We start from the raw sequence: 144,179 nt of genomic DNA on the forward strand, positions 1-144,179 counted from the left end.
CTCTCCCTCCTTCCTCACACTGCAGTCTCCGTGTGAGGAAAGAGCGCTGGCGATGAGAGATGATCTCATATGTTTACATATGAGATCATCTCTCATTGGACGGTCCGATCACGTGGTGAATGGCCGCTGTGATTGGCCATTCACCACGATCTGTGATCGGCTGTGTCCAAGGAACACGGCCGACACAGATTTTCCCCGATGCGCGCTCGCGGGAGCGCGCGGGGAGACTGTTTCTGGGAGGCCATTTAAAAACGGCCTCCCGAAAATGTGAGTCCGCGCTGCAGCCGTACATAGGCTGTAGCGCGGATGGGAAGAAGTTAATTAGTGGATGCCTCTAAAGTCCTATCACTTCTGAGGGTATATCTTCCCCCTTTTTTTCGCTTCTTAACATGTAGGGTGTTAAGAAGCAAAAAAAAAAAATGCCAGACGCCTCTAGAAACAATGTTAAAAACATCCAAAGTGAATGAGGTCTAATAGTTGTCTTTGGCCCCTTTCACACGGCGACAGAGTCCTTTCTGCTCAGCGGGGGATCGATCAGCCGATCCCCGCTGAGCAGGCGGATGACAGCTCTGTCTCCGCTCTTTGTGCAGAGATGGAGCTGTCAGATCCCTACTGTCCTCTATGGGGAGATCCGATGAGAATGGATCGCCTGTCCGTTCTCATCCGATCCCATCCAATCCGATCCTCCAGACGGATGGAAAATAGGGTTTCACAGGATCAGAATCGGATAGCAGAGGGTGTCATCGGACATGTCTCCGCTGACATCCGCTGCCACATAGGGATGCATGGAGCATCCGATCCGGTCCACCTGAATAACTGACAGGCGGATCGGATCGCCTGTGTGAAAGGGGCCTTAAGATGTTGTAGAACTCAGGTGCAGAGTGTGATAAAAAGGCCTAAAGGATAATGGAGCAAATGCAATCTAAATTGTTTATTCAGTTAAAAACTCAAAAAAATGCAGTCCAGTGGAGTGGACACGTGAAGAATTCCTTGGGAAATGAATATTCAGAAAAAGTGAATTATATTTTATAATTTTATGCACAAATCGTAATCAAAAACCCTGAAGAAAAAAAATCCTGACTGACTTTTTTAATTCATGCATGAAAGGGTTTAGACTTTTTAACATGTCCTAGCTCTGGTAGTGTTTGGGGTTGGTTTGCTAAAGACGTAGAGGCTATTCACTTACATAAAAATAAAAAAAACTACAAAAACATAAAAAAAAACTATGTACATGTCAGTATTCTCCAGCATATTGCTTCTGATGTTCTGTTCTACTGTCAGCAGAAGCAAAAATGTATGGATCTCACAATCCCATGTGGCTCCCATATAGCTTAATCTCCTTAGCGGTATTCCCGAGTGTGGCTCGGGGTTAAATTTCAGTGCCATTGGCGGTAACCCCCGGTCGCTGGGGAAGAGAGTACTTACCTTGTCCCTGGGATCCCGCAGCATACGGCGGCCGGATCTTCCACCGATGCTGTGAGCCCCGGCTTCCGTCTCCTGCGACGTGACGCTCGCAGGAGGGTGGAACCGGTGGCAAATTTGAAAAGTAAAACACACAACACACTGATATATTGTAATCCTATTGGATTACATTACAAAATAAAATAAATTGACATTAGTTTGTCCCCCAGTGCCCTTTCCTGCAGTTTTACTGTACTGTATATACAGTATATACACACACACACACACACACACACACACACATATATATATATATATATATATATATATATATATATATATATATATATATATATATATATATATATATATATATAGTGCTTTGGCAAAAGTATTTGGCCCCCTTGAACTTTTCGACCTTTTGCCAGTAATTCTTAAGGACGAGCAGCCCAGACCAACTATTTACATATGATTTTTTTTTTTACTGTGCGTTCTTCTTTATAACATCTCGGGTATGATAACGTTTAAAACACAAAATCATAAATTATAATATAATAAATAACTATAAATAAGTTAAAGTATATATATATATATATATATATATATATATATATATATATATATATATACAGTGCCTTGCGAAAGTATTCGGCCCCCTTGAACTTTGCGACCTTTTGCCACATTTCAGGCTTCAAACATAAAGATAAAAAACTGTAATTTTTTGTGAAGAAACAATCATGAAGTGGAACGAAATATATTGTATATTTCAAACTTGTTTAACAAATAGAAAACAGAAAAATTGGGCGTGCAAAATTATTCAGCCCCCTTAAGTTAATACTTTGTAGCGCCTCCTTTTGCTGTCAATACAGCTGTAAGTCGCTTGGGGTATGTCTCTATCAGTTTTGCACATTGAGAGACTGAAATTTTTGCCCATTCCTCCTTGCAAAACAGCTCGAGCTCAGTGAGGTTGGATGGAAAGCATTTGTGAACAGCAGTTTTCAGTTCTTTCCACAGATTCTCGATTTGATTCAGGTCTGGGCTTTGACTTTGCCATTCTAACACCTGGATATGTTTATTTGTGAACCATTCCATTGTAGATTTTGCTTTATGTTTTGGATCATTGTCTTGTTGGAAGACAAATCTCCATCCCAGTCTCAGGTCTTTTGCAGACTCCATCAGGTTTTCTTCCAGAATGGTCCTGTATTTGGCTCCATCCATCTTCTCATGAATTTTAATCATCTTCCCTGTCCCTGCTGAAGAAAAGCAGGCCCAAACCATGATGCTGCCACCACCATGTTTGACAGTGGGGATGGTGTGTTCAGGGTGTTGCTTTTACGTCAAACATAACGCTTTGCATTGTTGCCAAAAAGTTCGATTTTGGTTTCATCTGACCAGAGCACCTTCTTCCACATGTTTGGTGTGTCTCCCAGGTGGCTTGTGGCAAACTTTAAAGGACACTTTTTATGGATATCTTTTAAGAAATGGCTTTCTTCTTGCCACTCTTCCATAAAGGCCAGATTTGTGCAGTATACGACTGATTGTTGTCCTATGGACAGAGTCTCCCACCTCAGCTGTAGATCTCTGCAGTTCATCCAGAGTGATCATGGGCCTCTTGACTGCATCTCTGATCAGTCTTCTCCTTGTATGAGCTGAAAGTTTAGAGGGATGGCCAGGTCTTCGTAGATTTGCAGTGGTCTGATACTCCTTCTGTTTCAATATTATCACTTGCACAGTGCTCCTTGGGATGTTTAAAGCTTAGGAAATCTTATTGTATCCAAATCCGGCTTTAAACTTCTCCACAAAAGTATCTCGGACCTGCCTGGTGTGTTCCTTGTTCTTCATGATGCTCTCTGCGCTTTAAACGGACCTCTGAGAATATCACAGTGCAGGTGCATTTATACAGAGACTTGATTACACACAGGTGGATTCTATTTATCATCATTAGTCATTTAGGTCAACATTGGATCATTCAGAGATCCTCACTGAACTTCTGGAGAGAGTTTGCTGCACTGAAAGTAAAGGGGCTGAATAATTTTGCACACCCAATTTTTCAGTTTTTTATTTGTTAACAAAGTTTGAAATATCCAATAAATTTCGTTCCACTTCATGATTGTGTCCCACTTGTTGTTGATTCTTCACAAAAAATTACAGTTTTATATCATTATGTTTGAAGCCTGAAATGTGGCAAAAGGTCGCAAAGTTCAAGGGGGCCGAATACTTTCGCAAGGCACTGTATATATATAATATATATATATATATATATATATATATATATATATATATATATATATATATACTTTAACTTATTTATAGTTATTTATTATATTATAATTTATGATTTTGTGTTTTAAACTTTATCATACCCGAGATGTTATAAAGAAGAACGCACAGTAAAAAAAAAATCATATGTAAATAGTTGGTCTGGGCTGCTCGTCCTTAAGAATTACTAGCAAAATAATGGTACCGCTTTAAGCACCTAAAATCGGAAACAATCAAACAGCCAGGGAGGTTAATAAGCACCATAGTCTTTGTATGTGTACAACACTAACAGCCAAAGAACAGGAATGCAGTATGAATATTAAGAAGTATGTAAGTGGCGTGATACAAAATTATGCAATGTGATGTCTATATCTCACTAATATTGTATTCCATTAGTAGGTAACTATATTTCTAGGGCAGTATACCAATTTGCACCTCTAAAAGATGTGATCTTAATTGTACAGAACTTGAATCACAATTTCAGATCTTAGACTTCTTCTGTGTTATACATAAACCTGAACAACAGTATTACTATGATATGTACCAGTAGTAGAGTGTTGTACAATTTTAACCAATCAAGCAATAATCGCAAAACGTTTGGAGAGACACCATCTATTGGCTAACCTAAGTTAATAAAGGTGAGAGCTTTCTGGGTTCCTTAGATCCTTTCTTCAGGCTATGATATATATCACTAAATGTATTGATTAGTCTTTTTCTGATTTAAGATTGTTTTCTTAAGCTTTCTTCTCATTTATTCTTATCAAGGTTATTAGGCATACACAAACTATGAAAACTATTAACAATAACTAATATGAAACTCCACATTGTTAATCCTTAATGAGATTTTTCATTATTTATCGTATTTATAAACACTATCATTGCTATTTTCAGTTCAGTTTTCACAATCCTGTATTACTCACAAGAGTCCAGGAGATGGCAGTGTTTCCTTTTTTTTCTACTTTTGATGCTAATAAAACACCGAGCACCCAATTCTGTATCTTATGAGCTGAAAATTATTGACTATATTCTCACAATGGAAGATGTTAATTCAGCTCTGCTCCTCAGGCTGCCACAATTACAAATAATTTGCATAATATTTCCACCAAAGAGATTACAGAATGTACTACTTCACACGTAATGTCACATTAATGTAACCTGATATGTTAAAATAATTCCAGTTAGCTTCTTCGAGAACACTCGAATGTCTAAAGTACATGCAATTGGAATGAAAAAATAGATAACTCAAGGACATGTACAGTTTTTTCAATAAAAAAAATTTAATATAATATTCTGTATGTGTTATTACCGTATATCTGTTTTGCATTTGTACTATATGTCACAACTCTCTATCTATCTATCTATCTATCTATCTATCTATCTATCTATCTATCTATCTATCTATCTATCTATCTATCTATCTATCTATCTATCTATCTATCTATCTATCTATCTATCTATCTATCTATCTATCTATCTATCTATCTATCTATCTATCTATCTATCTATCTATCTATCTATCTATCTATCTATCTTTTTTTTTTTACTACCATTTAGATTATTTGTAGATGATTATTTATATGATTTGTAATATTAGTATCCTTCTTATTCTTTCCTTCAATATTTTTTTTTTTTTTATTGGGTATTAACATGTAAATTATACAGAAAAGTTGTACATAAAATCTGTTATCCAGTGGTATAAAATGAGTTTCTGGGTATAAAGAAACTTTACATATTTAACATCATAGATATATAAAAATGTATAAGTAACAATTGCAGTTATAAATTGTAGGGTAGTCGGTCCGAGTGCTTCCTCCAGACACCCCAGGTGGGAGCTTACTGTGATCGGAAAGGAAAATAGCCCACCTCTTTATCAATTGTACATGCAGTCTTAGCACTGGTTCTGAGTACCACAGATCTGGAATGTGTATTGTTAGAAATGGAATAGAAAATGGGGGGGGGGGGGAATAAACAGTCTATATAGTCTATATAAGTGTATTACATTATGTATTGCTCATTTTCCTATATATGTATTACATTATGTGTTGCTTTTTCTCCTATAGGTGTATTATATTATTTATTGTGCATTTTCCTATAGGTGTATTACATTATGTTATTACTTTTTTTCCTATAGGTATATTACATTACTCATTGCTTACTTTCCTATAGGTGCATTACATTACTTACTGCTTATTTTCCTGTAGGTGTATTACATTATGTGTTGCTTATTTTCCTATAGGTGTATTACATTACTTATTGCTTATTTTCCTATAGGTATATTACATTAGTAATTGCTTACTTTCCTATAGGTGCATTACATTACTTATTGCTTATTTTCCTATAGGTGTATTACATTACTAATTGCTTACTTTCCTATAGGTGCATTACATTACGTACTGCTTATTTTCCTATAGGTGTATTACATTACTTATTGCTTATTTTCATATAGGTATATTACATTACTAATTGCTTACTTTCCTATAGGTGCATTACATTACTTATTGCTTATTTTCCTATGGGTATATTACATTACTAATTGCTTACTTTCCTATAGGTGCATTACATTACTTATTGCTTATTTTCCTATAGATATATTACATTACTAATTGCTTATTTTCCTATAGGTGCGTTACATTACTTATTGCTTATTTTCCTATAGGTATATTACATTACTAATTGCTTACTTTCCTATAGGTGTATTACATTACTTATTGCTTATTTTCCTATATGTGTATTACATTATTTAATGCTTATTTTCCTATAGGTATATTACATTACGTGTTGTTTTTTCCCTATAGGTGTATTATATTATTATATTATTTATTGCTTATTTTCCTATAGGTGTATTACATTATGTATTGCGTATTTTCCTATAGGTATATAACGTTACTCATTGCTTACTTTCCTATAGGTGTATTACATTATGTATTGCTTATTTTCCTATAGGTGTATTACATTACTTATTGCTTATTTTCCTATAGGTGCATTACATTAAGTATAGCTTATTTTCCTATAGGTATATTACATTACTTATTGCTTATTTTCCTATAGGTGCATTACATTACTTATTGCTTATTTTCCTATAGGTGTATTACATTACTTATTGCTTATTTTCCTATAGGTATATTACATTACTAATTGCTTACTTTCCTATAGGTGCATTACATTACTTATTGCTTATTTTCCTATAGGTATATTACATTACTAATTGCTTACTTTCCTATAGGTGTATTACATTACTTATTGCTTATTTTCCTATAGGTGTATTACATTACGTATTGCTTATTTTCCTATAGGTGTATTACATTACTTATTGCTTATTTTCCTATAGGTGCATTGCATTAGGTATAGCTTATTTTCCTATAGGTATATTACATTACTTATTGCTTATTTTCCTATAGGTGCATTACATTACTTATTGCTTATTTTCCTATAGGTGTATTACATTACTTATTGCTTATTTTCCTATAGGTATATTACATTACTAATTGCTTACTTTCCTATAGGTGCATTACATTACTTATTGCTTATTTTCCTATAGGTATATTACATTACTAATTGCTTACTTTCCTATAGGTGTATTGCATTACTTATTGCTTATTTTCCTATATGTGTATTACATTATTTAATGCTTATTTTCCTATAGGTATATTATATTACGTGTTGTTTTTTCCCTATAGGTGTATTATATTATTATATTATTTATTGCGTATTTTCCTATAGGTATATTACGTTACTCATTGCTTACTTTCCTATAGGTGTATTACATTATGTATTGCTTATTTTCCTATAGGTGTATTACATTACTTATTGCTTATTTTCCTATAGGTGCATTACATTAAGTATAGCTTATTTTCCTATAGGTATATTACATTACTTATTGCTTATTTTCCTATAGGTGCATTACATTACTTATTGCTTATTTTCCTATAGGTGCATTACGTTACGTATTGCTTATTTTCCTATAGGTGTATTACATTACTTATTGCTTATTTTCCAGTATTCATCTTATTCTTAAACAAATGAAAAAAAAAATATATCTTTTACTAATAACAAAAAGTCTGTACTTTGTTTGACAACCTATTGTTTTAAAATGTAGTTATCTATGTACAATATTTAATGAAGTGCATATATATATATATATATATATATATATATATATATATATATATAATATGAGTGGCCTATGATTATAGCATTGACGCTAACCTCTCCCTTACCTCCTAACTCTTGGGAAAAAAAATAAAAATCTACCTGCGTTGTGTATTGAAATACACATCACCTAAACAAGTAGCTGAACAAAATACAATGGAAATGTCTGGTGTTATGAGCAATAATGAAATTCAGAAGAAAATAAAATATTCATTATGATCTGTTGATACGGATTTCTGCCCCTTGTTCTACTAATTGAGCCCACAACTGAAGTGTTCTATGGGATTTAACGCATTCTTTAAGTCTCAGCTGTGTTGTTTTAGTTGTTTGAAAAATGATTTTTTTTTTAAGGTGTGCACTGTGGCAACATTTGCTAAGGCACAATCCCCAGTCCAGTGAGTTAGAGTGACATTCAATTTGAAGGTGCACTTCAGCAACCATCTTGCAATGCTCGTATGTTTCAGTACACACAGGTTTGAACCACATGTGCATTTCTGTGAGCTCTGTTATATAAAAGATTGCTGTTTAATTTTTTTGTCACGTTTGACAGCCTATTCAAAATGCACTGACTGACTTAATGCAAATCACTGTGACGCACAACGTAATACATGTTAATGTAACACAGCACAATGCACAAGACGAGTGCAAAGAGGGACCATATATTCACACTTTAAAACAAAGCTCCAGTTTTGTACGTTTTTTTGTCCAGGTGAGAAACATAAATAGAAAGCATGTGAGCAAAACTCATTACACAATCTCACATGCTACTTCTACAGAGGCCGGCCATGCTTGTGAGCTATCTGCAAAGTGACTGTTAAGTGGACGCTCTACCTCCTATAATCACATGAACACTATATGTATTGGAAAAAGAAACACTGAACTCTCTGCAACATAACTTTTAACTCACAGCACACTTAACAAATATCAAAGAGAAATAACATTTATGACAGTAAAACTAAGCAAATTGCTACAATTCTACAGCTTTTTAAGTCTTTGTAGACGTCTGGTAAATGCAGAGAGCCAATTACATAAGCATTTATAGGAAGTCCTGAAAACTGTCACCATCGTTGCAATTGAAATGATTGTCAAGTTTCGAAATTCAAGGGTTGCTGCAGATTGTAATGAAATAGTAATTACAAAATGACTTCATATTTGAAGTTTCTGTTTAATTTGGATTAGGATGGATATATATATATATATATATATATATATATATATATATATATATATGTATATATATATATATATATATATATATATATGTATATATATATATATATATATATATATATATATATATATATATATATATATATATATATATATATATATATATATACTGGGAGCCACTGGCTTACAGGATTGTGGACAGTGTGTAGGTGTCAAGATGTCATCTAGGGTTCTCACATTCCCACTGTGCAGGTTTCCAGGATTTAAGCTCCATTCACATATTGGAGTCTCGGATCTCAGGCAGAATCACTGCAATTCTGCCCATGATCCCAAATCATTGCAAATCATAGGACACCCATGTGATTCCCATGACTTGCAATGGCACCCCAAACGCGGCCCGATTTTGCCGCGATTGTTGTCCAACGAATCATGGTAAAATCGAGCAAACAGAATGACTGGACGCCTGTCGCCCAAAAGAAGTTCCTGTAGTTTTTTTAGGTGACAGGTGTCCTGCGACTCTGCGAGATTTTACAGCAATTTGTCGAGCGACAATTGTGACAAAATCGTGCCACGTTTGGGGTGCTTTTGCAAGTCACAGGAATCACACGGGCGCCCCACGATTTGCAATGATCAGGATCACGGGCAGAATCGCAGCGATTCTGACCACGATCTGAGACATCAGTATGTGAACGGAGCCTCATGGCTAATGTGCAAAAAACAAATATGCTGTTTTCTCATAACCTTAATAAGATCTTATCTCGCTCCTGGAGCCTGGAGGCTTTGTAGAGATTTGACAGAATATAGCCTCAATTCCTAAGACCAGATCTGGTTGCCTGATTTCATTTTTTACCTAGTACACACGGGCCTAATGTCGAGCAGCATCATCTGGTTCAAAAGAAACTGGCTTACATTCTGCCCATGTGTTCTGCAACCGATCCAACAGAAGTCAAGGTAAATATATACAACAAGCGCTCAGGGTTACACACATAAAAGTCGCTGTTGCCCGATAAAATCCCATCCATGGAGTTCTTAAAATAAGAAAGGCTTTGTAAAAGTTCCATGTAAAGTCTATAAATGGGATATGAGGGCTCAATGATGAATTTTGAAAAGCTGGAACTCTGAGGGCAAAAGCTCTTCTCAGAAGCGGAAGTCGAATCCGTAAAGCTGATACATAGGAAACAGAAAAGCACCTCTAAGTGTAGCAATTTATTATCAAAAGGGGTAGCAGCAAAGAAAAGTACAAACTCACAAGATGGAGATGAAAATAAGGCTCATCTGTCGATGGGTGAGGTGTACACCAAGCCATTCCAGGTCTAAAAAAAAGCCCGCGGTATGACAGGACAGCAATTCCAGCATATCGTTCCGGGTGTTGGTGACAGAAAGCAGCGTGGAGCGCAACGAGAAAGAGAAAGGCGTGTGACTTCACTGGGAAGCTGAAAACACAATGCATTTAAGAGCAAGGCCGGGACAAGGGGTGGGCAGGAGGGCAAGCTGCCCTGGACACTGTGGTATCATAAAGGGTGGGGGGGGGGTTTGTGAGGAGATGAGGGTGGAGGGAGAAATTAGGGGGTGACAGGGGGTATTAATTGTTCTAGGAGGGGGTTTTGTGCTAGTAGGGATGATTGGGGAGTATATGTGTTAAGAGGGTGGATGGGGGGAGGATGTGTACTCGGAGGGGAAATTTGAGGGGTAGAGGATTTGTGACAGGAGGAGTAATTTTCAGGGTACCAATTTGTGCAGAAGAATTTGCAGAGAGAGAGGATTTGAGATGGGGGGGGGGGTGGGGAGGCAAAGATTAGTGTTGGGAGGGGGGATTTTAGCAGGAGGGGGTGAATTTGTCCTGGGAGGAGTGGGGATTCATGCTCAGGGTTAAACATGCACATTAGTGCTCAAACGTTTTTTTTTTTTTTGGGGGGGGGGGGGGGCTTTGCTGACATTTGCTCATACATCTGGGGGGGGGCGCAGTTCAGCATGTTTGCCCTGGGCTCTAGATGACCTTGTCCCGGCACTGTTTCAGAGTAGTCAAGAAGCTCGTTCTGAGCATGCATTCTCCTTTCTCAAGTGTAGTGGGGGTAGAGAGGAGCAACATTTAAATAGACTGGGTGACAATTAGACACAATATGCATGAAAATTAAAAACAATATGCATCAAAATATTAATTTTTTTCTTCTATAAAAGAATACAGTGATAAGAGTCCTTAGTAATGGGAGAAAATGTATGTAGCAGGCTTCTGATGATGGGGCATGACCAAAAAAGGCCTGCAGATCGGCTCCCGATCAGCTCTCTGGGCTGAGAGCACTAAACTGAAGTGTTCTGGCCGGGGGGGGGGGGGGGGGGGGCGTGTCTCTGTCAGAACAAAATAGCACAGCAAGGGAGATTGCTGTACTATCATCGGGTAGTTGGTACAGTGGCATCACCTGAGCTGTCAATTTTTTTTTTCGTTCAGCCCTGATGGGTTGAAAAAAAAAAAAATGATTTGTTTGTACCAGGCTTTAGTCTAAACCATCCACAGACTTTTCTATATGTAAGCTGACTGATGTTCAAGGCTCTCTCTCACTCTTTCTTCAGGTCAGTGAAAATCCTTTTTTTTTTTTAAGATATTTTTATTATTATTTGCAAAACACAGAACAGAGAAAAAAAAAATTAACAGACAATCAAAGAACAGGAAAACACCCCCAATCACCCAGGATTGAGCGAATACAACTATTGGTGCTGGTGCTCCCAGGTCCCCCCCTTTTACAAAGCAGCGATGTGGTCAGTGGCAGTGGATACAATAAAATCTCGTATTCATACAAATGCCAAGGTAAAATATGGCAATGCATAGGTCAGTGAAAAGACTGAGTGTTGACATAACATTAACCACTTGCCAACCGCTCACTGAGCCGTTACTGCGGCAAAGTGGCTCGTTATCGTCTGGCGACGTAGACCTATGTCACCAGACTCTCCCCTCTCTCGGCGGCACGCGCACGCTGCCGGAGGCTCCACCCGCTGTATTCAGACACAGCGGGAGTCGGACCAGGGGATCGAGTGAGGAAATCCGCCCACTTGTGTAAACAAAGCGGGCGGATCTCCTATGTGACAGACAGGGACAGATTACAGGATTCAGCATAGCTGAACCTGTGATCTGTGTCACACAACCCCCTCCCCCCACACACGTCAGTAAGCATGAGGCATACATTTAACCACTTGATCACCAATAAATTTAACCCCTTCCCTGCCAGTGTCATTATTACAGTAACAGTGCATATTTATAGCACTGATTACTGTAGTAATGTCACTGGTACCCCCAAAAGTGTCAAAAATGTCAGTTAGGGGTCCGATCTGTCCGCCGCAATGTCGCAGTCCCGCAAAAAAAATCACAGATCGCCACCATTACTAGTAAAAGAAATAAACAATAAAAATGACAAATCTTTCCCGTAGTTAGTAAACATGATAACTTTTGCGAAAACCAAACAAAATACGTTTATTGTGATTTTTTTTTCCAAAAATATGTAGCAGAAAACAAATTGGCCTAAAATGTTAAAAAATTTTGATTTTTAAATCTTTTTTTGGGAATGTTATATATCAGAATGTAAAAAATATATATATATTTTTCAAAAAAGTTCCTCTTTTTTTTTTAATCTTCCGGTCTTAAAGCGGTTAAAAATACACTCATTGAGAATTTTTTTGTCAAAGACATGTAGCTAAATACATTTTGGCCTAAATATATGACAAAAATTGAATATATTGGATATTTTTTAACTGTCAAAGTAGAAAATGTAAATTTTTTCGCAAAATTTTCGCTCTTTTTTTATTAATATCGCAAAAAATGAAAAGCGCAGAGGTGATCAAATACCACCAAAAGGAAGCTCTGTTTGTGGGAAAAAAAGGAGGTAAATTTTGTTTGGGTACAGGGTTGCATGACCGCGCAATTGTCAGTTAAATTGGCGCAGTGCCAAGTTGCAAAAAGTGGCCTGGACGTAAAGCAGGAAAATCCTCCGGTGGTAAAGTGGTTAAAAAAAATTGGAGAACCTGACACTTATGAATCAGGAACTGACATGAGTTTAGGTACTGTAGTTGGTCAGACAAGCTAATGTGTTTTTTTTTTTTTTAACCACATTACCACCGGAGGATTTTGCTGTCTTACGTCCAGGCCACTTTTTGCGATTCGGCACTGTGTGACTTTAACTGACAATTGCGCGGTCGTGTGACGCCGTAACCCAAACAAAATTTACATCCTTTCCCCACAAATAGAGCTTTCTTTTGGTGGTATTTGATCACCTGTGCGATTTTTACTTTTTGCGCTATAAACAAAAAAAGAGTGTAAATTTTGAAAAAATAACAATATTTTTCACATTTTTTTATATGAAATTCCCCCCCAAAAAAATGTAAAAATCAAATTTTTTTAACATTTTTGGCCAATTTGTTTTCTGCTACCTATGTTTTGTAAAAAAAAAAAATCACAATAAGCGTATTTTGATTGGTTTGCGCAAAAGTTATTGCGTTTACTAACTAACGGAAAGATTTCTGTCATTTTTGGTGGGTTTTTTTTTAACGAGTAATGGCGGCGATCTGCGATTTTTTTTGTGGGACTGCGACATTGCAGCGGACAGATCGGACCCTTGACTGACATTTTTGACACTTTTGGGGGTACCAGTGACATTACTACAGTAATCAGTGCTATACATATGCAATGTTACTGTAAAAATGACACTGGCAGGGAAGGGGTTAATTTTATTGGAGAGGGAGGGGTTAATGTATGCCTGGTGCTTACTAACGTGTGTGGGGGGAGGTGACTGAGTGACACAGGGACAGATCGCAGGTTCAGCTATGCTGAACCCTGCAATCTGTCACTTAGGAGATCCGCCCGCTTTGTTTACACAAGCGGGCGGATCTCCAAACTCGATTCCCCGACGATCGGGGAAGAGCGGCGGTGATCACCACCGCTCCTCCCCTTGCCCGACTCCCGCTGTGACTGAATACAGCGGGAGTGAGCCTCCAGCAGCGCGCGTGCGCCGCCCACAAGGGGAGGAGTCCAGCAACGTAGGTCTACGTCGCTGGACGGGAACTAACCACTTTGCCGCAGTAGAGCTCAAGTGAGCGGTCAGCAAGTGGTTAATGAAGTTGCTGTACAAAGCCCTCCTGCATTGAAAGGATGTTTACTTGCTGAATTAAAGTGCCAAACAAACCTGCTTGGACTGTTCCTAGTTGTCCCTGCGTCGTGCTACCAACACCAATTGAGCCTGTTCCCTTACTATAGACCTGAAGTGAATGAAAAGGTGAAAGACTGTTTGATATACTAACTTTGGGTCTGATTTATAAAGAAAGGTGAATAGAAAAATATTTGTATATCTTATTTCTACCCATAGGGCTCTAATTTAAAGAGTAACTCCACTTTTGTTGAGAAAAAAAAAATTCCCCTCTGGGTGGTCTATGTACATTACAAGGATTATATCATCCTTTGTTGCAGATTCCTACATTTAGGTATTCTGAAGAAATCATTGTTTGTTCAATTGTGCCTCTGTGCTGAGTGGGTCAAATGGGAGTGGTTTCATAATTATCTATCAGCTGTGTACCTGCAGGGCACTAATTAGGAAATCTTCTGGGCCTGCATCCCTTTAGACGTGTTGCTATTGGGAATATCTCACCAAAAATGACATTTTTGTTGTAGGGGATGCCAGAAATCTGACTTGTATCTTAGTGCAGACTTCTGGGAAAATTGGTGAGCCAGTCACACAAGCAGGGAATTATGTTTCTGGGGTGTGGTCAGTACACATTCTTTGTACAGAACACCTCCAGGAAGTGGTTTCATAATTATCTATCAGCTGTGTACCTGCAGAGCACTAATGAGGAAATCTTCTGGGCCTGCATCCCTTTAGACGTGTTGCTATTGGGAATATCTCACCAAAAATGAGATATTGGGAATATCTCATCAAAAATGACATTTTTGTTGCAGGGGATGCCAGAAATCTGACTTGTATCTTGCTATATTGTTTTTTCTTTATTTTTTTTTTTTTTTCCCCCACAAAAGTGGAGTTACCCTTTGAACTTCTAATTTGCACTAGAAAATTAACTGTTTGATCACTATGGAAACACACCATTTGGACTAGTTTTGATAAACCATTCCTGCATGATACGTAAAGGAATATGTACCCTATTAGGTACAGAAAATGAAATGCTGATTTTACTAACTTTGTTGTTAAATGTGGCAATACGTCTTTATATTTGATTTGCTGTTTGTAATGCATTACATGTGCACAATTTATTTCAAGTAATAGTAAATTCCATCTTCTTCATTATCTACAAGCTGCAAGCTGCTAAATCTTACAACTTAATGTGTCATGTATTATTAAAAAGCAAGAGAACTAAGCAGACATTGAAATGTTCTGAAATGACCTATATTAAACCATTGCTTTTACAACTTGTGTTGGGTTCCAACTTACAGTAAAGATACTATTTTCTAGCTCCTCAGAAAATAGACAGATTTGCATATATATGAGATATCTTGCATTTTGTAGGTTTCTAGGTTTTTTTTTTTTTTTTTAGCCGTATTTCCTTGAGGTTGTTAAGGCACTAATATGTAAAAATGGAAATGCTCTGTAATAAGACACAATTTTGTACATGCATACATATTTTAAAATTAGAGGTTTGGGATCATTCATAAACTGATGTTCAAAATGTGACCGACTATCCATTTCCTGACATTCGTATTGTGGTTAAAAAAAGAATGTCCTAACCTATTTGCAGAAAGGCATATATTTCCCTGTTGCCGAACACATATCTTTAAGCATATAGTAAACTCTTGCTGTCTTAAAGTACAGCCTAATAAATCTTAAGTGACATCTTCAGTGCTAATGTAAGTTGACACACTTTATGTATCTTAAATCAATGCAGTGTAATTCATTCTTCGAACAGCATGAACATTTTGCAGCTTATTTTCTGGATTTAACACACTGTGCATAGTAATGAGTTAAAGTAATAGAAAAGCCTAAAATAAATAAAGTTTAAAATGTATCAATGTTAGGTGTGCTGCCCCTCTAAATGGTGAACATTAAATCTAAAAAAAATGTAATCAAAACATTCAAATGGGAATTGGGAGCATATAATAATATAAAGATTTGAAAATTATGTGTAAGTTTGCAATATCAAACACAAATCCCATTATAGTGCAACTAAATAGACAACAAATTAAAAATAAATATGAGTTCTCTTGAAAGTGCTAGTGCAATAAACAAAAAAATAGTTCATAAAAATTACAGCAAATATGTAACATGCTTAGGATGTGCAGATCCACTGCAAGCTATTAACACTGACTTTAGTGTGCCACAACAAAAGGAAATCCAGCACACCATCTACTTTCCGAAACACTAGACCTCCTAGGTTAAGAGGTCATATGCCAGCCCGATATACGCAGCCACTTCACCAAAGGCAATATCATATGGCAACCTTCACACAATAGCAGCAAACCACTGCTCTGCCTGATCTGAAAACAGAAATTGGCAACCGGGTATTTAAAGGAGTAAAGAACACTATAGTGCATTACTCAAATACATAAAGTTGCTTTATTAAAATTAATATAGTCAAAATTAGAATGGCCAGCATGCCACTCTAACTGATGGCTAGGCATGATGACCTCACTGCCAAAGGCTCCGCCTCAACGAGGTTAGTCTACTGACATTTCCATTTTTCCACACTGGATTAACACAGGGTTACCACTAGGGCACAAAGAAAGCAATTTCTGCACACAGCAATGCTGGTCAGTGCAGAAAAAATTCAGCATATTTGCATTTTTCCACACTGTTCTCAATGGCACCTTCCTGGAGGAGGACTAATAATAATAATAACACAGTGATGTCACCGCTATCCCTGCCTCTTCCCTATAGTTGATGACAGTTCAGGGAGGCGTCATTCAGAAATAGATGATATTGTGGTTCAATTTCAAGCATTTAAAAATAAATCACTGCTCCTGGCTAAATGAAATTAAAAAAAAAAAGATTGCATTGGCATATGTTCCCCAGGGCAGTGCCCACCCTCACATGTTATATTTTGACACCTTCTTGTCTAGTAGCCCAGAAAATGGGCATTTTGAATTTGACAGATTTGATTCCTATTGATTTCAATAGGGTTTGGGTTTGGCACCTGAACATCTTTGGAGTTTATTGAACCCTGTTTGAACTGAACCCAGGGCAGTTTGGCTCATCATAGACTTGAAGTTTTTAGGGCTTGGGTCTCAAATAATTCACAGGATTTTGTAAATTTATCAAGGCCTGTTGGCCCCCGATTAAGGTGCACTATTAATGCACTTTTTCTAATTAATTTTCTGCTGTCAACTTAAGTTTCTGCCCCCGTTTTGATATCATTCCACAGAAAGATGGAGCAAACCCCAACAATTATGGACATTTTTGTGGGCTCCAATAAATACAGACTGTCTGCCTATGCAGACAACATCTTATTCTATGTATCAGACGGGATCATTCCCTTACCTAATTTGATTTTGGAATTACCTGAGTCTGTCCAGTTGTCTAGCTTTAAAATTAACTATAGTGGATCCCCTCTCTGTTGCTTATTTATTATGGCTGACACCGTCGGACCGTCGGTCTGTTTCGAATCCTATCCTATGTCATTCCCTGCGTCTTTGGGATACCCTTAAATTTAAGTATCAGCTCCAATCCCCCCATAACCCCCTGCTTTCATTTCTACACAACCCATCCTTCCCCCCAGCCTGGGAAGCCCCATCGGCATTCCGTAATTGGGTGACCGCTGGCCTTCTCAGAGCACATTCCATGATCACGTTCAACTCCTTTAAGCCTTTTCCAATGCTTTGTGAATCTCACAATATACCGAACTCGGAAATCTTTCGCTACCTACAAATTAAGCACTTCCTGGCCAAATGTATCCACACTGACTCTTCCTTACCCAACAAGACTTCTTTTGAACACACTTGCCTCCATGACCCACATGCCCGGGGCCTCATATCCTCGTTATACACCAGACTCACTGACTCCCCCGACCGTACTCCTCCCGCGTATACTACTAAGTGGGAACAGGATCTTGGGTCCGCCATAGATGTTGAAGATTGGTCCAAAATCTGGCAATCAACGAAGACGGCCTCACAAAATATTGTAGCCTCGGAAACAAACTACAAAGTGCTGATGCGGTGGTATTTAGTACCCGCACGCATTGCAAAATTTTCACCCTCCTACTCCGCAACATGCTTTCGAGGTTGCCTGGAGCCAGGCACACACTTGCACATTTGGTGGACTTGCCCATTGGTGCAAAAGTTTTGGCAGGCCATCTTCCATATTCTCTCCACCCTGATGGACGTTCCGATCTCGTCTGACCCTCTACTGGCTCTCTTGAATGTAAAACCGGATAATGTGTCCAAATTTCGCCACAAGCTGTTCCTACAGGTCACAACAGCGGCTAAACAAACCATTGCCAAAGCGTGGAAATCCCCACACCTGCCGTTGACTGAAGTGAAACACCGAATCACCAACGCTATGATCCACGCCAAAATCGATGCTGTTTTGACGGATACAGTCGAGAAATATGATAGAATCTGGCAACCTTGGGTTGACAATTTTCTTCCCCCCAATTTTGATAGCTCCCTACTGCTGCCCTGAACCAAACCTGGGGACCCAAAACCCCCACTCCTTATATACTGGCCCCCCCCGGCGATCCTTTTTTCTTCCCCCTCATTCTACCCCTTCCCCTTTTCTCCTTGTCCCCTCTTGTTACCCCCTTCTCCCTGTCCCCCCCACGCCCTGCTTCCTTCCTTCTGCATACATATGTTGTAGCTCCTACAACGTCTGAGTTTGTTCTACCTTGTCATTTTAACTACAGTTTACAGGTTACCCGTTCGACTTGTTCCCTCATTCTGGCTTACTGTAGCCTATGTTTTCCCTGTTTGGTAGATACCCGTGAGGATCCTCTCATCCCCCTGCCTTTTCCCACACGATACGGTAGACTTGGGTACTGTTCCCTTTTAGTTTAACAATTGGTTGGTTTTGCCTCCCCACCTAGGCACAGTGTGATCCCTATATGGGGTGCCGGTGGGTTGGTAATGCCAATCACTACTCTCTCGTGACAACCCATTTACCACCCCTTGTCTACTAACCCTCACGATTTGCTGTAGTTACGGTTATTGGTCATGCTCTGTTACCGAGCTTTGATTACATTACCTTGCATTATTCTGTATGTCAAACGTTGTTACTCACTTGCATTATTTAATAAAATACTTGAAACAGAAAATTAACTATAGTGAGTCTGAAATACTTCATATCTCTGTCCCTTCTGTTCAGGCTTGCAGGTTGCTGCATTCATTTATTTTTTGCCTGGAAAACTAGCTTTTGGAAATGTTTACGTATTTACCTCACTGATTAGTGATTACTATAGGTGCCTATACTTACAAATGTATGCACCCTTGCTGCAATTTATTCAGCAGGATTTTATGAGTAGATCTCCTTTATTTTTTTAAACTTTACATTTTTATTGAATAAGAAAAGTATAATTATCAGGTACAAAGCATATAGCCAAATATATACAATAGGTCAACCTCGCGCTAAGATAAGTATTTATAAAACAACCGCTGCACTTAAAATTCCCTGCATACTGGAAAATGGGCAAAAAAAAAGAAATATAAAGTTCGCTATTGTGTGGGAAAGATTATTAAATAATCATACTTCAGTAGCAATTCATCCAAAAATTTGTTACTTAACTCCAAACAAAATAAAATGTATACTGTATGTGCAATTCTCTCAAAAACCGTGTATCTGCCAATCGTATATAAAACAATAATAAACCCTTGTGATAAGTATTGAACACAACTAAGTATCAAAATATATACAGAAACCGTGCATAATTTTTTTTTTAAATTGTCCAAAATATTAAACAAAATAGAGTGAAGCCAAATGCTCTGCTTTCCGTGTGTCTTGATATTTAATCAAATCCAGTGCTTCTATATTCCACCCATGCTTGAAAAACAATAAAGTTCACCTCTTACCAGAACTCCATGATCTATAAATTTTAAAAGATCATGAAAGGGATGTATAGTGCTTTCAATCACCTGGGATCAGCTGTGTGCCTGCACTCTGTGGGAATGAGATCTTGTATTTTACCATATATGTTTCAATCCACACTACAGATCTCTGCTATGGAACCTCGGATCAGCTTCCTTTAAATCTCTGACCTGTCTGCCTCACAGCCTGCCACTTGTTGACAATTTCTCAAGCATAAAAGGTGTCAAGTACCACCTGTGTAGAATCTTTTGAGACTTATCCCAATGATCAACACAGGAAGAGTGCTTACTATTATAATGCAGTGCTTTAAGCGATTGGCCCAATGTGAAACATTGTAAAAGTTCTGCTGAGAGATCTGCTTCCCATTTATTCATAACAGGGATTTTCCGTTCAGGGGTAGGAGAGTTACAGCATTTGTAGAAGGGGATCCTTTTTTTTTTTTTTGTTGGCACTCTTGCTCATAAGGAATTTCCAAATAGATTGTGGGACATCTATTTTAGATTTAGGGTGAGATAAATGAAAATGTTATATTTGATTACATTTATATAGTTCTAATAAGTAATCACTTAGGGATTTGTGGACAAAGTTATTACCCCAGTCTATCCATCTCTTAAAGTACGGTATTAGGAATAGGTAAGATTTTAAAGGAATCCAGAGTTTGTGATAGATTTCACCCTTATACTCCATGCCAGCTAACGAGGACCAGGTACAGATCAATGCTTTTATAGTCTAGTAATTGGGAATAGTATGTTTAAATAAGATCTTAGATGCAATGGCAAAAGCTGATAAGTCGTTCCCAGGGTGGCTTCCTTCTCAGTGTTGAACCATCATTTTTTTTTTTAAATATATTTTTATTATTATTGAACATAGGAAACAATCACAAGGTCTGTTTTGCATACAAATAACAAGCAAAATTCTTGAAACAGTAACAATTATGTATGCAGACAGAGAGTTCCTGCATTTTATAATAACAGTATCACACATGTTATATTCAGGGGTAACAGTAAACGTAACCTGAAAGACACTGTGAGAGGGGGGATTTGGAGGGAGTAGGAATAGGTAAAGAGATTGACACTCTCGCATGGGACGTGAGGAGAACGTCAATTATGTAAAGAAAACAACAGCTAAGTACAGAAAGGTGACTCTTACTGGCTGAGCTACACACATAGTCTATTCTCATTATAACAGTATGTTTTATAGTTGGGGGGGGGGGGAGGAAATAGGGGTATCCATGAGATCCAGCTTGAAGGAGTAAACCCGTAGGTGATGAGCTAGGTCCTGTGAAGGAGGGAACATGAAGGGTGTTGCCTTTAAATTTTCAGCCCGCCTAATGTATTTGATATGGAGGCCTTTAAATACCATTCCGTGAATTGGAAGGGGACCATCAAATCTTTCAATTCATCTGCTCGAAAGGTGTATAGCAGGAAGGAGCGCCATCTGGAGAAAAACGTTTCCATTGACGAGAATTTGTCAGTGTCCAGATTTCCTTTTTCCATGTGAAGAAGTGCTTTAAGATCATTGCAAACCATGGAAATCGACGGGGGAGTGTTGGAAGTCCAAGTCTTTAGAATTGCTTTTTTGGCTGCTAAGGTGCATAAATGGGTCCAAGGGGGTAGCCATTTACCTTTCCGATTTGGAGGATTAGAGGACTGTGATATCTCTTCGTAGCCAAACAAGAACAAGTGAGGGGATTTTTCCAGCTGGATTCCCAGAACCTCCTGTATGAAAGTCCTCACCTGGTCCCAGAATCAAGAAATAGTGGGGCAATGCCAGAATCTGTGGGCCAACGTCGGTCTCTCTCCACCGCACTGAGGGCAGATTGCAGGAGTTCTCGGGTCGTTGGTATATAGAGCAGGAACAAAGGCTCTGTGAATCAGTTTGAATTGGGTCTCTCTCCATGACTCCATCAGCACAGTCTTTCTAAGCCGTAGGTAACCTTGCAGTATTTTAGGCGCAATATCCTCCAGGGGGAAGACAGCACCCTATTTATCGAACATAGTTTCCGTGGAGATTTTATTTGAGTTTACAAGTAGTTGATCATATAGGACGGAAATGTTGTAACTTTTGTTCTTGATGAAATCATCTAAGACTGATTTTTGGAAACTTTTAGCTGAGCTGGGTGAACAAGATTTAACATAGGCTATCGCCTGATGGTAGTATAGCAGATGTGATGGGGGCAGTTTATATTCCCCTGCAAGTTCCGTGTATGGTTTTATGGAGAGATCCGAGGGTCTAACCAAGGAATGAGCCAGCGTTAGTCCATTCTGTTCCCAGAGTCGGAACGAAGCATATTCCATAAATTGTGGAAATGATGGATTGCCATGAAGAGGCAGGTGTTTAGAGATGGTTGAGGGAACTCCCAAACGTTTCCGTATTTCCCTCCATGCTATCATAGTGTCTCGAAAGAGTACGTGTCGTTGAAGGTGTACGGGCAATGCTGTAAAGGTGCTATGGAGCACTCCAGGAAGGTCCCATGGGTAGGCTAGGTGAGTTTCAATGTGGTAGTTGGAATAATTTGAGGATTTGGTGATCCAATCCAGACCATAGCGTAAGAGGCAAGACAAGTTATACAGCCTAATATTGGGTAAGCCAGCTCCCCCCTCGTTCTTCGGAAGGTGCAGTTTGGCAATGGATATCCTTGATCTCCTCTTATTCCAGAGGAAGGCCATAATGGCTTTGTTTAGAGTAATAATATCTTTATGTTTAAGGAGGAGAGGGAGGGTTTGGAGGGGGTAAAGCAGACGTGGGAAACTAATCATTTTGACCAGGTGGCACCTTCCAAAGAACGAAAGGGGCAGAGTCATCCACAATTCCAATTCTTTAATAATTTTTGCCAAAAGTGGGACATAGTTCAGTTGGTAAAGTGAAGAGGTATGTCGGCCAATCTTGATGCCCAGGTAGGTGATGTGATGGTGGTTCAAAGGGAAAGGGAGGGAGTGATCCCAGGGGTCTATGACTGGTTGCGTTAGTGGGAGGACTTCACTTTTATCAAAATTAATTTTTAACCCCGATAATAGTCTGAATTCCTTTAACAGCGAACATAACGCTGGGAGGTCAGTACTAGGTTGAGATGTGAATATAAGCAGATCATCTGCAAAAAGTGCAGTTTTGAGCTCCGTTTGACCTAGCGGGACACCGTGGATTGTGTTCGAGGTCAACAAGTACCTGGAAAGGGGCTCTATGGCCATGTTAAACAATAAGGGGGAAAGGGGACAGCCCTGACGTGTGCCCTTGTATAATGTAATCGGGTTTGATATGCCTAAAGACGTGAAGATACGCGCTGAGGGGGAAGCATAGATAGCTTTTAAGAAGTCAGTTATCTTGCCGGAAAACCCAAATTTCGCCTGGGTCAGGAAGAGCCAGTCCAAATTAACATTATCGAATGCCTTCTCGGCGTCTAAAGTCACTATGGCAGAGTGACTAGTAGGGTTAGCTTTAGCATGTTCAAGGACCGCCAAGACCTTGCGGATATTTGCAGTGGCCGACCTGCCCCTGACGAAGCCAGCTTGGGAGGGGTGAATGAGTGTGGGAAGAACCTGTGCTATTCTGGAAGCTATTATTTTTGATAGAATTTTAGCATCAATGTTCAAAAGGGATATTGGCCGATAGGAGCCTGGTTGAGTGGGGTCCTTGCCCTTTTTGGATAGTAGTTTGATGTAAGCCTGAGAGCCTGTGGGTAGATAAGTACCATTTTGCCACATATTGTTATACAGTGTAGTGAGCGTGGGTAGGAGGGTATCCTTAAAAGTTTTGAAAAATTCCGTCGAGTAACCGTCTGGGCCCGGCGCTTTTTGAGATGCCATATGAGATATGGTGTGAGCTATGTCCTCCGAGCTTATTGGTGCATTGATTTCTAGCAATTGGGCTTCCGTAAGTGAGGGGAGAGGGACAGTGTCCAGGAAATTTTTGGCGGCCTCAAGATTTACCTGGTCTTTGCTATACAAAGTGCTATAGTATTTTTCCAGAATACCGCTAATGTCAGTAGGAGAATGTGTAAGCTGTCCCGACTCGTTCCTGAGTGTCAGTATGTGCGTGGGTTTGTAGGGACCTTTGACCAATCTGGAAAGTAGTTTTCCGGGTTTATTCCCGAAGCGGTAAAAGGATGCCATAAATCGGGAACGTTTAGATTCCTCGATTTTGTTTGCCCAATGGTCGAAGTTCTTTTTAGCCTCGTACCACTCATCCCTGAGCTCAGGGGAGTGCGATGTGGCGAGACGGGATTGGGCTCGGTGTAACTTTTCGCTCGCCTCTAGGTAATGTTTAGCAAGAGCTTTCCTATATGTAGAAACATATGACATAATATGTCCTCGCAGGACCGCCTTACCCGCTTCCCAGAAAAGGATAGGGTCGGTGGAATGCTCCTGATTGAGGGTAGCATAGTCCCGCCAGGAGGATTGCACGTGATTTTGGAAGTCTTTATTGTGTGTGAGAAACACTGGGAATCTCCAAGTTCCCGTGGGAGGTGTGGCAGCTGCTAATGAGATGGAAAGGGATATCGGGGAGTGGTCCGATATTGCAATATCATGTATGTCCGCGCTATCAACGAATCTGATAAGTTCCGGGGTGATGAATAGATAGTAGAAGAGGGTGTCGGGGCATATATATTGGAGATCCGTACTGTGCGGGTAGGAAGTTTGAGCAATAAAGACAGTCGTCTACCAGCATCATCCCTGCTAGTGTCTAGGATGTTATAGGGGATCTTCTTATTCAACAGGATGGCTACTCCAGCCTTGCGACCCGAGGCAGGGGAGCATATCGCTTTCCCAACCCAGAGTTTCTGCAAGAAACGCATGTCTCCCTCCCCCAGGTGAGTCTCCTGGAGGAGAGCGGCATCCGCCCTCAAACGCCTGAGATGGCGCAATATCATCATGCGTTTATTTGGCGAGCGAAGGCCCTTCACGTTCCATGATACAACCTTCAGGGTGGCCATGGAGGAGAGTTGATAGGGTTTTGTAACTCAAAGACATTACCGTCAGCAAGGACACTCATGGAAGGGGGGACATGATAGGACAATTGTTGTAGGAATAAGACAGGAGAAGAAAAGATAAGGAATAGGAGCCTATGCCGGGGCATGGCGTAACCCCGGCAGAGGAGGTCAGTGGTGAGGTGTGATGCAGGTCTTACAGAAAAGGGGAAACCAATCATGAGGCTTCGCTTTTTTCTCAGGGAGAGGAAGTGTGCAGGCGTTGCCCCACACCCATATGCCTGTGGTGACGGGCAGTAGGGGATGAGTACGCTCTGAGGAGCGAAGATTCCATGCACTGTACGCTCAGTACATGGACCCAGGGGAGAACTACTAACATCCCTCTAAGGACTAAGAATGAGCAACAAACTGTAGGCAAGCAAATAACAAGTATGTGAGCCAACTCTATAACAAGACAAAAAACACCAGGCCTAAGGATAGATGCGATACCTGGAAAGAGAAAATAAAATAAAAGTAAAACAGCGAAATAGGCAAAGGATTCCACCCAGACGCCTGTAAACTTGTTTGTCGTACAGAAATGGTAGGGCTACCAGAACGTCAGTATCTGAGAAAATTCACCACTGGGAACTCGGCCGTCAAAGTTCACAGGAGGGATCTGCGGACGGCGGAGTGGCCATATTTGCCCTTTTTGGGAGGTTCCTTATCGGGTGTCAATTGGGCCTTGCGAACCAGAGACTCTCTTCTGGATTGAGATGAGGATTCGTCCATCGGAGTGGATAATGAAGAAAGAAAGTGCTCCGCGTCAGACGGCGTATGGAAAGACAGGCGTTCACCCCCAGGTGTGGTAACGTGAAGAATAGCGGGGTACGCTAAGGTAAAACGCATTTGCTGTTGAAAAAGGGAGGAGCAAACTTGAGCAAACGCCTTGCGTCGTCTGGACACTTCGGTGGAGTAATCTGCGAAGAGTAGAATAGAGCAGCCTTTGATGTGTAAGGGTCTTTGTTTCCTGAATGCCAGTAAGATGGTGTTCTTGTCCGCATAGTTCAGGTAACGGGCGATGATGGGCCGCGGGTTTTTCCTGGATTCATTCGGGGCCCCTACCCGGTGTGCCCTCTCCACAATGCAGGGGGATGGCAGACCCAGGGCTCGGGGAATAGTGTCTGTGCAGAGAGTGAGAAGCTCTGCCCCCTGAACCGCTTCAGGCACCCCAATGATTCTAAGATTATTTCGCCTGGAGCGGTTCTCCAAGTCCTCGATTTTATCCTGCAATGCCTGAAGTGCTCTATCCTGGTTGTTAATATCCCTGCTATTGAGCAGGGTCTCTTCCTCCAGGGATGCAATCCTCAGCTCAGCCTCCTGGATTTGATGCCTGTGGGAGGTCAGCTCCTTTTGCAGCTGTGACAGGCTCTGTGAGATGGCCGTCTCAATAGCTGCCTTAATCGTGGGGGACAAGATATGTGCCACTGCCTCTGCCATCTTCAGGTACTGCGGGTCAGCCTGGGTGTTTTCCGCAGTCTGGGCAGGCATATGGAGACCCGGGAGTTGAGGAGCAGATTGTGTGAGAGAGAGGGAGTCACTCGCCTCCCCCTCCCGCTGTGTGGCAGCCGCCGCGGCCATGTTGGAGACAGCGTGAGGTAAACTGGCTGCGTCGGGCCGCTCCGTGCCGATCGAAGATGGTGGGCGCTGGCGCTCCACAAATTTGTCCATCCAGAGCCCCTGGTGTGTGGGAGGAGGGATGCGGAGGTAAGTGCGCTCCGGGCGGCCTCGGTCCCCGTATTTTTAATCTATTCGGCGGCGGGTAAAGCGGGGCTGCGGAGGCTCACTCCTCTCTCATGAGCACCGGAACCGGAAGTGAACCATCATTTTTCCTCCGACGAAGTGAACAAGCAGAAAGGTCCAATAGGGAAGCTCTATAATAGACCAGGACATATGCCTAAGCCTCCTTGACATTCTGGCCTGCACAGGGTTGTTAAGGACACTTTTGAATTTTGGCTTTTTGCCAAGCAAAGCCATTACACTGGTAAAAAATGTAGGGGGTATAGGGATAGGTATTGTTCTAAAGTGTTATAGTAGTTCAGGTGAAACTTGCATTTTGAACACTGCAATTCTACTTATCCATGACAGTTGGAGTATTCCCAAATTATTCAACTCTCTTTCCATTCGGATGAGTAGGTTAGGAGAGTTGACCGTATACAGATTTGCTGGAGGAGATGTTAAGTGTACACCCAAATAGGTAATAGACTGGGAATCCCAGGTACAAGGAAACAGCTTAAGTTTTGCATTTATTATTCCTATCAGTAATGCATAGTGATGCATAATGCATAATAGTGTATTTACTTTGTAGTATGAGATATCTCCAAATGTTTTTAAATGTTCCTGCACCCTGGGTAGGGATTCTTTGGGCCTAGTGAGAGTCAGAATGATGTCCTTGGCAAATAGCCCAAGCTTGTGCTCATACTTTCTTGCTTTAATACAATGTATTAGGGAGTCAGATCTAATAAGTTTGGCTCAGGGTTCAAATGCCTTTGAAAAGATCAGTGGGGCTAGGGGACAGTCTTGGCATGTGCCATTAGATAGAGAAAAGCTATTTGACAGTATTGTGCCAAATGCCTGATGTGAAGACCTGGGCTGAAGGAGAGGTGTACAGGGACACATTTGTCAAATTTGGATAGGATCTGGGATAGGTAGCCCAAGTGCATACTGTCAAAGGCCTTTTCTGCATCCAAGGCCACCAACAAGGCAGGGGTACCTGTGATCTCTGCATTTCTAACCATCTGGAGCTTGGCACCCCTTCACAAAGCTTACATGGCCTGGACCGGTTAACATGGGTGTGATTGCTAAGAGATGATTGGCATGAATTTTAGCGTAGATTTTAAGATCCAAATTTAGTGGTAAACCCGGCCTAAAATTCTGGGGAACAGAGGGGTCTTTACCAAGCATCAGGAGGGTTACAATAATATCCTGAAGCATTTCTTTGGGAAAGTGACACCTGATGCCTCTTCATTAAATAACTTAGTGAGGTAGGAAGATAAGATGTATGAGAAGGACTTATAATATTCAACAGATAAGCCGTCTGCTCCAGAGGTCCTATGAAGGGGTAGGTATTTTAATACTGCTAGTATTTCAGAGGAGGTAATGGGACTGTTTTAATGGTCCAGTGTGGGTGCGTCTATGGTTGGGAGAATAATGCTACTAAGAAGATTTGCAATGCTATGTACTGTGGGTTGAGGTGTGGTGGTATCAGATTGCAAGTTGTATAGGAATGCATAATACTCGCTCAATGCATTAACTATAGCTCTGGGATTGGAAAAGAGTTGTCCAGTGGCATGATGACATAGGTTGGCAACTTTAGATTTGACTTGATGTTGCCGTAGATAAGACGCTAAGAGTATACAAGTGTTTATCATAATTGGTAATTAAGAAGTTGACAGTTTTACCACAAATCTTTTTCATCTAACAGATGATGCCCATTAAGGTGCTCTGGACCTTTTTACAGCAGCTCCAAAGTTTATTTATACCATTTGTTTGTTATAAAAGCAAACCCTGTCTGGCCTTCTCCGCATTTACAAAATATTGAGAAGCCATATCCCCACTGACTGCTCATGTCCTTGTCCTTGTGGTTTGGAATGCATCCAACCAGGATGGCACTTTTCCCTCAGCCATATTCCCCCTTTTTCCAGTTGGTGGGTCCCTCCCAGGCAACTTCTCGTGGTTTTGACATCCTGACTGGGTATCTCTGCCAGAGAGCTGCTTCCTCGCCGCTGGAACACAGGTACAAGGGATTATAGCTAGAAATTTCACCCAAGAACTAGAATACACTAGATTAGCTACAAAAAGGAACAGCTTTTATTGAAATTGCACACAGAATTTATACCACACATAATCAGATAAGATCTTGATCACATAGGAGCTTGAACACATTATGCTACTGTAAAAAATACCCATACCAGACAGCCTGATACTTACATAGGAGTACATGGAACATAGACACCCATACAGTATAATATCAGTCATTTAGGCAGCAATCCCAGGGTACATTCTATAGCTCTAAGCCCCAAGATGATACAGTCCAAAAAGTGTCATCCTCCAAAGTCAGGAGCGGGAAGGACAGCTGGTAAAAGGTATCCGGGAGCAGACCCAACCGTAGCAGGGCAAGAGTTCTACAGCCACAGCTACTAAACCTCAGTAACATGATGTGATGCAAACACAATGGAACAGTCCTTCAAAAAATGGGAAATATAACAAATGACAAGTGGTTATGGACAGAAAAGGTCCCTGAAGCCAGTGTCCATGACAACCCTCTTTGATAAGAGGTTTTAACCCCAAGAGGGGGGTCTCGCTAGCCCTGGGTCCATAGTTGGTGGAAAGGAGGCTGGCCTCCAGGCCCCTCCAGGAGCCCAAGTCACAGTGGTTCCCAAGACAGGTTCTTTAAGACATGTGCAGTTGATGGAGATACCTGTTGCTATAGGTTTAATAAGAGGGTCCAACAATCCCATTGGGAAAATTAAGAGAGCATTTTGGGAGCTTCCCTATAGACCACTGGAGGTTACGGACAGTTACAACACATTTTCTGCTTTCAGACATCCCCAAAACAGCCCATGCCATTTTTGAATCAGTTTGAATGGCTGTGAAGTTCTGGTGACCTTCAATTAGACTAGTATCCCTGTTATACAAACAGCATCACAATTGTTCCAGATTGTTCAGATGAGCTCCACCTCTTTGATAGATTCTAATGTAGAATACAAATCTGCTGTAAGCTCCTCACTCATTGGTATAGGATTCTGGCCTGAGGGGCTGCATTTTTCTCATCTACATCACCACATTGATAGAGGGGCTGTGGCTAGTTTGGAACCCTGCTGCATATTAGGATGGCGTGCCCCTGGATCAGGGCTGGGACAAGGGGTGGGCAGGAGGGACAGCTGCCCTGTGCACATTGTTTTTTTGCAGGGATGTGGGCACCCTGACTGTAACCCTAAGGGAAGGAGGGTTGTGCAGTTTGGCATCTTTGCCCTGGGCTCTGGATGACCTTGTCCCAGCACTGCCCTGGATCCATCATTTTTTGTAAGACTTTGGCCCAAAAATTTAAAATATTCTAGACATAGACTTTCTGAATGTCTTTGGTCATTTTCTCATTCATGTGCCCCCAATGTCCACTAAACAGTATAGAAAATGTGCATTACCTCAACCTATTGAACAATGCCAAATGTTTGATTCCTCTTCTCAGGAGACAAGGTACCCAAGGTACCTTTGTGTTACCAAGAGCTAAGGTACTATTGAAATCCTATCAGTTCAGAAAGGTGACTTAGGTGATAAAAGCAGAACGATGCAGGGAGACTTGTGGAGATTAACATGATAAATCCTACAGTATTTTGGGCTACTATGATTTATTATAATCCTTCTGGATTAGATACAGGATCCTGACCTTTTTCTTTTTCTTATCCTCACCCTTTACTTGGGACTGGTAGACAATGTTTGTCCAAAATGGCCATTGTTGCATTCTGGATACTCTCCCCATAATAGTTATTTTACCTCATCTGTAGTAGTGCTGACCCACATCAGCTGTAGTTATTTCCTGGTAATATTTATTTTGTTTTTTGTTCTCTGTGGCTGCTCTTGTCATTCCAGTGTTGCCCAGCTCTAGAAGACACTGCAGCTGTTTGTCTATAGCCTTATTTTTATTGTGTGATCTTTTGTAAATGCAAAGAAGGATGCATATATCGGAATTGTGATTGTTCACTGTTATATTGTACTTGCTCCATTTCATTAAAAAAAAGGTAATATAAAAAAATACAAATTAGTGATACTGCTACCAAAATTTAAGACAACATAATATACCAACAACATTCGAAACAATAAATGCCATGTATCATAAATCATTATAAAACAAGAAACGAAAACAAGGCTACAAAAACATACTTGGCCATCAAACTACTGTATTTGTGATCCTACATTATCTTTTGTAAGTCCCATAGCAGCTAGAAACTATCCTGTTGATACTCTGTAACAGCAAAATGTTCTTGGATCTGCCCTATTTATGCTAGGGTTTAACAGGAGAAACAACATAACAAAATAATGCAGCCATATAGAAAGGTTAGCAAAAATGAGACAATAATAGGGGAAAGTACCATTGTCTGCTTATTACTTACTTGGCTTCAATGTATTATTGTGATGTTTTCCCTCTCAACCCTCACAATGAAAAATAAGCTCATGAATTGGCAAATTAGCAAGTTACAGATTTTTAACCAAAACCAGAGGTGATACTGTGCAGTGTCCACATATTTCCATGGAGAAAGATGAAAACAGATACTGAACTAGTATACAGAAGTAAGGAAGGATTATTGTGCAGTAACTGCAGATGCATCATTAAAAAAGATATAGATAAAAAAAGCCAATATGCAAAACACGAGAAACACTATTATGTAATCTACATACTTGCTAAATAAAGCCAAATTCATAGAATTACACCAAGCATGTATAATAAGAGACTTGGATTGTGCTGCATTCGTACATGCAGAACAAGATATACTGATGACTACACTGAGCATACACAATAAACACATATAATATACCCTGTATAGAGCCTTTAAATTAGTGATCGACCGATATCGGTTTTTTATTGCTGATACTGATACCGATATTTTGGTCATCGAATATCGGTATCGGCCAATATCTTTTTTTTTTTTTTTTTACAGGAACTGTTGTGGAGGGATCTGGGGATCAAGTAACAAGGAAAAAAGGTATCCTCAAAATCCCATATGTTCAGGGGATATAGTGGAAGGAAAAAAAACCTTACATCGGTGAAATAATGTGGGGTGGTTTTGAACCTCCCCTATTTGATACAAATAGAAAGGTGGTGGGGAGCTGAAAGAATGCCCTCATCCCAATCAGTATAGAACAGAAAAAAACCCTCCAAAAAGTGGGACTATTGTGGGCAATATCAGACAACAGGCAAAAAAAGGGGGCATGAGTATATGCGTATATAAAAATAGGTTTTATTTATGACAACAGTAAAATTGTCTGAAGGGACACAAAGACATAACAAATTAGAGCTAACATGTATGTGGATACAATGTCACATTGACATAAGAGGAACTTCTATGATGAACAACAAACAAGGGATGAGACATCTGATGCGTTTCGAGACTTCAGGGTTGTGCTCTTCTTCAGAGATGCTCACATATATATTTTAAAAAATGCAAAACAGTGTAATAAATACATGATATAAGGATATAGAAGCAGATAAGTATGTGCATTTAATGTATAAGGACATGATATGCACCATGAAACGAAACCAACCTGCTCCACATACATTATTAACCCCCAGAAGTATTTAAAACCAATGAGCAAGAAGGTGGTCTGTGATGACCTAGAGGTAAGCTGAAAAAAATGGCAGCCTGTCCAGAATCCCCACCAAGAAGGGTGATGCCACTGGGGGTGCAAGATAGGGCCCAGATTAGCCAGACAACCTAAGGGTTGCATACAAAATATGTATATAAAGTACAAGCAAATCATTAATTATCATTTAATATTTTATAAAATAGAGATACTGGCTGCCAACATGAAATTCAGGCATAGGATGTTTATAAACACTTACATCTAAAGTAGTAAGCAAAAGGACATAAATGTATTCCTGTAGGTGTATGGCCAAAATGGATTGTCATTCGGTCACATATTGACCAAGACGGACAAAGTGAGGATAAGCTAAAATGGGATTAAAGTCAAAAGCAGAACATAACAAAGTATAAGTAATTGTAATTTTAAGTATCATCCTTTTGCAAAGGACTAGTAGAAACAATGTGTACACGAGAAGTTAATATAAACACCTACCACAGTTGCAGTCAAAAAGGTATATGTGTACCAGTTGCTGTTCAAACCAAGCTGAAGCTGCACAAGGCTATCTAGCAATCTGAAAAGTCAAACCCTTCATCTTCGAACATTTCCTGAGAGATACTGTTGACAAATATTACTGTCCCATCTGAAGTAATTCAAACCATTAAGTATCTGTTTCTCACTTCCAGTGATGGTGAATACCATCACATTTTGATAATAGCACTTAATATTATTTGTGTCACTATATCATTTTGTGATCTAAAGAAACAGAGCAGCACAGTATTTTGCTTTCATAGTTCCCGTTAACAGGGCTTTCTCCTTCCTTATGGCAGTTATTGTCAGGTTCATAGATCCTGTAAAACAGTGCGCATGCTCCCCATTTACTAAGTAAGTCGTGTATTACTATACACGACTTACTTACTAGGTCCCATGATTCCTGCATGATTCACAGAATGGCCTGGGCAAGGGAGGAGCTAAAGGTACACAAATGAGAGTTACATATCATGTGGTATCACTTTAGCTAGTCCACACCCTCCCTTCTGGGACATTCACAATAAAGTGCGCTGTCAGTGAGGCATGTGCTCCCCCCCCCAGATCAGATGCTTTACTGACAGTGGACTCTGCATTAAGGCTGGATTCCCACTGCCGCACAGAGCGGGCTACAGCAGAGGTCCAGTGCATCCCTGTTCACCATTTCTGATTTCTGTCAGAATTTTTGGCTGAATTTGGACCTGGAAGGGACCAGAAGGTGCACAGGACTCTTGTGCAATTAGAATAGGAGCCGCTCTGAAGATATATGAACCGGCATCATAGAGAGCCGGTCACAATCTCCTGACAAGCATATGGATGCAAGAAAATCCACATCCAATTTACAGTAGTGTGAACCCAACCCTGGTATGGAAGAGGAAGAAGTGAAATAGCTAAAGTATTATTCTGCCCAGTCCTTTCTTTTTGATTTTTTGATCTTGCTGTATTTCTATCTATTACAATCCCTTACCTTCCATACCATTCAAAGCAGAGTCCCCTGTTAGTCAAGCATCTGATACATCTGGGGATGGAGCACATGCCTCACTGACAGTGCACTCTATTCTGAATGGCCTGGAAGGGGGGGGGGGAATTAGCTAAAGGTATCACTGGACTATCATTACATGTGACTTTGGCAAAAAATGAAAAAAAAAAAAAAATTTTTAAAGCCCTGTTTATATACACATCTGGCTGTGTGTGTGCCCTACCTACCTACTGAGGAGAGGATAGCTGGGTTAAGTATCACTTTAAGGTTTTCATCTATATAGGTCAGTGATGGCAAACGTTGGCACCGCAGATGTTTTGAAACTAAATTTCCCATGATGCTCATGCACTCTGTGGTGTGGATTATCAAAATGGGAACTGTAGTTCCAAAACATCTAAGGTGCCATGGTTTGCCATCACTGATCTAAGTCATGGTAGAGCTAGTAGTAGTTAGTGACATTCAGCATGCATTTTCACTGTATAAGTGTGTGAATGACAATTAAAAAAATGTTAAACATCACAACTCTGAAAGAAATCTTCCAACAGCCCCTTACTCCAGGTTTCAGACACACACCTAATCTCAGATATTATCTAATCAGACTATGGGGACACTGACATAGGAACTCCAATGAAACCATAAACATTGTATGTAAAGTGCGCAGTCAATAAGGCTTATGCAGGCCAAAGAGACAAATTATGTCATCATTTTTCAACAAGCTGATGTTAATTCATGTGTAATTCACACTAAAACAAATTCAGACAAGGCGCCTCTGAATGTAGGCTGTAAGGAGGTTTAATCCCCTTTTGCACTTGTGCGACTTATCTTGTGACTTGGAACTGCAAAGTCACATGACAAGTTGTACCTCATGATTCCCAATGAATACTATTCATATATGTGCAACTTCAAGTCTCCAGGACTTCAAAGTAGTCCCTGAACTACTTTGGTCCAACTTTGATGCGACTTGAGGTCCATAGACCTCAAGATTACACAGACATTGCTTCAAGTCTTGTCAAAATCGCTTGTCAAAGTCGCGGCAAAGTCATGGCAAAGTCGCACGAGTTTCATGTCGTACAAGTGTGAAAAGGGCCTAAATAACAAACACTGAAATTCCACTCACACGTGTGAAGTTTAAAATAGGCACATAAGTAAAGCTCAGGTTTGGTGGGATAATCCTGAACTCACGCTGGAGCAATCTCTGCCGCTGTCTCACTGTATACTCAGCCGGCTTGTGGAGAAATGGAGGAGACCCAGGAGCGAGGGCTGAAACGCAGAGCGTACTGCAGAGCGAAGTGCGATGACATTACTGGACATGTTTGCAATGCGTTTCAGAGCATGTGCACTTAGAAGCTCAGGAATCGTGGGCGCTCCTTTGTCAAGCTACTAGGGGGAGAGCAACAGGTGCCTTTATATGTTGCCGCCATCTAGTGGACATTTAGTGAAGTTCTACGGCAACATGCATAGATGTAGTACTGCATAGCACTATCAATCAGCTAAAAAGTATATTTCTGGTTAACAAAAACTAACAATTAAAACCTATACATAATTCTGAATACATATGGGAATAAGTACACATATAAGCCAAAACAATATTACAATAAATTACACCATATTGATATAGTAATAATAATAATCCCTATTCTATGTATTGGATTCATATGCATCAATGCATGTGTATATTGGTATATATTAAAATTAGGACTACTGGGGTGATTACTTTTTCCTGAATTAAAATATCCCTAAAACATTTAATAGAAAACATTCATAGTGATTTTACATTATGACCATCGTGAAAACCCTTGTAATGATAGTGATTTACCGTAGGCTGTACCTGGTGAAAAATAGATTTGCCAGAGTATAGAAGACCTATTTTATTTATTTTAATAGTATCCATCGAATTACCTATAGTGTGTACTAATTTTTTTATGAGAATAATAGAGTGATAAGTGTTATAAATCATAATACTTATGCTGGGCCCATTGTGGGAACTGTAGACTTAAGCACAGTCACCCCAAGATGTATAAATACTGAATGTTATCTGACATAGCAATTCATTATCAATATGAGCAAATGTATAGAGTTGCGTGTACGTGCCAGTTTAACCCACCCCGCCAGCCACAACACTGGTTCGGCAGGGTGTCAGTGGCACCTAACCACATCAACATATAAACCAAAGAAAGCATGACTACATTAAAATTCATAGGATATACATTTTTCCCATAGTGGGTATAGCAATACCAGACCTAGGATACCCTTAGTTATCACAGAGAAAAAATACCATTCTTATGAAATGTAATAATCATATGAATAAAACAAATAACATGAAATACACATATTACTACAAGCATCTCCTGTCAGCACCAAGCTTGGCTCAGCAAATTGCGCCAGCATCATAAGTGCAAATAAAATTATATCGTTTCGGGGGGGGGCATGTCCGGCTGGATCCATGGGTGGCTGCTTTCTGCTGAAAATCCTCCATCTCTACAGCTACATGAGCAGCTCCAATCTGGCTAACAGGGTGACATTCAGCAGATCCACCCTGGCACAACTCTTCCAATACTCAGGGGACATGACACGGCTGCGTAAGGCACCTGGTCAGCCCCAAAAGCTGACAGACCTTTTCCCGGCCCACGGCCCAGTCCAGATCCAAGATGGGTTGGGTCTCCCGACTTCTATACAGAGCAAGCCGCGCACACTTCTGATCACAGGCTGGCATTTCCTCTATACAAAGGGGACCCTGGTGAGTTATCTCCCCCTCTGTCTCCAGACTCTCACAGCCCACTGAAGTCCAGGCCCAGAATAGAGAGCTCTGCTGGCAGTATGACACCCTCCGCATCTCTCACCCCTCCTCTCCCTGCATTGCATCTGCATATGCATTCTGCTATTGAGTCCTTCTCTGCTACAGAGTCTTTGAACTAGCAATTAAAAATATGCTCCTATCCCTGTGTCAAACCCTACATACAGACCTCTCGGCAGTCATTGTCCAACTCTCTCAAACAGTACAAGACCATGAGAAAAGGCTGTTCCATGTCAAAGCCAAAATGATCTGCTTCAGGGAGACCCTCGGATATCTGCTCAATTACCCTGACCTTTAGACCTGAGGTGAATTTATTATGACATTCCAAAAAGTGGTGGAGGACACTGTGTTTTTCCTTCCCCTCTTTGACAAATCTCCTATGCTCTCCAAACCTTTGTCTCAGGGGGAGGATAATAAACCCTATATAAAGCAATGTTCAGGGACATTTTAAACAGTATACTATGTAATCTGAGGAACAATTGTAAAATTACTTAAGTTTACATGTTTTGCCTTTTGCATTGAATTGTTTTTTTCCATTATTGACAAATGCACAGTTTTTAAAAAGGGATTTTTTTGCTCTGGTACATCCCCTGGATAGGTATAGGGAGAAGAGGTAGTGTGATTAGGTTTTAATTTGCGGTCAGCATTCTTAGGTTAGGTGCTCTTCTATAGGTTACTCGAGGTCTTGCAGGGAGGAGAGGCTTAAGATTATTGGTGGGGATGGAGGTGTAAAGTGAGCTAATATCAAATGACATCCATAGATTGTTAGATTCCCATATATATGGTTGTAATGGTTCCAGTAGGTGTATGCTATCTCTGATATAAAATTGCAATTCCTGGGCTAAGGGCTGTAGGAATAGGTTATTATACATAGAGAAACCAGTTGTTATGCTATCCATAGCCACAATATTTCGTCAACCAGGAGGATTATTTGGGTTTTTATGGATTTTGGGAATATGATAAAAGTAGGAGGTACAATACAACTCCCTACTTAAAAATGATGCCTTGGCTTTATTACCAATATTGTATTCTATAGCATTATTAATTAGAAGTTAGCCTCATTTTAATATTCAGGTAATGGGTCTTTTCGAAATTTTACCTAAGTGGAAGAATCTGAAAGTAATTTACAGTATGTGCCTAGTTTACATAATCAATCCTAATTTGAACAACTATGCCGCCAAATTTATCTGCAGTTTTTATGATAATATCAATATTTTCCATTAGGCATTTTAAAACTTTATTTATTTCAATTGAGGTGAGATGACCTTAATTGTATTGTTTTAGTGAGGGGTTGTTGGCATAGTTTTAAAAAATCAGAATAGACTAGTGTAAAAAGTTTCTAGAGAGGGGGCTTTTACATAATACAAGTAGAATATAGACTTAGGGTTGAGGGTAGAATGTACAATAGGCAGGGACATATTGAGATGTTGAGTGAATAAATCAAGATCTGCACTGGGATTCTCCTGGTATAATGATTCAAGTGTATTTATGACATCCGACTCAAAATAAAGTTCTATAGATGGAGGAGAAGTGGATGTACAGTATTATGTGTATCTACTGGAGGGTGATAACTGTCTGTAGTGACCCTAACTTGAAAAAATATTTTGAGTGTCAAATTTCTAACATCTGTTAAGACTCTTGAATAATAGATACAAATTGGGTCTATTTGAGGGGGAAAAGTTAAGTCCGTGGCTCAAAAAGGATAGTTCTACTACTGAAAGGTCATAAGAAAACAAATAAAAAATCTAAAAATCAAGTAATGTACAGTAATCGTAAAAACAAAAAGTATTGTATACAGCACTATTTTAACTTATCCCACACTGCCTTATACTACCATGTTCTCATTTCTTTGATAAACTAAGTGCATTTTCAGCATTGTGGCAGCATAATATTGACAGAGAAACCTACAAAGTGCTCCTACACTGGAACAAACAGAGACTAATCCTGAGTTAAAGGACAGCTACAAAAGTTTAAAAGTTTTATTATTTTTGTTAATACTTTATTTTCCATTTTAAGTACAAAATGCAGGTTACAGACATTGTACATGTAGGGGAGTCACAGGTATAGAATATAGAAGGTGGCAATAACAACAGCATAGCAACTTAAGATATCAGGCCTTAGGAAGGTACATTTATTTTATTTCCTACTGAAAAAGAAACATAAACTTCCCAGATCAGTCTCATTAACACCATATTCTCTGAATTAAAGGGATTGGTGAATAAAAACATATCTACAATAGAGTATCGCTAACTTCAACCAATAAGAAGGAAATAAAGAAAAAGGACAAGAAAAGAGTTCAAGTTAACGGGGTAAAAGGAGAAGAAAAGAAGGGGTACGAAGGGGACCGGCACTGGGGTAAGACCATGGTGAGCATAGAATTAATTGCAACTAGGGATGATCGAAAGGTTCGGGTCCACCATCGGTTCGGCCCGAACATTGGGTGTTCGAGGTTCGGCCGAATTTAGAACTTTTTGCCCAAAAAGTTCGGAATTCGGCAACCAGAACTGACCAAAATGCAATGCTTCAGGAAATGGGCTTTAAAAGCCCGTGATTGGACCAGAACCATTAGCAAAAGCCAATTGAGGGGGCAGGAGAATGCTAGGAATATGATTGGAGTGACTAGGGGGTCCCTAGACCAATCATTAGTGAATACGCCCCCCAGTATATAAGATCGCCCCCGCCATATTCCTAGCATTGTTATACTGGACATGGAAGAGAGTGGAAGCAGTTCTGTTAATTTTACTTGAAAAGTGTCATTTAGCTATTTATTAGTGTGAGGAAAGGGATATCTAGTGTAGTTAGAGTGCTCCTTTACACTTAAGTTAGCTTCAAAAATTTAGTTTCTGTAGGGAAAGTGTTAAGTGTAAGGGGACCGTAGTGTAGTGTAGGGTTAACTGGCAGTGACTGCTATGGCAGGGTGACAAAACCCTTCCATAGCAGGGTGACCGCTATAGAGAAATGATCATTTCTCTGAATTGCTTCGGCACACCCATATGGCTTCTCACCAGCCAAGCATTTTTTATGCTGCAGGGGCTGCCACTGCCAGTGCTTTTTTGAGGACATGTTTGATGTCAGACATGACATCTGAACATGTGTATAGGGGGTATATATACACATATATGTCTGAATATATACCCCTAGACATATATAGGTGTGATAGTAGCAGAAATAAATGCTTGCGCTAATGAAATCATTTACAGTAATATATTTCTGCTACTATCACACCTATATATGTCTAGGGGTATATATTCAGACATATTTGTGTATATATACCCCCTATACACATGTTCAGATGTTTTGCCTGCCTCAAAAGAACCCAAAAAAATGCCAAAAAAACGCTAGCGTCAAACAAAAAATACCCAGGTGTGTTTTTGCTGGCATTTTTGGGGGGGTTTTGGAGGCAGGCAAAACATCTGAACTTGTGCACAGTACCACTATACACAAGTTCAGATGTTTTTTCTGACTGCAAAGAACCCAAAAAAATGCCTGCTTTGAAACCGGCAAGGTGTGAAAACCGAGGAGAGAAGCTAACCCCCTGAGCTGAATGTTTTCTAATACATACAATCCTCTTTTTTTCTGGTTCTGGACATGCTACAGAGCTGAAACTTCACAGGTACACCTTTTTAGACCCCCCAGACACAAAATCACACCAAAAAAGTTCTTAAAAATTGTCATTTTTTATAAAAAAGCCAATTATTGAAAAAAAAAAGAGATTTTTTGATTTTTACTTTGGATTTCAGATCTGGGGGGTCTAAAAGGTGTACATGTGAAGTTTCAGCTCTGTAGCATGTCCAGAACCATAAAAAAAAAAGATTGTTTGTATTAGAAAACTTTCAGCTCAAGGGGTTGGCTTCGCTGCTGTAACACCTTGCCGGTTTAATAGAAGGCATTTTTTTGGGTTCTTTGCAGTCAGGAAAAACATCTGAACTTGTGTATAGTGGTACTGTGCACAAGTTCTGATGTTTTGCCTGCCTCCAAAAACCCCCAAAAAATGCCAGCAAAAACACACCTGGGCATTTTTCTTTTGACGCTAGCGTTTTTTTTGGCATTTTTTGGGGTTCTTTTGAGGCAGGCAAAACATCTGAACTTGTGTATAGTGGTGTATATACACACATCCATATATTTATATACACACCTAGACATATATAGGTGTGATAGTAGCAGAAATATATGCTTGCGCTAATGAAATCATTTACAGTAATATATTTCTGCTACTATCACACCTATATATGTCTAGGTGTGTATATAAATACACTACTATACACAAGTTCAGATGTTTTTCCTGCCTCAAAAGAACCCCAAAAAATGCCAAAAAAAACGCTAGCGTCAAAAGAAAAATGCCCAGGTGTGTTTTTGCTGGCATTTTTGGGGGGTTTTTGGAGGCAGGCAAAACATCAGAACTTGTGCACAGTACCACTATACACAAGTTCAGATGTTTTTCCTGACTGCAAAGAACCCAAAAAAATGCCTTCTATTAAACCGGCAAGGTGTTACAGCAGCGAAGCCAATCTCCTGTGCTGAAAGTTTTCTAATATAAACAATCTTTTTTCTGGTTCTGGACATGCTACAGAGCTGAAACTTCACATGTACACTTTTTAGACCCCCCAAATACTAAATCCAAAGTAAAAATCAAAAAATCTCTTTTTTTTTTTTTATTTTAATTTTTCAATAATTGGCTTTTTTTAATCAAAAATGAAAATTTTTAAGAACTTTTTTTGTGTGATTTTGTGTCTGGGGGTCTAAAAGGTGTACCTGTGAAGCTTCAGCTCTGTAGCATGTCCAGAACCAGAAAAAAAAGATCATATAGGTGTAAAAGGAGGGTCCCACATCCCTGTTCTACTGAAAAATTATCTTTTTTTTTTCATGGTTCTGGACATGCTACAGAGCTTAAACTTCACATGCACACCCTTTAGACCCCCAGATACTAAATCCAAAGTCAAAATCAAAAAATCTCTCTTTTTTTTTCTTTAATTTTTTCAATAATTGGGCTTTTTATCAAAAATGAAAATTTTTAAGAACTTTTTTTTGTGTGATTAATAGTTAATGGGGCATGACCCAGAACCCTAGGCACTTTTTAGGGGCATTTATTGGGTTTTAGGGCTTAAAAATGGTGTTTTTTGATTACCGAAGTTCGGGTCCCATTGATTTCAATGGGGTTCTGAAATCCGGGCCGAACTTTCGGGAAGTTCGGATGTTCTGGCTGAACCGAACTTTTCAAAAGTTCGATCATTCTTAATTGCAACTAGTCTGTCTGGTCCAAAAGGGCTTCATAGCTTCAGGAACAGGTAAATTCCATCCATTAGAATCAGGTTATGTTCAAGGAGGCTGTGAGACTTTCCATATGACTTTCCATATGTTGCAGTCTGTCGATTTTTACAAATCACATAGGTAAGACATCAGGGGATTCATGTCTCCAATAGAGCTGGAATGCAAATTCTGGCAGCATTTCAGAGATGGAAATTCCCAGTTTCGAAATTAAAGATAATTTCACCTTTGCAAACATTTTACATGTTCCACCCCTTTTTAGAGTGGAGCATGTAACATGTTCCCAATGCTGCAGCTGCTGGTCGATCCCCTCCCTATGGCAGCATTATGGGGAGAGGTTCCCTGTACTAACTGTCACTTTTTGAAATCAGCACAGCCGTGTGGGGCTCCACACACATGGCCATGTCATTCCTTCACACAGCTCTGTGTGTGAATTTACTACAAGCCATAACATCCTTTGCGGCTGTCGGCTTATAGTTCTCAATGAACTACCATGGTGCTGTGGAGTGCCGTGGTAGTTCATTGATACTTTCTGTCAGGGGCGGACTGGGCCGGGGGGAAGGGGGGCAATTTCCCCAGGGCTGGTCTGATCCCCCCAAAAAAGGCCACCGCAGCATCAGCTCAGTTTCTTTAGTAAGTTTCACTTACATGGTGACTGGCCGGCGCTGGTCCCCGAGACCCATTTGTTCCTCCGCCCGGCCCTATAGTCGGAGCTAGACTGGTTGCTAGAATCGCCAGCCGCTTGGCTTCTAGCAACCAGTGACGTCATGGTCCCGAGGAGGAAAACGAGGCTGAGAAGGGACCCAGCATGCAGAGCGGAGAAGGATCTTCTTAGTATTCCTCCACGCCTATTACTGGCTCCACCCACTTCCTCCCTCAATCTTCCACTTCGCAGGCCACTGCAGAAGAGAAGGGGAACTGGCAAAATTTTTGCCTGCAGGAATCCAGGACTGAAACAGCAGATCCAACAACAAAAGCACTTCTCCAGCATGGCAGGTACAAGGTATAGGCAGAAGGGTCACCCGTTCTGGGTGGGGGGGCTCTTGGAGCTGGAGCAGCGCTTCTACACTAGCCACAAACAAATGCAGGGAAGTAAAGCAATAAATTGCCTCACACGATAATGGAGCTCACTGCACATTAGGCTCAGCCTTCCTTACTGCCAGGCTGACACAGATATCTCAATCTCCGATGTTACAGGAAGACGGAGGAGCTCTGCTATCTTGAGCTATCCCTGCACTGCTTCTTCAACTTGTCTCCAGTTGCTGAGTTATACTGTCCCCTGGCAATAAATAAGGCTGAGCCTGAGTGTGCAGTAAAGGTTCTGTTATCAGATGAGGAGGTTAACCCTTTACTTCCCTGCATTTGTTTGGTTGGCTTCTGTTAATGCAAGCTGGAGGAGAAGGATCACCTCCTAAAACCAGGGCTGGTGCTCCATGCTTTTGTTCATAATAATCTACCATTTAATAATTTGGCTTTTATTTAGAACTTTATTCTTACAATACTTTTTAAGTGCTAAGGACTTTGTCTGTTTGGTGATCTTTTGATTGGCCTTCTTATGTGAACTTGACTGATGGACTAAAGTAGTGCATACACTATGAAGACTTTCAATGAAAAGAGAGAAGGTTCTCTCCTAAACATTCCAGTCCTCACCTAGACATCATGGCATTTTTAAATAATAAAGACCAAATGGGATATTTTTCTTTAAAGGGCTCATTCACATGTGTGGAAGTGACTGTTACTCCTCTGAAAAGTGAACCATGCTTCAATTGCTTTTCAGAGTTGTTTAACCCGATAGTTACGCACTACCATGTAACAGTCACATGCAGGGCGGTTGCAGGTTGGCCACATTAAACTACATTATTTGCATTCAGTGGCAGCACTGCCCACCAAAAGGAACCTGTTTATACATGAATTCAGGTTTTTGTTTCTGTGGGAACATACACTTAGTTCCCACACTAATACCTCACAGATCCCTTATATTAGTGAGGTGATCTATATACAGAATATCTGTATACATAACATTTTATAAGAGTGACTGCAGTGTCACTCCTGTCAACAGGGTTTTGTTTTTTTTGTCTGCAGCGGGGTGGTACACAATACCAGCACTGCCACTGTTCTCACTGCAGTCATTTATTCTAAAAAAGTGACAGTGTGCCTCCTATACAGAGGACTGGGTAAGTATCTGGGGGTGGAGAGGGTGGAAGGGCTATGTATGTGGGGGTTTTATTAAAGAGCTTTATAGTATGGGGAGGGGGGTTTGAGGGGTTGAGTGAACAGCTTTATACTGGGGGATAGGGGGGTAGAGTTTTGTGGTGGTGTTCACCACTGACATTTTTTCATTCCAGTCACACCACCGACTGGGGTACATTTTTTAATTTCAGTGACACCGCTAATGCAGACATTTTTTTTTTCCTTTTAGTGACCCACCAACCCAGGGACAATTTGTCAATATTAGTCCTATACTGGTGCACCAATTTTAAATGTTTTGGTTTGCAGTAGTGTGCCTCAAATATTGGTACTATTTAGTTGCATGTCACAAACAATACAAACATTTTGGCGCATGGCACCATATCGGCCCCACACCCTTCTCCATCCAACACGAAGCAGGGGCTGGTGGGGGGTGATAGACGGGGGGTGCAGGCAGTTTACCATTTTTGCTCTGGGCATTGGATGACCTTGTCCTGGCACTGCTCTCCAGAGTCAACCTGCTGCCTGAGGTGAGGTGGTCGGGAGCAGAACAGTGAGTGACAACAAATGTGTCACGTGGATCATTGCAATATTTCCCTGCTACCCCTTGGCACTATATACCTGTCCCATACCTGTATATTGATGTCTAGCTGCTCCTGGCACTATATACCTGTCCTATACCTGTTACAGGTATGAGACAGTTATATAGTGCCAGGAGCAACTAGATGGAGATCTTGTGTTTCAGCTACGCTGAAACATAGATCTCTTTTCTTCTAGTACATCCACTCCCCATACAGTTAGAAAGCATTTCCTAGGAGCACACTTAACCCCTTGATCACCCCTGGCCAGTGCCATTTATGCAGTAACAGTGCATTTGTTTTAGCACTGATCACTGTATTGGTGTCACTGGTCCCGAAAAAGTGCCACTTAGTGTCAGATTTGTCTGCCGCAATGTCGCAGTACCGCTAAAAATCACTGATCACCGCCATTACTAGTAAAAACAATAAAAAAATATATATAAATAAATGTATCCCAAAGTTTGTAGACGTATTACATTTCATTTTATACAATTGTTAGGATTTTTTTTACCAAAAATATGTAGTAGAATACATATTGGCCAAAATTGATCAATTTTTTTTTATTTTTTAAATTTTTTCATTGGGAATATTTTATAGCAGAAAGTAAAAAATATTAATTTTTGTTTTCTAAATTGTCAGTCTTTTTTTGTTTATAACGCAAAAAATAAAAACCGCAGAGGTAATCAAATGCCACCAAAAGGCTTTTGTATTTTCTGAAAAAGTTAAGTGTGAAGGTTTATCGATTATTCCTAAATGTATCACATATTCTTTAAGTGTATTATGTACATACATTACTTTCATTTGTTAAAACTGTAGATTTTATTTTTGTTAACCACTTAAGCCCCGGAAGATTTTACCCCCATTCCGACCAGGGGGTATTTTGCGATTCGGCACTGCGTGATTTTAACGGACAATTGCGCGGTCGTGCGACGCTGTACCTAAACGAATTTGGCGTCCTTTTTTTCCCACAAACAGAGCTTTCTTTTGGTGGTATTTGATCACCTGTGCGATTTTTTGATCACGCGCTATAAACAAAAAAAGAGCGTCAATTTTGCAAAAATAGCAATATTTTTCACATTTTTTTTATATGAAATTCCCCAAAAAAAATGTAAAAATCAAAATTTTTTAACTTTTTCGGCCAATTTGTTTTATGCTACCTATGTTTGGTAAAAAAAATCACAAAAAGCGTATTTTGATTGGTTTGCGCAAAAGTTATCGCGTTTACTAACAAAGGGAAAGATTTTTGTCATTTTTGTTGTTTTTTTTTTTAACGTGTAATGGCGGCGATCTGCGATTTTTTTTTTTGCGGTACTGCGACATTGGGGCGGACAGATCGGACCCTTGACTGACATTTTTGACACTTTTGGGGTTACCAGTGACATTTCTACAGTAATCAGTGCTATATATATGCACTGTTACTGTAAAAATACACTGGTAGTGAAGGGGTTAACTTTATTTGGGAGGGAGGGGCTGTGTGTATCCCTAGGGGCGTGCTTTCTACTGTGATTGGCTGTGGCTTCAGCTGTAAGGACACTGATCAACGGATCTACATACTAGATCCGAGTGATCAGTGTCTTAACAGCAAGGAGAATGACAGGTGGCTTGTTTACACAAGCTGCCTGACATTCTCCCTCTCCCCCGCCGATCGCCGAGTGACCGGCGGACATCGGGTCCCCCGGTCACACGCACGGGGGGGTCCGTGACCACGCGGGAGCGCGCCTCCGGTGGCGCGCGCTCGCTCCCTAGGCCCTCACAAGCTAGTGACGTAGCCCTACGTCACTTTGCCTGTGAGGGGCTGACTGCCGACGTAGATCGGCGTTAGGCAGTCGGCAAGTGGTTAAACCACCTTTGTTGCTATTAAAATTAAATTATGTTACCACATTGTATCATATTTGCCCTGCTATATAACATCAATATACATTTTAAAACCAGGTGGGCATAGATGGTGAGCTAATTCGGTGGTTCAATGGGCCACTTGACTGGACTTGCCCCCCAGGCCTAAGGCTGCCAGCCCACCCCTGCTTTCTGTCAGTGTATCTGCTTGCCCGTATAGGATGTATGTGCAGACAGATACACAGAAAGATCTGCAGGAGACCTGCATGGCACCAGCGATCTGCTAATCGCTAGTGCAATGTTTTACAGGCTCCAAAAAAATAATAAATGCGCATCTTTTTACCTGCAAAAAAGTGCATTTATTTATTTTTCTTAAAAGTAAACTTATCCTTGAGGGATTGATAAGTTGTAGGATTCAAATTAATCAATTTATTATCCGGCCATAGCCAAAAGATGGCAGGCTGGCTCTCTTGTTCTGGGAGGGCATCCATGGACATCCTCCCAGAACATGCCTCCTGCACATCTCCTGGGGCACGCATAGGATGTGCTCTGTGATCTCTGGGTCCTTGGAGCACAGTTGATCACAGATCGAGCTTTGGCACTTTGTCATGTGATCAGCTGTGTCCAATCACAGCTGATCACATGTGAACAAACTTGTCGGTTATCGGTATTCCTTTCCTCATGCGCTGTCACTGTGTGAGGAAAGGTAAACTGATCAGCAGCAAGGCTGATAGGGCACATTTACACTGATAATCAGGGCAATGATCAGCAGTGCCCTGATTATCCATGAAGCCCCATCAGTGCCAATCAGTGCAGCCTCATTAGTGCAGTCTTAACAGTGCCCATCAGTGCAGTCTCACCAGCGCCTGTCAGTGTAGCCTCATCAGTGCCTTCTCATCAGTGCCCATCAGAGGTGCCTCATCAGTGCTTATCAGTGCCCCTTTATCAGCGCCACCTCCACAGTGCCCATCAGTGCAGCCTCATCAGTGCACATCAGTGCCTATCAGTGCAGCCTCATCAGCGCACATCAGTGAAGAATAGTAATACTTGCAAAATTTTATAACTGAATCTAAGAAATTTTTGGTCTTTTTTCATTTGTTTAGCAAAAAATAAAAAACCCAGTTGTGATTAAATACCATCAAAAGAATTCTATATCTGTCTCAAAAAATGAAAAAATTTAATTTGGGTACAGTGTTGCATGACGGGGCAATTATTATTCAAAGCGCGATGGCTCTGAAAATTGACAGGGGCTGAAAATGTTTGAACGTTCCCAGTATTAAAGTGGTTAACATTACCCCATTCCCATTATCAAAAGTCCCTTATATTTTAATTTCTAGGAACAGCTGTACATTATTTATACATGCCAGGATGCAGACTCACAGTTTTAATGGACATTTTCAAAGACATCGGTATCAGTTGTGGCTATTTTTAACTGATTTATGACAAATGTTCTCATACATGTGTAATAATATCTCTCAGGTGGTTTAGTGAGCTTTGATGTTGTGTGTAAAGATGGCTGCCACATATAAAATTGACCACATGGTTTTGGGGGAAAGTGCAACCATGTCTTGCTGACATCACTCACAAGACGACCTGTGGGGTCAAAAGAAATGACCACATCCTGTGGGTGGTGTCTGGTATAGAGGACTTGAAAAGAGAGTCACTAGCATGGGGGAGGGAGGTTCACTCTTTGGAGCTGTAGAAAGATGCAGCTAGGAACTCATTGTCCTGTTCCAGATATCGAGTGCAAGCTGTTGCCAGAGTTAAGTATTATTTGACCTTTCTTTGGGATATTAGGAATAGGAGTGTATGTTTGAGTCTTGTTAATGTTTGTGGTAACATTTTTGTGTAAGGAACCAGGGCCGATCCTGGGCGGGTGCGTGGGGTGCACTGCGCCCAGGTGCCACGTGAGGGGGGGCGCACATAAACCTAAATCTCCCACAAGTCGCGGGAGTCTCTCACACAGCGAGGCTGCAGTGAGAGAACGGAGCCACTACATCCTTTGTAGTCCCGGCTCACAGGCGGAGTGATATCAAATGCACTCTGCCTGTGAGAGGAGGAGCCATACAGAGCAAGCTGCGGCTTTGCTTTCTACTGCAGCTGCCTGCTTTCTCTGTATGGCTCTTCCTCTCACAGGCGGAGTGCATTTGATATCACTCCGCCTTTGAGCCGGGACTATGGAGGAAATAGAGGCACCGTTCTCACAGTGACAGCTACAGCCCCGAGGTATATCGCACAAGAGCCCAGCACCACAGAAACCAGCACCACAGAGCCCGGCACCACAGAACCCGGCACCACAGAGCCCAGCACCACAGAGCCTGGCACCACAGAAACCGGCACCACAGAGCCCGGCACCACAGAGCACGGCACCACAGAGCACGGCACCACAGAGCCCAGCACCACAGAGCCCGGCACCACAGAGCCCGGCACCACAGAGCACGGCACCAGAGAGCCCGGCACCACAGAGCCCAGCACCATGAAGACCGGCATACCACGGAGACCAGAACACCACAAAGAACTAGCACACCACAGAGACCAGCATACCATGGAAGCCAGAATACCACAGAGACCGGCACCACAGAGACCAGCATATAATTATATACCCACACTGAGACCGGTATTACTGACAGCATTTCCCACCAACAGTACCCATCAGCAGTACCCACCATCAGTACCCATCAGCAGTAACCGCTAGCAGAACCAGGCAGCAGTACCCGCCAGTAGTACCAGCCAGCAAAATCCAATGTCAGTACCAGCCAGCAATATCCACCATTAGTACCAGCCAGCAGTACCCGCCAACAGTACCTGCTAGCAGTACCCGCCAGCAGTAACCACCTGCAGTACCCTGCCAGCAATACCCACTGTCAGTACCAGCCAGCAATATCCACCATCAGTACCAGCCAGCAGTAACCACCAGCAGTACCTGCCAGCAGTAACCACCTGCAGTACTCGCGAGCAATACTCATCGTCAGTACCTGCCAGCTGTACCAGCCAGCAGTACCCACCAGCAGTACCAGCCAGCAGTACCCGCCGGAAGTAACCACCAGCAGTACCAGACAGTACAATGAAAGTGCAAAATAAGTAAAAAGGTATGTGCATTAGTATGTGTAAATTGTTGCAATGTGCTTTTTAATACCTAGCTGTGTTCTGGCATATTAAAATGTCATGTCCTTGATCATAAATGTATGAAGAAGGACATGACATTTTCTGTCTGCCTAAGTCACATGTGCTAGGGGTGCACCTAGCCCCCAGCACATAATTGTAAATATCCCAGCATGTGTAGTGTTTCTGACTCCTACCACCATGACCACTTCAAATCACTGAAGTGGTCATGGTGGTTAGAGTGTTCCTTAAATATCTCTCATAAGAAGTAAACCTCTGTATACTGATTATATTTCATTTCATCATCCTCTAGGGGCAGCGTGGGGGGCTACATCATGGAGTGCCACCTCCCTGAAATTAGTTTTTGCAGGTTGGGATGTCTGCATTTAGCAGGGCGCTGTCTCCCTGAGACCTGGGGTCTGAGATTTGGCGGCACGTGCGCTCTTCGCTCTTGGGCTCAGGAAGGCTTCAAGGTGTATGACTGCAGCGATCTGCGCCTATGCACAATGGTCATGTCAGCAAGAGCGGCTGGGGTTTTTCAGCGTGTAGTGAGAGGATAAGGCAAGGCTCACAATACTTGTGCTGCAGCCAGCAGAGTGAGCAATGTGTGAACCCACTGAAGGAAGCAGCGTTTGCTCCATTTTGTGTTGTGCTCGCTTGTTTCTTGTTAATTACAAATAAATGCAGAGTGCTGATTTTGAGGAGGGTAGCTGTGCTGCAGATGAGCCTGGGGGGATGTTTGGACTGCTTTTGTTTGTTACATAAAGTTGAAACAGCTACCCTCTTCAAAATGGATGAGGGAGTAGTTGTCACTGGGACAGAAAGGCACAGTAGCACTAAAAACAATGTCAGAAGTTCCTTTCTGCGTTTGTTTTTGACAATGTGTGTCCCAGGGAGAGATTTCCCACCACTTCCTACCCAAAACTGTGTTTTCCTGGGGATGAGCTTTAACCACTTCTGGACCGGATGATTTTCTCCCTTAATGACCAGGCCATATTTTGTGATTCGGCACTCCGTTACTTTAGCGGACAATTGCGTGGTTGTGCGACGCTGTACCCAAATAAAATTGATGTCCTTTTTTCCCCACAAATAGAGCTTTCTTTCAGTGGTATTTGATCACCTGTTTCGATTTTTATTTTTTGCGCTATAACCAAAAAAAGAGCTACAATTCTGAAAAAAAAAACTAAATTTTTCACATTCTGCTATATAACATTCCCAAAAACAAAATTTAAAAAATATTTTTTTAACATTTTAGGCCAATTTGTTTTCTGGTACATATGTTTGGTGAAAAAATTTGCAATAAGCGTATTTTGATTGGTTTGCGCAAAAGTTATCACGTCTACTAACTACGGGTAAGATTTATGTCATTTTTATTGTTTTTATTTTTTTATACTAGTAATGCTGGCGATCTGCAATTTTTAGTGGGACTGCGACATTGCGGCAGACAGATCGGACCCCTAACTGACATTTCCCTAAAACGTCTTTCAGGACAGCACCTTAGAGAGATGGCTCCTCCCTCTCCTCATCAGGAAACACCCCATCCACCAGATTTTAAAAGGAGGCTTCTCCCACCATTCATCAGTTTTTGTGTTTCCTCCGGCCGAGGAACACCTCTGTGGGGAGCTGGGCTCTTAAGGTGCTATCCTGAGAGACCGGGCTTCCTACGTCCACCTACCCTTTTTTGGAGACGATTGCTTCTCCCATTCACGCGACCGACTGCAGTGCATGGGCTCCTTCTTCCTCTTCAGTGCTCTAGGCATCCCGCAGAGCACAGCCCTGGGAAGGCATCTTGGAGGAGCGCAACGATTTTTCTTAGGCTTCCGCCGCCTTTTTTTCAAATTTGCCGCCATTTCTCCGGATCGAGTGACGCTCGTCCGGACCGGAAGTGAGGTTCCGGAAAGGGCAGCGTTCTGCAGGGGGCGTATGGCGTCATTTCCGCCGGACGCAGAGGAAGAAGGGAGGAGCAAGCTGGTGCCTTATTCCGGATCCGGTCCAGTGCAGGTGCGCTTTGGTCTCCGAAACCGGTACCGAAGCCACGGGTGATACCGCTGCCAAGCGATGGAAGCTTCTTCAGCGAGTGGGACAGGCACAGGCACCAGTAAGGCCCAGGTAAGGGGTATCTTTATATGGCCTATCTTACTGTGGGGTCTCTCTCCATCCCTTTTATCTTTCCCCCCGGTGGCTGGGGGCCTGTCAGGGCACATGGGACTTCCCTTAAAAATGTCTTTCTGTGGGGGGCGTGGCTTGCGCGCGAGCTGAATGGCTGCATGAGCTGAGAGCTCCCTGTAACCGGCCGGAGAATCCACCAGCATCGGGGCAGCAAGAAGCCATCAAGTCTCCAAAACTGATCCTCGGACACCCCTGACTCATTGGGAACATGTCTTCTCGCAAAAGAAAGGACGAGAGGGGACCTACAAAACTTACGGCCTTCTTCTCTAAACCGCCAACGAGGCCCGGGAAGACCCAAGATGGCGCCGCCGCGCCTGAGGAAAGGGGAGATGCCGCGGCCTACACAGATCTGCCGGACGCGCTGCCGCTGTTCCCGGATGACCGAGCACTTGACCAGTCCTCATCACCCTCTCCGGCAACCCCGGTCACGGGCAGCCCCGCCAAGACCCGCATGAGGATGGAGCCGGAGGACGTGTCCGATCCCGCTGTGAGTACACCAGTCCCGGCTATGTGTGCCATGTCAGCGCTGCAGTCCTCTATTGCTGCATTCCCCACCACAGGGCAACCTGTGCTAGATACCACTATGAAAAATATGCTGATGACCTTCCAATCATCACTGATGGCGAACTTGTCTACTATTATGCAGAAGTTTTCATGCGAGATGTTGCAGATGGGCAGGAGAGTGACACATATAGAAGACAAGATGGAGGAATGCACAGACACAGTGAATGATCTCATTGATGCTTATAATGAACAGCGAGAGGACACTGACTGGATTAAGCATAAATTGGCGGATCTTGAAGACCGATCTCGCCGTAACAATATCAAAATTAGAGGTATCCCTGAGTCTGTGCAACCTGCTGACCTGCAACAATATGCAACTACTATGTTTTCTTCTATGGTTCCAGAACTTACACCTATAGAGCTGACAATAGACCGGATCCATAGACTCCCCAGACCCCGTCATCTTGAGGACTCTGTCCCCAGGGATGTACTTTTACGCATACATTTTTACCCTGCTAAGGAAAGAATCCTACAAATGTCCAGAAAACTGGGCACGCTGCCAGCTCCGTATGAGGCTATTCAGCTATATGCAGATCTGTCTCAGCACACTCTCCAGCAGCGACGGCAATTGAAGACCCTGACCAAGGCTCTCTTCAACCATAAAATCATCTATAAATGGCGCCACCCTGCCACGCTAATGGTCACGCACAATGGCATTCCCCACACCATCTCCACCATCGAGGGTGGAATGAAGCTACTGCATTCTTGGGGTATCATTCCGGAACTCCCCAAGGGCTCACATGAAGGCACAAGACCCCCCCTTCCAACTAGATCCAGATCTACACAGGGGTCCCCGAGTTTCAGGTTTTGAACGTGTATTCAGAGCTACCCCTTACTAGCTTCACATAGTCCGGCCGGGCTACAAATGTGTGATCACCTACTTTTCCTCACGTTCTGTCCTTCCACTTTTGTGGAAAACCCCCGATTTGTTTCAGCAAGCCTGTCATAGGGTTATACTTGCTGGATATTGGCACTTGTTGCTCGCCTGACCGTAAAGCATAGTTTCTACTTTTAGTGCCGGTGCACAATTGTACGAGTTTTTGTGTTATAACTTTTTTATTTCTTCTCACCAGAAGTGACCTTTACTAATTTGCAAGTTTTGACCCATCGTAGTACTTCAGCAACTGATTCCGAGTGACTAGTGTGTTGTTCTAGGAGTGACCACCGTTGCCCTCCCTGCAGAGCACTCACCGTCTCCTGTGTCCTGTATATCTACCTACAGCATCACGAACATTTTCCGTCCAGCCCTATCTATCCTGGTAAAGTAACTGTACATTTATACTGATCAGTGTATCTGCTTCTACCATCGGTAAGCGATGTCCTTTACCATTGTGTCCATCAATGCTAGGGGCTTGAACCACCCTGCCAAACGGGCCTCTTTATGGTCCACAGCATGCTCACTTAAGGGAGATATCATTTGTGTACAAGAAACGCACTTTGCTAGTTCTGCCACCCCAAAATGTAGCCATAAGCACTTCCCTAACATCTATATAGCATCGGGGAAAAAGAAGCGCAAGGGAGTTCTTCTGGCCATCAAGTATTCTCTGGTGTTCCAGCACCATGAATCTATCCTGGACCCCAAAGGGCGTTATATCATACTCAGATGCTCTATTGACAATAGACGATATACTATTGTGAACCTGTACGCACCCAACAACCATCAAATGCCTTTCATTCGTTCTGTGATAAGTAAAGCTAAGGCACTTCAATTTGGCAACCTCCTTGTTTGTGGAGACTTCAACCTAGTTCCGGACAATGTTTTGGATTCCTCCGCAGTGTCTAAATGGCATAATTCTTCTTTGTCAAAGTTTCTGTGGACCAATGATCTCTATGACGTGTGGAGGTGCTGTCATGCGTCGGAGAGGGACTACTCTTTCCTCTCCCCGCGTCATGGCACCTACTCGCGCATAGACCTATGTGTCTCTGATAAGCATTTATTAGAACGTGTTTCGGCTGCTGAGCTCCACACGGCCACCTGGTCGGACCACTCCCCGCTGAGCATTACAATTTCGCATGGACCACCAGCATACTCCACTTTTGTATGGAGGTTGCACAATCATTTAATTTCTAAACCGTCCTATGTTGAGGAAATCCAACTGCATCTTGACAACTATATCTCTGACAATTTACACCATGATTCTGATCCGTTGGTCGTGTGGAATGCTCACAAAGCAGTCTTGAGAGGGGTATTCATGCAGTTAGGAGCCAGGGACAGGAAGAGGAGGTCACAGCAAATAGACAAGATTACCCGTAAACTTTCCTCCCTGGACTCGCGACACAAACAATCACCTTCTCCTGCCTTGCAATCGCAAATTTTTGCCCTGCGACAGGAACTTAGAGCCTTCCTGTTGGAAAAATTTAGCACTTCTCTTAAAAAATGGAAAGCTACCGCTTACTCCACTAACAACAAAGCCACCAAAGCAATGGCCCTATGTATTAAAGGGCAAAGAATTAAATCCAAGATCCCCTATATGCTTTATCCTGATTCAAAAACAAAATTGCTTAAGCCAAATCTCATAGCTAATGCTTTCAGTTCCTATTACGCATCCCTATATAATCTCAAGGATGATCCGATGACACACCAACCCTCCCCACAGGACATTGCTTCCTTCCTTGACCACATTAAATTACCATATATTTCCTCTACTGATCTGGAGTCCCTTAATCGCCCTTTTTCAGATCGGGAAATTGCCGTAGCCATATCGGAGCTGCCCAACCTGAAATCTCCTGGCCCCGACGGTTATTCGGCCGAGTATTATAAAACATTTCAGTCTTCATTGATTCCGTTGTTACGAGGGGTATTTAATGATGCTGCTTCCTCCTCTTCTTTCCCTGGTGAAATGTTAAAGGCTATGGTTGTAACTTTACCCAAACCTGGCAAGGAGCCCAATCAACCCCAGAATTTCAGGCCTATTTCCCTTTTAAATATGGATGTAAAAATATATGCAAAACTGATAGCTACTAGGTTGGTGGACCTACTTCCCTCCATAATCCATAAGGACCAATCGGGCTTCACCAAAGGCCGCCAGGCGTCAGACGCCACGAGACGCGTTATCAATGTTATCCACCAGGCGGGCCTCTCTGGAACGCCTTCTCTGCTCCTATCCTTGGACGCGGAGAAGGCGTTCGACAGGGTCCACTGGGGATTCCTTTCGGGTGTCCTCCATAAATTCGGCATACACGGGTTCATACATAATGCCATCATGGCATTATACTCTACCCCTTCAGCGATAGTTCGCACCACAGAAGCCATATCCATCCCCTTTAGCATTACTAACGGTACCAGACAGGGATGTCCTCTCTCCCCACTGATCTTTAATATGATTATGGAAACCCTTGCTGAACACATTAGATCCAACCCCAAAATTTCAGGGATCCGTATATCGGACCAACACCACAAAATCAGTCTGTTCGCAGACGACGTTATACTTATGGTAACTGATCCCTCCACCTCCCTGCCGGAAATTCAGAGAACTCTTCAATGGTTTGGAGAGGTCTCGTTCTATAAAGTTAACGAATCGAAATCTCATATCATGGGCATAGGGATAGATGCTGTAACGAGCAATCTCCTCCAAAAGCAATTTCCTTATGTGTGGGAAGACAAATGCATTTCTTATCTTGGCGTTCAGTTGACAGCTTCCACTAAATCACTATTTAAGCACAATTTCGTCCCCGCCCGCTCCTCTCTACAAGATAACCTCAAGCAGTTGGCGTCCTCTGAGTTCTCCTGGCTGGGGAGGTTGGCAGCCTTCAAAATGATGTACCTTCCCCAACTACTCTACTTATTTCGTACGCTTCCGATCCCCATACCAAAATACTATTTTAAGTCCCTCCAATCGACGATTTCTAAATTCATCTGGCAAGGTAAAAAGCCTAGATGTGCGCATGCCAAGCTCATTAAACATAGATCAGTGGGGGGAGCAGGTTATGTGGATGTGCAAGATTACTACACCGCGTCAGTTCTCACCCAATTACAGGACTGGTTTAGACCGGTTCCCACGACTTTGTGGGGTTCGATCGAAGCCTCCTATTGTATTAAAAAGGACTTAATGGCCTGGCTTATGGCAACTACCTTAGGAGCTAGGATACCCTCTCATTTCCCACCATTTATGAAAGCGGCGGCCACGGCCTGGAGGATTTTGTTAGCACAACAGTCCTTAGCCTCAGCACAAACCCCTCTTCGGATCCCCATTACGGCACTGCACTCCCTTATGGATTGTGCATACTTCATGGAGTGGCGGAGGAAAGGTGTTGAATATATAGATGACTTGTATCAGGGTACCAAGTTGCTGTCATTCCTTGCCCTCCAAGCTAAATTCCACCTTCCCCCCACATTTTTCTTCACGTACATGAGATTAGTTCATTTTCTGCACTCGACTGCACCATGGCCGCAGTTCGTTTCCACCCCAGCCTGGAAATATCTCTCTGCTTCTGGGCCCGCTAGACAAAAGGGAATCACCCTCTTCTATAACCTCCTCCAACATAAAATGCTATTCACCAAGACCACCCCTCACATACAATGGGAAAGGGATTTGGGGAAAACTTACTCGGATCGTCAATGGACCAGGGCACTCCAATCAGTCCATAAAGTTACTAGCTGCTCCAGTTTATGGGAGTTATCGTTAAAAATTTCTCTTAAATGGTACCTGACCCCCTCGAGACTACACAGATTTGATAGTAAGTATGATAATACCTGCTGGAGGATGTGTGGGGAGGAGGGTACTCTTTTCCACACTCTGTGGCAATGTCCGAAACTACTACCTTATTGGAATGGTGTGTTTGCAATCATATCTGAGGTAGCACAGAGGCCTATATCACGAAATCCGAGTTTGGCGCTTCTATCACTCGGGATAGAAGAAGTCCCCAAGAACCTGAGACACTCAATATTACATATTTTGTTAGCGGCGAGACTAGTTATTACCCGGGCTTGGAAACGAGAGCTTCCCCCAACTGCTGAGGATGTTGTTGGCCTTGTCAACACGCACTACGTGTTTGAGCGTACTCTCTCCCTTAAACACAACACTGCACGGGATATAACCTTGCAGTGGCAACCTTGGATACATTGGTCTAGGCACAAAGCAGTCATTTTACCTCCTAGCTAGCTCACTTTTCTCTCTTGAAATGTTTATTGTGTAGTTACATATGAAGGAATGAGGTGGCTCCGCCATGTAGTCTCCGTTCTCGGGCACAGTTTTGATCCCCGTGGGGGTGTCCGGGAGCGGAGGGTATGGGGTGGGCCCGACCGTTTCATTTCCCTATACGGGACCACGGGAGATGGGAGACACTAGCCTATGTGTGTCAACCGGTGGAAACAAACATACTATGGTTGGTGTTGTATGTTACGTCACTTTGTTTAGATGTCTTTTGAGTTAAATCCAGTATGGAAATTTGTTGCTTGCATCGTTTAGTAATTCTATTTGCTTCTGGGCGACAGATGAAGCGTATGTTAACTCCGAGCTGTTTATACTGTAAATGAGGCCATATTGTGGTCTTTTAAAATGTTGTATTACTGCTGAAATACCTTTGCTTTTCTTTGTATGTTCTTGACAAATTCTCAATAAAAACTTTTAAATTAAAAAATGTCTTTCTGTGCACCTTGGTGACCCTGAGAATCAGGCTGACTCTTAAGAAGCATGTGTATGTTTTCCCATTCATGTCTTCCAGGCTAAAAGCTCGGAAATTGTTTCCAAGAGAAAGTGTCCTTCATGCAAAGCAAAGTTGTCGGAAAGCTGGAAAAAGACACTTTGCCAGGGATGTATTGATGCACTAGTAAAGGAAGAAGCATCTACAGTTTGTGGCGATCTAGTCGCATCTGTGAGGAAGGAATTGGATGCTACCATCCAATCTTTTCGGTCATCCCTACAGGATCCTGCCTTGAGTCAGCCATCAGCCTCACTGTCCTCTCAGGGTTCACAGTTGGTTCCTTCGGTGGGGACAGAAGGGGTTCCTTCCACCCAAGGAGATAATTCCCCCTCACATTCCAAAGAGGATTCAGAGGAAGAAGAGGAGGGAGGGGCACAAAGTAGGCCCACTAAATACAAACTATCCTTAGAGCAAGTGGATGGTCTCCTGAGGGCAGTTTACATCACCCTGGGTCTAGAGGAGGAAAAGAAGGAACTGTCCCTACATGACAAAATGTATGCAGGCTTGGAAGAGCCTAAGGGCCGTATCTTCCCAGTGCATCAGACCATCTCAGATGCAATAAAACATGAGTGGGCTGATCCGGAAAAGAAAACCTTCTTCCCTAAAGCCTTTAAAAGGTGATTTCCTTTTGATGAGGACCCAGGAGCTCCCTGGAATAAGATGCCAAAGATTGATGCAGCCTTCTCCCAGGTTTCTAGGTCAACAGACCTAGCATTTGAAGACATGGGAGTCCTGAGGGATCCCAAGGATAAGAAGATGGACCAGCAACTTAAGAGATCCTGGCAATCCATCATGGGGAGTCTGAAGCCTGCCATGGCAGTAACCTGTGTGTCCAGGAATCTGGAATACTGGCTTAGCCAGCTAAAAGCACACATCACAGCAGACTCACCTAAACAGGAAATTTTGGATTCCTTTTCCACGCTCTCCACGGCCATAGCCTTCATTGCTGACGCTTCAGCAGAGTCAGTGAAGATGACAGCAAGATCTGCAGCTTTATCCAACTCAGCCAGAAGGGCTCTTTGGTTAAAGACATGGCCTGGAGATACAGCTTCTAAAAATAAGCTGTGTGGACTTCCTTTTCAAGGGGATCTACTATTCGGACCTGGGCTAGACTCTGTTCTAGATAGAACAGCAGACAAAAAGAAGTCTTTTCCTGTGAAGAAGAAACAGGCAGCAAAGAAGCTTTTTCGACCTCAAAAAGCTCAGCAAAATAGCAGACCCCAGGAGAAGAGAAGAAATTGGTCGACACAAAAACCCAAAGGGAAAGGAGGTGTTCTCTTCCATCCTCCTGTGTCAACCAACAAAACACAATGACAAGACATTGCCGGTGGGAGGAAGATTGAGGGAATTCCTCCCCTATTGGGCAGCCATAACAGAAAATCAATACATTCTGGATATGTTGTCCCAAGGCTACAACATAGAGTTTTCAGAGACGCCACCCGAAAGGTTCTTTGTCACAAACCTCCCAAGAGATGCAGAAAAATCCCTGGCTATGATGGACCTGTTAAAGGACCTGAGGCGACAGGGAGTTGTCTGTCCAGTTCCAGTGGAGGAACAACATCAGGGATTCTATTCCCACATATTTTTGATAAAGAAACCATCGGGGGATTTTCGTCTTATACTGAATCTGAAACCTTTAAACAGGTCAGTTCTGTACAAAAAGTTTCGAATGGACTCAATTCTTACAGTCAGAACCCTGTTAACAAAGGGATGCTTCATGGCATCAATCGACTTAAGGGATGCTTACCTGCATATCCCTATTGCCCCTCACTCACAGAGATTCCTAAGGTTGGCAGTAAATCTGGGAAAGGAAATGCTCCATATCCAATTCAAAGCACTCCCTTTCGGGCTATCATCCTCCCCTCGTATTTTTACGAAGGTAATGGTAGAGTGTCTAGCTCCCCTCCGCCTTCAGGGAATCTCTGTGGTGCCTTACCTGGACGACCTGCTTTTCTTTGCCCCGTCAAAGGAAAAACTTCAAGAGGACCTACACAAGGCAAGAGGTCATCTAGAAGCTCTGGGATGGATAGTGAACATCAAGAAATCGAATCTCACACCGGCTCAGCGGGTTCAGTTCCTAGGGTTTCAGTTATGCTCTGTGGAACAAAGAATCTTCCTACCAGAAGACAAACAGGTCAAAATACAGAATTTGGTAGCAAGGCTACAAACAAATCAGTGGTGGTCGATCAGAGAGATCATGTCAGTCCTTGGAAACCTGACTGCATCAATTCCAGCTGTCCAATGGGCAAGGCTGCATTTTCGGCCACTCCAATATTTCCTCCTCAGAATCTGGGATCACAATCCAGAGACTTTGGACTTAAAGGTAAAAATTCCCACCAAGGTCAAGAGGTCCCTTTGGTGGTGGAGAAATCAGATAACCTTGTCCCAGGGTTTGGCCTGGTCCTTCCCAGCAGACCAGAGGTTAACAACGGATGCCAGCAGTTGGGGGTGGGGAGCCCACTGGAACCAAAACCTGGCACAGGGGGTTTGGTCTCAGACCGAGACAAGGAAATCCTCAAATTGGAAGGAGTTAAAGGCAGTCGGCCTAGCCCTAGCTGCCTTCTCTCAAAATCTTCAGGGGACTCATGTTCAAGTCCTTTCAGACAATGCCACTACGGTGGCATATCTAAACAAGCAAGGGGGCACAAGAAGCAAAACCCTACAGCTGTTGGCAACGGAAATTCTGCAATGGGCGGAAAGGCAGTTACTTTCCTTGTCAGCAATCCACCTAAAAGGTACATTAAACAGTGTGGCGGATTATTTAAGCAGGCAGAAGATCCGAGAAGCAGAATGGAGCTTGAATCCAGAAGTCTTTATGTTGATAACCAAGACTTGGGGAAAGCCAGAGGTGGATCTGTTTGCAACGAAAGAAAACGCAAAACTTCCACTTTACTTCTCACTCCACAGAAACGACAACTCTCTGGGAGTAGATTCCCTGGCACATCCCTGGAGGTTCAGGTTGGGGTATGCCTTCCCCCCCTTCCAGCTCATTCCGTTGGTATTGAGAAAAATCCAAATGGAAAGAGCCTCAGTGATCCTGATCACACCTTATTGGCCCAAAAGGGTTTGGTTTTCGACTGTCCTTCAACTATCAGTCAAACCTGCTTTTCAGCTCCCTCTTCGTCAAGACCTACTGCTTCAAGGTCCAGTCTATCATCCAGAAGTGGAAAAGCTAAAGCTCACCGCCTGGTATCTGAGGAGCAACTGCTGAAAAGGAAAGGATTTTCAGACGCATTAATTGCTACTCTACTTTCCAGTAGGAAAAAAGTCACAAGGAATATATATGCAAAAGTTTGGAAGACATATAATACCTGGTGTGAATCGAAAGATCAAAAATTGAACAGTATTACTTCAATTTTGGAGTTCCTACAGGAGGGCGCAGGAAAAGGTTTGGCAGTAAGTACCCTCAAGGTACAAGTTACAGCCCTGGGGGTATTCTTGGAAAGGCCCATTTCTTCAGAATCTTTAATCATCAGATTCTTCAGGGCCCTTACCCGCTCCAGACCAGTGCCTGTCAGAAGCTTCCCCAAATGGGACTTGTCGGTGGTCCTTCAGGCCTTCACAAAGGAACCTTTTGAACCACTAGAAACGGTTACACTAAAAAACCTTACCCTCAAGACGGTCTTCTTGGTGGCAATAACATCAGCAAGAAGAATCAGTGAATTACATGCTTTATCAGCTATCGAACCTTTCTTGTCCATATATCCAGACAGGATAATTCTCAAGACGGATCCAGGGTTTCTCCCAAAAGTAGCTTCAACGAGAAACCGCTCACAAGAAATTGTGTTACCTACCTTCTGCCCTAATCCATCAGGAGATAAGGAAAAAAGCTTTCACTGCCTAGATGTAAGAAGGGTCCTTATACATTACTTGGAGGTTACTAAAGAGTTTAGATCATCAAACTCTCTTTTTGTTCTTTTCTCTGGCAACAAAAAAGGTCGCCAGGCATCAAAAGGATCAATAGCCAGATGGCTCAGATCCGCTATTTCAGAGGCTTACTCCCAAATGAAATTGTCTCCCCCACAGGGGATCAGAGCTCACTCTACTAGAGCGTTAGCCACTACATGGGCAGAGAAAGCTGGTGCCACTCCAGATCAGATCTGCAAAGCGGCTACGTGGTCAAGCTACTTTACATTTGCAAGACACTATAGGTTGGACCTTTTGGCAGCTGAAGATCAGGCTTTTGGCAGAAAGGTCCTGCAAGCTGTGGTCCCTCCCTAAATTGAGTAAGTCTCGATAATCCTCTCTAAGGTGCTGTCCTGAAAGACGTTTTAGGGAAAATTCAAGTTAGACTTACCGGTAACTTGTTTTCCAATAGTCTTTCAGGACAGCAGGAGGATCCCGCCCTATTGTATAAAATGTATTGCTGTGATTAACCATATCTGTTTATGTGTTCCAGCATGGGCCGGAGGTACTCTTCTACAAACTGATGAATGGTGGGAGAAGCCTCCTTTTAAAATCTGGTGGATGGGGTGTTTCCTGATGAGGAGAGGGAGGAGCCATCTCTCTAAGGTGCTGTCCTGAAAGACTATTGGAAAACAAGTTACCGGTAAGTCTAACTTGAATTTTTTGACACTTTTGAGGGGACCAGTGACATTACTACAGTAACCAGTGCTAAAAATATGCACTGTTACTGTAATAATGACACTGGCAGGGAAGGGGTTAACATTGTGGGTGATCAAGGGGTTAAATGTGAGCCTAGGGGAGTGATTCTAACTGTGGGGGGGGGGGGCATGGCTTTTGAAATGATCATAGAGACCTGTGATCCTATATAGAAGGATCACAGGAGCTCTGTGATCATTCCAGAGAGAAGAACCGTCAGCTGTGTTTACAACACCTGACTGTTCTTCTCTCTCAGCGGGGAACGATCACAGGTGTCAGGCGGCAATTGGAGCCACCTGCTTGTGCATCGGGATCTCCGCTGTCGGCGGCGCGCGCTCGCCCCCTAGCTGCAGGCGCATGAACGACGTAGGTCTACGTTGGTTTCGTGCAGGAGGGCCGCACTGCCGCAGTAAAAAGGCGGCGGACGGTCCGGAAGAGGTATAAGAAGTTGAGTATTATTATGATAAGTGTCCCTAAAACTCATATGAGCTGTTGGCCAGTTAGCTAGCCAGATTCAAGCCTTAACCCTTAATTTTTTTATGTAAAAGGAAGAATTTCAATCTCTGTCTAGTTTTCATTGATGTCTGTGTCCCTATTGGGGAATAACCAATGAGTTCTTAACTCCCCTGTCAATATTCACATGCTCACCCCACACCAGTGCTATTCATTCTTTGTTTTTCCGGTTGACCCCTCACACAAGTTGGTGGCAGTGATTCTGCCAAAAGACACCCTTTAATGCTGTCAAATGAGGTTCAAAACGCTACAAATCCACAAACAGGCCAGGTATGAAAAAATGATGTATTATACTTTACAATGGGAGGAGAAGGGAGCTTTTCTGAATTCAGATGATGTTACCCAAAGATTAGCTTATTCTTTCATATACACTTACAGAAGATAAAACCTTGAAACTAATAAATATGTCAGCATGGATCTTTGAAAAATGTTTTCTTCGCGACTTCATTCAAATAAATTCCATATTCATATTTGAATAGTACAAATAAACCTATTATTACTACTCTGAACTGAAAATGTTATGCATAATAGATGTAGCTTTTGTTATGCCTTACTGTCATACTGGGTTTCACAGGCAACATATTCAACATATGTTCCTACTTTTGACTGCAATGTATAAAAATCATAAAAAATAAGCAATGTGTATTAAATATCAGGGACCACTTGATACTAAATCTAGTTAAGCTCTTCCAGTATTAAACAATTACTAAAGTTTCTTATAAATGCAGGATTGGCCTTCATCTTTGTAAGGTCAATGTTAAGATTATACAGCAAAACCCTTTCCATTATAGACATTTCTGTATGGTACAAACACATGTTGTGGTAATAACCTTGAATTCACATTGCTATGAATTTCAACTATTCACACATTCATTGCTCTATGAAAACAGCACAGCACTGTACTTTCACTAACATACATTTCTTTTAATTGCATTTCAAAGTACGTCATAATGATTATGAATACAACTCTTATGAAATGCATTACTTTTATTGATACAGTCAAGTTTTTTTTTTTTTTTTTTTTACTAATTGTTGATAGTTTTCCATGCAGCACTCATATATTTATTCTAACCATCAATTCTTGTGTTAATACATAAATAGATGTTGTGCTTATAAAATAATAAAGAAAACCATTTGACTTGCAAACTGCATTTTATCTAAAATGCAACTGCAATGTTTATGATTGAGGCTAGATGATATCTAAATGGATCTAGTTCTTTATTAAATGTCAATCTATACCAGTTAGAAATGCACAAAAGCTCTTTACAGAGTGCATTTGACCTTTCATTAAAGTTGAATTCCAGACAGATATAAATGATATACACTTACGCATCTACACATTCATTAACACATAATTAAATGTAGTTTATAAATGCAACTAGTCTAGTATTTGCCTTTTGCGTTTCTCTGTACAGCAGAACTTACACTAGAAGATGGAAACGTAGCACTGGGAGGTCATCAGATGTGCTGCTAGCACATGTGTTGACAGGGAACAAACTGACAGGATAAGTCTACTCACAGGGCATGTGTCACTGTATTTATTAACCACTTTACCACCGGAGGATTTTCCAGCTTAACGTCCAGGCCACTTTTTGCAACTTGGCACTGCGCGAATTTAACTGACAATTGCGAAGTCATGCAACCCTGTACCCAAATGAAATGTACGTCCTTTTTTTACCACAAACAGAGCTTTCTTTTGGTGGTATTTGATCACCTCTGCGCTTTTCATTTTTTGCGATATTAATAAAAAAAGAACGAAAATTTTGCGAAAAAATTGACATTTTCTACTTTTACAGTTAAAAAATATCCAATATATTACATTTTTGTCATATATTTAGGCCAAAATGTATTTAGCTACATGTCTTTGACAAAAAAATTCTCAATGAGCGTATTTTTAACCGCTTTAAGACCGGAAGATTTTACCCCATTCCTGACCAGGCTATATTTTGCGATTCGGCACTGCGTTATTTTAATGGACAATTGCGCAGTCGTGCAACTCTGTACCCAAATTAAATTTATGTCCTTTTTTTCCCCACAAATAGAGCTTTCTTTTAGTGGTATTTGATCACCTGTGCAATTTTTAATTTTTGAAAAAAAAAAGCGACAATTTTGAAAAAAAAAAAACAATATTTTTTACATTCTGATATATAACATTCCCCAAAAAAATGTATAAATCAAAATTGTTTAACATTTTAGGCCAATTGTGTTCTGCTACATATTTTTGGTAAAAAAATTCACAATAAGCATATTTTGATTGGTTTGCGCAAAAGTTATTGCGTTTATTAACTACTGGAAAGATTTGTTATTTTTATTGTTTATTTTTTTTACTAGTAATGGCAGCGATCTGCAATTTTTTTTGCGGGACTGCGACATTGTGGCAGACAGATTGGACCCCTGAATGACATTTTGACACTTTTGGGGGTACCAGTGAAATTACTACAGTAATCAGTGCTATAAATATGCCGTGTGTGGGGGGTGGGGATTGTGTGACACAGATCGCAGGTTCAGCTATGCTGAATCCTGTAATCTGTCACTGTCTGTCACATAGGAGATCCGCCGGCTTTGTTTACACAAGTGGGCAGATTTCCTCACTCTATCCCTGACGATCGGGGAAGAGCGGCGGTGATCACTGCCTCTCCTCCCCTGGCCCGACTCCCGCTATGTCTGAATACAGCAGGACCGAGAGGGGAGAGTCTGGTGACGTAGGTCTACGTCGCCAGAAGGTAACGAGCCACTTTGCCGCAGTAGCAGCCCAGTGAGCAGTGGGCAAGTGGTTAACTGTAAAATAGGGTTACCAGATGTCCCCAGTTCTTGGTGTCAGAATTAAGGAGGCTATCTCAACCTAAAAACTGTCCCTGATTATTTAGTTTATGCATAGGCAGTCTGGAGGAGGAGGGGGGAAAGGATGGGAGCAAATATTCTCAATTTTCTTTATATAATTACTAGCTACTAATTGTCCCACAGAGATCTGCCTTCCTATCCTTCTGACACGTGACGCCATAGTGGGAAGTTAGGAGGTAAAGAAGATGCTTCCGTACTGGTTGGATAAAGTGGGCTGGAAAGCAGGGCCAGGACAAAGAGGGCCAGGATGGACAGAGGGCTGCCTGTGTTTAGCCTCTGGGCCACTGTAAATCCTCTCTAAGTCTCTGAGCTATTTTAACTGGCTATTGCACGGTCATGCAACATTTTCCAAAATTAAATTTATATTATTATTTTTTACACACAAATAGAGCTTTCTTTTGGTGGTATTTAATCACCACCAGTTTTTTTTTTTTGCTATATAACAACAGAAGGCCAAACATAAAAAAAAAAAAAAAAACAATGACGTCAAATTTCTTCATAATTTTTTTTTTTTTTTTTATAAATTTATAACATCTACAAACTATGGTATATGTATTTGAAAAGTGATATACAGATGGCCTATGTCAGGTCTTGAGGCCCTAAAACACCAGGACAGTACAATTACCATCCAAACAACCCATTTTTGAAAATTAGTCTGAGGCATTTAGTAAAAGGTATAGTAAGTTTTTTGAAGTTTTTATTTTTTGCAGCATCTGTGGTACTGACTGATGGTACTGACAGTACAGCACCAGGGGTTACTGACTGATGACAGTATGTAAAACAACCAAACAAAAAAATAAGGTTTTAATTTTTTTAAACATATTTTCAATTTTTTCACTTTTTAATTTTTTTTTCACTTTTTTATATCCTACCACCAAAGTGATACCATACTATTGTTGGGGGAGGAGGGTGATTTGGGGATTTTTTTTTTTTTACACTATTAATTGTGCAGTGATGATCATGAGCAGCTTGCTTTTGATTGTGTTCTGCGATTGGCTAAGCTAATCACATGGTACAGGTAGCTAGGTACCATGTGATTGCTTTGAGCTTATCACAGATCATAACAGTAAGCAAGCTGTTCATGAATGAAAAAACATTCATAGCAATCACATAATACCAGGTTACCGGTTATTGGTAACAGTGATCCACTGTGTCCAATGGACACAGCGGTCATAGGAGGGGCCCTAAACTGCAGAAGGTTCAATAACGCATTAATACGGTATCTCACAAAAATGATTACACCCCTCACATTTTTGTAAATATTTTATTATATCTTTTCATGAGACAACACTGAAGAAATGACACTTTGCAAACATCATGGAGCTGGTGGATGTTAGAGACCTTGCGCTCCTCCACCTTCTGTTTGTGGATGCCCCACAGACGCTTAATAGGGTTTAGATCTGGAGACATGCTTGGCCAGTCAATCACCTTTACCCTCAGCTTCCTTAGCAAGGCAGTGATCGTCTTGGAGGTGTGTTTGGGGTTGTTATCATGTTGGAATACTGCCCTGCAGCCCAGTCCCTGAAGAGAGGGGATCATGCTCTGCTTCAGTATGTCACAGTACATGCTGGCATTCATGGTTCCCTCAATGAACTGTAGCTCCCCAGTGCCGGCAGCACTCATGCAGCCCCAGACCATGACACTCCCACTACCATGCTTGACTGTAGGCAAGACACACTTGTCTTTGTAATCCTCACCTGGTTGCTGCCACACACACTTGACACCATCTGAACCAAATAAGTTTATCTTGGTGTCATCAGACCACAGGACATGGTTTTCAGTAATCCATATCCTTAGTCTGCTTGTCTTCAGCTAACGATTTGCAGGCTTTCTTGTGCATCATCTTTAGAAAAGGCTTCCTTTTGGGATGACAGCCATAAAGACCAATTTAAAGCAGTGTGTGGCATATGGTCTGAGCAGTGACAGGCTGCCCCCCCCCCCCAACCCTTCAACCTCTGCAGCAATGCTAGCAGCACTCATACGGCTATTTCCCAAAGACAACCTCCGGATATGACGCTGAGCACGTGCACTCAACTTCTTTGGTCGACCATGGCGAGGCCTGTTCTGATTGTATCCTGTCCTGTTAAACCATTGTATGGTCTTGACTACCTTGCTGCAGCTCAGTTTCAGGGTCTTGGCAATCTTATTTTAGCATAGACCATCTTTATGTAGAGCCACAATTCTTTTTTTCTGATCCTCAGAGAGTTATTTGTCATGAGGTGCCATATTGAACTTCCAGTGACCAGTATGAGAAAGTGAGAGCGATGACGCCAAATTTAACACACCTGCCTCCATTCACACCTGAGACCTTGTAACACTAATGAGTCACATGACACCGAGGAGGGCATATGGCTCATTGGGCCCAATTTTGACTTTTTTACTTAGGGGTGTACTCATTTTTGCTGCCAGTGGTTTAGACAATAATGGCTGTGTGTTGAGTTATTTTTAGAGTACACCAAATTCACACCATTATACAAGCTGTACACCCACTACGTTACATTGTAGCAACATGTAATTTCTTCAGTGTTGTCACATGAAAATAAATAATAGTAAAATATTTACAAAAATGTGAGGGGTGTACTGACTTTTGTAAGATACTATACATGACTGAGCCTGCATGTGCTGCCCCACGGAAGTATATCTGCAGGAGTAAAATTATTAAAAATAGGGGCATTTCCTTAATGACATTTTGCCATTTTAATTTGCCCACATTTTAATATGCTCACTGTGAACATCTCTCCTTGGTTGATAGCACTAATTCAAAGAACTACTGTTGATTTCAAATATTATTAGGTTGATAAATATTATGACTGAAAAGAAATTCACTTTTTAACCAGACCCGAGGAAATTATACTTTTTTAGCATGCACACTATTTAGTGCATTTTCTTTGAATTCCACATTTTATCGCCTTCCCTGGGCCCCTTGTGCTGTTGACATGATGTATCATTCAGTACATTGGCTTATGCCCTCATTGGATCCACATCCCTGCTAGTATTGATAACATCTATATATACACATGTGGGACTTTAAAGGGATTGTTAGTTTCCCTTTTTTTAATAACAAACATGTTATACTTACCTCCTCTGTGCAGTGGTTTTTCACAGGGCAGCCCTGATCCTCCTCTTCTTGGGACCCCCTTTGCTGCTCCTCGACCACTACCTCATGTCGAGTACCCCCAACAGCAAGCAGCTTGCTATGGGGGCACCTGAACTGAGCTTCAGCTGCATGTGTCCAGTTCAGCCCCACCCCCTCGCTCTCCTAATTGGCTGAGTGGCCAATTGAGCCAATGGCACCACTGCTGTTTCTCAGACAATCAGGAGGGAGAGTCCCGGATGGCCTAGGGACTCGTGGACATCACTGGATAGAGATGGGGCTCAGGTAAGTATTAGGGGGGCTGTTACACACTGTTGTGCATTATACATTTGAGAATAATTCCTGAACGATAATTATAATGAATTATTTTTATTCAATTCATTTATTTTTAACAGCATACACCAATCATAGTAAATACAGACTAAATAGAGAATATATATTTATTCACAAGACATGTATTCACAATAAATAGTTAGATATGGGTGACACGAAAATATAATCTTGCATAAAATACAAACTTTAATTGTAACACTAGTTAAAAACGGCTTGGCTCAGCAATGTAAATGAAAATAAAAGGATTACTTTTTCCCAGGAGTAGTGAAAACCATATATCAAGTATTAAGTGTCAGACAAAAAACGTCTGCGATTTGCGTAGCCAAGTTACTCCACTGCAGCTGGAGTGAGAGTTAGGCTACGTAAAACGTGAGAGTAATTCGCCAATGTAGCACTAAAACAAGAATGGAAAAATTTAGAAAACCAAAAATAAAGTTAGAGGAAAATCTACAATGGTTGTTACAACTGGGGAAGGTAATCTAAATATCCTGAGCATACAATATTTATAGCATACAAAGAATCAAAAATCAATGCAATCAATAAGACATAATTACCATTCAAAAATGGCTGCTGGCTCACAATGGCTGTTAACCAGAGTTCCTAAGATGGCTGCCTTTCCCAAAATGGTGGCTGGTTAAGGAGGAGCTTTTGTCTGGAGTCCTTAAAGTTTTTAGAGGATGAGGCGTGAAGATGAGGGTGTGAAGTAAAATGGAGTATGATGAGTGTGGATCAGAGTGTGTGTGTGAGTATGAGTGAATGTCGGTGAGTGTCTGTGGGCAGGGCTGCTGTTAGAAATCATGGGGCCCCATACAGCCTACCTGGCAGAGCCCCCCTAAATATGTCAAGACAATATTTTTACTAAAAATACACTAAAAGTATTATTAACGGACATAAACATAACAGAAAACCTGTGTTAATTAGCCATTTGTTATTGTTTTTTTAATTTTTTAAAAGTTAAAATGTTTACAATTATTTTATTTTACACTTTTTTTATTACAATGTTTCATTGTTATTTTTTTTACAATTTGTTATTTTTCTACAGGGAAGCCTGCAGCACTGCAGGAGGGAGGGGGGGGGGGTAACAGTACAGTGAAAGGGGGGCACATGGGGGGGGATCAGGAGCAGGCAGAACAGGGAAGGGGATCGGTGTCGGAGAAGCAATTACAGGAATGATGCCCTGTGTCTGTGTCTGTCCATGCAGCAGCTGAAAGCTGGCAGCTGGCAGGAGGGGGACTGGCTTTCAGCTGCTTCCTTCTGTTATTGCCCCCTCACCTGACCGCTCTGATTTCCCATGCTGTTGGGACCCCCTGTGTGCCCAGGCCCCCTACAGGAGAGCAAGGGTTAGTCAACAACAGCTTACCACTCTTCAAAAAAAAAAACAATGGGAAAAGAAACATGAAGTCTATCTTGAGGAATTTCTGAAGGCCTCGAGTTGAACCCAGTCTTGGGGCTCATACAGTTCTTAATTCTCCATATGCGATATGAAAATTATGCCTATTTCTTACAATAGTCCTAACAAACCAGAAGGCTTTTTATCCTAATGCATAGAATGCATTAAGATTAAAAAAAAAAAAAAAAAAAAAAAAACTTCTGCCTTTACAATCCCTTTAACCATCCACAACTTTCAATTTTTATAAAATGCAATATTTATTTTTTATCATCAATATAAATGCATATCTCATAAAAAAATGTAACAAAATTACAAGATTTGAAATAATTATCATAGCTAGGTGTCTTTCATATAATTCACCACATACTTGAGTAAATAACATATTACAGTAATACAAATGATATTATTATTTCCTACATGTATAGCAAATCTCTACACATTACATGAAAAAAAGTTCACTTCTTCAGCAGAGTATCAGTTCTTGGTAAATATATGGACACAACTAGCCTATATGTTAAAAAAATCAAGATGCTTTAGATGCTAATAGGGGTATTGGATCCCCTGTAGCTGTTTGGGCTGGCACTCACAGAACAGCCCACATGTAATATATTAATGAATACATCCTAGATTTGTCCTTATATTAAAAGTTGTGTAATTTGTAATGCTTGAATCCCAAGTTTTTATAAATATATGGTGCCCTTGTGCTGTTGATCCAACTTTGTTTTCAAGTACTGGCTCATCTCTACTTGTGTATCCCAAACTGCAGAACCTTATAAATTGGCTTTACACTGCCTGGCCAAAAAAAAAAAAATTGTCGCCAACACAAAAAAAAAGGTCACACACGTTGGACGGCCTTTAGCTTTGATTACGGCACGCATTTGCTGTGGCATTGTTTTGATAAGCTTCTGCAATGTCACAAGATTTATTTCCATCCAGTGTTGCATTCAATTTTCACCAAGATCTTGTATTGAGGATGGGAGAGTTGGACAACTGCGCAAAGCCTTCTCTAGCATATTCCCAAAGATTCTTAATGGAGTTAAGTTCTGGACCCTGTGGTGGCCAATCCATGTATGAACATTATGTCTCATGCTCCCAGAACCAATTTGAGCCCGATGAATCCTGGCATTGTCATCTTGGAATATCCCCGTGCCATCAGGGAAGAAAAAAAACACTGCTGGAATAACCTGGTCATTCAGTATATTCAGGTAGTCAGCTGACCTCATTCTTTGGGCACATGCAGTATCTATCCAATAGGGTAATTACTGCATGCTTAGTTTAGTTAGTTACCTAGTTCATTCCAGGTGGCAACTTTTTTTGGCCAGGTAGTTTGTTTAAACATAAGCAGGAATCAGTAAAAACAGTAAAAATCCAAAATGTAGAAAGCAAAATACCTAAATAAGTTCTGATATCCTGTTAAATATTTTTGTAGCTAGACGCAGAAATAAGATACTATCAACAATAATAGTAGGTAGGGGAATAACTACTTAAATGTACACTTAACTGCATAAATAGTTCATATTTGGACCATCTTAGAGGTAAAATATTCTGGATATTATATTCTATGCATTTTGAGATGTGGAATTCTTAGCTAATAGAGATAATGGCGAATCTGACCTAAACAGTAAGGCAATATAACAGTGGATTGGATGCCTTCCTTACGAGAAATGGTATATCTATCTTTGATGGCCAGGGTTCATTAGTGGTCTGATTGATTCAGGAAATTTAATGGTCTCACTAAAGGTTTGCTTATCTTTTTACTTAATCTACAGCTTTGCAAAATATGATCCTTGTTAACTAAGAACTTGCATCTATGTAAACTTTTATTTAATTATGATTATTATTATTATTACCGTCATCATTATATTTTATTAATACTAATTCTTTGGAGATGCTAACTCATTCAATTGAATTGTCTATTTATATAAAATGATTGATTGCCACTTAGTAATTTAAAATGTTGCAGAGGGATTTAAAAGTAATTTAGCTAAATACAAATCTGTATTCCTTGCACAGGTTCTCTTGAAATCAATGTGTGTAATTATCTGTTTATTTTAAGCGGTGACATTTGCTCTTCAGATGTTTTATCTTAGAGTAGATGCATTTTTTCCTTCTTCTGCCACAGCTTGATGCAAAGGTATGCAATGTGAAATGACATGAATCAATATAAAATGTCATGCTTCACTGTATCCTAATGTAATGGATATAACATATTTCTGGTTTGGAACTTGACATATTTGAATTATTTTCAAGCTGTCATATATCCTGCTGATGAGTGTTGGGTTCTATTTAGTCATCGTGATTGTCACCTGTCTAAAGAGAAAAGAGATCCTTATTTAACACTAACAAAATACCTGTCATTTTATGTCATTGCTTTGATAGCTGCCCAAATAGATATCATTACATTCTGGTCACATTTAAACCCCAAGATGCTGTTTTTACTGTCAAGAGGCACTTCGAGAATGATGTCAATACAGAGAAAATAATTATAGAAAGAGAGACGATAACATTTATAAGCTTCTAAAGTTGTTCATTATTTCCCACAGTTGTACAAATCTACCCTATTACATCTGAGGAGTTACATTTCCCTTTTCTTGAAATTACACTGGACAGAGTGTGAAAAGACATTTAAACATCCACGAATGGCTTCATGGTGGCAGTTGCCTTGATACCTTTTAATGTGTGATATGTCTATGCAGCTGCTTGATTTAAAGTGTAACTGTCACCTTCTCACAGGAGTAGCAGACATGTTGTGGCTGAAACATTGTTCATAAATATATAACCTACCAATTGACTAGAATTAGTACCGTGGGAATATTTGCTCTAAGGTACATTATTACATTATTATTACATTTTACAAAATATACTGTATATCATTAATAGATTTTGCTAAAAGCTGAATTTTCAATTATTATTTTTTTTATTGAATAAAATATTATTTATAATTAAATAATTGCAAAACAGCAACATATTGTGCAGCATTTGCATTTTATTAGTATAGTCTTTAGATAAATGGACAACATTAATACATGGATACCAAAGCAGATGTATGGTAAAAGTTAGTCTTGTATATGTCTAGATATAAAAATTCTAATCTGGCTAAAAACTCTATAAAATGACAATCCTAATGGAAGCATGAGCAGACTGACCAATACATCTTGACAAAAACCTAAATTTAACAAACAAGCATAGCTGCTTTCATTTTATTGCAGCAACAAAACCACATTTTAGATATTACTGTATACAGGTGATGATGAATGCTGATGTCAGTTTTATGTATCTGATCCTTTGTCCTTGCATGTTAATTATAGCCACAAAAAATGAAAAACTGAATGATAAATGTAACCCAGCAGAGCAGCCGTGACACCTGTAAGCCTTGAGCTTTTCATTAAAGTCCTAACATGGTTTGGAAGTGAGCTACATTTTAAATAAAAAAAAACAAAAAAGTCTTATTTTATCAACCAGTAGTGTAAAAATAAACATTTGATTTACTAACAGACTTATAAAAAAGCATATCTTTGCAAACTGCAAGTGTGCCCATGGAGAGGGATGATAAATGTGAAAATGTTCACATGTACATCTGTGTGCTGCCACTGACCGTTAAAGAATTTGTAACTATCAATACTGGATATTGGTGGATACGATATTGCTCCTAGCATCTGTAAATTTCTTACCATAAAACATTTAATGTTTTCTGCAATAGATGACTAATACAACTTTACAACTCTTCCACAATGGTTCTTCTATTGGTAGAGTAATACACACCCTGGGATTAGTTTCTCAAATGTCTTTCATAGATCATAGGACTTGTACGTAATCAGCAACACTCTCTGGCAGTCTGTGTTCACATTAGCCTCCATTTAATCCAGTTTGCAGAATATTATCCTTGCTGATGCCTAATACTAAAAAAATGCTTAATGACATTACACATTACATTTATCTGGAAGCCCCCCCCCCCCCCGTGATGTGTTTAAACTTCTGTAGGAATGTGTCAGTTAGGGATGCATGTTTCTGTCTGTCAACTAAAGGACTTTTTGATGTGTTTGTGTTTCTTTATATTGAACACTTTCATGAAATGATTACTAAGTGGTTCCTATGTTCTTTGTCCTCTTTTTCCTAGGTATGTGAAGATTTCATGCCCCTCCTCCCTCCTTTTTCAAAGGAGCTTACAATTTCTGCAAACTCTTACATCATTTTTTGTTGTTGTTGTTGTTGGGGTGGAGAGGTTGGTGCACACTCACTGCTCTTGATATCTTGCCCACTATGGATGTAAGCATTGACTTTTTTGAAGTGAAGTGTAGAGCTCGTTGTTTTTTGTATATTTTTTAGTAAGATGTAATTTTCAGAGGACCATATTATCCTGCTTTGTTATAGCACATGCATTTAAATTATTAGTGTTTTTTCAACTGTGGATCAGGAAGCTGCATGAAAAGACTCTCTCATTGATGAATAATCTATGCTTAATATATTGGCTTTAGGTACATATGCATGTGTCGATTGGCACTGCCTAGCTCAATTGCCTAGATGATGGAGTCACAATCTACACCTCCTCCCTGGGTCACCTGATAGCCTCCCATGGCTTTCATTACCATTTCTATGCTGATGACACCCACATCTATCTCTCTACCCCTCAACTTACCCCATGTGTTTCCTCACAAATCACACTTCCTCAAACTCAATCTATCTAAAAGCCAGCTAATAATTTTTCCTCCCCCACATGCCCCTTCCCCTGACTTCTCTGTCAAAATCAATGGCACAACTATCAGTCCGCCCCCACTTCTAGGGTTCTAGGGGTAACCCTGGACTCTGAACTGTCCTTTTAGGCCCACATCCAACCCCTGTCCAAATCATGCTGCCTTGCAACATCTCAAGAATACGCCACTTTTTAGCTAATGATACCACCAAGCTTCTAATTCACTCCCTGGTTATCTCTCGCCCTGACTGCTGCAACTCCCTCCTCATTGGATTACCTTTACATAGGCTATGCCTCCTTCAGTCCATCATGAATGCTGCTGCAGGAATATTCCACTTTACCAGCTCTTCAGTGTTCTCCTCCCCTCTCTGCCAATTCTTCTACTGGCTTCCACTCACCCAACAAATGAAATTCAAAGTACTAACAATAACTTACAAAGCCATCCAGAAATCTGCCCCAGCAACATCACTAGCCTGATCTCAAAATATCAATCAAGCCGCTCTCTTCTGTCCTCCCAAAACCTCCTGCTCTTTAACTCCCTTGTCACCTTCTCCCATGCTCGCCTTAATGATTTCACCAGAGCTTCTCCCATCCTTTGGGACTCCCTACTCCAATCTGTCTGACTGTCTCCTAATCTATCCATCTTTAGACAATTTCTAAAAACCCTTCTCTTTAAAAAAAGCCTATCCTGACTTCCGGTTCCGGCGCCTCACGTGAGAAGATGCGCGGAACAGCGGCTCCGATCCCGGCGGCATATTAAGCCTCTCACATAGCCCATCCGAGCCCGCAAACCTCACGGAGCCCAAGCATCCACCCTCCGGAAGGTACCGCTATGGATAAATTTGTCCTCCACGGCCCGCCGCCGAGCTCCCAAGCCCCCCCCCGGGGCGACACGGCTGACCAGGCCTCTTCTGAGGCAAACATGGCGGACGCCTCACAGCATCATGTTCCCCCCCAGGGTATACAGGCATCGGTCTTCCCCGAGGCGCAGATAGCCATACTGGCACAAGCAGTTGCCGCCCTGCTTTCGCCCACTATTACCGCAGCGGTGGATAAGGCTATAGCGCAGGGCCTCACTCACCTCAAGAAGGAGCTGGGGGAACAGGCTGGCAGACTTGCTGAGCTGGAACACCGAGTGTCTGATATAGAAGATGAGGTCCAGAACTCTTTCACTCATGATCAGCAGGCCCGGCAAACGCAGAGCTACATTCTGGAGAAGCTGGACGATTTGGAGAATCGGTCCAGGCGCAATAATCTGCGGGTCATAGGTTTGCCTGAATCTTTCAATACAGACTCTCTTCATGATATATGCATGGCCAGGATACCTGCAGCCCTGGGAATTACTGCACCCTGCACGGTGGAAAGAGCCCATAGACTGGGAGCCCCCTCTAATGAATGCCGCTCTCCTCGCCCTGTCATTGTGCACTATCTAAACTACATGGACAGAGTTAACATCTTGAAATCTTTCAGAAATTCTAAGTCGCTCCAACTAGATGGCCACAAGATCCTTATCTTTGCGGACTACTCGCAGGAAGTTTCTAAACGGAGGAAAGCTTTCCAGCCGCTCTGTCAGGCGTTATACCAGAAGGCTATCAAGTTTACTCTGGCGTACCCTGCCACCCTCCACTTCTCGGATGCGGCGGGTGTCCAAAAATCATTTACTCACCCGGAGGAGGCAGGCCATTACCTACAATCCTACCTTCATATCTCACTGGACCCCACCCAGAGTTCCAGTCACAGCTCCCCGGCCAGGACCCAAAGAGCAACGTAGCCCGAGAAAGGATCCTGCTAAAAAGCAACGTCTGACCGGACCTTTTGGTCGCCCGTGATCGGACTTCCTAGGACCCTCCTAAGTTTTCTAATGTGCTCTGCTCCAACACTGCGCACTCAATCGCTGTTCACCATGCTGATTCCCTGGCTCCATGAGATTCTATGGTTGTGGGCACCGCCCTGCTGCTGCCTCTAGATGGCGATAGCTGTTTAATGTTTGATGCTTATATTGTTTTTGAAGTTTTAGGCACTTCCTCAGTGCTTGCTGTCTGCGCCTCCTAGGTATTAATGTAGGCCTACGGATTTAATTAACGCTGTTTTTTTCCATTTCTCCTTCTTCTATCCCTAGCTACAGCCTTACCGTGCGTCCTATGCCCGTCCGGAGTTCTCTTTCTTTTGAAGTATCTTCCACGCTCTCGAGGTTACCACTTACATCCTGTATGGCTAAACTGGGCGCCAACGGCAGACTATCGGTAACGCTGTCTTTGGGCGATAGCGAGACTTACATGAGGAAAGAAGTGAAGTCGAGACTTCCTCTAACAGGTACCCCTTTATGTGTTTCCCTGGACCCCTGTTGGGTCCTCACCTGGTATCACCCCCTTTGCAGAACACCTTTTGACCTGATCAATCTCCATGCTGATGTATTATTGAACCGCTGGCAGAGACCCACTGTTACTATTTTGACCAATTGTGCAACCGTATATCTGCTCACTAGCCCCCCCCCCCCCCGACGTTTTCCATGTCGTTAAAAGTTGTCAGCTGGAATGTTAAGGGCCTTAAATCCCCGAATAAGAGAATGGCTGTCCTCAGGCATCTGAAACGCCTGAGGGCTGACATTGCGGTGTTGCAGGAGACTCATTTGGCGGCTGGGGATCTAGACCGCATGCGCAAATTATGGGTGGGTAAAGTTTATGGCTCTCCGGCAGTCAGAGGTAAGGCAGGTGTAGTTATTTTATTGCACAAACGTCTAACCTGTACTGTCAATGACACGTCCCACGATGACTCTGGCCGTATGTTGTCCCTAAACCTGACGACTGGTACTAAAACATGGACCCTGGCCGGGGTATATGCTCCGAACGCCCCTACTAAACATTTCTTCCAACAGCTTACCTCTTTTCTAGCCCCTGTAGCCCATGGCCCACTAGTGGTAGCCGGAGACTTCAATTCAGTGATGCACGCGGCGGAGGACAAACGGGGTAGAGGGGATCGCTCGTCTGCGCGTCCACTCTCTCCCACCTCGCCCCTGCTGATGTTTGCGGATGGCCTGCTCCTGACGGATGTCTGGCGTCTAGCACACCCCACAGAGAGCGAATTCACCTTCTTCTCGCACCCACATGATTCCCTATCACGCATTGACTACATATTCTCCAATGCTTCCCTCCTATCCCACGTTACCCGACCTGATATTCATGACATTGCAGTATCGGACCACGCTCCTATCTCGGTAGAATTGTCTAATGTGACCCCTCCCGCTACCAAATCCCCATGGCGTTTCCCAGCATATCTGGCAAAAGATGCCGGACTTTGAAAGCTCATTAGCGACACCTGGGCAGACTTTCTGTCCACTAACTCCTCGCCAGACTGTTCTCCCGCACTTCTGTGGGAGACTGGCAAGGCAGTATTGAGGGGGCGCATTATCTCCTATGCTGCGGCCCACAAGCGTAAGGTCACTGCAGCATATACAGCGGCCAGTGCCTCTCTACGAGAAGCACAGCGGCTTCTCAATGACTCTAACACAGCGGCGAACAGGGACCATTGGTCCAAAGCCAAATCCGACTTCGAGACGTGGGCTGAGGCACAGGAGACCATGTATACCCATTTTCAAGATTGGAAATTCCACAGATATGGAAATAAGCCGGGTAAGCTTTTAGCGACGCTATGCAAACCACCCTTGCTTCCCACGGTAGTGAATGAATTGAAAACTGTGCAGGGGACAATAGTACACACACCACAAGATATACTGAACACCTTTGAACAATTTTACACGTCTCTCTATGGCCCTGACCCCATTGACGTTGTGAAAGCGGAAGCCTTGCTCGACTCGGTTACTCTCCCCACAGTCACTGCCGACCAACTAGCCTCCCTGAATGCTCCCTTCTCCCTGGCAGAACTTACTGCGGCTATCAAGTCCCTCTCGCCGGGTAAAGCCCCAGGTCCGGACGGGTACACCTCTGAGTTCTACAGACTGGCTTTAGAACCACTGGCCCCTTCCCTCCTTGACCTGTGCAACTCGATCTACCAAGGAGGCAAGTACCTGCCCACCGGCTACCAGGCCTACATTAAATTGATTTATAAGCGAGGGAAAGATCCTACCAACCCCGGCTCCTACCGGCCGATATCGCTGCTAAATCTGGACGCCAAACTCTTGTCAAAGATGGTGGCGAACAGATTGGCTGCTATATTACCGTCCTTGATTCATCCTGCCCAATCGGGATTCACCCAGGGGAGGTCGGCCACTTCCAACCTTAGAAAGGTGATTTCAGCCTTGGAATACGTGGGGGCCAATCCGGTCGCGGATGCTGCCATTGTCACTTTAGATGCTGAGAAAGCTTTCGACAATGTCAGCTTCCGCTGGCTGGATATGGTCCTCACCAGATTTGGCTTTTCTGGTGCCTTCCTTCACTTAATCCGTGAAATGTACTGGATCCCTATGGCACAAGTGGTGGTGGCCGGCCTCACCTCGGCAGCTTTCCAACTCCACAAAGGCACCAGGCAGGGCTGCCCCCTATCCCCCCTCCTCTTCAACATGGCTATTGAACCCCTCTCCAGAACATTGACCTTTCACCCTGACCTTCGAGGCATTCCGGTGGGTACCCAGCAATTAAGAACCGCGCTTTTTGCCGACGACGTACTGATTTTTACAGCTGATCCCGCACATGACTTACCGCTGATCCAATCACTATTTGCTAATTTTCGTTCATGCACGGGGCTACATGTAAATTTCTCCAAAAGTGAAGTGCTACCCCTGCGCTCCCCTCACCGACCACATTGGGCGTCCTGTTCCACGTTCTCTATAGTTCACTCCCACATCACTTACCTAGGCATCCGAGTGGGGAGACAGCCTTCCTCCCTCTACTCTTTAAACATTACCCCTGTTGTGGATAAAATTATAGCTGAACTGCACAACTGGCAGTCGCTGCCTCTGTCCTTCAGGGGCAGATGCCATTTATTTAAGATGTCAAGTTTTCCTAAGCTGCTATATCCTATGCAGACGTTACCTATCCTGCTAAAACACAAAGATATTCAACGCCTTAATCGTGCTCTTTCCAGATTCGTTTGGCAGGGTAGACGCTCCCGCATTGCACTGCACAAGCTCTACCTTCCAAAATGGAAGGGAGGGGTAGGACTACCAGATATACGGATGTACAACCTTTCTTGCCTCCTTCGAGGGGCTCTAGACTGGATTTCGGGTAGTTCTAGATATAAGAATTATGATTTGGAAATGCAAATGGTGCTGCCTTATGACTTGACGGCCCTGCTGCACTGTAGACATGGTGACATCCCTCCGGAGCTGCGTTCAAATCTCCTGATCAGGGACACGGTCATAGCCTGGAGGGAGATACGCAGGAAGCTTGGGACCCCTCACAGGGTCTCTGGCTTCAAGCCTATCCGAAAACATCCTCTTTTTCCGTAGGGGCAGCGGGGCCAGGTATTTGATCTGTGGGCAAGCAGAGGTCTTACAACATTCTCCCAGCTATATGACTCTAGCTCTGGTCTCCCTATACCCTTCTTAAATATCTGTCGGACTTTTGATCTACCCAAGGGGCATTATCTATATGTACAACAATGTGTCAGCTTCATTCATTCTTTGGGTGCCCCGGCCACGCTCCGCTTTAAGTCATCCATTATAGATTCCTGGGTAAAGCGGGGAGCTCACAAAATTTCGCACATCTACCCCTCATTATGTATGGAAATGCACGACCGTGTAGCCTCACAGGTAGCTGTTCAATGGGACTCGATTCTCTCCTCACAGTCTGCCCACAACCGAATTCTGAAAGGCTACAATGATACATGCCTCTTTGTGCATAATGAATTCTGGAGGGAACAACAACAAAAAATCCTTCATGGGGCCTATGTTCCCTGTCTCCGGTGGTCTCCAGACCCGATCAAAGCTCTCTGTCCTCTCTGCAATCAGCATCTGCCATCCCTTCTTCACAAACTCTGGCTATGCCCACTGATTTCTCGTTTCTGGGACAGAGTATTGGCCCTCATACAACGCACTCTGGACCTAATTTTGCCGAAGGATGTATACCTACTCCTCTTTGGAGACACTCAGGGTATTCTTCCCCTCCTGCCCAAGTCTCAGAGGAAACTACTGCTGCACCACAAACCCTGGCTCTTAAGTTGCTTGATGATAGCCAGAAGAAGTATCTTGAGACACTGGACATCACAGGAACCTCCCTCTATCACGGAAGTCAAGGGGGAATTGCAAGTGCTTCTACGGAGAGACTTGATGGATTTGCACCAACTGCGGATTCCCTATCATACTCGATTCCACCGGAAATGGTCTGCCTATCTCCTAGCTACTGGCTCCCCCGCTTCACCCCCTCACTGACTATGCCTCCCCTTGGCATTCAAATGAGTCCGGGAACGTCGGGCTCTTGCATGTAGACACTCGATAAGTACTTTGATAAGGTTCTTTCTGTTCTGTTCTGCTCTGACTGTTGTAATTTTCTTGCCGGGTCTCTACGTTATGTTATTTGCACCTATGGATGTCATACCCTGATACATCCGCTGATATGATACTGTATAGTTCTGCAACAATACACCCTCCCTCTCTCCCCCCCCCCTCCCTTCCCTTCTACCCTCCTTATCCCTTCCTCTCCATTTCCACATTCCCCTCCCTTATCCCCCCCTCCCTCTACCCCCCCCCGCACTACTCTCCTTCTGGTCGTTTTACTTTGTACTCTTTTATTCTCCCAGATGGGATCAGTATAAGGTTTAAAAAGTGACATGAAGTGTCGATGCCAACCTCTTGCATTCGCCTTAGGGGTCATAGACCTTCCTTGTTTAGATATGACTGTTGTTGTACATCCCTGTTTTCAATCTTTGAATGTATTGTTTATCGACCTTCAATAAAATATTATTAAAAAAAAAAAAAAAAAAGCCTATCCTGCTTCTAACTAATAAACAGTAGTGATGGGCAAACATCGGCCGGGGCGGTTCACGAACGTTAGCCGCAAACCTTCTCAAATGTTCGCGAACCGCAAGTTCGCGGCAGGCCCCATTGACTTTAATGAGAGGCGAACTTTAAAAACCTTTAGGTCATATTTGCAGCCACTAAATACTTACTAGCTGTGCACAAATAGTCCCACCACATGGACACTGTCATAACAGAAGTATTGCTATTGGAAAAGTTTCCCTAATTTTTTTTTTTTTTTTTTTTTTTACAGCAAAATTTGTTTTATTTTTCCTAAATCAACCAGAACTGACAGCAGCCGGTAAATACATGTCAAATACATATAGGGTCCATTCACACGTCTGTAAAATGGGTCCGCATTCCTTCCACAATTTGGTGTAACGTTTACAGACCCATTGATTTTCAATTCCAGTCTGAAAAATTAGGCTTTCACAGGATAAAGAAGTAAGTGTCGGCCAGTACAGGCCCCAAAAATTAGCCCACATGAGTTTACCTGACAGCTAAGAATGTTGTATTCTGTGGCTGAAGGTACATTAGGCATTCACCGGATACAGAAGTAAGTGTCGCCCATTACAGGCCCCATAAATTAGCCCACATGCGTTTACCTGACTGCTAAGAATGTTGTATTCTGTGGCTGAAGGTACATTAGGCATTCACCGGATACAGAAGTAAGTGTCGCCTGGCCATTCCAGGCTCCAAAAATTAGCCCACATGCGTTCACCTGACAGCAAAGAATGTTGTATTCTGTGGCTGAAGGTACATTAGGCATTCACATGATACAGAAGTAAGTGTCAGCCAGTACAGGCCCCAAAAATTAGCCCACATGGGTTTACCTGACAGCTAAGAACGTTGTATTCTGTGACTGAAGGTACATTAGGCATTCACAGGATACAGAAGTAAGTGTCTCCTGGCCATTACAGGCACCAAAAATTAGCCCACATGCGTTTACCTGACAGCTAAGAACGTTGTATTCTGTGGCTGAAGGTACATTAGGCATTCACAGGATACAGAAGTAAGTGTCGGCCAGTACAGGCCCCAAAAATTAGCCCACTTAGGTTTACCTGACAGCTAAGAACGCTATATTCTGTGGCTGAAGGTACATTAGGCTTTTTGGGTATGCGATTCCTTAAGGAGTTTATAGTTCAGTTTTAGCCATAATCCCTAAATATCTTTGAAGAAAGAGGTTTGGTGCCTCAAGTCAAGGTTTGTGGGACTTTAAAGGGGCTAATATACACAAAAGTATTCTAAGTATAAATATAATATTTATTTCAAAATAACATAAAAGAAATTATCATACATTTCTGGTTTAGCAGAACATATGTTACATGTGATGTATGGGCTAAGAACCCATAGGTGAGAGTGAAGGAGAATAGTATGAAAAAAGTGACATGGTGGAAATGTGACATTAGTCTCTCTCTTGTGGTCCAAACGTCTATGGTTGGCGTTGGATCTTTGTTTGAGAGAGTATTTGGATTCCTACGCGTTTCGGCGGGGGGCCTTTGTCAAGGAAAAATGTCAACCATCATATACAGACCTGACCTAATACGGGTTGATCCAATACCTTCTTCCCTCAACTGGTCTAGAGAATATACTTAACCAGTAAGTACATAACCAATACCACTGGCACATGTACTATAAACATACAAACGTATACTAATACCGCCACCTTATACATCCCAGTAGCTTTATCCTGTTGATTCATATGAGGACCGGAGGACCACAAGCAGGCCCAGGCAATTCTTTATCTAAGTATGTATCACATGACCTACCATGAAACAAATGTCTCAGGATGGTCAAAAAAACTAAATACCCTTACTACCATTTCACATATCTTGCAGAGATGGTTGACATTTTTCCTTGACAAAGGCCCCCCGCCGAAACGCGTAGGAATCCAAATACTCTCTCAAACAAAGATCCAACGCCAACCATAGACGTTTGGACCACAAGAGAGAGACTAATGTCACATTTCCACCATGTCACTTTTTTCATACTATTCTCCTTCACTCTCACCTATGGGTTCTTAGCCCATACATCACATGTAACATATGTTCTGCTAAACCAGAAATGTATGATAATTTCTTTTATGTTATTTTGAAATAAATATTATATTTATACTTAGAATACTTTTGTGTATATTAGCCCCTTTAAAGTCCCACAAACCTTGACTTGAGGCACCAAACCTCTTTCTTCGAAGGTACATTAGGCATTCACAGGATACAGAAGTAAGTGTCGCCCATTCCAGGCCCCAGAAATTAGCCCACATGCGTTTACCTGACAGTAAAGAACGTTGTATTCTGTGGCTGGAGGTACATTAGGCATTCACAGGATAAATAAGTAAGTGTCGCTCATTACAGGCCCCAAAAACTAGCCCACATGGGTTTACCTGACAGCTAAGAACGTTGTATTCTGTGGCTAAAGGTATATTAGGCATTCACAGGATACAGAAGTAAGTGTCACCCGGCCATTCCAGGCCCCAAAAATTAGCCCACATGCGTTTACCTGACAGCAAAGAACGTTGTATTCTGTGGCTGAAGGTACATTAGGCATTCACAGGATACAGAAGTGTTGCTCATTACAGTCCCCAAAAATTAGCCCACATGCGTTTACCTGAAAGCTAAGAACGCTGTATTCTGTCCCTGAAGGTACATTAGGCATTCACAGGATACAGACGTAAGTGTCGGCCAGTACAGGCCCAAAAAATTAGCCCACATGGGTTTAACTGACAGCTAAGAATGTTGTATTCTGTGGCTGAAGGTACATTAGGCATTCACAGGATACAGAAGTAAGTGTCGGCCAGTACAGGCCCCAAAAATTAGCCCACATGGGTTTACCTGACAGCTAAGACCGTTGTATTTTGTGGCTGGAGGTACATTAGGCATTGACAGAAAAAATAATTGTCGGCCATGAAAGGCCCCAAAAATTAGGCATTCAATGGACATGAAATGCCTTTTATGCAGCTGTATTTACCGAAGAGAAGGACCATGAATTGTTGTGGGTGGATGGTGGTCTGGCGGATATTTGTGGCCTGTCATGAGGAATTGTAATCAAACATGGTCTATTAGTTACATGTGTTGAATTCCTCTGAGATCCATGCCTCATTTATTTTTATAAATGTGAGGTAGTCAACACTGTCATGAGCTAGGCGAGTGCGTTTATCGGTCACGATCCCCCCTGCTGCACTGAGCGTCCTTTCGGAGAGGACACTGGATGAGGGGCAAGCCAACAGTTCCATTGCAAATTGTGCAAGCTCCTGCCAGAGGTCAAGCATCCCCACCCAGTAGTCCAGGGGTTCATCACTCCTCAGAGCGTCCCCATCGGCCGTTAACCTGATGTAGTCGGACACTTGTCGGTCTAGGCATTCCCTGATGCTGGATCTGGAGTACAGCTGTCGATGGGTCAGCTGAAAGAATGATTTAATATCTGAAGTGACCAACACATCTTCAAACCGCCCTCTTCTTGCAGGCACTGTTGGATTGCTACCCACAACTGTTTCTCTGTGAGTGGACATTCCTCTGCCAGCACTCGCAAAAGCAGAATGCAGCATTTCTGGAAGCAAGGCCTGGAAGTGCTGCATTCTGACTGCCCTCTGTGATGGTGGTAACATTTCCACCATTTTTTGTTTGTACCGGGGGTCTAAGTACGTTGCCACCCAGTACTGGTCCTTGCGCTTTATGCTTTTTATACGGGGCTCCCCCTTAAAACACTAGAGCATGAAGGCCCCCATTCTCACTAAACTGGAAGCAGTGTAGTGGCCTGGCTCCAGCTCATCATCCAGGATGATAATGTCATCCTCGTTCTCCTTCCCCCATCCACGGATAACACCAGGGATCCCAGAAAGGTTTAAAGCATGCTCTTCTTTATCCTCCTCATTTGCCCCGGCACCATCCTCCTCTGACTCCTCTTCAGACTCCTGTTGTTGACTTGTCTCAGATGGAGTAGTACCCCCTGGGAATTCATCCAACATTGCGACTTCCTCATCTTCCTGCTCCTCGACTGCTTGATCAATGATACGATCTCAGAAATCTGCATGCGTCACGCATGAGCAGCCACTGGCGAGGTGAAAAAAACCCAAGCTCCCCAGAACCTGTCCTGCCGCAGAGTTCTTACAGGTAGTCGTTAACTGCATGTTTCTGCTGGAGCAGCCTATCAATTTTCTACAAGGTTGAGTTCCATCGCGTCAGGTAGTCACAAATAAGACACCTGATGGGCAGGTTGTGTCGCCGCTGAATGTCAGTAAGGCGAGCCATGGCTGTGTAAGATCTTATGAAATGGCCCGAGATTTTCCTGGCCTGCCGCAAGACGTCCTGGACACCAGGGTATTTGGCAATGAATCGCTGCACGACCAAGTTCAGGACGTGTGCCATGCATGGCACGTGTGTTATTTAGCCCTGTTTCAGCGTGCTCAGCAGATTGGCACCGTTGTCGCACACCACTTTACCAACTGTCAAATTGAGCGGTGTCAGCCACTGATCTGCCTGTGAACGCAAAGCTGAAAGGAGTGCAGGATCAGTGTGGCTCTTGGCTTCAAGGCACAACAGACGCAGCACAGCATGGCAACGTCTCACCTGGCATGTGGAATAGGTTCTGGGGATCTTGGGCGGCGCAGTGGAAGAGACGGTAGCAGTGGAAAAGTAGGAGTCAGCCGAGGAGGAGAGGGGGGATGGAGTAGGAGGAGGAGAAGAAGAGGCAGGCCTGCATGCAATCCATAGCGGTAAAACCAAATCTACCTGGGTGCCATGGGTTACATGCTTGACGGCCGTCAGAAGGTTCACCCAGTGGGCAGTAAAAGCTATATACCTTCCCTGCCCGTGTTTGCTAGACCATGTGTCTGTGGTCAGATGTATCTTGGCACCGACACTGTGTGCCAGAGATACATTCACTTGCCGCTGAACATGGCCATACAGCTCTGGAATGCCCTTCTGTGAGAAATACTAAATATTAAATACTAAAGAGGTACTAAAGTGGCAAGGCCTCTTGCACATGGGTGGATAAGCTGAAAAAATGTAGATTCCTGTGTCTTTCTTCCACCCAGAAAGCCCATGTGCTGTACCTGGGCTTTCTAGTTCCTCGGGTCTATTTTTTGCATATGCCAATGCGCTATGCTCGTGTTTATGGTAGCACTGATGTATATCTACTGTAAGTACAGCCAAGCACAGTCATTCATGTCTATTTGAGGCCGTATGCGGCACATGGGCTTCCTGAGTGTGGGAAGGATGGCAGAATTTATTTTGCATGAGCCTATCCACCATGTTTAAGAGGCTTAAATATTTTGCAACATGCCCAAAACCTGCCTTTGAAGGGGCACATCTATATGCTGTAATTTAACTAAAGTGACATTTATAACAAAAAAAGCAGTGTTTGCCTCTAAATGACGTTACACTATAGTTATTTTGTTATAAAATATGGCATGTGGTGGCAATATGGCTCTGGTATTGATGGTATGTGAGGACCCCAAGCAAAAGAAACAAAACTGCATAAGGTTGCAGTTGATAGCTCTCAAAGTACTAATTTATCGGCAGTAGGTTGTTCAGACCGGTGAACCAGCCAAATAGTTTGACTGGTCCATGTACACTTACCATACAAAGTTCAGGTTGAACCCTTCGTAACAGGAAGGGGATGAGATGTACAGAAGAGGAGTAGTTGAAACAATTAACAATAAAATTATTAAACCCACCTTGAATCTGATTTGGCCTATCCTTCACTACAATTTTCATTCATTAAATGCTCTTTCCTCTAATGTGAGGGGAAACACAGGCAATATATACAGTTGTGATCACTGTGATCTGTACTGTCTATAGACAGCATGGTAATAGGAGGATCAGCATGATCATAGGGATTGTGCATGGGACTGTTGAAAGCACAAGTAGTAGACTGCACTACAAAAATGCACATTCACCTACCCTCTGTTTTTCTCCATACAGTGTCAATAATCTGGTAAGCTTCACTTTGGTATAAAAGTCTGCAATGTGCTTAAAAATGAAGCCCACTTTTTAAAAGGCTGTTTGGTTGTCCTTTTGTTTTTATACAGATTTACAATACACTCTGTTTACTTTTCTTTTAATGTGAATGTATTTCTCTCTTTCTTTAATTTTGCCACCAGCACCTTTCTTTTTTTAACTTTTGGTGTAGATGTAAAATAGATCTGCCCTCATTGGTATTTGGTGGAATAAACCATTTGAAGAAGTTGTAATCAGGTGCAATTAAAGTGTGAGGTAAACTAACACCCTACACCCTCTCCACCCCCTTGGTCCCCATTGTACTTACCTTCATGGGTGATAAGCTGTCAGTGCCCACACTGCTAGTGTAGGGGTCCAGGATTTTAAAACCCTGCTCTTCAATCCCCTTCTTTCTGCAGAGCTTTGATAGACAAGAGCAATTTTGATTGGTTAGTTCTAGCACAGAAAATTATTCTGATCCATCCCAGAAACCCAGCAGACAGAAGGGGAAAAAAGAGAAGGGATTTCAGCCACTACACCAGCTGTGTGGACACTGACAACTCATCATCCACAGAACTAAGTACTCATAGAAGTAAGAAGTAGAATTCCTGCCTAACGCTCACCAATCCTAAAAATGTCTCCTCCCCCTCCTGCTACCTATGATGACTAACCTGTGTTAAAAAAATTAAATGTGAGCTAAAAATTGGTAAGTATACACATTTCTACAAAGGTTAGTCAGCATAGGGAGCAAACTAGGGGAGGGGGCATTTTTACCATAGTTAGCTTTAGGCAGGAATACCACTTTAAATGCTGATCCCTGTGAACAACATTGATGGTATTTTTCAAGAATAATCTTTCTTCTGTTTGGGTCTTAAGTCCTCATAATAGCATTTTCATAATTCTTGTGGCTGCATCTATCAACTTTATTTCTGATTTGTTCTCTCCCTCTTTTCCCTTAAAGAGTACATTTACCTTTTCAGAATAAATTAAACCGTGAGCTAATATCCTACATCCTTCCCCCCAGTCTCTGCTGCACTTACCTTTGCAGGCGATGGTCCAGGAAGTTGAAATCCCTACTCTTCTAATTTCTTCAGGGCTTCCAGGACAGATCAGAGCAATTCTGATTGGTCAGCACCAGCGTGGGAGAATTGCTCTGACCCTTTCCAGAAGCTCTGCAGAGAGAAGGGGAGAGGAGCAGGGAATCCAAATCCTCAAACCGGCTGCATTGACACTGACATCTCACCATGGAGGTAAGTACAAAGAAGGCCTGGAAATGAGGCGGTTGTAGGGTATAAGTTCACACTTTCATTTTTCTGAAAAAGTAAAATTAACTCTTTTTAAATCTTTCCAAGAACAAATACCTTTTCAGGTGGGTTGGCACTTTTCACAATATGTCCAAAATAAAGCAGCTTCAGCCTAGCCTATCTGGACATCTAATGAAAGGTCGGTGGTTGGTTTGTTGAAAGATCCATTTGGTTGTTGTACTTGCAGTGTATGTTGTTTGTTGATTTCAGTGCCAAAACCAAGATTCAAAGGCATCAGATTCAGCACTCTAATCATTTTGCTTCTTTTTTGTTTAACTTTTGCATCCACAAAGAGTGACAGAAAATACCATAGCCTAGATTATTTTGACCTTTGTACCTTTTGGAAACATTAGTACTTTTGAAGATCCTTTGTATGTCTGAAGAGCCTTTGGAGGTGTTTAATATTTGCTTCAAAGGACCAGTCTGAGTTGTATTTCCTGACTGCTGGATCCCTTGTTTTTAATAATCGATCCAAGGAGGTAGAAGCTGTCTACTATTAATATCTTTACCATGCAGTTAGCATTTTTCCTGTTGTCATAACTTTAGTTTTCTTGATACTTAACTGACGTTCCATATTTGCACGCTGTTCATTCTCTATGAGGCATTTTCATCTGTGAGCATAGTGCCATTAACATACCAAAGATGTTTCTTCCACCAATCTTAAAACTCCTATTATCGTCCTCCAGACCAACTTTTTTCATTACACTTATCAGAATCCAGGTGTGATGAGAGTATGCATACCAATTGAATATATATGGCGGTAGTCCAACTTCTTTGCAGATCTTGAACCGTTTTGCATTTCCATTTTCTGTCATGATGGGGCTTCTTGATTAATGTAGATGTTCTTCAAAAGAACAATGAGATGCTCAAGTACACTCATTTTCCTGGGGACATTCCATAATTTCATATGATGAACTCAGTCAAAGGCTTTTCTGTAATAAATGAAGCACATGATGACCTTCTTGCAATCCTTGGCTTTCAATTACGAAGCGTGCATCTGCAATAATGTTTCTAATTTCCTTGGCTTTTCCAAATCTTGCTTAAAAATCTGATAATTCTCCTTTAATGCAAGAATAATCTTTAGCATCATCTTGCTGGTGTGTGATATGAGGGGAATTGTTCAATTGTTTTACAGTCTTTCAAGGCTCCTTTCTTAAGTATTGGACTATAATCAAACCTTCCAAACAAATTGGCCACTGAGTTGTTTACCAAATGTGTTGACATATGTTTGTCAGCACTTTAGCTGATTTTTTGCTGTTACTTGTATAAATTGTCATGTAATGTTTAAACTTATGTGGCCTTCATTTTCTTACAGTGATCTCAGTGCCAGTCTGACTTCAACTTCAATTACTGAATGTTCTTCTGTGTAGCATATTTCAGAAAAAGTGTCCTGATTATTGATGTCTTTGCTATTAATGTAATTATTATACAAGATTTATACTGTATAGCATCAACAGTGTGTGTAGCATGTTGTTTGCTATAAAGGTCCTTTGTGGTTTACTTCCATCTTTGCTTGATCTGAGTTCCAGCAGTTATGATTTCTCCATGGACATCTTTGAGTATACATTATTATGGCAGATTTTTTTAAAGTCATGAATCTTCTGAAAATAGATCATTGTTTCTTCGCATTTGTTAGCATCCTGAGTCTCATTATATATGTGATATTAAGTCCTATCTTTCCTGGCAACTCCTTTAAATTGATGATTTAGTTCTTTCATGATCTTTACAGCATATTTCTCATTTTTAGCCACTTCTCTTTTGTGAAATTTTCACTGTATCTTTTGTCTTTAACTTTAATTTCTTGGTTTTTGTATTTTTTACCATGTTTTTCTCTGATTCACAATTGATGATTTCTTTGAATGCTATCCACTGTTCTTCTGGTTGTCTAACAATTCTGATTTATGCCTAAAAACTGTTTATGACTTTTTACTTTAAAGATAGTGGGTATAATTCCATGTTGTATATTGGGGAACTGAACCCTTTTTTTTTCACTTGTAGCTTTCATATATATTAAGAGGTCATGAACTGTTCCACATTATACTTCAGGCCATGGCTTTGCTGATATAGTTGAGCAATTCTATCTCATGGAGTAGAGAATGTAGTCTGTTTGACTTTGTTCTATTGATGTCTACGCGTATGGAAGTTGCTCTAGTTACTCAAAAAATGTATTACTGATGAAAATGTCATTGTTGTGAGGCTACTTGATCTTTCACTACCTTAAGTTCTCTTTCCATTACCATGTTGTTTAAGTATATAGCCTTCCTCCTTATTCTCTACTTTAGGCATACCAGTTACCAATCACTAACACAACACTAGGGATGACTTACTAAAGTCAAATAGTCAAACAACATTTTTGCTTGCACACGACTGCATGATGGAAGTCAGCAGAGCTTCTCTTCATTCAATAGGCTCTGGGCATATTCCCTTGCAAAGTGAACAGCCTATTCACCTTTAGTAAATCCACCCCTATATCTTGCGTGCAGGTTATGTCAATCTCATTATAGATTTGATCATAAAACTGTTCGGCTTCTTCCTCATCTGCATCATTTGTTGGTGCATAAAACTGTGATGTTGATTGACTGCTCCTGAAATCTAATTGATATTAGTTGATCATTTACAATATTAGTTTAATGACAATCTTGTTAATGTCTTTACTGACTATGAAAGCCAAGCCATTTCTTTTTTTTTTACCAGAATAGTAGATTGTATAGCTTTTTGATTGAAAGTGCTTTAGGCTAGTTGATTTAATTTACTGATCTGTAGAACCCTGATGTTTAAATTATCTATTTCCATTATCAATACGTCTAGTTCACGTTGATTCATGTTGTGCATCTTCCAAGATTCTATGATGAGTCTGTTTCTACAGCTTCATATATTCTTTTCTCACATTGCAATTGACCAGACAGCTAAAAGGTTTTTGTCTAGTAATGTCAGTCATACATGGGGGTCTATGTATAAAACATTTGCTTAGTGAATGTCTCGGCACTTGCATGAGAGTCATGAATAGGGTTGAGTGAACACGGACTGTATTGTTCGGGATCGTACCGGACTTTTGGGTTTTCGGTACCTGGACACGGACCCGAACATTTTACTGTATATTCGGGATACAGTCCTTTGTTCCGTTGTTTTGTTGCGTTTTTTTTTTTAACAATATTTTATTGATTCTTGTCAATAATACAAAGAAACAACTGACAGTGCAAGGATACTATCACATTTAAAAGGAACACCTTAACTATAAAGCACTAGAATCATGTATTCAGCGCAGTAACAAGTTTCAAACATTGTATTTCTATTTCTTACACCCTGAGATAATATCAAGTGCAGGAACAGTCTTGTGCCGCAAGGTGACACTCATAGAGAAGACGGGTGAGGGGGGTGGGTGAGATTAGGGGAAGGAAGGGAGGGGGGGGTACCAACATACCAAAACTGAGGTATTCTGCAGTAAAAACAACAAATATTGGTAAAGCTGCGAGAGTCAGTGAACAAAGATAAAGAATTCAACCAAGAAAGTAAAACTATCCAGCCATGGGTCCTATAAACTGGAATGAAACGTCAAGGGGTCTGAGCATCAACCGACGTAGGACATGGTGTCAAACTGTGGTCCCCCAAATCCAAGGGGGGACAGTGAACAGAGGCAAAGGCCTGCCATTTTACTTGGGAGGCAGGGGTGGGTACCTGAGGCAGATGCGGCAGGGCCAAACAGTCTTTCCTCCATAGTGCAATGAGATCCGCGCGGAGTTCAGCCATTGTTGGAGGGGAGATGTCCATCCAGTGCCTGAGAATGGACCTACGTGCTATCATATAGCAGATGGAGAGCCAGGGTCTGTGCTGTTGAAGCGATGTTCTGTGTTTTGTAGGGATGGAGGTGAATTGTGTATCCAAGTAGCCAAAAAGTAGAGCAAATACATCCTTGGGTAGAGGGTATCCCATTAAACGAGATACAAAACAGAGAAGCTTGTCCCAGAAAGCCGAGATAGGGGGGCATTCCCAGAACTTGTAGAGCAAGGACGGGTAGAGGAAGTGGCATAACGTACAGCGATGATGATGAGGGTCTTTGGAGTTGCGAAGGTGGGGGAAGTATGCTCTATGTAATATCTTGAATTGCTGTTCTCGCCAAAATTCGTTTATGATGGAGGTGCATGTGTATCGGAAGCCCTGAAGAGCATAATGCTGGGCCATAGGTGAGTGAAGAACAACATTCCAAGGCGTAGCTATGTTCATGGCAACTGTCTTGAGGGTATCAGCATTCAGGGGTTGGTAGAGGTGAGAAATCTTATGCCTGTTTGTAAGTTCCACGTGTCCAGTAGGGATTTCTTAAACCTCAAACCTTTAGATGGGCATAGACTAGAAGCAAAGCTGAGACATTGTTGAACCAGAAAGTGGTGATGGGGGGTAACTCCATATAAATCAGACAAAACTGAAAGAGGCAGGGGGGTGCCAGTGACTGGATCAAATAGTTGGGAGAACTTAGAAAGACCCCGGGCAGACCATAAAGAAAAAACAGAGTTATGGGTTGCTTGAGGGAACAACGGGTGGCCTCTGATCGGGAGATGGTCAGAGATCCGCATTGGAACTCCTAGCTGTTTTCATACAGTCCTCCAGGTGGCAATAGTGTCTCGTAGCAGGATATTAGGTCTCAGAGAGGGAGGTAAGTCCTTTTGGTTACAGTGTAGTAGAGAGACCAGATTGAGCGGAGCTACCATGCTAGATTCCAGGGTGTAGTTAGTATATCTAGACTCCTGCCTAACCCAGTCCAGGCATCCTCGAAGTAGACAGGACAGATTATAAACCCGAATATTCGGTAAACCTATTCCTCCTTCCCTCCTAGGAAGGAACAGTTTGGTGAGAGCTATTCGTGGGCGGCGCCCCTGCCATAGAAAGGAGGTGAGAGCCTTCTGCAATTTCCTGATGTCAGCATGTTTCAATAGAAGGGGAATGGTTTGCAGAGGATACAGTAATTTTGGGAAGCCAGACATTCTGAACAGGTGACAACGACTAAAGAATGAGATAGGCAATGGTGTCCAGTTTTGCAGATCAGCGATCAGTCTATCTATGGCAGGGGATATATTAAGGCGGTAGATAGAGGAGAGGTAGGCACCTATTTTGATACCCAGATATGTTATGTGTGTAATAGAAACTTGGGGGGAGGAGGCCCACGGAGGGGGTCGGTTGGTGTTCAGGGGGAGCATTTCGCTCTTAGAGAAGTTGATGCGCAGACCAGAGTATTCCCTAAAGGTCTCGAATAGAGATTGTATGAGAGGTAGATCATGAGGAGGATCCGATGTAAAGACAAGGACATCGTCTGCAAATAGTGCAGAGCGAAGCTCAGTGTCACCCACTCGGATCCCCCTCAGGAGGGGGTGGAAGGTTAAGGCCCCGGAGAGGGGTTCTATCGCTAAATTGAATAGGAGAGGAGAGAGGGGGCAGCCTTGTCTGGTACCTTTGAATAGTCGAAAGGGCTGGGAGGACATCCCAGCGGCCATAATATGAGCCGAGGGAGAGGTGTACATCTCCTGGACCAAATGTAGAACATTATCAAATGCTTTCTCGGCATCTAGAGTGATGATTGCAGAGTCCGAGTCGGAGATGGTCCTTGAAGCCTCCAGCGCAGCCAAGACCTTGCGAATATTGGAGGTAGCGGAGCGGCCTTGTGTGAAGCCGGATTGTGCCGGGTGTATAATGGAGGGTAGAAAAGAGGCCAGGCGGTTAGCCATGATTTTAGAAAGCAGTTTGGAGTCAAGATTGAGAAGGGAGATGGGGCGAAAGGAACCGGGGTCCAGGGGGTCTTTACCTTTCTTTGGGATAAGTTTTATAAGAGCTTGAAAGCCAGTTGGGAGATATGGGTTACCGTAGAGAATATGGTTAAAAACGTCACTAAGGGTCGGTGTCAGCGAAGGTGCCATAATCTTATAGAAGTCTGATGTATAGCCATCCGGCCCAGGGGCTTTGCCAGAAGGCAGCTGTTTGATCGCTGTCATGACTTCGTCTGGGCCAACGGGTGCATTAAGATACGCTAGCTGTTCACTCGTGACCGTGAGTAGTTGGACAGAGGACAAAAAAGCGGTGGCTGCGGCATCGTCTATGGGGTCGGGACCATAGAGCACACTATAAAAGCGTTCAAGAACTTTCACAATGTCAGGGGAGATTCAACAACCTTTCCCTGAGCGTCTCTTAGAGCTGTTATGTTGGTGGGGGTAAAGGGCGGTTTGCAAAGGGAGGCTAAAAGTTTCCCTGGCTTGTTTCCAAACTTGTGAAACTGCCATTCTCTGAAGGAGGAGTGCAGAGTCTCCTGTGCCTCAGCCCATTCTTCGAAGTGTAACTTGGCCAATTTCCATCGTTCCCTGTTCTGGGGGGTATTAGACAGATTCAGGGCGGCTTGAGCCGTTCTAAGTTCCCGGCTGGCCGCTTGATGAGCTGCATTGACTTTCTTTTTGTACGCTGAGGCATAGGCGATGACACGGCCCCGCAGAACAGCTTTCCCAGTTTCCCAGAGCAGGGTCGGTGAACAGTCAGGGGACTTGTTAGTGGCCAGGAAGTCCGCCCACGCATCTGCAAGGACAGTGCAAATACCTTTATCTTTAGATAAATAGGAGGGAAACCGCCAGGGCTTTTTCTCAGAAGTGGTGGAGTGAGATGTGAGGGCAATGGAAACCGGAGCATGGTCTGAAATAACAATGTCGGGAATGGTGGAGCGGGAAGTGAGTGGGAGCATAGGGTCATTGGCGAAAATGTAGTAAATTCTGGTAAGGGAGTTATGGGGGTGTGAGAAGAAGGTGAATTCTTTGCCGATAGGATGAGACAGTCGCCATGTGTCCGTGAGAAGAAGACTATTTGCGAAGGATGCTAGGTGAGAGGGGGAAGATGCAGGGCTGGAATGTGATGCAGAGTGGCTACCTGATTTATCCTCTATGGGGTCCACACATTGATTAAAATCGCCCACTACCAGTAAGGGGAGATGCAGGAACTGGGCCAAGAGTGGCGTAACAGAGAGGAAAAAGGATTTCGGGGGGAGTTCGGAGCGTAAATCCCCGCCAAAGTCCACACACTTTTCTGTGTTTCGAGATGTAGAACAGCTATGCGTCCCTGCTCGTCAAACGAGGAGGAGAGAAGCACACTGTGGTGACGCTTGTGGATAAGGATCAAGACCCCCGCTTTGCCCTTGACAGCGGGGGAGCCAAACACTTGACCCACCCAAATCTTTTTCATTCTGTGAAAGTCTGCAGCGACAAGATGTGATTCCTGTAGGACCGCTACATCAGCTTTCAGTCGCCTTAAATGCCGCAACACGGCCATCCGTTTGTGGGGGGATCTAAGGCCCTTGACATTCCATGTAATGACTGTCAGATGAGTAGCGAGGACTGGGTTAGACTAGAGTGCAGATACCGTAACCAAAAGTAGAAAAAAACACAGCTTTTGACCATATACCATGTTAGAGTAAAAATGTACAGAAAACCTAACTCTGGAGGGGAGGATAGGCAGGGCAAGGGATGACAAGGAAAGAGGGCAAGGGGGACCTCGGCAGAGCCGAAGGTCAGGAGTCCCGAAGGACAAAAACCAGGAAGCCTGTGCTTCACTTTTTTACACATGTATCTATAGACATCTTATGGAACAGTGTTACCAGATTCGATGCTCGATGCCCAGGATGGCAGCCAACAATTCGTGATCCCCTGAAGAATGGACGAGAATGAAGGAGTCACTTCAGGTCTGGGAAGCGAGATCCGGTGAGACTGTGTCCCTAGAGCTGAGGGATAAACCCTCAGACGAGCTGTAGGCAATGAACAAAAGAACATAAGAAACATTATCACAAATAGCACATAAAACAGTTCAAGGATATGCATGTCCCCTGCCCGGTCAGTCATAGAAGATTACAACCATAGTTGAGCTTGGAAGGGATGGAGAGGGGGATCCGTGCATTGCCAGACGGTTGGGGGGCACCCGGAAAGGGGTTGAGGTGCCGTATGTGAGGGAAGGATGGAGGCGTCAGAAATGGGGTGACAACGTTCCTGAACTTTGCGTGCCAGCGAACATTACAGTCCAGTGGATGGGGCATCAGCGCGTGCATGAGCGGGATCTATTTCCTGAGAGCCGTTGCTTTTTGGCGGAGCTCCTTCTGGGGCTGCGTTGATCCCTCGGGTTAGGAGAGCGTTGGGAGAAATGACCGGAAGGAGAATCCAAAGAGATGTGCAGATATGACTGCAGGTAGTGACCAGCTTCTTCGGGGTGGGTAAAAGATTTCAACTCCCCCTTAGAGTCAGTGATGCGCAGGGTCGCCGGGTAAGCCAGTGTAAATTTAATTGATCTGCCGTAGAGAGCTTGACAAAGAGGTTGAAAGGCTTTCCTACGTTTCGAGACCTCCTGCGAATAATCCGCAAAGAGCAAAAGCTTATGGCCATCAAGTTGCAGACCCTTGGAGTTCCTGAATGACCTGAGGACTTGTTGTCTGTCCGCATAGTTGAGGTAGCGCACTATTACAGGGCGGGGGGTCCGCCGTTCATTCAAGGGGGGTCCAATTCTGTGTGCCCTTTCCACTGAACATGAGGAATTAATACCCAATGCTGCAGGCAGGCGATTCATGCAGATATCTAGTAAGGAGTCTGACTGATATGTCTCTGGCAATCCTATGACCCACAGATTATTCCGCCTCGAGCGGTTTTCAAGATCGTCAAGTTTGTCTAAAATGTACCTTTGAGTTTGCCTGGCCTGCTGGTCTAAGGTGAACGATCCTTGTACCTCATCCTCAATGTCTGACAGTCTGTGCTCTAAAGTAGTGAGCCTGTGGGAGTGTTCCCCCAGCTCCTTGCGGAGCTGCTCCATCCCAGCCGAGATGGCTTTGTCCACCGCCGCCGTGATGGTCGGGGACAGAAGGGCTGCCACGGCCTGTGCCAAAGAGGCTACCTGTGCCTCAGGGAGAGGGGAGGGCTGGCACGGATGGGAGGATGCAGCGGCGGGCGGGATAGCGTCCGCCATTTCTACCGCGCCTGAGGCCTGGTCCGGAGCGGGAGCCTTGGCTGCTGATTGCGGCTGAGCGGGGCCATGGAGGACAAACTTGTCCATGTCTACCGGGTCCTGGATGTAGCGGGACCGTCTCCGGGGGATCAGCGGGCTCGGATGGGCCAAAGAAGCAGGCGATTAGAGCGGATGATGCCGGAGTCGCCGTTCCTCGCTGCCAGCTACATGGGCGCCGGAACCGGAAGTGTGTTTTGGTGCGGTTTTAATGGCGTGGTTTCAGCAGCTGCATGGCAGCCAATCAACAAGCGTTTAACTAGTGTGCCCTTAGAAGCCATCACAGCCATGCCTACTAATGGCATGGCTGTGATTGGCCAGTGCAGCATGTGACCCAGCCTCTATATAAGCTGGAGTCACGTAGCACCGCATGTCACTCTGCTCTAACTATTGTAGGGACAGGTTCCTGCTGCTGCTTATTTGAGGGAGAGATAGGAGATTATTGTAGGGGCAGGCAGGAGATTGCTTTCAGGGAAAGAATAGGACACAGGACAGAAGAATGTTCTTTAATCAGACAGCGATCTACATCGATTTTTATTGTGTGGGGATGCAGAGCATGATCTTTTTGCTCTGACCTGAGCCCAGTGAGGAGGAGGGAGAAAAAAAAAAAAACTTTTATCAGTCTGTTAGGTGGGTGGCTTGCGGCGTGCAGCAGACATTTCATGCAAGCTCAGTGCATATGTGTCTGCTTAATCTGGATTTAAAAAAAAAAAAAAACGTTTTTTCCTTCATAATTTACTGTGACGTACAGCGTTTAGACACTGTTGTTCTAATCTGCTATTCAAAAATCACAAATTTAAGGGAAAAATAATTATTTTTCAGTTTTTATTCATACTTTACTGTGACATACAGTATTTAGACACTGCTGTGTTCTAATCTGCTATTCAAAAATCACCAATTTAACCATCTAAGCCCCAGAGGATTTGACTGCTCAAATACCAGGCCCTATTTTGTGATTCGGCACTGCGTGAATTTAACGGACAATTGCACGGTCGTGCGAAGCTATACCCAAACAAAATTGACGTCCTTTTTTCCCCATAAACAGAGCTTTCTTTTGGTGGTATTTGATCACCTGTGCGATTTTTATTTTTTGCGCTATAAACAAAAAAAGAGTGACAATTTTGAAAAAATAACAATATTTTTAAAATTTTTTTTATATGAAATTCTCAAAAAAAAATTTAAAAATCAAAATGTTTTAACATTTTAGGCCAATTTGTTTTCTGCTACAAATGTTTGGTAAAAAAAAATCGCAATAAGTGTATTTTGATTGGTTTGCGCAAAAGTTATTGCGTTTACTATCTACGGGAAAAATTTATGTCATTTTTTATTTTTACTAGTAATGGCAGCAATCTGCGATTTTTTTTTGCGGTACTGCGACATTGCGGTGGACAGATCGGACCCCTGACTGACATTTTTGACACTTTTGGGAGTACCAGTGACATTACTACAGTAATCAGTGCTATAAATATGCACTGTTACTGTAAAAATGACACTGGCAGGGAAGGGGTTAACTTTATTGGTGATCAGTGGGTTAAATGTATCCCTAGGGGTGTGATTCTAACTGTGGGGGGCGTGGCTTGTGATATAACCACAGAGACATACGATCCTACATAGCAGGATCGTATAGTCTCTGCACTTACATCATGGAGAATGACAGATGGCTGTGTTTACATCAGCCGTCTGCCTTTCTCCCTCTCCTGTGGGAGATCGCGAGTGGCCGGCGGACATCGGTGCCGCCGGTCACTCGTGTGGGGATGCCTGTGAATAAGCGGGGTGGGAGCGTGCCTCCGGTGGCGCACGCTCGCCCCCCACAGGCGGCTGAGCGAGTGACGTACCCCTACGTCACTTTGCCCAGCAGCGACTGCCTGCCGCAGTATATCTGCGGTGGGTGTTTGTTATGTGGTTAAGGGAAAAATAATTATTTTTCAGTTTTTCATTCATACGTTAGTGTGACATACAGCCTTTACACACAGTGCTGTTCTAATCTGCTATTCAAAAATCACCAATTTAAAGGGAATTTTTTTTCAGTTTTTCCTTTATATGTTACTGTGAGATAAAGCCTTTAGACACTGCTGTATTCTAATCTGCTCTTCAAAAATCCTCAATTAAAGGGAAAAATAAAAAAAATCATTCATACATTACTGTGAAATACACCCTTTGGATACTGTTGTTCTATTCTGCTATTCAATAAACACCCATTTAGGGAAAAAATATTAAATTGCGGCCTAGTCTGTAGCTGTACGTGTGAGATACACCCTTTGGATACTGTTGTTCTATTCTGCTATTCAATAAACACCCATTTAGGGAAAAAATATTAAATTGCGGCCTAGTCTGTATATGTATGCGTGAGATACACACTTTACATACTGTTGTTCTTTTCTGCTATTCAATAAACACCCATTTAGGGGAAAATTAATAATTTTGCAGCGTTTGCTGATTATGTTACTGTGTGATACACCCTTTAAATTTGTTTGGCGCATCTCCTTCCACCACCGAGGATTGCAGGGCGCTTCAGTTTGCCTCCTGTTGCTAACTCGTCCTACTCCGCTTCCTCATCCTCATCCTCTACCGCCTCCGCATCTGGTCAGCGTAACACCTTCACCACCAACTTCAGCACAGCCAGGGGTAAACGACAGCAGGCAGTTTTAAAACTTGCCTGTTTGGGTGAAAAACCCCACACCGTGCAGGAGTTGTGGAGGAGCATGTAACAACAGACCGATGAGTGGTTGGTGCCAGTGAGCCTCAAGCCCGACCTGGTGGTGTGCGATAATGGGCGAAATCTCGTAGCAGCACTGGGCCTAGCCGGTTTGACGCACATCCCTTGCCTGGCGCATGTGCTGAATTTGGTGGCGCAGAGGTTCCTTAAAAATGACCCCAATATGTCAGAGCTGCTGCAGAAAGTGCGGGCTGTCTGTGTGCACTTTCGGTGTTCTCACCCTGCTGCTGCTCGCCTGTCAGCGCTGCAGCGTATCTTCGGCCTTCCCGCTCTCCGCCTCATATGTGACGTGCCCACAAGGTGGAACTCCACTTTGCACATTCTGGCCAGACTGCAGCAGGCAGCAGCAGCAGGCGATAGTGCAGTTTCAGCTGCAGCATGCACACGTGAGTCGCTCTGCTGAACAGCACCACTTCACCACCAGTAACTGGGCCTCCATGCGGGACCTTTGTGCCTTTTTGCGCTGTTTCGAGTACTCCACCAACATGGACAGTGCCGATGACGCCGTTCTCAGCGTTACTATCCCACTTCTATGTCTCCTTGAAAAAATGCTTCGGGTGATGATGGAAGAGGATGTGGCACAGGAGGAGGAGGAGGAGGAGGAAGAGTGATCATTTCCAAGGCTTTCAGTCCAGTCATTCACAAGTGGCTCCGAGGGTGGGTTCCTGCACCCACAAACGCCAGGTACACAATTGTCCAGCAAGGGCACAGTTCTGCAGGATGACGAGGTGGAAGATGAGGAGGAGGTGATGGAGGAGGAGGAACCATGTTCACAGCAGGGTGGCACCCAGGCCAGCTCGTGGCCATCACTGGTTCGTGGCTGGGGTGATACAGCCGACACAGATGATACACTTCCCACAGAGGACAGCCTTTCGTTGCCTCTGGGCAGCCTGGCACACATGAGCGATTACATGCTGCAGTGTCTCTGCAACGACCGCCGAGTTGCCCACATTCTAAAGTGGAGGGACAAGAAAGATGTTTATATCATGTCCTCAATGACACCTTGGTGGAGATTCACAGAAAACGCGGCCCCATTGTAAAGCCTGGATGTGTCCACTGTTATAATCAGTTCATGGGGGGTGGATTTAAATGACCAGATGCTAAAACCATATTTATCAACCTGAAAGTCCCGTTACTGGTATAAAAAAAGTTGTATTACATCTCTTTCATATGGCCATGTTTAACTAGTATGTCTGCTATCAAAAGTCACCAGAAAACAACCCAGCACCTACCTCAAATATATTGAAGACATAGTCACTGCCCCGATTGACCAGCAAGGACTGGCCCCAGGAAGAATTCACTCTAATAGTGTGAGTTGAGATCATGTACATGCTATGTTTTAGAAATATGAAGGGGCCTTCAAAAATGCAATATGATAGTATATGTTGTCAGGAAACTAGATGTATAATTCATGCTCCTAGAATGTCTGAACGGGACTGCTTGGATGTTGGGCCTCTATATATGGCCAGGCTGTGTAAAAGTCTCACACATGTGGTATCGCCATACTCAGGAGGAGTAGCAGAATGTATTTTGGGGTGTAACTTTAGCTATATACATGCTATGTGTCATTTTCTTTCCACGTTTTCCAAAAACGTAATGTGTAATTTTTGCTCCTAGAATGCCTAGCAGAATGTATTTTGGGGTGTCATTTTTGATATGTACATCTTGTGTCTTAGAAATACCTTATAAATGGACAACTTTGTGTAAAAAAAAGTGTTTTAATTTTCTTTCCAAGTTTTCCAAAAACTTGTGGAAAAAATGACATGTTCAAAAGACTCATAATGCCTCATAAATTATATTTTGGGGTGTTTGCTTTCCAAAATGGGGGCATTTTGTGGGCGTTTCAATTGTCCCAGTGCTCCAGGGCCTTCAAAATTGTGATAGGTCGTCATGAAATTATATGTGTAATTTATGCTCCTAGAACGCCTGGAGGTGCTACTTGGATGTTGGGTCTCTGTATGTGGTCAGGCTGTGTAAAAGTCTCACACATATGGTATCGCCATACTCAGGAGGAGTAGCAGAATATATTTTGTGGTGTAAGTTTTGATAAATTGACAACTTTGTGTAAAAAATATATATATATATATGTTTTTATTTTTTTTCCATGTTTTCCAAAAACCTGTGGAAAAAAATGACATGTTTAAAAGACTCATATTGCCTCATAGAGTATATGCTGGGGTGTTTTCTTTCCAAAATTGGGTCATTTATGGGTGTTTCCATTGTCTTGGTGCTCCAGGGCCTTCGAAAGTGTAATCGAAATTAATTACATTATATGTGTAACGTATGCTCCTAGATTGCTCCTAGATCCTAGTTTTTTGTGTTTATATACATACATTGGTGGAGTCTCTCTCTATGAACTTAAGGATTCTGGACTAAAAGATTGTGTGATTGCACAAGCATGTGAGACTGCTGCTAATCCCGACAGTCATCTGGATTCAGTAAGAGTTAGTGTACGTCTCTTCCCTGGTGGTGGATTCATCTTCCCCTGTTTCACATTTTATGTCCTGCTTCACTGGAGAACTTTGGACTATTATCTGAGCGCTGCTATTTTGTTTGGTTTGTATGCTCCTAGAATGCCTAGAGGTGCTACACACAGATGGTATTGCCATACTTAGGAGGAGTGGGAGAATATATTTCGGGGTGTAATTGAAAATATGCATGTGCTGTGTATAAACAATAACTTGTTTATATGACAATTTTGTGTAAAAAAAAAAAAAAAATATATATATATTGTAACAGGAAGTCAGCTAAATCTGGGAATGTAGTCACAGGAAGGAGATACATTTCTACCTGATTTAGAAAGTCCATTAATTAATTTAGGGTGTTGGCTACAGAGCTAGCCAGCAGGAAGTTGAAAGGCCTTCACCTGTTCAGAATGAGGGAGTTAAGGCTCTATAATTTGTTCAGAGAAATTCCTATTGTTTGCTGCCTCCAGAAGCTGCATCCTGAAGCCATGTGGGCTGGGAGCAGGAGGACAGTCAGCGTGTGCCTCCCGACAGGATGTGTGGGCCTGGGAGAAGACCCCCCGGAGTGATGTGTGCCCGGGACGGTAACCAAGGGTGAAATCGTCTCAAAGGTGAGAAGACGAACTGTTGATGTGAAAGAAACAAAGGACTGTGTTGCCCTGTGAAGCTATTATAAAAGGACTATTGAGTGTCCGCTGTAGGACAAGGAAGTCTGCCCGACGGTAGGTTGGAGACAGACACTTAGGCAGGTTCCAGTTGTGAGAAGGTAGCCGCCCACAGAGGCAAGGATTTATTTTCTGTTTTATTTTATTTTGGATGTTTTGCTGCATACAGCCTGGTGAAGAAAACACCATTTAATAAACCACACTGTTTGTTTGCAAGCACTTGTCGGCTACCTCTCTGGGAAAACGCACCCCCCAAGGGGTCATCCACGCCTACCACCGAGCTAATCCCTCACATATGGTGGAGGTATGCAGTGGGCATAAGCAGAGATCCCTGCAAGGAAGTGCAAATGTTTGATGAACTTTGTCTGGTGCATGAGATTGCACAATCTATGTGTGCAGGAGAGAAGATCCTGACAGAAAAAAAAAAAGTGTTTTAAAGAGACAGCGGTCTCAAAATTATTTGATGAACTTTGTTGTGTCTGGTGCAAGTGACTGCACAAACTGTGTGTGCAGGAAAAGAGATCTTGCAAGAGAGAGAAAAACTACATGTGTTAAAGAGACAGTGGTCTGAAAAATTTTTGCTGGACTGTGAAAAATTTGTTTGTGGAGTTATTGAAGATGGGGCGTTCAAAACGCCTGAAGAATGCAAAGATAGATGAAATGAGAGACCGGATTCTATGGATGGAGGGGATGTTGCCGTCTGAACCAGCCCCATCCATGCCTAAAGAGAGTCTACTAAAGAGGAAGGTTGTTGTCCCTAGCAACACTGATGAAACTGCTATGGAGACGCAGTGTGCTCAGATGAAAAGTAAACTCAAAATGGAGGAGATGTTGAAACATCTGATTATATCAAATGCAGCTCAACAGCAAGCAAATGCAGCTCAACAGCAGGCAAATGCGGATTTTCAGCAGAGCTTTGCAGCTCAACAAAAGGCTCATCAAGAGAGCATGGCAGGCTGGAAACAGAGACGCCAGCAGCCAATGGAGGCCATCGGTTTGGAGGAAACCGAGTATGTGTGCAGGGCTGAGTTGGATGCCTTGCAACGGAAAATGGAAGAAAAGGAACAAGCCTTGGAATTGCTTAAAATGGAGCATAGAAACTTGCAGGAAACGAATGAACTACTGAAGTCTCATGTGTCACAGTGGGAAGAATCCACTGCTCTTCTTTTGGTCGAGTTGCAAAAACGCAGAGAGACTATAATGGAGAAAGATACCATCCTCATGGAAAAGGAAAGTGAAATTCAGACTTTGCAGAAGCAAAGTATGGCTGATATGTTGGAGTTGCGTAATCAGCTGGAAAAAAGTCTTCAGTCTTTGGGAGCTACAAAAATAGACCTGCAGGAGTCGCAGGAACAGAATGTTGCTCTGAAAGCGACATTGTCTCTCAGCGACAAAGAGAAAAGTGAAAGAGAAGCTAAATTACTGAGTACTGTGTATGAGCTCACTACTTTAAGCAATGTGGTAGATGAATGGCGTGCGGACTGTGAAAGTTGGAAAGGGGAAGCCCAACGTGTCCAGCAGCAGTTAAAGGAGAAAGAAGCCTGTGTGGCAGAATTACATTCTTATTCCCAGATGCTAGCCAATGAGGTGAAGGCTCTTATGCAGGGAAAAGGAGATTGTGAACATAAGAGGGAAAAAGTAGAGGCACAGCTTCTGGAATCGCAAGTCAAGGTGTCAGAAGGTGACCGATTGTGTGCTAAGCTGTCAGAGAAGGCAAACCGACTGCAGGTTGAGTTGGACAATGTTACAAATCAGCTTTCTCAAGCAGACAGCAAATCTAGAGAAATTGCGGAAGATTTTTCTATCTTGGAATCGCAGCTGCAAGACACGCAGGAACTCTTACAGGAAGAGAGGTGTCAAAGGCTGAGTTTTAGCACAAAGCTCAAACAAATGGAAGATGAGAAAAATGGCTTCCTGGAACAATTAAAAGAGGAGGCGGAAGCAAAGAAAAACCTATCAGAGCAAGTCGCAACATTGCAAGCTCAGATAGCGGATATGAAAAAACGCATGGAAGAAAGCGTTGGTTCATTACAGTGTGTTGAAGATGTGAAAAAGAAGTTTGATCACATGCTTGGTGAAGAGAAGACTGTGTCTGCAAAATATGCAGAAGAACGCGCCCGTGCAGAAACGGAGGTGCGTGATAACGAGAGCAAAGCCCTGTTCTTGGCTCGCTCTTTGGAGGAAGCTCTAGAGTGTAAGGTTGAACTAGAAAGAGTTAACCAACAGCTGTGTACAGAAATGGAAGATTTGGTCAGCTCCAAGGATGATGTTGTGAAAAGCGTTCAGGAGCTAGAAAAGTCTAAGCGAGCCTTAGAACAGCAAGTAGAAGAGATGAAGATTCCGTTGCAGGAACTGGAAGAGGAATTCCAGGCAACAGAGGATCTGTCCCAAAGAGGGGATAGTGTGCCTGATGCAGTTTTTAAAAGGATCAGTGTTTTGGGGTCTGTCCTGAGTGAGCCTCAGAAATGTGACGACATGTGGCTTGAATCACCCCTGTGGAATAAACCGTTCCTTCAAAAACTTCAAGCATTGGAAAATGTATCATTAGAGCTTCAGCAAACAAAGGAGCTGAGTAAGAAATGTGGTGATTTCTCAGTTCAGGCTGAAAACCTAGTGGAGAAAACTAAGGCTGTTGGTGAAAACGTGAAGCAAATGAATAAGTGCCTTTCAGGGAGTGTTTCCAAAATGGAACTGGTGAAAGACGGGTGGCAGAAGTTTGATCGTGATCTTGAGATGCATTCCATGTGGAATTCAGATAGAGAAAAAGAACTAGGTGACCTTGAGCGGTCAAATAGTTCAGCAGAAAGTGCATTGAAGAAACCTGTAAAAGAATGTGTTGCAGTTCCATGCTTCTTCACTGATGCAGAGAGGAGGTCTATAATGGATACCACCCAGATCGCTGGGTTCAACTGTGTTGTTGCCTTTGACCCCTATGTTGGTGGAAGGAAAGTTGATGATGTTCTGGTTGGCTTCTTCTGTGAAGAGTTTGGCAAGAAATATAAACTGGATATCAAATCAAATAGTAGGCCTTTACTGCGACTCGCTCAGGAGGGCGAAAAGTTTAAGAAGTTGATGAGTGCAAATGCTTCAGATCTGCCTATGAATATGAAATGTTTGAATGATATTGATATCTCTGGGAAAAGGAACAGGGGTCACTTTGAAGAAATGTGTGACAGCCTGTTGTCTCAATTGGAAAATCCTCTGCACAGCATCTTAGAGCAAGCAAAGCTCAAGAAGGAAGATCATTCCCTTTTACAACAAAAAGTCAATGATTGTGTACAGCTGTATGGAGAGGCAACTCAAGTCACAGAGGGATGTCAAGATTCCCTACTTGGAACAAAGCTTAGTGAAGCAAAGGTTCTCAAAGTTTTGTGGAAAACATTTATGGATTGCAGAGAGAGGCGTCTTAAGAATGTTGAAGACATTAAGACTAGCCCAATTGAGTTGCCTATGGATCATGGTCCTCCATGGTGGATTGGACAGACAGTTATGAGGGACAAGCTGTCTGACATTTATGAGAAAGCTGTCAATGAAGATGACAGAAACGAGAAGGAGCAAAATGATGCCAAAAATGCAGTTGAAGAATGTGTATATGAGATGAGAGACAAACTGTGTGGCATTTATGAGAAATCCGTCAATGAAGATGACAAAACAGTTTCATCCGGAAGCTTGAGGATAATAGGAAGCTTATCAGTGAGTCAGCAGTGCTTGACACATGCGTGCCTGGAAATCTGTGTCCCAACCCTAGGGTTGAAACAAGAGGGGGGGGTATGTAACAGGAAGTCAGCTAAATCTGGGAATGTAGTCACAGGAAGGAGATACATTTCTACCTGATTTAGAAAGTCCATTAATTAATTTAGGGTGTTGGCTACAGAGCTAGCCAGCAGGAAGTTGAAAGGCCTTCACCTGTTCAGAATGAGGGAGTTAAGGCTCTATAATTTGTTCAGAGAAATTCCTATTGTTTGCTGCCTCCAGAAGCTGCATCCTGAAGCCATGTGGGCTGGGAGCAGGAGGACAGTCAGCGTGTGCCTCCCGACAGGATGTGTGGGCCTGGGAGAAGACCCCCCGGAGTGATGTGTGCCCGGGACGGTAACCAAGGGTGAAATCGTCTCAAAGGTGAGAAGACGAACTGTTGATGTGAAAGAAACAAAGGACTGTGTTGCCCTGTGAAGCTATTATAAAAGGACTATTGAGTGTCCGCTGTAGGACAAGGAAGTCTGCCCGACGGTAGGTTGGAGACAGACACTTAGGCAGGTTCCAGTTGTGAGAAGGTAGCCGCCCACAGAGGCAAGGATTTATTTTCTGTTTTATTTTATTTTGGATGTTTTGCTGCATACAGCCTGGTGAAGAAAACACCATTTAATAAACCACACTGTTTGTTTGCAAGCACTTGTCGGCTACCTCTCTGGGAAAACGCACCCCCCAAGGGGTCATCCACGCCTACCACCGAGCTAATCCCTCACAATATATATATATATATATATATATATATATATATATATATATATACATTTCTTTATTTTCCCAAGAATTGTGGGAAAACTTCAAAAAACTCACCAAGCCTCTTAAAAAAAACCTGAAAATAGAATGACTCAGGTGGCTAGATGTGTGATTGCCGTCATCCCTGATAAATCATCAAAGAATATTTTAAACCTCATTGTGTGGAATTTCAGAGGCAAACCAGACAAAAGTATATAAAACCAAAAGCATTTTTTTAAATAAATAAAGACAATGTAGATAAAGAAGCATGTGCGTTTTTTGACATAGAAAGCAAAATAACCAAGAAAAAAATATTATATATAAGGTCAGTTACAAAGTGGCATTCCCCAATTGGCTGCTGTATAGATATACAGTGGGTACGGAAAGTATTCAGACCCCCTTAAATTTTTCACTCTTTGTTATATTGCAGCCATTTGCTAAAATCATTTAAGTTCATTCTTCTTCCTCATGAAATATCACATGGTCCTAAGTATTCAGACCCTTTGCTCAGTATTTAGTAGAAGCCCCCTTTTGATCTAATACAGCCAGGAGTCTTTTTGGGAAAGATGCAACAAGTCTTTCACACCTGGATTTGGGGATCCTCTGCCATTCCTCGTTGCAGATCCTCTCCAGTTCTGTCAGGTTGGATGGTAAACGTTGGTGGAGAGCCATTTTTAGGTCTCTCCAGAGATGCTCAATTGGGTTTAAGTCAGGGCTCTGGCTGGGCCTTTCAAGAACAGTCACGGAGTTGTTGTGAAGCCACTCCTTCGTTATTTTAGCTGTGTGCTTAGGGTCATTGTCTTGTTGGAAGGTAAACCTTCGGCCCAGTCTGAGTTCCAGAGCACTCTGGAGAAGGTTTTTGTCCAGGATATCCCTGTACTTGGCCGCATTCATCTTTCCCTCGATTGCAACCAGTCGTCCTGTCCCTGCAGCTGAAAAACACCCCCACAGCATGATGCTGCCACCACCATGCTTCACTGTTGGGACTGTATTGGACAGGTGATGAGCAGTGCCTGGTTTTCTCCACACATACAGCTTAGAATTAAGGCCAAAAAGTTCTATTTTGGTCTCATCAGACCAGAGAATCTTATTTCTCACCATCTTGGAGTCCTTCAGGTGTTTTTTTAGCAAACTCCATGCGGGCTTTCATGTGTCTTACATTGAGGAGAGGCTTCCGTCGGGCCACTCTGCCATAAAGCCCCGACTGGTGGAGGGCTGCAGTGATGGTTGACTTTCTACAACTTTCTCCCATCTCCTGACTGCATCTCTGGAGCTCAGCCACAGTGATCTTTGGGTTCTTCTTTACCTCTCTCACCAAGGCTCTTGTCCCCCGATAGCTCAGTTTGGCCAGACGGCCAGCTCTAGGAAGGGTTCTGGTCGTCCCAAACATCTTCCATTTGAGGATTATGGAGGCCACTGTGCTCTTAGGAACCTTAAGTGCAGCAGAAATCTTTTTGTAACCTTGGCCAGATCTGTGCCTTGCCACAATTCTGTCTCTGAGCTCTTCAGGCAGTTCTTTTGACCTCATGATTCTCATTTGCTCTGACATGCATTGTGATCTGGAAGGTCTTATATAGACAGGTGTGTGGCTTTCCTAATCAAGTCCAATCAGTATAATCACACACAGCTGGACTCAAATGAAGGTGTAGAACCATCTCAAGGATGATCAGAAGAAATGGAAAGCACCTGAGTTAAATATATGAGTGTCACAGCAAAGGGTCTGAATACTTAGGACCATGTGATATTTCAGTTTTTCTTTTTTAATAAATCTGCAACAATGTCAACAATTCTGTGTTTTTCTGTCAGTATGGGGTGCCATGTGTACATTCATGAGGAAGAAGAATGAACCTAAATGATTTTAGCAAATGGCTGCAATATAACAAAGAGTGAAAAATTTAAGGGGGTCTGAATACTTTCTGTACCCACTGTATATAGGGTAACAGCATAGATGTTACCACAGAAAGGGAAATATCCAACGCGTTTCAAAAAAAATAACAGATTCTTCTTCAGGGATTTTTCTGCCACTTCTGCAATATATCATAATTACATTAAAGTTGCGTGCTAAAAAATATATTCACCAACATTAATTTGACATATAAAGTTGAAAAAAGCTTACATAGTATTCCATAGGCTAAAATACCTCCAAGCTGCGATTAACTCATAGTGTTGCAACAAGGGTCACTGGAAAGTATATCCAATTCCAATGCCGAACTTAAAAAATAGAAAAGAAAGAAAAAGGGGAATTTTAAAGCTATATATGTGTATATATATATATGTAGGGGTTCAGGGCTAAGGAATTAAAGCCGGGGTGCAGGGAGGAGAAGAGGTGCCCAGTACTTACAATGGCAAAGGAGAATTAAGAAAAGAGCCCTGCAAGACACGGGGGACTTTTCCATGTGGGTCATGCTCTTTCTGTCCAGTAATTGGAAGCAATAAACACACAACCCTCCCCAATGGTAAATTATTTTGTGTGAAACATTTTGCAAATTGTAAAACCAAGGGTGTTGTATACCTAATGCAGTGCCAATGTGGCTCCTTTGATATGGGAAGACATGACAAGAATTGGGACAAAGAGTCAGCAAACATTTGCATAGCATGAGAATTGGCAACCTAGACCTACCTTTGGGTCGACATGTTGCTAAACATCACAAATATAGAATGCCAGAAGTTAGGTTTATGTCTTTCGATCGGGTCCATATTCCAATTAGAGGGCGTGATTGGAACAAGATCCTTTTCCAGCCTGAAATGCACTGGTGTAGCACTGCCCAGTAAGGACTGCCAGGTTTCACACTTTCGGGTCCCCCTGAGTTACCAGCAATCATAAATGTCAGTTTCAAGTCCTTACATTCTCCTCCCTTGGCTTGCTCCAATAATAAGTTCAGGGGTATTTTGGTTGTTTTGTGTTTATTATAAATAGGGATAGGAGAAGGGAATAGTGGGATAATCCAAATTAACTATGCACAAGTGGTTGAGGACTCCTATCTTCAGATACAGCCTGGGTGTTGATTCACCCTACCACTATGGGTGAAATTGGGGATTTAGTCTCTTTTCCTAAGACGACTTGGTGGACTAGCAATTATCTTCTCACTAGCATCCTTTTTCTCTTCACTGCTGACACCCGTCCACTGACTATACTACATGTGGGGTGGTCCCCCTCAGGTCAGGCCCCTTGACACGAGTTCCTGTACTCAGGATACTGTGGTCCCAGGGTCTCCAGTGTCTCCCCCTCAGTCAGCTCTCCTGGACCTCTGGGTTCAGCTCCACTCATCCGTTCCTCTGGCCCTCAGGATGACCTCCTGCGACCTCATGCCACTGCTACAGAGGAGGAGTCAGCCGCCCCCTCCCTCTGGGACTCTACTGTCCAGCCAAAGACCTCATAGCACATGTGCTCCTGGCTTTTATACAGTATCCCAGAATGTACCGAGGCAACCTGCCCCCTGCCTATCACCAGGACTGTATTAAAGCCTATGCATCCATTTGTCAGGCTTCCTCCCACTGTCTCCAACATGCCTCCCTGTTGGACCAGTGTGAAACACTCCTCTAGACATAATGAATTGCATACTGAGCACAATGAGCAGACCTCACTAACAGATCCTGCTCTCTGGCAGGCAGAGAACAATATAGATTTACCAGCAGCCCCTCTGGTAAGCTGGCAGGGCTCAAAACTATACTTTCTCACTAGCACCTACCTAGGAGGGTGCTACACTGGATTAGTTACTTGAATGCTAACCCCCCCCTCCCCCCCCCCCAGGCCTTAATGAGAATGAATGCTATAGACCCTTTCTTAAAGGTTTCAACACTGGCTAACTGATCTCTGGGACTAACTGATCTCTGGGCTACTAGGAATTACTTTATGATAGTACTAAAGCCCCCATCTCCCTCCGCTGGTGGTGTTTTTCTTTTTTTGTTGAGGTCTAGACATACATCTACATTTATTATATTCTTCTATTTTTGTATTTTGTGCATATAAATATATGCTTGTTGTCTTCTCACTCTATGGCCAAATGTACTGGTATGGGTGCACCCGTGGGACTTTAGAAATACAATTCCTCCTTTACTGTGACATCTAGGGATTGCACCTGACACAGGAAGGTCCCCACACTGAGGTGATGGGGGCTTTTTATATTCTCTGGCTGCATTTGAGTCGAGAAGTGTAGGAGGATTTTAGAGATGTTGCCATTGTAAGTAATGGGTACCTCCTCTCCTCCCTGCAACCCGGTCTTACATCCTTAGCCCTACACCCCTATATATATATCTTTGATATTCCCCTTTTTCTTTCTTTTCTATTTTTTAAGTTTGGCATTGGATTTGGATATACTTTCTAGTGACCTTGTTGCAACACTATCAGTTAATTGCAGCTTGGAGGTATTTTAGCCTATGGAAGCACTTAAACCAAAGGATCCTATATACTATGTAAGCTTTTTTCAACTTTATATGTCAAATTAATGTTTGTGAATATATTTTTAAAGCACACGACTTTAATGTAATTATTATATATTGCAGAAGTGGCAGAAAAATCCCTGAAGAAGAATCTGTTACATATTTTGAAATGCTTTGGATATTTCCCTTTCTGAGGTAACATCTATGCTGTTACCCTATATATATTTATACAGCAGCCAGTTGGGGAATGCCACTTTGTAACTGACCTTATAGATAATATTTTTTTCTTGATTATCTTACTAAATACCTTGAATTGTCTATATTCCAAAATGGGGTAATTTGGGGGGTATTTGTACTGTCCCGGATTTTTAGTGTCTCAAGAAATGAGATGAGATCGTCAGTGCATTGGGAGTGATCAATTTTCATTGGCATTTGACACCATAGCTTGTAGACTCTATGCCTTTCACACACTAAATAATATACACTAATTTGGGCTATTTTTACCAAAGATATGTAGCAGTATAAAGTTTGGCCCACATTTATGAATAGAAATTACTTATTGGCAAAATTTTATAATATAAAAAAAAAAAGTGTTTTTTTTTTTTTTTTTCTAAATTTTTGACTATCGCAAAAAATGTAGTAACAAAATACCACTAAAAGAAAGCTCTATTTGCATGAAAAAAAATTATACAATTTTTCTTTGGGTACAGTGTAGCATGACTGAGTAATTGTCATTAAAAGTGTGAGAGCACTGAAAGCTGAAAACTGGTCTGGGCAGGAAGGGGGTATAAATGCCCTGTATTGAAATGGTTAAATTGGTATTTGTTTCATTGGGTAAATAAAGGGATGCTGCTGCTATTGAAAATCTATGTCGAGCAGGCTATGTATTTATATGGGTTTCAATGGAAGGAAAAAGCTGAAGAATCCAGCAGGCAAGTTAGTAAGGGAGAAGCGATTTTCCAGCAATTATTAACGCATGAACATAATGATGGTTCTCTGAAATCCCCATAAGTCAGAGTTTTATTTCCCTCTCACCGAGCTCAGAACGGTGACATTGCACAAACGTTCCAGTTTAGGATCTTCCCGAGGAAACAATAAACGTGAATCTCAATGTTTTATCCGGATGTCAACTGGCCAGGAAGTTCCGTCAACAAGTACGTTAAAGTGCACCTGTGGTTTTGGAGACAGTAGTGTGCTGTGAATGTGGGAAGAAATATTGGAACGAGTACAGAATAAGACCACAGGAGACCCCCATCATAGTTATATCCAGTGGTGGGATTCAAAAATTTTAGTAACCAGTTCCGACTTTCCCAGCAGAATGACCAGCGTGCCCCCCTTTCAATTCACAGTGACCAGCGTGCCCCCCTTTCAATGCACAGTGACCAGTGTACATGCCCCCTTCAATGCACAGTGACCAGAGTGCCCCCTTTCAATGCAGAGAGACCAGCGTGCCCCCTTTCAATGCAGTGACCAGTGTACATGCCCCCTTTAATGCACAGTGACCAGCGTGCCCCCCTTTCAATGCAGAGAGACCAGCGTGCCCCCCTTTCAATGCACAGTGACCACAGCATTGCCCCCAATGATTGCAGAGTGCCAGCCACAGCATTGCCCCCAATGATTGCAGAGTGCCAGCCACAGCATTGCCCCCAATGATTGCAGAGTGTCAGCCACAGCATTGCCCCCAATGATTGCAGAGTGTCAGCCACAGCATTGCTCCCAAATTGCAGAGTGCCAGCCACAGCATTGCCCCCAATGATTGCAGAGTGCCAGCCACAGCATTGCCCCCAATGATTGCAGAGTGCCAGCCACAGCATTGCCCCCAATGATTGCAGAGTGCCAGCCACAGCATTGCCCCTAATGATTGCAGAGTGCCAGCCAGAGTATTGCCCCCAATTGCAGAGCGCCAGCCACAGCATTGCCCCCAATTGCAGAGTGCCAGCCCCAGCATTGCCCCAAATTTCAGAGCGCCAGCCAGAGTATTGCCCCCAATTGCAGAGCGCCAGCCAGAGTATTGCCCCCAATTGCAGAGCGCCAGCCACAGCATTGCCCCAAATTGCAGAGTGCCAGCCACAACATTGCCCCCAATTGCAGAGTGCCAGCCAGAGTATTGCCCCCAATTGCAGAGTGCCAGCCACAACATTGCCCCCAATTGCAGAGTGCCAGCCACAGCATTGCCCCAAATTGCAGAGTGCCAGCCAGAGTATTGCCCCCAATTGCAGAGTGCCAGCCAGAGTATTGCCCCAAATTGCAGAGTGCCAGCCAGAGTATTGCCCCCAATTGCAGAGTGCCAGCCAGAGTATTGCCCCCAATTGCAGAGTGCCAGCCAGAGTATTGCCCCCAATTGCAGAGTGCCAGCCAGAGTATTGCCCCCAATTGCAGAGTGCCAGCTAGAGTATTGCCCCCAATTGCAGAGTGCCAGCCACAGCATTGCCCCCAATTGCAGAGTGCCAGCCACAGCATTGCCCCAAATTGCAGAGTGCCAGCCACAGCATTGCCCCAAATTGCAGAGTGCCAGCCACAACATTGCCCCCAATTGCAGAGTGCCAGCCAGAGTATTGCCCCCAATTGCAGAGTGCCAGCCAGAGTATTGCCCCCAATTGCAGAGTGCCAGCCAGAGTATTGCCCCCAATTGCAGAGTGCCAGCCACAACATTGCCCCCAATTGCAGAGTGCCAGCCACAGCATTGCCCCAAATTGCAGAGTGCCAGCCAGAGTATTGCCCCCAATTGCAGAGTGCCAGCCACAACATTGCCCCCAATTGCAGAGTGCCAGCCACAACATTGCCCCAAATTGCAGAGTGCCAGCCACAACATTGCCCCCAATTGCAGAGTGCCAGCCAGAGTATTGCCCCCAATTGCAGAGTGCCAGCCACAGCATTGCCCCCAATTGCAGAGTGCCAGCCAGAGTATTGCCTCCAATTGCAGAGTGCCAGCCAGAGTATTGCCCCCAATTGCAGAGTGCCAGCCAGAGTATTGCCCCCAATTGCAGAGTGCCAGCCACAACATTGCCCCCAATTGCAGAGTGCCAGCCACAGCATTGCCCCAAATTGCAGAGTGCCAGCCACAACATTGCCCCCAATTGCAGAGTGCCAGCCAGAGTATTGCCCCCAATTGCAGAGTGCCAGCCAGAGTATTGCCCCCAATTGCAGAGTGCCAGCCACAACATTGCCCCCAATTGCAGAGTGCCAGCCACAGCATTGCCCCAAATTGCAGAGTGCCAGCCACAACATTGCCCCCAATTGCAGAGTGCCAGCCAGAGTATTGCCCCCAATTGCAGAGTGCCAGCCAGAGTATTGCCCCCAATTGCAGAGTGCCAGCCACAGCATTGCCCCAAATTGCAGAGTGCCAGCCACAGCATCCCCCCCCCAAATGCAGAGTGCCAGCCAGAGTATTGCCCCCAATTGCAGAGTGCCAGCCAGAGTATTGCCCCCAATTGCAGAGTGCCAGCCAGAGTATTGCCCCCAATTGCAGAGTGCCAGCCACAACATTGCCCCCAATTGCAGAGTGCCAGCCACAGCATTGCCCCAAATTGCAGAGTGCCAGCCAGAGTATTGCCCCCAATTGCAGAGTGCCAGCCACAACATTGCCCCCAATTGCAGAGTGCCAGCCACAGCATTGCCCCAAATTGCAGAGTGCCAGCCACAACATTGCCCCCAATTGCAGAGTGCCAGCCAGAGTATTGCCCCCAATTGCAGAGTGCCAGCCACAGCATTGCCCCCAATTGCAGAGTGCCAGCCAGAGTATTGCCCCCAATTGCAGAGTGCCTGCCAGAGTATTGCCCCCAATTGCAGAGTGCCAGCCAGAGTATTGCCCCCAATTGCAGAGTGCCAGCCACAACATTGCCCCCAATTGCAGAGTGCCAGCCAGAGTATTGCCCCCAATTGCAGAGTGCCAGCCACAACATTGCCCCCAATTGCAGAGTGCCAGCCACAACATTGCCCCCAATTGCAGAGTGCCAGCCAGAGTATTGCCCCAATTGCAGAGTGCCAGCCACAACACTGCCCCCAATTGCAGAGTGCCAGCCACAGCATTGCCCCAAATTGCAGAGTGCCAGCCACAACATTGCCCCCAATTGCAGAGTGCCAGCCAGAGTATTGCCCCCAATTGCAGAGTGCCAGCCACAACATTGCCCCCAATTGCAGAGCGCCAGCCACAGCATTGCCCCAAATTGCAGAGTGCCAGCCACAACATTGCCCCCAATTGCAGAGTGCCAGCCAGAGTATTGCCCCCAATTGCAGAGTGCCAGCCACAACATTGCCCCCAATTGCAGAGTGCCAGCCACAGCATTGCCCCAAATTGCAGAGTGCCAGCCAGAGTATTGCCCCCAATTGCAGAGTGCCAGCCAGAGTATTGCCCCAAATTGCAGAGTGCCAGCCAGAGTATTGCCCCCAATTGCAGAGTGCCAGCCAGAGTATTGCCCCCAATTGCAGAGTGCCAGCCAGAGTATTGCCCCCAATTGCAGAGTGCCAGCCAGAGTATTGCCCCCAATTGCAGAGTGCCAGCTAGAGTATTGCCCCCAATTGCAGAGTGCCAGCCACAACATTGCCCCCAATTGCAGAGTGCCAGCCACAGCATTGCCCCCAATTGCAGAGTGCCAGCCACAGCATTGCCCCAAATTGCAGAGTGCCAGCCACAGCATTGCCCCAAATTGCAGAGTGCCAGCCACAACATTGCCCCCAATTGCAGAGTGCCAGCCACAACATTGCCCCCAATTGCAGAGTGCCAGCCAGAGTATTGCCCCCAATTGCAGAGTGCCAGCCAGAGTATTGCCCCCAATTGCAGAGTGCCAGCCACAACATTGCCCCCAATTGCAGAGTGCCAGCCACAGCATTGCCCCAAATTGCAGAGTGCCAGCCAGAGTATTGCCCCCAATTGCAGAGTGCCAGCCACAACATTGCCCCCAATTGCAGAGTGCCAGCCACAACATTGCCCCAAATTGCAGAGTGCCAGCCACAACATTGCCCCCAATTGCAGAGTGCCAGCCAGAGTATTGCCCCCAATTGCAGAGTGCCAGCCACAGCATTGCCCCCAATTGCAGAGTGCCAGCCAGAGTATTGCCCCCAATTGCAGAGTGCCAGCCAGAGTATTGCCCCCAATTGCAGAGTGCCAGCCAGAGTATTGCCCCCAATTGCAGAGTGCCAGCCACAACATTGCCCCCAATTGCAGAGTGCCAGCCACAGCATTGCCCCAAATTGCAGAGTGCCAGCCACAACATTGCCCCCAATTGCAGAGTGCCAGCCAGAGTATTGCCCCCAATTGCAGAGTGCCAGCCAGAGTATTGCCCCCAATTGCAGAGTGCCAGCCACAACATTGCCCCCAATTGCAGAGTGCCAGCCACAGCATTGCCCCAAATTGCAGAGTGCCAGCCACAACATTGCCCCCAATTGCAGAGTGCCAGCCAGAGTATTGCCCCCAATTGCAGAGTGCCAGCCAGAGTATTGCCCCCAATTGCAGAGTGCCAGCCACAGCATTGCCCCAAATTGCAGAGTGCCAGCCACAGCATTCCCCCCCCAAATGCAGAGTGCCAGCCAGAGTATTGCCCCCAATTGCAGAGTGCCAGCCAGAGTATTGCCCCCAATTGCAGAGTGCCAGCCAGAGTATTGCCCCCAATTGCAGAGTGCCAGCCACAACATTGCCCCCAATTGCAGAGTGCCAGCCACAGCATTGCCCCAAATTGCAGAGTGCCAGCCAGAGTATTGCCCCCAATTGCAGAGTGCCAGCCACAACATTGCCCCCAATTGCAGAGTGCCAGCCACAGCATTGCCCCAAATTGCAGAGTGCCAGCCACAACATTGCCCCCAATTGCAGAGTGCCAGCCAGAGTATTGCCCCCAATTGCAGAGTGCCAGCCACAGCATTGCCCCCAATTGCAGAGTGCCAGCCAGAGTATTGCCCCCAATTGCAGAGTGCCTGCCAGAGTATTGCCCCCAATTGCAGAGTGCCAGCCAGAGTATTGCCCCCAATTGCAGAGTGCCAGCCACAACATTGCCCCCAATTGCAGAGTGCCAGCCAGAGTATTGCCCCCAATTGCAGAGTGCCAGCCACAACATTGCCCCCAATTGCAGAGTGCCAGCCACAACATTGCCCCCAATTGCAGAGTGCCAGCCAGAGTATTGCCCCCAATTGCAGAGTGCCAGCCACAACATTGCCCCCAATTGCAGAGTGACAGCCACAGCATTGCCCCAAATTGCAGAGTGCCAGCCACAACATTGCCCCCAATTGCAGAGTGCCAGCCAGAGTATTGCCCCCAATTGCAGAGTGCCAGCCACAACATTGCCCCCAATTGCAGAGTGCCAGCCACAGCATTGCCCCAAATTGCAGAGTGCCAGCCACAACATTGCCCCCAATTGCAGAGTGCCAGCCAGAGTATTGCCCCCAATTGCAGAGTGCCAGCCACAGCATTGCCCCAAATTGCAGAGTGCCAGCCACAGCATTCCCCCCCAAATGCAGAGTGCCAGCCAGAGTATTGCCCCCAATTGCAGAGTGCCAGCCAGAGTATTGCCCCCAATTGCAGAGTGCCAGCCACAACATTGCCCCCCAATTGCAGAGTGCCAGCGATCCCCCCCCGCGAGACCCATGCACTTACCTCATGGACGGTCTCGCAGTCGGCTCCCCGCGTCTCCGAGTCCTCCCGCGGCGCCTCCTCCTCGTCCAATGGCACGGTGTTTGCCTTTCAGCCAATCAGGAAGCGGGAGGACCCGCTCCCTGATTGGCCAGGAGGAGGATCATGTGACAATAGCTAATTCTCATTCGCTATTGTCACAGAATGGGCGGGGAGGAGCGCACTGCTCCGCTCCCCGGCCGCCACGTCTGTCCGAGCGCGGGACATTCAATTGTCCTGCGCTTCCTCAGACGCGCAGAGGGATTTAGCCGGTTCTGCGAACTTGCAGAAAGTTAGCAACCGGTTCTATGGAACCGGTGCGAACCGGCTGAATCCCACCACTGGTTATATCAGAGGAGACCCAGAGTGGAGGAAGGAGAGAGCCTTTATCAAGGGATTACATTAAGGCCCAAGATTTATCATCATCTGGTAAGAGGCCCACCCAACTCCCCTCTTTAGGCAGTGTGGGAAGATATACATACCTCTCCTTCCTGACACGTGGAGTTCTCCTTTCAGGTGGTTATTTTACACCCCAACCATATATTAGCTGGTAAGAAGCAAACTGGAACAGGTGGTGGGACATCAGACAAAATGTTTCAGAAGTTTCCATCTGAATCGCACTCCCCATTTATTTACAATATATCACCTGAATTTCACCGGCCATTGTCACTTTCATTTGGACTGGTTATTTTTGCACTTTGTGTTGCACTTAATTCCCAGTTTGGGAAACTTTTGTTAAGCACCTTTTTGCACCTCAAGACACTTAATGTGAAAACTGAAATTTGTATTTTGGTTTCTGATTTGTGTTTAATCACTGTTTATTGTTTGTTACAGTAAGACATTCAATTATTTAGCGCTTCAGTCTATATTTCAACATTTATTTCCATACTTGGATCTTTGGTTGCAGCTTACACTTATTATCAGCGCACCCTTTACACATTCACACATTCCCAAGTTAGTAAGGAACTATCTGTCCAATGTACAGCAGTTTTTTTAACTTCAAGTGATTGTAAAGTCAAAGGTTTTTTTTAAAATAACAAACATAATATACTTACCTGCTTTGAGCAATGGTATTGCACAGAGCGGCCCAAATCCTCCACTTCTTCGGTCCCCAATCGGTGCTTCTGACTTCTCCTCTTCTTGGTGTGCCACCATAGGAAGCTACTTCCTATGGTGGCATACCTGGTGGCTTGATCCTGAGCCGCACTGCCTGCATCCATAGACATAGACAGTACAGTGGCGGCTGGTGCTCAAAATTTTTGGGGGGGGGCGCAAAAAGAAAAATGTAATAGGTATTGCTTTGCGTCAAAAAACGCAGTAAAAAATTGCGTGACTTTGAAGTCATGGTATAGGCATGGCACAGGTGATGGTATAGGCATGGCATAGGTGATGGTACAGGCATGGCACAAGTGATGGTACAGGAGATGGTATAGGCATGGCACAGATATGGTATAGGCATGTCACGGGTCATGGTACAGGAGATGGTATATGCCCCCTTTCAATGCAGTGACCAGCGTACATGCCCCCTTTCAATGCAGAGACCAGTGTACATGCCCCCTTTCAATGCAGAGACCAGTGTACATGCCCCCTTTCAATGCAGAGACCAGCGTACATGCCCCCTTTCAATGCAGAGACCAGTGTACATGCCCCCTTTCAATGCAGAGACCAGCGTACATGCCCCCTTTCAATGCAGAGACCAGTGTACATGCCCCCTTTCAATGCAGAGACCAGTGTACATGCCCCCTTCAATGCAGAGTTCAGCGCGCGTGCCCCCTTCAATGCAATGAACATTGTGCTGTGCCCCCTTCAATGCAATGAACACTGTGCTATGCCCCCTTCAATGCAATAAACACTGTGCTGTGCCCCCCCAATGCAGAGTTCAGCGTGCATGCCCCCTTCAATGCAACTGTGCTGTGCCCCCTTCAATGCAATGAACAATGTGCTGTGCCCCCTTCAATGCAATAAACACTGTGCTGTGCCCCCTTCAATGCAATAAACACTGTGCTGTGCCCCCTTCAATGCAATAAACACTGTGCTGTGCCCCCTTCAATGCAATAAACACTGTGCTGTGCCCCCTTCAATGCAATGAACACTGTGCTGTGCCCCCACAATGCAGAGTTAGCGTGCATGCCCCCTTCAATGCAACTGTGCTGTGCCCCCTTCAATGCAATGAACAATGTGCTGTGCCCCCTTCAATGCAATAAACACTGTGCTGTGCCCCCTTCAATGCAATGAACAATGTGCTGTGCCCCCTTCAATGCAATAAACACTGTGCTGTGCCCCCTTCAATGCAATAAACACTGTGCTGTGCCCCCTTCAATGCAATAAACACTGTGCTGTGCCCCCTTCAATGCAATGAACACTGTGCTGTGCCCCCACAATGCAGAGTTAGCGTGCATGCCCCCTTCAATGCAACTGTGCTGTGCCCCCTTCAATGCAATGAACAATGTGCTGTGCCCCCTTCAATGCAATAAACACTGTGCTGTGCCCCCTTCAATGCAATGAACACTGTGCTGTGCCCCCACAATGCAGAGTTCAGCGTGTGTGCCCCCTTCAATGCAACTGTGCTGTGCCCCCTTCAATGCAATAAACACTGTGCTGTGCCCCCTTCAATGCAATAAACACTGTGCTGTGCCCCCTTCAATGCAATAAACACTGTTCTGTGCCCCCTTCAATGCAATAAACACTGTTCTGTGCCCCCTTCAATGCAATAAACACTGTGCTGTGCCCCAACAATGCAGAGTTCAGCGTGCATGCCCCCTTCAATGCAATAAACACTGTGCTGTGCCCCCTTCAATGCAATAAACACTGTGCTGTGCCCCCTTCAATGCAATGAACACTGTGCTGTGCCCCCTTCAATGCAATAAACACTGTGCTGTGCCCCCTTCAATGCAATAAACACTGTGCTGTGCCCCCACAATGCAGAGTTCAGCGTGCATGCCCCCTTCAATGCAACTGTGCTGTGCCCCCTTCAATGCAATAAACACTGTGCTGTGCCCCCTTCAATGCAATGAACACTGTGCTGTGCCCCCACAATGCAGAATTCAGCGTGCATGCCCCCTTCAATGCAACTGTGCTGTGCCCCCTTCAATGCAACTGTGCTGTGCCCCCTTCAATGCAATGAACAATGTGCTGTGCCCCCTTCAATGCAATAAACACTGTGCTGTGCCCCCTTCAATGCAATAAACACTGTTCTGTGCCCCCACAATGCAGAGTTCAGCGTGCGTGCCCCCTTCAATGCAACTGTTCCGTGCCCCCATCAATGCAGAGTTAAGCGTGCGAGCCCCTTTCAATGCAGAGCGCCACAGCATTGTTCCCAATCACTGCAGAGCGCCACAGCATTGTCCCCAATCACTGCAGAGCGCCACAGCATTGTCCCCAATCACTGCAGAGCGCCACAGCATTGTCCCCAATGATTGCAGAGTGCGCCACAGCATTGTACCCCAATCACTGCAGAGTGCCACAGCATTGTCCCCCAATGATTGCAGAGCGCCACAGCATTGTCCCCCAATGGTTGCAGAGCGCCACAGCATTGTCCCCCAATGATTGCAGAGCGCCACAGCATTGTCCCCCAATGATTGCAGAGCGCCACAGCATTGTCCCCCAATGATTGCAGAGCGCCACAGCATTGTCCCCCAATGGTTGCAGAGCGCCACAGCATTGTCCCCCAATGATTGCAGAGTGCCACAGCATTGTCCCCCAATGGTTGCAGAGCGCCACAGCATTGTCCCCCAATGGTTGCAGAGCGCCACAGCATTGTCCCCCAATGATTGCAGAGTGCCACAGCATTGTCCCCCAATGATTGCAGAGCGCCACAGCATTGTCCCCCAATGATTGCAGAGCACCACAGCATTGTCCCCCAATGATTGCAGAGCGCCACAGCATTGTCCCCCAATGATTGCAGAGCGCCACAGCATTGTCCCCCAATGATTGCAGAGCGCCACAGCATTGTCCCCCAATGATTGCAGAGCGCCACAGCATTGTACCCCAATGATTGCAGAGCGCCACAGCATTGTCCCCCAATGATTGCAGAGTGCCCACAGCATTGTCCCCCATTTATTGCAGAGTGCCACAGCATTGTCCCCCAATTATTGCAGAGCGCCACAGCATTGTCCCCCAATGATTGCAGAGCGCCACAGCATTGTCCCCCAATGATTGCAGAGCGCCACAGCATTGTCCCCCAATTATTGCAGAGCGCCACAACATTGTCCCCCAATTATTGCAGAGCGCCCACAGCATTGTCCCCCAATTATTGCAGAGCGCCACAGCATTGTCCCCCAATGATTGCAAAGTGCCCACAGCATTGTCCCCCAGTTATTGCAAAGCGCCACAGCATTGTCCCCCAATGATTGCAGAGCGCCACAGCATTGTCCCCCAATTATTGCAGAGCGCCACAGCATTGTACCCCAATGATTGCAGAGCGCCACAGCATTGTCCCCCAATGATTGCAGAGCGCCACAGCATTGTCCCCCAATTATTGCAGAGCGCCACAACATTGTCCCCCAATTATTGCAGATCGCCCACAGCATTGTCCCCCAATTATTGCAGAGTGCCACAGCATTGTCCCCCAATGATTGCAAAGTGCCCACAGCATTGTCCCCCAGTTATTGCAAAGCGCCACAGCATTGTCCCCCAATGATTGCAGAGCGCCACAGCATTGTCCCCCAATTATTGCAGAGCGCCACAGCATTGTACCCCAATGATTGCAGAGCGCCACAGCATTGTCCCCCAATTATTGCAGAGTGCCACAGCATTGTCCCCCAATGATTGCAGAGCGCCACAGCATTGTCCCCCAATGATTGCAGAGCGCCCACAGCATTGTCCCCCAATTATTGCAGAGCGCCACAGCATTGTCCCCCAATGATTGCAGAGTGCCCACAGCATTGTACCCCAATGATTGCAGAGTGCCCACAGCACGGTCCCCCAATTATTGCAGAGCGCCACAGCATTGTACCCCAATGATTGCAGAGCACCACAGCATTGTCCCCCAATGATTGCAGAGTGCCACAGCATTGTCCCCAATTATTGCAGAGTGCCAGCATTGTCCCCCAATGATTGCAGAGTGCCACAGCTTTGTCCCCCAATGATTGCAGAGTGCCAGCATTGTCCCCCAATGATTGCAGAGTGCCAGCATTGTACCCCAATGATTGCAGAGTGCCAGCATTGTACCCCAATGATTGCAGAGTGCCAGCATTGTACCCCAATGATTGCAGAGCGCCACAGCTCACTTACCGGTGGTGATCGAGTCTTCTCTTCCAGTCCAGATGACCTCCACTCCTCTGGAGACGCTGCGCGGCTGCGGCCTGGTGAGGTGACGGTCGTCCGTCTCTCTGAAGCCGATTCCGGTGTCCGGTCTGCTCTCCGAGTCTCCGAGGCTCCGCTCTGCTGTGCCCGTCCGTCCACCGCACTGACTCGTGACTGACGTACGTGACGTCAGCGGGGTCACGGGTCAGCATCGGATGTCCTGGATGATGATTGGTCCAGGCTGGAGACTGGACCAATCACAGCCAGGACATTCCGAAAGTGGGGGTTTCCTAGCGCTGTACCCTGCGCCCAGGTTACGCCCCAGAAGGCAGCCAATCGGCGCCTCTTCTGGGTCGTAAACCCCACCCCCCCACAGCCTCCACATAGGCCGGCGAACACAATTTTTTTTTTTTTGAAAACTTTATCGATTTTTTGTAATTTTTTTTTTTTTTTTTCTTTTCTTTTTTTAGGGGGGGGGCGGCGCCCTGGCGCCCCCTATGCACAGGCCGCCACTGAGACAGTATGGCTTGGCTCCTCCTTCTGCTCTCTTGTCACAGGATTTGACTATCAGCAACGGGAACCAATGACACTGGCTACCTCAGCAAAGCCTGTGAGAGCCACTGCAGATGGGCACAGCACTAGACTGAGTGAGGGCTCATGTTAGTATGGAGGGAGGGGGTTGAGGGGGCATACTACTATCTAAACGTTTTTTACCTTAATGCAGGGAATGCATTAAGGTACATGTTTAGACTTTAGAACCAATAAAATCACAAGCTGGAATGCCTAAATGACCTGTCCTCAGAAGGCATTACAGAATTTTGATCTAATAATATTCTACTGCCTGAGGATTTTATTTTTTTTTTTTTTACAGGAACAGAAATGAATTGCTTAATTATAATCATGAAATAAATTCTAAACACAGCAACCCCCAGTAACTGGAAATATTATTAAATCTGTACGGATTACTATGTACAATTGAAATGTATTAGCCTCCAGTAAAATTCCTTATTTCGTGTCATGTTATTTACCACTCTGTGTGATGAAATGGGAGGTAGTTGAGGGCTGGGATGGAAGATAATGTATTGTCATATTAGGCCTGTCCTATAAATGATTATTCTCCAGGGATTTTTTTTCTTATGATAGGAATGCCCTACTTCTCAAGGATTGCTTTCACTATCTATATGTACTGTATCTATTTCACTATCTGTATGCTGTACCTGTATATTTTCTTTGGGGGCAGATGATGCAAAACATGGAATCAACTCAATGGTAAAGGAATTTTTTTTGTGGGCTCAATGATGACCCCAAAAACTCCACAAGAGTAACATCCTCTAGCAGATAAGTTAACTTTCTGTTGAGAAGGGGACAGAGCCAAACTTAAGATATGTCTTGCAGCCAAAAACTTTTTTTTTTAATTTCTACTACTTCTGCATAAATGGCTTTTGTAAATATATAGTAAGCTCTGCTTGGAGCATATAGTGATGAATACGTTTATTTTATTTTAAACATGTTTTAACAATACAACAGCAAGTTCCCTGGCAATGGCAACTGCAGGTCTAATATAAATATGGAAACAACCTGCTACATATGTTTTTGTTGTATTTACAAAACCATCTGAACACATGTGCTACAGGTAAAGCCTTACCACATTTTCTTTATTTGTGGAAGCAATATATTATATGGTGTTAAAGCTTTTTGAAATTTTCCCAGACGATATACAGTATAAAGTGCCATGGCATACAGTATATTAACACTATATAAAAAATCAACATAATTCTCACTCTATGCCACAAGCAGAGCTTACAATTTAGGGATTATAATACAGCTATAGAGTTACATACATAAGATAGAATTTGTAGGTATTGATTGCTTACATATACTTATATGTACATTATATACCCAAAATACACCTGCAGAAATATAGTAAAAAATATGTAAGTGCAAGCAATGTAATTCTGGTGGGAATTAATTCCAGATTCCCATCACTGTAAGATGAATTAGCTATAATATTATCAAAAATATTAAAGTGCATGTATAGCCAAACCTTTTTTTAGTTTAGCATAGAGAAGGCCATGTTATTCTTTGATGTTTATGTAGCAGTGGAGAATTTTCCCTTCCCTTCCTGTGAACAAGAAGTACATGAAAATCTGCCACAGGTGTCACCTAAACAAGTGCCCCATTTAGAAGATTTCCCCTCACCTCTTGCTCTAAAATGATGCATTTCCCCTTACTTTTTCTCTTGTCTATAAAGGCAACAAGTAGAGAATTGAAAATATCTAATAAGGCAGAGCTAAAAACATAAATTGTTATGGTGACAATATAAATAAAGAACAGTTAATAAAATCAATAAAACATAGGGGTTGATTTACTAAAGGCAAATAGACTGTACACTTTGCAAAGTGCAGTTGCACTCTGCATGAGCAGTAGCTCCAGAGCCTAGTATATGAGCAAAAGCTCTGCTGACTTCCATCATCCAATCATGTGCAGGGAAAATGCTCTTTTTTATTTTTTCCTTGCACGTATTTGGGGGGTATTCCTTGCAAAGTGAAGCATTAGCTTATTTACTAAGCCCTGGAGTAACTGCACTTGGAGAGTTGCAAAAAAAAAAACAAAAACATAGTGTCCATTTCACCACCCATTAAATATATTCTGCTTAAATAGTTTAAAAGATATGCTTCTAATTATAAACAGAGATTCAATAATCCACATGATCCCCCACTCAAAATAAAAAGTTAATTGGTGCTCCAAAAATAAAAGTGAGAAGAATCCTCAGCACACCCCCAGGACAGCATATACTCACTAGAACATAGATACTGTATAATTGGCTCAATCAAATTGGTTATCTTTCTCCACTTCTCTGGACCCACCAAGCTCCACTTATAGGATGAAAGGGAAACACAGAAAGGAACTCATTGAGTAAAATTATCAAATAGTTAATTAAAATGCTTTTAAAACATGTATAAATAATGCACTCACATTTATTGGTGCTCTTGGACTGCCGGCACTAAATCACTGCTCAGTATTATAAAGGCATCAAAGCCGCTCCCCCTGTATTCGAGCCAGCCTATGTTCCACAGTATACTCTCAGAATGCGAGATACTGGAAGTGACCTCAAGGCCATTTGGATTTGCCCCAATGCATTTCTCCTCGTTGGCTATCTCAGTTCTCAGAAGACTGGATCCAGACGCGATGCCACCTAAATACTGTATATACACCAGCTGATAAACTCTTATGTGGAAACTGCAAAATGGGATAAGACCACTACTCCTATCCGAGGGATCGAATCCCTCCTGTCAGACAACACACATAGGGATAATCAGAGACAAATGTCTGGACCCAGCCAGCACTATCCAGTTCACCCAACAGTGAAAAACTGCAAGGCAGGAGATAGCCATCAGCCCAATCCATCCAATCCCCCCACCACAAGCAAGCCATACAAAGGTAAATAGCCAATGGACAATCACAATCTGCCAGCACCGACAAAATGTCAGCTAGGTATACTTTTAAAACAAGGAAACCATCTATAATTAGACACAGAGGACATTCAAAATACCAGCAGTCAAATAAAAAACAAAATAAAAAAAACTACATTAAAATTTAGAAAGAAAACATTTTAAATCTATTATGTTGAGACCCACTGGTTGCATGGTTTTTAAAATCATATATCCAGTAAGTCTCACCCTGCAATACCATTTTCTTTTTGTTAATACCTCTCCAGTTATTCTCAACCTTATCAATCCAACAAAAAATAAGACCCCTTGGATTTTTATCATGATAGATTCTGAAGTGATTTGAGAAACTTTGCTTTGTATAGCCATTTTTTATGTTGTTAACATGTTCTCTAAAATTAAAAGATAATTTTTAAGTTGTCCTACCGATATACTGATAATGACAGGGACAATCAAGCAAATAAATTGCATGCATTGTATTTGATTTCTTTGTCACTTTTGGACTGGTTCACATGGTTTTTATTTATATTGTCACCATAACAATTTATGTTTGTAGCCCTGACTTATTAGATATTTTTTACTTTTTAAGCATATTTATTTGTTAAGGGTAGCTGCTGAGATTTTTTACTTTTAATGTTGTACTTATCTTTTGGGTGCAGCGCTGCCTGTTTCACATTTATCTTGTGTATAGCAGAGATCTCCAAACTACGACCCTCCAACTGTTGCAGAACAACACATCCCATGAGGCATTGTAAAACTCTGACATTCAGACATGACTAGGCATGATGGGAATTGTAGTTCCTGATCAACTGAAGGGCCATAGAGTGGAGACACCTGATGTAGAGGATTTATTCTACCCAATGGGGACTCATAAAACAATAAAAACACAGAATAACTAAATCTTTTTCACTTTCTCCAAACTATAAAAAAAGGTTTGTCTTTCCTTTCACAATAGAACGAGGTGTGGGAAACCTGTGTTCCCACACCGCATTCAAAATGCACTGCAGTTGCGATCTGCAGTAGGTGTCAATAAGTTAATTACTCCTCAAGTGCAGGTCAGAGATGCAGTGCCTTTGCCCACACCGGATCCAGTTGCAAAGCATTTCCGAAAATAGTGCATGCACTATTTTTGGTGCAAAATGAATGGGCCGAAATCGCAATACACAGGAATGCACACAATGCATTCCTATGTGATTTCCCATGTAAAATGGCCTTAACAGATCTTTTGCATAAATGTACGGTCCCTTTTTTAGGCTTGTTAGTTGATAATTGACTGCCTGGTCTTTGTTTTATTAGATCACTTCTTTATTTATAGAAAAGACAGAACATGTATCTATGTCTATTTTGGTATTCCATCCTAGAACCCAGAATAACTTTTATACTACTACTGTATATAGTTAAACTGCAAATTGCCTATCTCTTCCTCAGCAGCCTCATCTGGCTAAAATATATTCATTTTTGTATGTTTACTATTACCAATTCATTCAAAAGGTCTTCTTTAATTTTTTTCATTTTCCTTTCATCTGGAAAAAAAAAATAGAAAAATACAATCACTGACTGTTTTTTTTTTTTTTTTTTCCACATGTCCATCCTATATGAATAAGGAACAACATGCATTTGTATAGATATAATTCTAAACAAAATGGTTGTCCTTCAATAAATGTGTTCTGTTGTGGTTTCTATTTCCCAGAGGGCCAGGATTGTTCTGTGTCTCAGTAAGAAGGAGCAACATCAAATGTAATCAGACATTAGTATGCATAGTCATAGACTTTCATCTTACAAGATTGTAGCTCAGCGGAACACTTGCAATAGTGCAGCAATGTAATGTCTGATTGAAAAATGCCTAAAAGAGCAAACCATTTATCACAGTAGCAGTTCATGGCTAAAGTACAACGAACTCCCCAGAGTAAATAGATATATTGGTTTGCAGAAAAAAGTGTGTTTCTTGTGGCAGTTTTGTATCTTGTGTTGCATAGAGAAATGCTGCAATGCACAAAGTAAAATATTGCCATGGTGACTTAGTAAATTTAAAAATCCAAAGATGTCGCTCTATATATTATTTGCCAAAATCTCTGATTAGCTTGTGCAATAACTCACAAAGCATAAAACCTGTGCAATAATGTATGAAGTATACAATAAGTGCAATCAGCGTATTAATCATACAATACTCTTTGCTGTGTGTGCTATTGTAATGTTAAAATGAACATTTACTTCTGCTAAATCTGGCAGTTTCCCTTTTGCCCTCCTCATAAGTACCTCATAAAAGGACTAATTTAAAGTAGATTTATAGATGTTCAGCTACAGGGCAAAGCTGCTGTGTAGTAAAATATTGGTCTGTTATGGTCTACGTGTGTAGCACATTAGGTCTCTCTCTTGAAGATAACAAATATAACAGTAAACAAATTTAAACCTCCATTTACTGATGGAGAAAGATGAGTGGTAACATAAAAATAAATAAATAAATAAATTCATATCTTTGAATTCTTCATATTTATAGAGAAATGCAATGTTATGATTTGCACGGACATGTTAATCTGCTTATCGGCATTTTAGGCTGATAACAGTAATGTATGACATCTTAAATTGATCTGAACTTATCAGAGATCATGAGTTCTGAATGCACATATTTATATCATTATAATTACTTTTCTGTATGGCAGCACATTTGTATATTCTTGTTGCAATAACACAGCTCTCCGGGCTGTCTTTTTTCCATTGGTCCAAATATACAATATATCCTGCAACTCGTACATAAAGTTAAATAGTTATTAAAGTTGAAATGAAATGCTTATGTCAAATTATTCCTCTGGAAAATTTCAGGAGGTTTGGTCCTTAAAAGAAAATCACCAATGCAGCTGTGGCCAATGTTGATTCAAAAAGGTGAAAACTTTCTTCCTTACACCCAGTTGGATCTACTTTTTGGATAAAAATATTTCCATACTATACATATATATTTTTTTTAAACAATAACATTTTTTATTAGAGTTTTGTGTTCATTACATAAACAGTTTTCAGCAGGAGCATCAGAACGTATAAAACATCAAACAACAACTTATTGTTTATGACTTATTCTTATCAACAGTGTAAAAATGACAGCATTTGTCCATATCATTGACTTGAACTTTGTGCATGTCATAGAATCAAAACATTTCTACCAAACAGCGCTTAGTATTCTGCGCTGAAATAAGGTTATTGCAACAGAGAAGAAGAAAAAGGAAGGAAAAGAACAGGCAGATGTAGAATAGTAAAATGGTAGTAGTGGTAGGATCATAAAAAGGATCTTCCGTATGGCACTTCTGAGAGCCGATAGTCAGACATATATGGTAGCCCTCTATGGGTATGTTGAAGGACCTATTTAAGTTTGGCCGTACCATTTTCAAGCCATAGCAATTTTATCATAATCCTCAGATTGTTATATAAATCAGGCACCCCAATTCTTTTGAAATGTATGGGTCGAGTCTTTAGCGATGGCCAGAGTTTCTTCTAAGTAGTAAAGCCTGTCAATTGATTTCAGCCATTCTTTGATAGTGGGGATTGGGTTTGTTTTCCAATATTTAGGAATTAAAGATTTGGCTGCATTAAGTAGGTGCTTGGTCAGTGACTGCTTGTATTCTGGTAAAGGGCGGTCAGACGCATGTAATAGACAACAGGCAGGTGATGGAGCCAACTTTGTGTTAGTAATGCGTAAGGTCAGATCTTGTACCTGGGACCAGAATGTAGTTAGCAATGGGCACTCTCACCAAATGTGTATCATGTCTCCCCGCAACCAGTGGCATGATTATCAGCTGTCAAAGGTCTGTGTGAACCATTTTTAGGTTTAGAGGGTGTTGCGCACCATTGTGTCAACACTTTGTAAGACGTTTCCTTGTAATCAAGTTCTTTTAGAGCACTTGTGAGCCAAGATACAGGCATTCTCCTATTGAGAATCAGTAAATTTGGTATGTAGAGCAGACACCCACAGAGATCTGAACCCATCTGAATCTAAAGATAAGGAGGTTTGAAGCAAGGCATACATCTGGGAGGTGGTTTTGTGAATTTTTTGAACTTTTTTTTTTCTCAATAAATTTTTATTAAAGGTTTCATAATAATAACAAATAGAAATTGCTCACGCAGGAGCGCAGACATTAACGGTCATCCAGTAGGTAGATCCATAAAAGGAAAACAGCTTATACTACAATCAGTCATAACAGTGATGAAATAGAGCATGAGCAGATTAGGATTAACAAAGGCAACGAGGTAACCAAAAAGTAAAAACAAAAGAACAGAAGAGAATAGGATCATGAGTGCACGGCTAATAGTAGAGTACAAATCAATAATTCGGTAAGCATTGATATCTAAACCAAACAGACCAAGCTTCTTTAACAGTATTATACTGCCCCCTAGAGGAGGCAAATGCTATTTCATAAGTAGCTGGAGTAGTGATCAATTGAACAATTTCCATCGGGTGTGGTGGGGATGAATCTTTCCAATGACCTGTAATGGACAACCTAGTCGTCAGCAGGATATGAACAAACGGAGTCCCATGTTTTAGAGGTATACTCTGTAGACCCAGTGAAAAAAGTGCCGCACCGGGGGTGGTGGGGATAGAGACACCATATGTTTTCAGGATAAGATTATGCATGTGTGCCCACACTGATCAGATTTTGATAGAGGGTCCCCAATCCCCCACACCCCCGCCAGCATAATGGTGTATACTCAGAAGAGAATTTAGAAAGTCTATGTGGAGTAAGGTACCATCTCAACAATATCTTTTGTGAAGTTTCCCATAGTGTAAGGCATTTCATAGTCGAGTAATTAGATTTAATGGCCGCATGCCATACTTCTTCAGAAAAAGACATACCCATGTCTCTCTCCCAAGCCAAGAGAGAGGGAGACTTTAGGAGGGTGTTTTTATCGCCTTTAAGGTTGTAGAAGAGGGCAATGCCCTTAATTTTTGAAGTAGGGGAAGTAAGGTATCATTTAGCCTGCCAAGGTATCTGGACTTTCAGGGGGCTGTAGGAAAGTAACCAGTGGCATAGCCGAAGGTAGGTGTATAACTCAGTATTGGGCAGATTGAAATCAATCTGCAACGAGCGGAAAGTTTTGATCACAGGGCTGATCATCAAGTCATCGATGGTGAGTATACCTTTGGAGAGCCAAATATGTAGGGGCAAATCGGGTATGAAATGGGCGACACCTCCCAAAGGAAATTGTAGTGTAACCGCGGAGTGAGGATTATCTATGGCTTGTACGAAATTTTGCCAGGCCCTCTGCGTGGCTGCAATAGTGGGGGGAAAGGACCCCCTTTGCAAAGCTGCATGTGTAGAAGCTATAAGAAATGCTGAGAGATCTGAGGAGGCAACCTGCATATATTCAAGAGATACCCAAGGTCGAGGGATCATATTCTGAAACCAAAATTTTGCTTGTGCTAAGATGGAGGATAGGTAGTAATCCCGTAACACTACATGTCCTATGCCTCCTGTGTTTCTAGTTTTGGTCAGTTTACGGAAGGCACATCTGGCTTTTTTACCCTGCCATAGAAAAGCGTTTACTAATGATTGTGATTTTTTAAAGAAGATGGCCAGTACCGGAATGGGTAGGGATCTAAACAGAAAAAGAAATTGATGTAGCAACATCATCTTGAAAGCCGCTAAGCGACCCGACCAAGATAACTCTGATTTAGAAATGTCCTTTAGTCTAGCCGGAAGAGAGGACAGGAAAGATTGGTAGTTGGCCTGATATAGCAACAATGTAAAAGAAGTTAGGGTGATCCCCAAGTATTGTACCCCCTCTGCCTGCCATGGTTATGGGAATTTGGCTTGTAATACTGTTTGCATTTTGCTAGGTACATTGATACCAAGTATGTGAGATTTAGTGACATTCATTTTATAATAGCCCAAGGATGAAAAAGACATCAGCAATTCGTGAACCGAAGCCAGGGAGGTTTCCACATCTCGCAGCATGAGAATAATATCATCAGCGAATAAGCTTATCACCTGCATCCCCGTGGGGAAAAAAAAACCTATAATGTTAGGGTGAAATCTGATGTGGTTTGCCAACGGTTCCAACATTAAGTTAAAAATTAGGGGCGACAATGGACAGCCCTGGCGAGTGCCGTTCGTTATATTAAATGGTGTCGATAAAGCCCGTTAGCATATACTTGGGCAGAGGGGGGAGAATACAGCGCCAGAATAGCAGTTAGAATAGGACCACTGAATCCAAAGGTTTCCAGAACCTGACCCATATAACCCCAGTGAATCCTATTGAATACCTTTTCGGCATCTAAGGCTAATAGTAATGAGGGGGTGTTAAAGCCATTGGCGAGGTAGATTATATTCACTAATCTATGCGTGGCATCTGTGGTTTGGCGACCTTTAATAAAGCCAGCCTGATCAGGGTGAATTAGATGGGGTAAAATGTCCACTAATCTGAGGGCAAGTAGTTTTCCATAGAGTTTCAAGTCCAAATTTAGCAAGGAGATGGGCCTGTCATTTTTTGGAGAGTTGGGATCCTTCCCCGGCTTCGGTAACGTTACAATCAGTGCATTGAGCATCTCGCATGGGAATGGCGTAGAGGCAGCTGCAGCATTGAATATTAGGGATGATCGAACGGTTCAGGTCGACCATCGGTTCGACCCGAACATTGACTGTTCGAGGTTCGGCCGAATTTAGAACTTTTTGCTGAAAAAGTTCGGAATTCGGCAACCAGAACCGACTAACATGCAATGGGACAGGAAATGGGCTTTAAAAGCTAATGAATGGGCTTTAAAAGCTAATGATTGGACCAGAACCATTAGTAAAAGCCAATTGAGGGGGCAGGAGAATGTTAGGAATGGGATTGGAGTGACTAGGGGGTCCAGAGGCCAATCATTAGTGAATACGCCCCCCAGTATATAAGATAGCCCCGCCAAATTCCTAGCATTTTAATACAGGGACGTGGAAGAGAGTGGAAGCAGTTCTGTTACTTCTGCTTCAAAGTGTCATTTAGCAATTATTAGTGTGAGGAAAGGGATATCTAGTGTAGTTAGGGTGCTATTTTCCACTATAGTTAGCTTCAAAAATCTAGTTTCTGTAGGGAAGGTGTTAAGTGCCAGGGTGACCGTAGTGTAGTGTAGGGTGAACTGACACTGACTGCTGTGGCAGGATGAATCAAACCCTTCCATTTCAGGGTGACCGCTATAGAGAAAAGACCGTTTCTCTTAGGTGACTTATAGAACAGGGATATGGCTTCTCGCCGGTGAGCCCACTTTTTGCTGCAGGCGTTTATAGGGCTTTTTTGAGGACATGTTTGGAGTCAGGCATGACATCTGAACTTGAGTATAGGGGTATATATACACACACATGTATGTATATATACACCTAGACATATATAGGTGTGAAAAGAGCAGAACACCATGCTTGCGCTAATAAAATAATTAACAGGCATATGGCTCCGCTCCTATCACACCTATGTGTGTGTATGTGTATAATACATATAAGTGTGTGTGTATATATACCCCTATACAGAAGTTCAGATGTTTTGCCTGCCTCCAAAGACCCCAAAAAAATGCCCAAAAAACGCCTGCGCCAAAAAAAAAACGCCCAGGTGTGTTATTGCAGGCGGTTTTTTTTGGGCATTTTTTGGGGGTCTTTGGAGGCAGGCAAAACATCTGAACTTCTGTATAGGGTTATATATACACACACACTTATATGTATTATACACATACACATATATAGGTGTGATAGGAGCGGAGCCATATGCCTGTTAATTATTTCATTAGCGCAAGCATAGTGTTCTGCTCTTTTCACACCTATATATGTGTAGGTGTATATATATACATACATGTGTGTGTATATATACCCCTATACACAAGTTCAGATGTCATGCCTGACTCCAAAGACCCCAAAAAAATGCCCCAAAAAAAACGCCTGCAATAACACACCTGGGCGTTTTTTTTTTTGGCGCAGGTGTTTTTTTGGGCATTTTTTTGGGGTCTTTTGAGGCAGGCAAAACATCTGAACTTCTGTATAGGGGTATATATATACACACACACTTATATGTATTATACACATACACATATATAGGTGTGAAAGGAGAGAAGCCATATGGGTGTTAATTATTTCATTAGCGCAAGCATAGTGTTCTGCTACTTTCACACCTATCTATATATGTGTATGTGTATATATACATATAAGTGTGTGTGTATATATACCCCTACACAGAAGTTCTGATGTTATGCCTGCCTCCAATAACCCCCAAAAAATGCCCAAAAAAACGCTTGCTACAAAACCGGCAAGGTGTGAAAATAGCGGAGCCATATCCCTGTTCTATAAGTGACCTAAGAGAAACAATCTTTTTTTTCTGGTTCTGGACATGCTACAGAGCTGAAACTTCACAGGTACACTTTTTAGACCCCCCCAGACACTAAATCAAAATCAAAAAATCTCATTTTTGTTTTTCAATAATTTTTTCAATAATTGGCTCTCCAAAAATCAAAAATAACAATTTTTAAGAACTTTTTTTTGTGTCATTAATAGTCTCTGGGGCATGACCCAGAACCCTAGGCACTTTTTAGGGGCATTTATTGGGTTTTAGGGCTTCAAAATGGGTTTTTTTGATTACCGAAATTCGGGTCCCATTGATTTCAATGGGGTTCTGAAATCCGGGCCAAACATTCTGAAAGTTCTGGTGTTCTGGTCGAACCGAACTTTTGAAAAGTTTGATCATCCCTATTGAATATATGTACTAAGTAGGGTGATAGGATGTCTCCTAATGACTTGTAGTACTCCCCTGAAAAGCCATCAGGGCCAGGAGATTTGCCCGTTGGTAAGGTCGAGATTGTACGATGGATCTCAGGCGCAGTAAAATGGGCGTTTAGAATGTCTAGTTGGTCTCTGGTCAATAGCGGTACTTTCGATTTGAGTAGGAAGTCATTAATGGCCGCTGAGTCAGATTGGACCATATGGGGATGTGTAGATAGATTGTAAAGTGAGCCGTAATATGCACTAAAAGCGTCTTCAATGTCTTGTGGGTGTGAAACTGCAGCGCCAGTCAGCGGGTGGGGTAAGGATGGGATTCTCGCTTTGCATCTTCGGGTCTTCAATTTGGCAGCTAAAAGCTTCCCCACCCTATTGCCAGTGACATAATAGGTCGATTTCAGTTGTATATTCGATTTCTCAAAGTCCTCTAATAGGAGCGCACGTAGCTCTGATCTAAGGGCCGACAGCTTAGCTTAGAAAGGTCACGGTTAGGAGAGGCCTTATTAAGGTCTTCAAATTTGGTGATGTCAGCTAAAATGGTATTCAAGCGCTACTGCCGCTGCCTCTTAGCCCTAGCTCCCAGCTTGATAAGCATCCCATGGATAAATTCCTTATGAGCACACCACAGCACAAAATGGTCTTGTACTGAAGATGCATACAGAGAGAAGAAGTCATTCAGATGATCAGCCACCTAAGTCTGCACTTGACGGTTTTTTTAACAATTTAGAATTGAGCCTCCAAATCGGGGAGGGACTGCTAGAGACGGTATCATTGATCATCATAGATACGGAAGCATGGTCTGACCATGTGATCAAGTTGATCTCTACTGAGGTTACTTTATCTAGCATCCATCTGTCCAGGAGAAAGAGGTCTATCCTCGTATAAGTGTTATGTGGAGTAGAGAAAAAGCTGTAGTCCTTCTCTCCTGCATGCAGGCAATGCCAAGCTTCATATAGATCACGACGTAGTAAGTGGGAACGAAGTTCGGGGGCTCTGCTTCTATTGCAGGTAGTCGAATCCGTAGACAAGTCATGGACACAATGAAGTCTCCAAACAGTATTAAATTTCCCTGTTGATGCTTCCGCACCATTTTCATCAGATTCATGAAGAAGCGAATCTGGCATTTGTTAGGGGCATAAACAACCACAACGGTGAATGGACTGGAGTTAATCAAGCAGGTCAGGAGTAGGTACCTCCCCTGAGTGTCTGAGACTGTCGTACGAAGTTCAAATGCGATGGTATCTCTTATTGCTAGCATTATACCTTTCCGTTTCGAGTCAGCATTGGTGAAGAATGTGTGCGGGAAACATTTGTGGGTGCACCTAGGAGGGGACATGTTGGCGAAGTGTGTTTCCTGTACTGCAAGGACATTGCAGCGGCGTTGCTTCTCTCCAGAGGGGTTTTCGTTTGGCCGGGTGGTTAAAAAGTTCAATCCCATGTGAGGGCATTAAGGCATAGAGAGGTGTGTAGCAGAGTAATAAGTCACTCACCGTCCCATGAGAAGGTCCTGTCTTACAGGTATGCTGTAGCAGCAGGTGTCCGGACAATAGCCGCAGGTGGAGGCTGGATCTCTTGAAGTACGTCACATGTAGTGCAAAAGGTAGCCGGGGGCACTCATGATAAACAAAAAAAGAAAAACAAACAATATCATAAATGAAAAAGTATGCAAAGGCATGCATAAAAAGGCAAAAGGACGGTGTCTGTGGATGCAGCATAAGCTGCTCAAGTAAAGATGTTGGGTTAGTGGAACGAAAAATTACAACTCTGAGTGACCAGGGAATCTTTGGCAAGAGGAAGGAGTAACATGGAAGGGAGACGGCAGTTAAAAGTGTTTTTTGGCGTTTTTAGTGGTAACCGTCTTCCACTCCTGATCTACCCTATGAGCCCCATTGTGGGATGAGGACGATGTCCCCTCTTTCGGAACAATCTGCCATTGTTGGAGCATAGCCATGCCCTTCCACCCACCCTTGGGTGGGTGGAAAAATACTTATAAATTTGTCGATAAGACGATGGAGTATAGTTACTCGGGCCTGTGGGAGAATTTAGACTATCATAAGATAGGATCCTGCCTTTTTGCACACAGTGTTTTGCCAGTAGGGGGTGTGTTTTAGTTTACTTTCAACAGCGGTGTTGTGGTCACGCTAGGTGGGAAGTCAGGGTTGTTCTCAAGAAGGGTCAAAGGTCCTACAGTGGTCGAGAGAGATGTGGTGTGAATCACTTCCCGAAATGCTGACAACGTCGCTCCAATTGTTGGGTGATATTGAAGGTTTAGGGGGCAATGTTGCCAATCTATCCACAATGCGAATTTTAAATGTGTAGTTGTGGTAGATTCTTCTAGCAGGATCCAATCTTTATTGGCCCTGTGGCAGTGCCAGTCGACTATCCTGGCCAGGTGTGCTGCTAGATAATAATTGCAGAAATTGGGGAAACAACCCTCCTTTTGCCTTCTCCATCGTCAGATACCGCAAATTAATACGGGGTCTAATTCCTCTACAGAGGAATTTCCTCAAAATAGCAGATAACTGCTTAAAAAAACTAGTGGTAATTTAATGGGTAACGTGTGGAAATAGTCTAACACTCTGGGAAGGACAGTAATCTTAATGATGGCTGTCCGGCCAAACCAAGAAAAAATTTTCAAATTCCACTTGGTGAGATCTGACATTATCTGAAGCAGCAATGGTTGATAATTTGGTGCAAAATGTCTTGAATATTCTTGGGAAGCTTAACACCCAGATATTTCAATTCTCTGGTGACCCATCTAAAAGAGTTATTTTGCTGCAACATGACAAGGCCAGGTGGCTCAAGTGTAAGGTTATAAGCTTCAGATTTTGTATAATTAATTTTGAAATTTGAGATATATCCATATTCTTTAAACGCATGAAGCAAGTTCAGGATGTATAGGCTGGGTCAAGAAGAACAATAGATTATCGGCATAGGCGGCTAATTTGTATTCTCTTTTCCCCACTTGGAAACCCTTTATTGAAGATAGAGGGGGACACCAATCGAATGAAAGGTTCCAGGGAAATTAAAAAAGTAAAGGTGATAATGAGCATCCTGGTCTGGTCCTATTAGCAATTTTCACTGGGTCAGACAGAGATCCATTCATTTTCAACCTAGCAGTTGGGTAATGATAGAGGGAAGCTATCCATGAGAACATATGCGACCGCAGACCAATGTGAGAGCATGTGGCCAATAAGTAATCCTAGGCAACCCTATCGAAGGCCTTCTCCGCGTCTGTGGACAGGAGAAAGCCCACGATATTCTCCATCCAAGCCCTGTAGGTTAGATTTATTGTTTTTGTTACATTGTCTCTGGCCTCTCTTCCGGGCATAAAACCTGCTTGTTCAGGGCCAATAAGTGTCATCAAGAGAGGTCATAGTCGGTTTGCAAGAATCTTTGCTAATAGCTTCAGGTCTAAATTATTTTTTTTTTTAAACAATCAAGTTTATTGAAAACATGTGGTACATTACAATGAAGAAAAAACATACTGTATCTGAGGGACACACATGTCAGTATAGTGCAGAAGTTATTGCAACATACAGCTTGGAAACGCTAACGATGATTAGAGATAGAGCATGCTATAAACAAATGTACAGCTTAATGACATAACAAAATAGTGCATCAGCAAATTAGAAAAAACTTCAAATATAGGTCAAGAGGTCCTTTGAGCGGACAGAGTATCTAGCATAGGTACTTGTGATATCGGACCTGGAACATGAGTAGAAAAAGAAAACTTACTAATAGAAAACAATTTCTCAAGAGTAATTAATCTCAGGATACTAGATCTTTGTCAGATAATCATGCAAGGTCATCGGGTACTAGAGAAGAATATTCGTTGGAGGCAAAGTAGAGACAGATGGATTAGAAAGAGCACAGGAAGCGTAAGAGGAAAAGGGGGGTGGTGGGGGGGGGGAAGGTTTCGGCCGACTCAGGGAGGCGCCGGGGAAGGCCGATCGGGTTGTTGAGCAGACTGGAATTTAAGCCAAGGGTCCCAACGAGAGAGAAACCCAAGGATTCTGTCGTTGGCAAGTGCGCTTACTCTTTCCATGTCACAGATTTCTGAAACTTTCCTAAGCCAATCTGAGATCGATGGAATATTAGCAGATTTCCAATGAACGGGTATGAGGGATCTGGCTGCATTGATCAGGTGAATGAGCAATGAATTCTTGTATTGTAGAAGTGGTGTTGGACTGAGGTGCAGTAGACAGAGTTCAGGGGAGAGGGTGATCCCCTCACCCACAATGGACGAGCACAAGGCTTGGATTTGTTGCCAGAAGGCGGAGATTTGCGGACAGGACCACCATATGTGGATTAAAGTACCTTTCTCGAGACCACATCTCCAACAGGTATCGTCGGAGGCAGGATACCATCTCTTAATTTTATCAGGTATAGCATACCACTGTGTAAGCAGTTTATATGCGGTTTCCTGAAGTTTCGTGCTTAGCGAGCACTTGTGTGCAAGAATGCAAGCTCGTTTCCATTGGGTCTCTGAAATAGAAGTGTTCAACGAGGCGCTCCACTTCCCCCTGAACCTGTCCTGCCCTGTATCGGTGTGTTTCTGTAGCCAAGCATAGGTCTGGGAGATAGATTTCTCAACCCGCTCCCCCAGGTGACAACACTGTTCAAAGTCAGTCAGAGGTCTACTCACTAGGGGCCTCCTGTTGCGTGAGGTAAGGTAGCTGCGAGCTTGAAAGTAGGACCAAAGGGGCATTTTCTGTTCAGGTGTGATTCGTGCGAAGTCAGATAGTTGTTTAAAAACACCACCTACAAAGCAGTCTTTGGCAAGCACAGGGTCTCGGGAGTCCTTCAGAAAAAGGGGATTGTCCAGTCCTGGTGCGAACTCTGGATTGTGTGCTAATGGTGTCAAAGGGCCGGGAGAGGAAGAGATGCCACAGTTGGGAGCAATAGCGTGAAATGTTCTCAGTGTGGGGCCTATGAGGGGGTGAGCCAACAAAGTTTTGGGGCAAGACGCGGCCCGAATCCAGGGGGCACACGCCAATGGCCCCGTGGAAAACGAGTTTTCGACTTGTATCCAATCTTTTGACTGGCCATGGCAATTCCAATCTATAATTCTAGATAGATGGACAGCCCAGTAATATTGCCTGAAATTGGGTAGTCCCATACCACCATAGGATTTGGATTTGGACATTGTATCAAAATGAACTCTTGGATGTTTGCCATTCCAGATAAATTGAATCTGGAGCGAGCGTAGCCTACGGAAGAAATAGGAGGGAATCCTAATAGGGAGCGCCTGCATGAGATAGAGGAGCTTCGGCAGGGTCACCATCTTGATGATGGCGGCCCGGCCGAACCAGGAGAAAAAACGGGGCATCCAGCCCCGCAATTCCTTTGTGATGGAAGCAAGGAGCGGGGGGTAGTTGTGTTCGAATAAGTTTTTGGGATGCTGGGAGTCGCACGCCCAGGTACTGTATGCTAGACGTGGTCCACTTAAACGTGCAATTCTGTCGGACAATACTCGCCTGTTGTGTGGATAAGGTGAGATTAAGGGCTTCTGATTTGTGGTAATTGATCAGCATATTAGACATAAAACCGTAAATTTCAAACATGGTCAGCAAGTTAGGGATCGACACAGATGGGTGGGAAACAAAAAACAAAAGATCATCTGCGTAGGCTGCAATCCTGTGTTCTCTGCCCCCCACTACGATCCCCCTAATGGAATGGTGTAGGTTGATTGTGCGGATAAAGGGCTCGAGGGAGAGGATGAACAGGAGGGGTGAGAGTGGGCAGCCCTGACGGGTGCCGTTACGGATGTAAATCGGTTCAGACAGGGTACCATTCACTTTAACTTGAGCCGAAGGGTTCGTGTAAAGGGCTTTTATCCAAGCTAGCATGTGATCCCCCATCCCCACGTGTCTGCAGGTCGCGAACATAAAGTCCCAGGCCACTCTGTCGAAGGCCTTCTCCGCGTCCGTAGACAGGAGAAGACCTCCGACACCATCCAGGTGGAATCTGTGAATCAAACTGATTGATTTTAGAACATTATCGCGCGCCTCACGTCCTGGCATGAAGCCCGCTTGCTCTGGGCCTATCACTTGTGGAAGCAAAGTCCTGAGACGAGTGGCAATGAGTTTGGCTAGCAGTTTGAGATCCAGGTTTAAAAGGGAGATTGGTCTATAATTAGGGCATTCAGTTGGGTCCTTATTGGGTTTAGGGATAACCGTGATGTGTGCTCGTGAAAAGGAGGGAGGTATTGTATCAGCCGATAGAAGGGAGTTCAGGGCCACGAGGAGAGGGGTAGAGATCTGTTCAGTGAAGGTTTTATAGTAGTGACCGGTGAAGCCATCTGGGCCTGGGCTTTTGTTGGATTTGAGCGATTTAATTGCTGCCAAAAGTTCGGAGTGCGTGAAGGGTTGTTCCAGCGACTCCGCCTCTGAAACAGATAACCTAGGAAGTTTGCTATTATGGAGGAATTCTTCGATAAGGGACGGTCTATCACCATGTAGTGTGGTTGGTTTGTGACGCGCCGGAATGTTGTAAAGATTGGAATAAAAATCATGGAAATGTTGAGCTATGAGATGGGAGTCTCTGTCCAACTGACCCTGCTTATTTTTTATGGCTGAGATGTTTGTGGACAATTGAGCCTCTTTCAAAGACCTGGCCAAAAACTTCCCCGCCTTATCACCCTGTTCATAGTAAATGTGTTTCCGGTAGAAGAGCAAACGTCTGGCTTTGGCATCCAGAAGCTGTCTCAGATCCCTCCTAGCCGATATAAGAGCCTGGAGAGCATCTGTCGCCAAAGATTGTTTATGTGTAGCCTCTAGAGTCGCAATGCGCGAAAGGAGGTCGGTCATTTGTTTTTCCGTTTGTTTTTTGCGCCTGGCACCCCACATTATGAGCTCCCCTCTTATAGTGCATTTATGGGCCTCCCAGACATTCATAGGAAGCACCGTAGACCGTGAGTGAACCTCAAAGAACATGTCCAGCTCCTTAGAGATGTGTTCTCGAATTTGGGGGT

This window comes from Pelophylax lessonae (assembly GCF_965119305.1).
Source record: "Pelophylax lessonae genome assembly, chromosome: 5".
Classification (NCBI taxonomy): Eukaryota; Metazoa; Chordata; class Amphibia; order Anura; family Ranidae; genus Pelophylax; species Pelophylax lessonae.